Here is a 135,719-nt window from a genome sequence, read left to right on the forward strand (position 1 = left end):
GCATCAAAGACAAAGAAAGGTGGGACCTGGCAGAAATTCTCGAAAAAGAAAATATTCTAGGGATTCGTTCTGCATTTTTTTTTTCCTGTTTCGCTGAGTCTCAGCCGCTGTGAATGAAAAACAACATTAAAAATCCACAAAATGTAAATGCACTTGACCTCAGGGTAAGTCCGTCTGGTGGTGGTGGAGGGCGGACGTGAGCTCGAGCTGAGAGGAGCTCATGAGTCGGCCGCTAACGGTGTGAAAGGTCACCTCCTCCCACACATGGAGAGTCTCTCTGTGGAGGCGGCCTGGCGGTCAAACGCTGGAAAAACGTGACTGTGGTCTCGTCCCCCGGTCCCATCTCCTCCCCGGTGTTATCATCACTGGGAAAGCCCCACAAACCACCGAGCTGCATCCCATCATCACCAGGGAGACGGTGTTTGTTCAGGACAGCTGGACTGTGTCAGAATCACTCAGCAACTTGGAGGGAAAAACAGAAAAACAACTCATGTTTTCATCTCAATCCTGGATTGGAAGAAAACCTGGAACCAAGTTTTGATTCTTCCGGGAGAAGGACTGTTGTCAAAACGTTGGAGGAGCTACAAGCAGATGATCAGGAAGTTAAATACTTTTTAATTTCTCTTTCAGTCCTTTGATTAGTTTGTGATTTGAGGGCAGATGAGAAGAGATGCCACCCTATCTACTACTTATCACAGTATCGCAGTAAAAAGTCTCCCTCTGAAGGACGTTTGTGGTCAAAGCTAACTGAAGCTCACGTCATATTAATATAATTCAAAGACTATTAAAGTTAAAGGTTGAATCAGTAGGATTTGTCCCAGCTGTTCCTGAACGCACCACAAAGATAGCTGATTGTTGAGTCTCATTCCCAGGACGTTGGTAAAGCATCCCAAGCAGCAACAAAGTGAGAAAACAAGAAAATCTCTGCAGATACGAGACACTAACACGCCTTTTCTCCCCATTCCAGCCTCCCTCTCTGTCTGTTTACATCTTCTACGTCGTGCGTGATGTGCTCCGATAGGTTGAAAATCAGTCTTAGGATGACGGGAAAGCGGCGTGAAACGAGCCAGTTTTGAAAATGCATATTGAGAGACCTCGACTGGGAGAAAAGGCATCCTGTCCATTTAAAGACTGAACTAAAATCTCAGTCACAGATTTTTCAGCAGGCGTTAAAAAACAAAATGTCCTGTAACTGTCAGATCGCAGGTTTGATTCCTGCTGCAGACGTGTGTCCTGTCAGAGTGTCCTTGTGTAGGAGACACTCAACCCCCTTCACCTGCTCTGGATGAGAGCGTCAGCTTAAATTTTAATGCCCATCCACAGCAGAGAGCGAGTTAGTGGTGCATGAAATGTCTTTTATCCAGCGTCCCTTGGCGATATCGGATGTTTTCTGAAAATAACCCTGACTAGGCATTTTTAAAAGTTTGTTAATCTTTAAGAAAACTTGTCACGTGTTCTCTGGAGAGACTCGGGAATACAAAATAAAAAAAAAAAACACATGAACATGACACTGATCAAGACACGCTGTCTTTATTTTGCAGTAGGAATACAAATTCAAAACACAACCATCCATGGAGCATTCACACGGCTTATTTTTTTCCAGTCTCAGTGTGCTTTTTGTACAAGCGCGTCTCGGAGGAGAAACAGCTAAAGCCTGTCACAATCAATGCAGTTAAAGGCGACTTAAGAAAACATATTTGGAAACAAAAAGAAAGAGAAATGCATCACCTTTGCAGTCACAGAAACACATTCCTGTCATTTGCAGAAAGAAAGGCAAAGCAGTAACAACAAACTGTGACTAAGGAACGTAACAAAGTGCGCTTAAATCAAGAACTTTTTGCTAAAGCTCAATAAGGAAGATATTCGCCCTCTCGGTGGATCAAACATTTCCAGCCTCTTGACCATCTGTTGCTTTCAAACATCCTTTTAACCTTCATTTATCACCACCATCACCATATCAGTCAAGCTTTGTCCTGCGTTGTACGATTGGTTGGTAGATCTAGCGGGAAGTTGCACCAGCTAAGTTCAAACGTACTGTAGCTTAGTTTGAATGTAACAGTAATAGAAACGGGTTATATCACACAAGTTAGACTAAGACAGACTTCGAGCTAGGCCACATATCCTCCAGCTGGCTTGTTTGGTTACATGATAGCATCCCGATTTGTGGATATTTATCTTTTTGACAGCTTGTTTATTACCCAATCGCACTATGTGAAAAAATATGACAGTGTCGTCGGCGTAAAGAAAATTCTCCAGGTGCACGACATGAAAGGAAAGTGTTGAGAAACACGTTTTTTTATGTTGAATATACGTCATTTCTGTTGAGTGACACTCGAGTGCCCTTATACAGTAATTTAGGGTCGTGGTTTGTGCCAATGCTCATGTCCAACGAATACACACATCCTCGAGCATGTGGTGCGTAACAGGCTTAGTTAGTGTAGTAACAAGAGTGAATATGACTTGAAGCACTTGTATGAATAAACCTCAGAGAAGGTTTAGTTGTAGTTGCAGCCTAAGTACAGATAGTTAGAATTAAGAAAGTGCAGTTTTATGTTAAAACGCAGCAGTTAGCATCGACTGTAAACTCAAATGTATGATCAAACTTGCATTCAGCTGGTGCAACTGGCCACTGATTGTCAAACTGTAACCTAACAAAAGCTCAAGAGCATTTGTTGCACTTCAGACCACACACAGCATCGTCTTTAGGTGTGGGAGGAAAAAAGGGTTTTCAGCTGGTGTTAAGTTGTCCTTCGCCACCATAATGTGAAATTTAAGGTTCAATTCTGAAATCAACTTTGGTTCAATGAAATACAAAGACAAGACATTCCTCAATGACTACATTCAATCTGGGAGAGGAAAATAAATGTTTAAAGTCTGCGAGCCACTCACTCCACCCTTCAGTGTAAATGCATCATCCTGTAACCTTTCAATACCCACTGGTTCTGAATCTTTTAAACTCTTGACTAATGGACTCCAGCGCAGGTTCAGATACTCTCCATGACCCCGAGCTGCTTTTAGCGGTCCAGCTGAGAGTCGGGCTTAAAGAACGTCTCTGTGGAGATGACTGTGGATAAAAGGCAGGACGAACTGAAAATAGTTGAGGATTAGAGGTTTAAATATTTAAATATATCAATCCAAACCACCTGTCAATTTAATTATCACACAAACATATTCGTGCCTTTTGTTGAATAACTGACATCCCTGTCAGGAAACAGCCTCTTCTTTTTAAAAACTGTATATAAATAAAGGTTTAAAATCATTAAAAAGGATATTTTTTCCCCTTCTTTTCAACAAATCCCATAAAAAGACCAAACCAACAATAATTAAATCCTGCAACGATGAATCGATTAGTTGTTGGCTTCATCTTTTCATGGGTTTTCTTGACATTAACAAAAAATAAGAGACAAAACTATCGTCTGCCTTATTCTTTAAAATGTTGGTCCAAGACTTTTCTTTAAGTACAAACCGGTCATTTGACAAACTTTCACACTCATGCAGGGAAATACTAATTAAAGTAGAAATTCATTAGCCTTTTTCTAAACCTATAAAATCCATTGTCCTTTCTTGTGTAAACACACACGGCCGCAAAAAATGCATCATAGCTATGTTGATCAATTCCAGCTCTTAAAGGTGCGATATGTAAGAAAAATTGGCAAGTTATGTTGGCGTGATGTCTGTATGTTGTGTTGCAGAGATATCTACTGAAGACAGCATGCTAACCAGCCAGCCTCGGCCGGTCTAGCCCCAAAGCTACCGCTAGCTGCACAGCCTACTGAGCTAACAGCACCAGCAGTTAGCGAATACTCTTGTGAAATGCTCCCCTCCAATTCTTCCATTTTTATTTTCTTAATTTTGGTTTAAAACGTTCAAAAATCAACTGAAATTATCAAGCGAATGTGAAGTAATATCAGGTTTAACATCTACGTATTGCGTTTCAGAAATATCCAGTGAAGTTAGCATGCTCTGGACTGCTAGCCGCGCCGCTAACCGAGCTAATAAAATGCTTCCCCCTCCTTCGACAGGTGGTCAATTCTTACATATTGCACCTTTAAATTATTCAGAAGTGAAATTGTTTTGGGACCAGGGTCCTTTTATATTTACATCACAGAATAAAAGGAGCAGTGTTGATATTTGGGAATCTCTAAAGGGTAACTCGCTCCATCTCTCTTTTAGACATTTAGAAAATGGTGCTTTACCTCGCTGCCATCCTCCTCTTTAAATTTGTACTTACGAACCACAGAGTATAAATTTGTACGGTTGCCAGAACGCCCACTCACGGAGGCGCCGCTAATACTGAATAAAAAACCCAGAGGATTAGAGACACTAAGATGACGAGACAGAAAAAGATCTAAGTAACATATCTTCATATAGTGTAAAACTTCTGATAAATTATTTAAATGAGTGTTTAAAAAGAGGAAGCAATGTACAGAAATGCAGTGAACTGCGAGGAGTAAAATGTACATATCTTCATATATTACTGCATACAAAAAAGAGCATGTGAACTTAAGGTGTGTTCGGGTTGGTTTGGTCTGAGAGAGCATAAGGTTCGCTGTGAGAAAGCATCTGTTGCAACAACAACAGCCAGGCAGGCAGGCAGGCAGGCAGGCAGGCAGGCTGACGATGTTTAATGAACGCTGTTTAATCTAATTTTCTCCCGTATGAGTCAGCTCTGTACCCAGGAGGCCGAGCTGCAGGCTACGTGCCAGAAAATGCTTCCAACAGCAGCTTAATACACATAAAAAGGGTCTGTGGGAGTTCACTGGAACATGTCTTTGTGTTTTCAAAAAGCAGTGATGCACGCGACAACCTCCTCCCAAACAGCTCGGATGAGCAACAAAGATTTAGCTTCAGCTTTGTTGCTTTAATTACATTTGAGTAACTTGTTGCCGGGGAACTATTGAGAAGTTTGACGTTTGCGTTCGCACTGCAAGTCAGAGGAAAAACCGTCCCCGCAGAGCTGAGAGAACAGGGACGGTCTGCTGATGAAATATCTCCTCGGCCAAGAAACGCTGGCCTCTGTTAAATTTGTTCAGGATCGTCAGCTGTCAACAGCCGATAAGATAGCGACCCAAAGCTCCTCTCTTTTCCTGCTGAGGTATTTTTAAGTCATGAGTAAATTGGCGAGCAGCGCGACAGAGAAACTGATTAGAGCCAAACACTTCATCTTCCACTTCTTGACGAAACAACCTTACCTCAAGGTTCATTGAGTAGCTGTTAGGAGTGGATCTTTCTATCATATCGCATTTTTCCTGAGCACTTCAAGGACTAAAAATTGAAGGTTGAAAGTTTGTTCTTGACCTTGTGAACAAAACTATCTCACTACCAGGTCCATTTATTAACTGCTACATACAACACAACATTTTAAAATGATCAAATTTCACATACTAAATGGATTTGAGTACTTTAACTTTAAGTCTTGACTGTCTTAATAAATGGCAAGTGTGATGTTTCTTTATAAGATCTGTTTTATTTATTGTTTTGGTTGTCTGGTTTGTTTTATGTTTTATTTACTCAGGATATTTTAATATTTGTTTCACATTCAAATTCCAATTTTTGAATATATTACATAGGGTGTACTTTCCTTATTATGCTATTATATTATCATTATATCGGAGGACTGAAAAAAGACAATGATATCATTTATCGCAGTTATTTCTAGGACAACAAAAGCAGCTATTGTGACAGGTCTAGCTAGCATGTTAGCAAACAGCTGTCGGTTTACACATCCAGCAGACGTAAAGCAACATAAACATGAATTTGTGTTCACCTGATGAGTGTAAGTCCAATATTTACTCTCTTTTAGCTCCATTTTTTCCTCCAGAGAGAAACATCTGGCTCTTTAGCCGCCAAATCCACTACGTTCACGAGCTTATTGCAAACTTTTCTGCAGTATGTTTCACAATGTTCAGCAGGTAGTTGTTAACTGTGTCTGTCTGCAGTTTAGTGCTAAGGAAGTCGTACTCGAGCTTCATTTGGACTCGAAACACAGAACCAAAAATAGTTAAGTTGACAGAAAAACAAAACAATGAGCTAAAAGATACTAAAATGCTCTGTAGAGTTAAGGGGCGCAGCAGAGCAGGGTGATAATTCTCTGTAGGTTCATGACAACAAGGGACTTCTTTTGTAAACAGGTTTTTGATCCGTCAAACATAAAAATAAAGAACAGCTACTAAATGAGGTTTGATTGAGATCGATTGTAAAGTCAAGAAAGAGCTTTAAAAATTCAAGATCTCCTGCAGAAACCGTCTCTTCAGGAACGCTTCATTTATTTTTAGAGGTCAGCAGGGAGCTGTGAAGTAATCTAATCGGCTCATTATTCTGTTGTTGTCAGTTGAATTTCAGCTACTGTTTTCTGATTGCGTTTCGGAGCCAGAGAGAAGCCCCATCAGCGAGGCTGTTTTGCAGTGTGAAAGCACAATGTGACTCATTTTATTGCCTGCTGCCAGGAGCGTTGTCAGTTTGTAACCACAAATTATTGACCAGAACACCACCGCCTTTAGTCTAAATACTGATTCGAAAAAAATGCCTCGATTTCTGACAAGTAGTGCAAATTCCTCGTGGCGACAATGGCCGAGGTGCTCTCCCGTAAACACATTCAGTGCTTTAGCGTTGATTCGTATCAAAAATGAGCGGCTGCTTGCTCCTCATTCAGTCTCTGCACTACAAGGCTGCTTTTACACCGACCGGCTCAAAGGGAAGGGTGAAAATAAAGGCACAGAGATTTGGACTTCTCTTCCAGTCCTTTCCCTCCCTCCCACCGTCTCGAGCAGCAGCTTCGAGAAGTTTCTAGAAAGGCTCCGTCGACTGCGATCACCATCAATACTCTCTACCGCACAGGACCCGACTGCTGGCCCTGTGAGCTTCAGCCTTGATGTGTCAATCCAGTGGATATCTACGCCTCAGCCTCCCTTCGTCTTCCTCTCCCCGGGGAGCTCTCACAGTCGCACTTCTCCATCAGTAGAAAGCAGTGGGTAGAAAACAAAAAAACCTAAAGCAGCAGCTACAGCAAAATATCGCCTCCTCTCCTCGATCTCTGATCCATTTATAGCCTAGCGCAATCATACAAAGTCACAACAAACATTTGAAGCACATTACAGACTAACAGCTACACAAGCAGCGAGGGGAAGGGGGACTTTTATCTTTTCAAACATCCTGCTTTCTGTTAGACATCCTGCTCACCGCTGGCTGGCAGGCTGCCTCACATGATAACAATCTCCACATAGATTTATAGTTTCCTGCTACCTTTATCGATGCCTCCGTATCTCAGCTGTGTCGAGGATTGCCTTTTTCTTTTAGACACTATCACCAGAATAAATGTTGGCGATCTAAGTCTCTGCAAACCACGGATGTGTTGACACTTGATTGATTATGTTGTGGCAACGCTGTGTTTAGCCACTAAAACACTTGGTCAGGGTTAGGGGAAGATTATGTTTTGGCTTAAAATACGTGATTCTTTTTCCTGACATCTTGTCAAAAATATCAATTTGTTTTCCAACTAACAAGTCTGGAAATTGGTCTCACATCTCGTTAAAAGATCAGATTTTCTCGCCATTGAAACGGCTGGAGAATGTCCCGATGTCTCATCACAAATATCCAGTTTTGTTGGCGCTAACACGGCTGAATTTTTCCCAACATCTCGTCAAAAACATCAGATTTTTTTTGCCACAAACAGGGCTGGAACTTTTCCTGACGTCTCGTCAAAAATATCCAGTTTGGTCGCCGCTAGCAAGGCTGGAAATTTTCTAGATATCTCATTACAGATGAGAAAATGACTCGATGTCTCATTAAAAACATCCAGCGGTTTCATGCTTTGCGTCCTTAAACACTGGTCTCTTGCTTGGCAGCCATCGTGCCGAGCTGTCATACATGTCGTCTGAACGTGATGTGACATATTGTAGATATGCTGACATGATAAGGCAAAATGAAATGTATCCATGGTTTTACAGGAACCTAAGATGCCAACATTTCATTCTGGCCACTGGGCTGCTTTATCTTTTTTAATTTGACCGGTTGCCCACGACAGCTGTGGCGTGCAGGGTTTAGAGGAGTTTGCCAAAGTCGTGTGAACTGGAGCGCTACCAGCACCACGGACCAAATGCTGAGGGGATAAACAGGGTCACGCAGGAGTGGAGTCTGACCTTACATCAATAATGCAAACTCCCACTGTTCCCCCTCTAATTACATCTCTGTTTAAACACAGATTGTCTGGCTTCAACACCAACCTGATGTTGGTTAACGCAGCCTCGGCTCTGCTGCCTCTCATGTTTCACCTTTGATTGCCCCCAAAAATCCCTTTCAATTGTGTAAAAGCACATTTCACTGCAGATTTAATTTAATTTCCCATTCAACATTTGTTCACGCCATCTGCTTTGCCAAGTAGAATCAGATCAAATTTGATTTCAATACAAACGGCAGTGAAATAACAGAAAAAAAGCTCCTGCAATTTGTAATTTGATGCGCTTTTCTTTTACATTTATCACCCAAAATCAGGACTTTTATCAACAGGTATCATGATCCGGTACGAGCCCTCGTCTTTTGGCAGCGGTAGACGACGCTCTCTAATTAGGTCACAGTATTTAACACATGCACTGGCTGGCTCCATTCACTACTGACACTCATATTAATCAGGCCAGACGGGCAGCCACAGCTAAGCAATCCATCGATATCAAGTGCAGTCTGGAGGATACGACCACTATAACAGGCATTATTTAGTGCTTTGGCAGCAGGCTTCGACGACCACACACCAAACACGACGACAACAGACGACTACTCGCACACACACACATTCACACACACACACACACACTCATACGTACGGGAGAGTTAAAAAGAAAATTTTCAAAAAGCACAAAAAAAAATGTTAAAGTGTTTCACAAAAGGAGTTCTGTGTTGTTGACTTCTCAGCGGGTTCGGCCACGACTACCACAAAGAGACGAAAGAAAAGCGCTGCTGCAGTGCATTCTGGGGGTTTGAGTCAATATTTACAGCCCGTGGAATGACAACGTTTCTTTTTAATTTACACTCATTATCAGCTCCTTCTGTTCCTGCAGCGACGGTCCCATCCGGCGTCCCCGCCTCAGTAACACGGCCACCCCACTGTGATCCGTGTTTTTGACTGGATCAATACTCCCACTCGTCCGTCTTCATGTCCAGGTAGTTGAGAATGTTCTGGGCAAACTTCACCGCCTGCTTCCGCGCCATCTTGGTCATCTCGTCGCCCTGCGGGTCCACGGCGTCCAGCGCCAGCAGCTGCTTGGTCAGCAGCTCCTCCAGCATCATGTAGCTCTTGTCGGCCCGCTTACCGTCGAAGCCGAGCACTTGCGCCTGGAGGTCCGACAGGCTCCCCAGGACCAGCCACACGGACCGGTGCGACGGATGCTCGTGGGGGCCCGGCTGGCGGCGGGCCAGGGCCTCGCGGAGGTCCAGGAAGGTGATGATGGCTTGGACCTCCACCACAGCGCGGCGGCGGGCCTCTCTGATGCACGGGTTCTTGGCCGTGTCCACCTGGTCCAGGTGGGTGAGAAGGCTCTGCAGCTCGGCTTTGGGCCTGAAGCTTATGTCGCCCATCACGCAGTGGCGCAGGACGCCCTCTCGCAGGTGGGAGACGTGAGCTCGCACCGCCTCGATCTCACGGATGGAGTTGTTTTGCGCCAAGTCGTACCTGAAGAGACAAACACTGAATCAGTTTTCTGTGATAACCAACTTTACTAGCTAGTTTTAGTTTGGTTTAGTTGTTACAGCGTGTACAGTCGTTCTTCCCAACACCTGTAAACAAACTGTAATGTGTAAAATCCATCTTTTAATTAACTCTGATAATCATATTATTGAATTACCACCCAGCTGAAGGTTACCATTGGCAAACTTAACCTCCTGATATTTCAATGGAAGAAAATATCTGCAGCGTGGCGCCAAACGGAGGCGTCTGAAAGCGTTGGAGCGGAGGAGGCGAAGCAACTCCATCACACCAGCAAGAGACTTATAATTAATACCACCAAAATAAAAGCATAAGTCAAGTAATGTAATTTTAAATCTATCTGAGCTCAGGACTCATTATTGGAGGTAGATACGTGATATTACTCATCATCTAATATGTGTGAGCTCTATTCTTGGAAGGTAATATCTTTTACTCTGACTGGCCTCACAGCTGCAAGTAAATAAACACTCAGATACGGCGATGTCATCATCTGTGAAAAAGCATAAACATGTTTATTTTCAGCGCACAACGTATTCAACGCCGTCTTCCTCCAACTGAAGGCCGAAACTAGGCAGCACAAAAGAAAACCGTGTGAATAGAGTGGTACTTAAATCGGTGCTCGAGCCTGCTGTTGTACATAATGAAGTATTTCGGTGGGCGTATTATTGCTATCAGTGACTCTCTGGTGAGTCTAATTCACTCCTGACAGGGCAGAATGATTCAAATCAAAATGCAACAACAATACCAACATTACCCACTCCCTCCTCACATTCACCACCGAGGCTGCTGCCGATGTACAGTACCATCAGCTCACGAGCACAATGTGAAGTACAGACAATGTTCATGTGGTACTTCCTGATGGGAGGAAGTACAATTAATCGTTTTAAGACACTTAGAGAAATGGAGATCAGTCAGTTCATCAGTTCTCTATAAACTGTTTTGTACTGTGCTTTTAGTCGTTGCTACTCTGAGGAAAAAGGAAATGATCTGATTGTCTTTGTGATGGCGGTGCCAACAATAATACCACCTGGGAACGCTAGGGGGGGCTGAAGTTTGTTTGTTTCCACTTAAAGCAAAAGTGTCAGAAATTCACTGACTTCTCTTCTTCTATCGCAGTAAATGTAACATCTTTGGTTGGTTGGAGAAAACAACAAGACTTAACCTTGGACAAAATATGCATTTTCTGACTTAATAGATCAAAATTGGAGCTGCACATTTAATCGAAATACTAATATTTTTTGATAAAAACTGTAAACTGTGTGACAAACAACATTATAATGAAGCACTGTAGTGCTGCAGAGACGTCCTGACCTACACATCTTGTTCTCCAGATGTAAGAAAACATGCTTGTTTGGTCCAGAACCCCCCAAAATGTCACATCATCATGATTTTAATAGTTTTTGCAGTGAAAATGAAAATTGGGATGCAAAAATGCAATAATACAAACTCAGAAATATTTTTTTTTTCCATAACTGAATAAACAAACTGTTCTCAGAGGAAAATGTAAATATAAACACATGTAAACAAAGTAAAACAGTATCAAGTGTGTTGTCCTTTAAGATCAGTTTGTTTGAGTTTGATTATTTAGTTTGTTTAGGCAGTCAGCGAAGATCTTTGTGCACCTTTAATCAGTAATGAAAAGAATCATTAGTTGTGTCTCACCTGCGTGTGTCGTCTCCCTCCCCCTCCAGGTCCAGATGTTTCAGCAGCCCGTTAATCTCCTCCACAACCTGTTTCCGGTAATTTCTGATCGCTGCGTTCCCGGAAACATCCAGAGCGTCCAGCTCCACCTGCATCTCCGTCAGGATTCGAGACAGGTGGGCGCAGCTGTCCCTCCCACTCAGACCCATCAGCAGCGCCACCAGCTGACTGCGCGCCACGCTCACCTTCACCATCACCTGGTTGATGCGGTTCACGGCCTCGTGGGTGTCCCCGGACAGCGGCAGGGAAAGGGTCTGCTGCTGAGTGCGCCCCTCGATCACGTCCTGCACGGCGCACAGGCGTGTCAGCGCCCGGTAGCGTGCCTTGCGTAGTGGCACCCTCGCCTCGGTCTTGACTTGGGTGAGCCTCAGTATGATCTCCTGCAGAGCATCCACCAACTCGTCGTTTATCTCAGCCACCCCTCCCTCACGTTGAGGTGCCACCACATGTTCGTCAACCAGCCGCCGAGCGTCGTTGCTCAGCTCCTCGATGGCCTGACGAGATGGATGAGAGGCGTTCTCCTCCAGGTAACGCAGGAGCCCCTCCACTTCCTGCGCCGCTCTCTTTCGTGCCCCCTGCAGCTCCGGCTTGCCCTCCGTGTCCACCTGGTCCACCTCCAGCAGCAGCCGCGTCAGATCTCGCTCCAGACGCTTGTAGTCTCGGTCGTTCTGCAGGCCGCTGAAGGTGCACACCTGAGGCCCCAGAGACGCCACCTCCTTCTGGACCTCGTACAGCCGCATCATGGCGGGGTGCTGCGGATGATAGGGCTGCTGCTGATGATGCTGCTGCTCCATTGGATGATGCTGCTGCTGCTGCTGTGGACCGCCATGGTCCATCCTCTTCCCGCCATCAAAGGGCTTCCCAAACAGGCTGGAAAAGAAAGGCAGCATGAAAGGAGAGTCAGAACAATGAGCGACGATTCAGAGCAGAAACAGAGCCTCAGCAGAGTGCACATTGTTGTCTGGTGGCCAGAATGGGTGGATTACTTCAGAAGTTTCTTTTCAGATACTCACTGATTGAACAGGACCTTCAACTAACGTCTGGATCTCTGCCAGTGAAGCTGGCATAAAGACAAACTCGGTAACCTCAGCCAAACCGTGAAATCTCCATAAACTCCAGGGGAATTTACAGCAGTGTGGTGGGATGTTAATGCTATTAGCCCCGTTAGCCCTCACATGCTATTAAATATGCAAATAATGTGCAAACAGAAGTAAAATCTTTGTAAATCTTTCTCCACATCTCTCCAGTGCGAACAAAAGCACCAACACACACAATACTTTATAAAACATGACCTTTTCATGTAACCACAATGGCTGCTGTGTTGCACTGAAGACAGCTGCCCACTCAAACTGAAAAAAAAAAAGAAAGAAATCACAGACGAAGAATCAGCCAAGCGTACAGTGTTGAACCTCCAGTTTGCAGACATCTCTGTCATGTGTAACATGTCAGAAATCCAGCCTGCGGGTTAAAGAGTCATTAAACATGAATATAATCTGTGTTCAGTGTGAGCAGCTCTGACGCTCCACTGCTGAGCTGTCGACCTGCTGCTGGTCTCCAGAAATGCTACTGATCTGCGGGGAACGGTCGGGACAAAACTGAATAAATGAACCTGCAATCTATCAGTTGTTGTGTTCAGTTTGAGGAAGAAGGTTTAATCCAAAGCCTTTCTGTTAAACTAACTACAGATACCTTGGATATCTGCAGATACGGATACTAAAACAGACACCAAAGCTCTTTTTTCTTATTATATATATTAATTTTATGTTGGTGGTGGTGGTATTAAACATGCATCATAATAAAAAGCTATTTATTTGAACTGTAGGTTCAGTAACCTCACATGCAAACAGGTGTAGGAAAGCAAATTTCAAGAGCAATTCCTTTAACATTTCGAAAAACTTGAATAAATCAAGTGCACAGCAATGCATCATCAACTACTGCTATGTAGATTTTTCATACATGAGTTTCATTTTTTTCTGGCATTTTCCTGCTGCAAGTTCTTGTTAATCATTTGCCGACACATGCAGATGCTGATGTATCTGAAATACGCTAATATCGACCAATATTTCAGCCAGGCCGACCGGTCCTTCTCAAAAAGTTAAAGACTACCAGCTGCAAAAAAATCCTGTTTCTGTGGACCTCCACTGTCTAAAGCTTCACCCTGCTGCAGTCACGTAACTCCAGGTGTTTCACTTTACGCTGCAACTAACGATTGTTTTCCTCCCTCATTCATCTAGCTATTATTTTCACAATTAATTGACTCATTGTTTAGTCTTTTAAAATGTAAAACACTGCAAAAATGCCCAGAGCGACGTCTTCAAATTGCTTCTTTTGTTAAACCCAACAATCAAAAAACCCCAAACACTTTTCATCATAAATGACAAAGAAAAAAAGCAGCAAATTGTCACATTTAAGAAGCTGGAACAAGGAAATGTTTAACATTTCTGCTTTAAAAATGACTAAAATGACGATTCACCAACTAATTATTGCAGCTGTAGTCTTAGTCGAGATTTTAAGAGTTTCTCTTTAATGCAAATAACAATACAAGTGCCGGGTGTGTTTAATTAAAGATAAGAGCCGCTGACCTTTAAAATCAAAACACTACTTAGTATTAATAAGCAGAATACTGTGGCAGAACGACCCCACATACATAAACAGTGTTATAAATAGTGCATAGCCCGTTAGATACTGTGAACGTCCCTCTGTGCTCTCAAAACAACTGGATCTTGTTTGATACGAGAGAACAAAACTGTACAAAACCAGCAAACAGAAGAATCTCATCCTGACCTTGACCTCTTTTGTTGAATCTGCTCTTATTTCTCATCAGAATATCTCAAAAAAAATAATAAATCAAATCACATCCCAGCAGAGGAAGAAATGCCCGCAGAATATATTCATTTGAATTTCTCTTTTTCTCGTTACAATCGTGCAAGAAAATGAATGAGGTTAACCTACATTTCGCCTCGGCTAGAAGAACACCCACATGACAACCAGTCGGAGTATTGCTGTGCTCTTCTATCAGGCTCGGTGGCTGACATGATGATGATACTGTAGCGCTCTAATCCGCATAAAAAGGATCCCGCCTGCACATCAAGCTTGAAATACCGAGGAGGAAATAAAACGCAGCTGACCAACACCCAAACTACGAAGCACTTCAGTCTCATGTGCAGGAAAAATTCGGTCAAACAGCCTCGTAAAGTGTGTCACAGGTGCCTGGAGCTGTGAAACGTATTCCCAGTTTAACAATACTTAGAAATATGTCATCGGCACGGTAACATCTTAAAAAGTTAAGTTGCCTTCGAGGCTAAATGTCTCCCTGACGTCAGTTTGTGTCTCTGTAGCTGTGTCGTCTCTTTGTAGTTGTTTTGCATCTCTTTGTAGTCGCGGTGCTCTTCTTTGTAGATTTGTACGACCTTCCAGTTGTTTTGCATCGTTCTGTTGTTGTTTTGCATCTCTTTTGCATTTATTTGCAGTTGTTTTGCATCTTTATGTTGTCTTTTGTGTGTCTTTGCAGTTTTGTCTCACTGGCATCAATGTGTGTCTCTGTATTAGTTTGTCTCTTTGTAGTTTTTTTCATCTCTCTAGTCATTGTGCTCCTCTTTATTATCTTTTCAGTTTTTGTGGTTGTTGTGTCTCTCTCGTTAGTTATGTTGTCTTTTGTATTTATTTTGCATCTCCCTGTAGAGATGTGTTTGTTTGTAGTTTTGCATTTATTTGCAGACGTTTTGCATCTATATGTTGTCTTTCGTGTGTCTTTGTAGTTTTGTCTCATTGTAGTTGTTTTTGTTCTCTTTGTAGTCATTGTGCTGCACTTTGTAGTTTTGCATCTCTCTGTAGTAGTCGTTAGTTTTCCTTGTAATTGTCTCTTTGTAGCTAGTTTGTGTCTCTTTGTAGTCATTTTGCTGCAGTTGTGCATCTCTCTGTAGTTCTGTCTCATTGATGTCAATTTGTCTCTGTAGTTGTTTTTGAATTTCTTTGTGGCTGTGTCGTCTCTGACATTTCTCTTCGTAGTAGCCGCCCGTCTATTTGTAGTCTTTTCTAAATGTCCTTGAAGTACTTTCAGGTGTCTTTAAGCAACATTTTGCAGGTGAACCACAACTCTCTGGTGCTGCTGTTGGTTGTAAAACTGCATCTGAACTTCAGTATTTACTTCACAGTGAAGATAAAGAGCAGCCGTCCGACTCCTGCCTCAGCAGATCCACACCGACACTCCTAAGCAGAGATCGTACACCAAACACTCCAGCACATCATACAAAATATCAGGGGAAAGCATAAAAAAACAAACCCTGGATTGGACTTGGCTGCCCGAAAATAATATGTATTTAAATACTCGGATCAGGATCGGATCAGGATCCTACTTTTAACTGAGCTCTGTGACTTTACAACATGAACGGTGATAACAACCACTTCAAAACAGAGGCTTTGGATCAGAAGTAATGGATCAGTAATCCATCCATGATCACAATGCAAGCCTCGAGTCCACCGACGTGAAGAACAACTTTGGATTTTAATAAATCGGAGACAAAGAAAAGAAAGGAAGCTGTGACTGAGGAAACAAACGGCGAGCCTACATCAAAGTGAACTTTCTATATCTTCAGGCTGGATGGTAATACCGAGGATTAAGATGAGGAGAAGATTTAAGTTTTTTGTGAGAGAACATGGCTCGGGGGAGATTTTGCATCATGAGACATGCTGTCATTATCCGCCGAGGTGCCTGTGAGCAAAGATGAGACTGTTGCACATGAACACCGGAGCCAGCAATATGACGATTTGCTATTCACGGCACCAATAACGCTTATTAGAAAAGACAGGATTATGCATCGGCATTGCCCAAAGTACTTTTATGTAAGAGGAGCGAGGGGCTGGGCATTTCCAGAATAGTGGATGATGAAGGGGATGCCGAGCCAGAAGCTTACAAATCTGAGTATTTATTAGGATAATCTCAGCAAAATCCACTCCAGCCTGGCAAACACCTCATCCCTTAATTTGATCCAAGAGAGACAAGAAAAAAAACAGGGGAGGGGGGGGGGACTGGCTCCAGGCTGATGTGGGAAACAGTCTCACATGAGCCACACAGCACGAAGGGCTAACTGAGCTGGAGGTAACATGCACCGAGCATTAAATCTCCCCCTCATGCACCTTCCTTCCCCATGCATCTCCAGGAGCTGCTGCACCGGCTCCTGCACGGCTTTTTGCGCATTATGTCACCATAGGAAAAAAAAAAAAAGCCCCCCTATTTATCCAGCTGTGAGCATATGCATCTGTAGCAGAAGCTGCACACACACACACACACACACCACACCTGCAGACACACACAGAGACACAGCATCGTGTCAAAGCAGCATCGTTATCTCACCTTTTCAAAACTCCGAACACATTCGCGCACATTTTTACGGATGTCTGTTTCCATCAGCCAACGCAGGGCGGTTTCGTGGAGCAAAGCGGCATCCAAATGTCGGATAATCCCTGCAGGAGGAGGAAGAGAGGTGTGTGTTGTGTGTGTGTGTGTGTGGGAGCGATGATGCTCCTGGTCAGCCTCGGCTCACTGACTGACTGACTGACTGCGGTCGGGCTGGTGTCGCCCCTCCCACCACAGACCATCCGAGGGGGGCTTCCTCCGCTTTTTAAAACAACTTTACTTCAACCCAACCCCCTCCACTGAAATGTCACTGAAGCTCACAGCTGATTCAAGGTGTTCAACACGAGTGTGACGAGGCAGAAACGCAGCCCCGCTCCCCGCGCGCAGCCCCCCTCTGTGAATACCATTGTCTGTAAGCTAAGCTAACGATGATCACCTGACTCTGCCCCACCTTGGCCCAATAACTTCGGGGTTTTTTTTAAATTTCCCCCTCACTCTTTATACATTAACACTACTTTGTCACTTTAATACTTTCACTCTTACCTGCATAGCCAGCGTACAGCCATCTGAACCGTCCGGGAAAAGCGAGCAGCTCCTCTGATTAAAGCTAAACATTAGCTTACCTAGCTACCTTCGAGTAGTTACTTTCCGGCTCCCGTACATGAACTAACGCGGAGTTTCTCTTCGGACATTTTGGGGGAAATAAAACTATTTCATCGACGATAACTCGACTCGACGAATAAGACACGCGTGTTGATGTTTAGTTAGTGTAAAATTAATTCGTAGTGGCGCAGAATAAAACACACCAGCGCGTTTTTTAGCCCGTTATCGCCCCAACTGTTTTTAACGCAGGGTGCGTTTTTGGTCGGCCAACATTGGGTGCGCTCCATTTTGGATCGCCGCCGTGCCGTTTTTCACGTGGCAGCAAGGGTGGAGTGCAGCAATAGTGCTTTTACCTACCTAGAGGTGAGTTTACAGATGAATTTATTGGATTTTACAATATTACACATTTAATCTTATAATTTAACATATTACTCTGACATATAAGATATTTTTTGGCAGGTATATGGAAGATTAAAGGTCGGGTGGGTGGATATTTGGATTGTAAATAAACTGGGGATCGTTTGTATATTAGTTGCAAATACATTTGAGAATCTGTAGAAATAATATACACGATATGGATAGGGATGTATATACGTTTTACTTCTACCTACTCCTTTTCGTACACTGTCACTTTTGTGTTGGTGTTTTTTTATTGTGTTGTTTTAATTTTTGGTTTGAAATAAAGTTGTTCATTCATTCATCTACTACACTTCTCTGAGTAAATGTTTTTTATGCTACTCCAACATCTTATCGTATCGTATTGTATCGTATCATATCGTGTGGTATCATATCATATTTTGTCTTGTGGTATCTTATCATGTATTGTCGTGTCGTATCGTATCGTATCGTAACGTATCGTATCGTGTCATGTCTTGTCTTGTCGTATCGTATCGTATTGTATCTTGAAATTCACAGACTACAGATTTGATCAGTTTGTTTAATAAGAAGCATATTGTCATTCATTATGTTTGTGTACCAGCATCTGGTTATGATTAACTTCTTTACAACTGCACCTGCACCTTATACTGTTCATATTATAAATACTATGTCATATTGTAAATACCAAGTTCATATTGTAAATACTATGTATATACAAGTTTAATTCTATTTCTTATCTCTTATTATATTGTTTATTTTTTACTTTTTATTATTGTTTAAGTGTGATACTGTCCTTTGGCTGCTGTGACTAAGGAATTTCCCCATTTGCGGGACAAATAAAGGATTTCTGATTCTGATTCTGACCAATAAACACTTAAGAAGACCTTATAAATACATTAAAGTGGGTTATAATCTATTTATTTAAATATACTGCCTATAAATCCGATATGTTTTACCTTTATTATGTACTTTTACTCCAGTTAAATGAATGATTTGAATGCAGGACTTATATTACTTATATTTACTCAAGTTGTACTGTACAAATATTCGGTCGTTGTACTTTATTTTGAGTATTTTCATTTTATGCTACGTTACACTTCTACTCCACTTTGTAGTATAGCTACCTTTATTAAATAAAATATATGAATATTTTGTCATATAACTGAAGTGCAGTGGTAAACCCCGCCCTGCTGGTTCATTCCGGTGATGTTTTGGAGCCAACCCCTCGCACTGTGGGAATCACGTGATCACACTGGTTTCACGCACACAGAAGGACACGAGCTCCTCTGTGGTGTTGTGTAGGTTAATGTAAAGAGCAGGAACTAACTAACCCATGTTACCAGCAGGTTAGTGTTGACTAATTAAAAATGGCGTCCGCAGCAGCAGCAGCAGCAGCAGCAGCAGCAGCGTCGGGCTGTTTCACACGGAGGGTTTTCAGCCTCCTCGCGCCTCCTCTGCGCCCACAGCTCTTATCAGCAGCCAGCAGTCGGCCGTGCAGCTCCAAACAGGCAACCCAGCAAGACAGGAGGCCAAAGGTTGGTGCAGAAAATCATAATCCTCCGAGGCGTGTTGAGAAAACAAGCCATCACAGCAGATTACAGGCCTGTGAAGGAGCCTGACAGCTGCTTTTGTTTTGAAGCGTTTCAATGAGCCTGTGTGAGTGTTTACATGATGATGATGATGATGATGATGTGGTTGCCATGTTTGTTTTTAAGGTTAATATACAAATGTTTTATATCAGCAGGTTTTGCAGCAGCAGAGGAAGTTCTGAGATGAGTAGAAAAAATAAATAAAATAAATACAAGGGGTGCACCGATTACAGGCCTGGTGGATTATCGGGCCGATATTCAGCTTTTTTCTGGTTATCGGCATCAATAAACTACTTTAAATATGTGCTACTGCAGCTCTGATGCAACATCCTCTCACAGTGTCTCACCTACATCACTGTCTGATTGGTAACACATCACAATTAATACCCTATAAGCGCTAACTAAATTTATCAAATAGAATTAAAGTAGCAGTAAAAGGAAATACTGATACTTCATAAGTAAAGTACCTCAAAATTGTACTTTAAATCAATTCTCGAGTAAGTTATACTTCAGTTCTTTCCATCCATAAAGTACCATAAAGTCAGTCCACCACTGGTAACATCTGTACTTCATTATAGTCTCTATATATTTGTCCAAAAACTGCATATTGCACACAAATATCCTCTCAAGTACTGTGTTATGAATAATGTATCCTCAGATGTTCAGCCGCCTCTGACTGAACCAGTGTTTTCCAGGTGTATCTACCTGTTTTCTGCTCTCTGAGTGTTGGATCGCGTCCTGTGGCTCGCCGCTCGCCTCATCGTGCCGTCTGGTTACACGTGATAAGCAGGTTCCTGTGATCCAGCGTCCTGTTGAACCGCGTGACATCACTCGTGTCGCTCTGGTCGGCCTAAATGTTGGCCGAGTCCAAAGACCACAAGTTTGAAAATGAAAACACATCCAGATCTCTGAGAGAACTGTTGGAGGTGCATTGTGGGTAATGAAGTCCCCAGGTTTTGCTTCAGGGTAAATGACCCTGCTCAAACAAATTAGGCTCCTCTTTGCTGTCTTTCAACTTTCTGTTGATCTCTGAAGGTGAGGACGTACACCTGACCTTAATGATACACAGAAGTAGCAATACAATTAAAGATTTCTTCTTTCTCTTGTTTGTGTGTCGCTGCAGAGATCTCCCTTCAGACCAGCCCCCAGCTCCACGCACGACTGGATCGGCCCACCGAACCCTCTCTCCAACCTGCGGCCGATCATTTACCACGTCCCTGAGAACGAAACAGAGCTGGAGAAACGTCTGCGACACCTGAGGCAGGAGACGGAGGACTGGAACCACGACTTCTGGACCAGGCAGAACATCACGTTCAGCAAGGTTGAAATCAGATTTTTTAAAAGACATTTTAAGAGCATGTGAATGTGCTGTTAACCGTCTTATTTTGATTATCCTGCACTCTAACGCTCGGAGTTCAGAGGAACAGCTCGAGAAACAATCAAGTGTTGCATTTCTTACATGGCTGAAGTTACAGAAGTCCAGGTGGGATTAAATAATAATACATGATTATAATCATCTACAGCTCAGCTTGAGACTCAGTAGGCCCACGTTTACCTCAGCTGGATGAACAGGAACTAATCTGATACTTCATATGCTGGATTAAAGTAAAGGAAACAGCAACTTAAATGTCTCTTTCTGTCCAAAATATAAGCTATCCAAACATTTTTTTTAAATTTATAAGGTTAATTAAGACAGAAAAGCAACAAATCCTCACATTCAGGTTTGCTGTGTATATGTGTGGGCAGCAGGATAACACAGTTTTGAAGTGAAGCCTCTGAATCAGCAAACATCCTCCCTTGCTGGCTGACCTCTGACCTCTGACCTCCCAGCAGAGGCCGAGCTCCCGTATGTGGATTAGCATCACACCATCACCGTCATAATTAAGTCTGTAGAGTCGGTGAATGTTGATTACTCTTCACGCCGAGTGCTTATGGTGGAAAAAGTTCTTATATCCACCAGCAGAGGGCAGCAGCGCACAACAAAACTGCACCGACAGAGATAACTGTGTATGATGAACTATGTTTGCGACATATATGTATATTATTTATTTAGTGATGTATTTATCACTATGTTTGTTTGGCTTTCTGTTTGTACATGTGTGTTAAATCTAAAGAAGGGACTATTTTTATGCTCTCTGCAGGAAAAAGAGACGTTCATCATTTCACAGCTGAAAGCGAAAGGCTTGACTGTGCGTGACGAGCAAGGTGAGCACATGCAGCTCCTCAAGCACAAGCTGCGTATTAAAAGTGTTGGCGTCTTATTCGCAGGTTCACACCAAACACTCTCCTGTGCAGAAGCTCCTCTAAGAGGATTAAATTCTCGAGCAGCAATAAAAACTCTATTTTCGCTCGCTGCTTTTGCATAAATTTGTAAATTCATTCACAATTGATGAGCCGGTCTGTCAGAACATGTTAGAAAAGAAAGACTTAACACCGACGACTCAACACCTCAGCGAGCTGGAGAGATTTGGTGTAGAAGCTGCTGATTTAAACAGGATCTTGATGAGAGTATAATGTTTGCCTGCTGCGTCTTCTCTCTCCCCCCCCCAGGACGGCGGCGGGCCCTGAGCAGCGAAGAAATGGCGGTGTTTTACAAGAGCTTCCTGGACAAAAACAGAATACGACATGCAAATTATAACAAGTGAGTTTGTTTTGCAGCTGGGTGTGTCCCACGGTGCTGCCAGGTGGGTGGGTTCATCTCCCTCCGCTGGAGCTGTGGGCTTTAAATCGACGCTGTTATAAACTGGTGTGCGGAGAAACAACAAACACCGCCGGCTTTTGAGGAGCTTTTCTGTGAATTAGAATTGCAAAGTGGTCGACTTGTTGTTTCCTCCATCAGAAATAGAAGTGTCCTGCCCACACACATCAACCTCTGCAGCTGCTTTTATTCTTTATTTTTCTGCGAGTGGGATTAAACTCTAACTTTTGATTGCTCGACTGCGTCCGTGTTGTTCCTGTTATTGTCTCAGGTTAGAGTAAATCAAACGGATGACAGTGTTTCCCCCTGTTCTCTCCGCCCCGGGTCTTATTGCTTTCTTGGCTCAGGCAATTTAAAATCTTTATTCTGAACAAATGAGCTTCAACACAGCAAACCTGTTATTGCTTCGTGCTGCGCAGTGAAATATATCTTCTTCTTCTTCTTCTTCCTCCTCCTTCTTCTTCTCTTCCTCTTCCTCCTCCTTCTTCTTCTTTGTCTTCTTCTTCTTCTTCATCATCTTCTTTATCTTCTTCCTCTTTTCCTCCTCCTCCTTCTGCTTCTCTGCTTCTTTTCTTCTTTGTTTCTTCTTCTTCCTCCTCATCTTCCTCTTTGTCTTCCTCTTCATTATTCCTCTTCTTCCTTTTCTTTTTCTTCATCTTCTATTCTTCACCTTCTTAATCATCTTCTTCTCCTCCTTCTTCATCTTCTCTTCTTTTTCCTATTGTTTCCTCCTCTTTATTTTCTTCATCAGCTTCCTCATCTTCTTCACCTTCTTCTTCTTCTTCTTCTCTCATCCTCTTCTTCGTCTTCTTCTTCTTCTCCTCCTCAACCTTCTTCTTCCTCCTCCTCTTCATCTTCTTCTTTACCTTCTTCTGCTTCTTTTCTTCTTCTTTTTCTTCATCATCTTCACCTTCTTCACCTTATTCTTCTTCTGCCTCCTCCTCTTCCTCCTCCTCTGAGGAGAGTATGGTGACTGAAGTCCAATCGTCGACATGTTTTCTGAGTGTATTTCAGGCTCTGAGCTGACAGGCTCATCCAGACAAACTTATATTAAGTACAACATTAATGAGCTTAACTTCTCCTCATAAAAGTGTTTATTTACAAAATAAACTGACACACTTCAGACGTCACTGCTGCAGTATAATCTGTAATAACACTTCTTCTCCCTCCTTTCTAAAACCAGAGAATGGTACCGACGTAACTTCACCATCACGCTGCTGATGGCCCGAGTCGCCCTCAACAACATGTGGAAAACCGTCAGCGATCGATACAGCAGAAAGAAAAACAGCACTCCCACCACATGATGAGAAATAAATTATACACCCACCTTCAGATCTGTGTTTTGTTGTGTTCTTCTGATATTTCCAGGATTTAGTGAACTTTCAGTCTCATCTGTTTCTTCGATTTCTGACGCACGATGGTTGATTTGATCAGATCTCAGCTCAGGTACTGAAATATATTTCCACAGCCGAAAATAGGTCAGAAAGGAAATTCACATCAGCAGGATGTTCCCTGAAACATTAGTTAAATAAGAAGATGTAGGCTGCTAACACCTGCCTGATATTAAACAACTTGTCTGCATTTTTTAAGCACAGTTTCACTGATTATTTAGAGATTTTGTTGTGTTTCTTGGGGGATTTCCAGACGTTTGTTTTGAAGTTAGATCTCGAGACATCTCTGGGAGCCGTGTTGTGTTCATGTTTGTTGAGGCAACTGATGGAAGAGAAACTGAAACAGCACCAGGCTACAAAATAGTCCCATCAGTACAAAGTAGTTCTTGTTTTCATTCATCCATTCATATGAGGATGAGTAGATAAAGACTGAATATTCATTTTTGGCTGAACTTATCCTTAAAATTCAGGAATAAAGGGGTGTACATGTATTAAATAACAGAAAATACACGAGTAAATTACAAGTACCTCAAAATTTCCCTTCAGTATAGTATAAGAGTTTATTTTATTTTATTTTTTTACTTTCCACCTGTAAAAATACAGCACCAGGCTACAGAAACGTCTCATCAGTACTAAGTAGTTCTTGTTTTCACTCATCCTTTCATATGGGGATGAGTAGATAACGACTGAATTTAAATTTCTGGCTGAAATTATCCTTTAAGTTAACAAATAAATGTGGTAAAGTAGAAAATGCAATATTTTCTTCTGGAATAAAGGGGTGTAGAAGTATTAAATAACAGAAAATACTCATTTCCACCTGTGAAAATACAACACCAAGCTGCAAAATAGTAAGTAGCTCTTGTTTTCATTCATCCGTTCATATGAGGATGAGTAGATAAAGACTGAATTTTCATTTTTGGCTGAAAGTATCCTTAAATACAATATTTTCTTCTGGAATAAAGGGGTGTAGAAGTATTAAATAACAGAAAATACTCATTTCCACCTGTGAAAATACAACACCAAGCTGCAAAATAGTAAGTAGCTCTTGTTTTCATTCATCCGTTCATATGAGGATGAGTAGATAAAGACTGAATTTTCATTTTTGGCTGAAAGTATCCTTAAATACAATATTTTCTTCTGGAATAAAGGGGTGTAGAAGTATTAAATAACAGAAAATACTCAAGTAAACTGCAATTACAGAACTAGTTTTTTTTTTAAAAAATGTTATTATTTTACTTTCCACCTGTGAAAATACAGCACCAAGCTGCAAAATAGTAAGTAGTTCTTGTTTTCATTCATCCATTCATATGAGGATGGGTAGATAAAGACTTAATTTAAATTTTTGGCTGAAATGATCCTTTAAGTTAACAAATAAATGTAGTAAAGTAGAAAATACAATAGTTTCTTCAGGAATAAAGGGGTGTAGAAGTATTGAATAACATAAAATACTCCTTTCCACCTGTGAAAATACAACACCAAGCTGCAAAATAGTAAGTAGTTCTTGTTTTCATTCATCCATTCATATAACAATGAGTAGATAACGACTGAATTTAAATTTTTGGCTGAACTTATCCTTTAAATTAACAAATAAATGTAGTAAAGTAGAAAATACAATATTTTCTTCAGGAATAAAGGGGTGTACAAGTATTAAATAACAGAAAATACTCATTTCCACCTGTGAAAATACAACACCAAGCTGCAAAATAGTAAGTAGTTCTTGTTTTCATTCATCCGTTCATATGAGGATGAGTAGATAAAGACTGAATTTAAATTTTTGGCTGAAATGATCTTTTAAGTTAACAAATAAATGTAGTAAAGTAGAAAATTCAGTAGTTTCTTCTGGAATAAAGGGGTGTAGAAGTATTAAATAACAGAAAATACTCATTTCCACCTGTGAAAATACAACACCAAGCTGCAAAATAGTACCAGCAGTAGTAAGTAGTTCTTGTTTTCATTCATCCATTCATATGAGGATGAGTAGATAAAGACTGAATTTTCATTTTTGGCTGAAAGTATCCTTAAATACAATATTTTCTTCAGGAATAAAGGGGTGTAGAAGTATTAAATAACAGATAATCCTCCAGTAAATTACAAGTAGAGAACTAGATTTGTATTATTATTATTATTATTTACTTTCCACCTGTATTAGCTCTTGTTTCCAGTGTTTATGTGTCACGCATAATAAATCTTTGCCCCGCAGCTTCCTTCCCCTTTAATCCGGCCAGCGATGACATCATTACCGAGGGAGCGCGGGGAGGGGAGGGGGGGGGCGCCGGGTAACGCCATTTTCACGCACCGCGCAGTCAGTCAGTCAGTCAGTCATCCAGCCAGCCAGCCAGCCAGCGGACCAGCGAGCTGTCAACCTTTAATTCAGCCCCATGAAGCCGCTCTCGGGTCAGTGTGCGAGGGGAGCGGACTCCTGTCATGGCTTCTGTTGAGCGGCTCCGACTAAAGCCAGTGTTTTCTTGTGACAGCTAGCTGGTTAGCTATGTAGCTAGCTGGTCATCGGTACCGGACGGCGGTCGATGCAGTGAAACCCAGCGGCGTCAAGTCGGCGGCTCGGAAATTGTGTGTGTGTGTTTTTTTTTTATCATCACACTTGTCGGTAGACGTTGTCGGATAAAGGAGCAACGCCCCTGATCTTTTTAAAGAAAAAAGACGTGCTTACAGTCCGGCTACATTGGCGACGGATGTCCTAGAGAACGGTAAGAATGGCGCCGTGTATTTCTTGGAATTAGCTAATTAACCCACTTAATGATATCCTCGTGTTTACTCGAGTGTCATGTCATCAAACGGGGCTTATTTGAATTTAAACGTTAATTACTGAGGGGCAGTCGTGTTTTTAAAAGCGTAATCCTCCGTGTGATGTGTTGGTGTTTACGTTAATTGCAGGAATTAGACGCAGCAAGCGCGTTAAATGTCACTGGGAGTGCTAGCTCACAGTTAGCACCGTGACAGGAAGGCATTTACCCAACTGGTTCTTCAGGTTAATCCGTTTTGTGGACGAAGCAGCAGGAACTGCGAGGGCTAAAACATGCCTGTCAGCCGGGGCAAAGATGCACTTGTTGGCCGCTGAAGAAGCGAGGATGTTGGATTTGTCATGTGATGGTTAGCTAGCTGTCCTTTCATTGATATTCACAGCGGGGCTGGGAGCTGTGAAAGCTGCCTGTGTTGCTCTCAGAGGGACAGTGGATCTCTGTGGGACTCACAGCTGGGATCTGAAGACCAGAAAGCCTCAGAGGTGTCTATGAATATCTTGAGATTTAAGGACACAAATCTCTGTCTCCTAAATCATGAGAGAAATCTCAGGAATACACATAATTATTCCTGAGATTTTCTCTGTGTGAGGTTTTGTTTACCCAGCCCTGCAGTCTTTACTGTTAAAGGTACATGACAACCTGCAGCAGGGCTCCTCCTCCAGGATAACACCCCTCTGCTCTCCAGGGACGGCTTGTTGTTGGCTCACAGATCCCACAGGGTTTGGTGTGTTGGTGGGAAGTGATAATTATGTCTTGTCACAGAAGATTTTGCTCTAATGCCGCTGAGAAGCGCAGAAAGCTTTTTTGCAGGTAAACCACCTGACACTGACTGCAGATACAGTACATTAATATTCAGCTTTTTAATGGAAACACAAGAATTAAACAGTTATTTTTTTATAAGGACTCTTTAAATGTCCTCATCCTGTAATAAGCATATTGTTTCTAAAGCATCTTAGACATCTTTCCGCATCTCTGTGCTGTAATTTCTTGTCACAACCTCTTGCCAGGCTGCGCTGATATATATGCAATATAGTAATCGATATATACAGCAGGCTGATTTATTGGTTGCGCTTAAATTAGAAAGAGCCTCAAGCGGCATCCAAATCATGCCACAGCATACAGACAGTAGGTGCAGTAAAGGAAATAATTCTTTGAAATCAATTTAGTTGCCATCTTATTGGGATGAGACAGCTACAATGAATAGTCTAATATAGTATCTGTGCAATAAATCCTCCCTTAAGTTATTTAAAGTTTATTTATATAGGGACAAGTATGTAGCATAGATTGATGAAACACACAACAGCATTTTTAGTCCTAAGCTAATTTGCAATGCCCGTCCCTAGATGGGTCTTTAAGATACGTAAAACTCGACAACAAATGATGTGCAAAAGACAGTACAAACACAAATTCAACTATAAATACGTTCAAGAAAATACTGACAGAACAATATAAGACTCAAACTGTAATACAGCACACTAAGGTCCTTAAGTATCTCAGTTTTTGTGCAAAGTGATAATTTTCTGAGGACTGATGGATGCAGGATATATGAGGCAGGCATCATACGTACGCATACATCCTGCAAACTGATCATAAAGTTGAATAAACATCAAGAACTGAACATTGTGATATGCATGAATGGAGGATGTATTGCAGCGCAGCTTTCTTAGACTGTGTTAGCTTAGCTTGATGTAATCTCGTCAAATATCTAGAGAGGCACAGAAATGGCTCGTGTAATATCAGGAGGAACTTGTGTAGTTTAAACACACACTCAAAACCTGAAGCTCAATCTATGGAGAGTCAGAAGCAAGTTTCTAAATCAAAGCCGGCGTCTGTTAAAGAAATGAATCCAGTTATCTTCTCTCTGTATCTTTCAGCCTGCTGGGTGCTGCAGCAAAGAGCAGCGTCACTACTGTCTCTGTAGATCAGAACGTCTTAAACTACTTCAGTGATTCGAGTGATAAATTTAATCTCTCCCTCCGAGGCCCACTCATGGAAATAATAAACTCATTGGTGCTCTTGTCATGTGAGGACTTACCAGAAGTGAGCCTGCAACTCATTTCAGGAGGTGACACATAGTTCATAACAGCAGCACATTCATTCATACAGAATAATTTTCGACTTGTGTTCAGCCTCCAGAACATTTCTGTCCTGTTGCCAGCAGGTCTCGATGTCCAGACACAGAAGAGCAAATCTGTTTGTTATTGATACCAGTCTTACTTGTCATTTCCCGTGGTTCAGCCGTGCAGTGTCATGTCTCGTGACTGCCTGATTTGTTAACCCTTCTCTCGGTCTCTGAAGCTTATAGCTAATGTCGTCACATGAGACAGTAATAGTAACGGCTTAGTAGTAGTAGTTAGTAGCAAGACTGACGTTTTGCAGGAATTATGAAATCAAGATCACAAAGTGCAAAAGTAGCAGAAGAAGATATACGTGAACAGCCTTGATCATTTACTCGGCTGTAATCAGTGTTTATATTAACGGTGGATAACTGGACTTGACCTTCAGCTCTACAGAGTTTTTACAGCATTTCTTTCAGCTCATTGTTGTTTCATTCTGGACGGCAGCTTTACGGTTTTGTTCACTTTCACTGCTCTCATCAGGGTCGTTTTCTGCAGCAGTTTTCATCATAAAAGCTTTGATAAATACGAGAAAGTGCCATTATCGGTTATCTTATCGGTGTCGGCCATGAGTAGTAGTACAAACAAAAATGGAGCTAAAAGGAAAGTGAATACTAGACTTCAACTTAAAATTTGATATGTCAGCGTTCACAGCTTCTTTTACGGCGTTCCCAATTGGCCCAAAAAAAATCTGTTACTGCAAGTTGTGAATCTTTGAAAGTATTGCGTTATACTTCTGCATTTTTTCAACTGACTTTTTCTCTCCGTCTGTCTTTATGCTCAGCGCTCATAGCTGCTTACAGGAAGACAACATGATTGAAATTTGCAATTCATGTTCCTCAAGGGTTGCGAGAGGAGAGAAAAAGTCTACGAGTTTTTACCACAAGATCTCATTAAACCTACAGAGTATTAGATCGTCTATCTTTGCTCGCTACGTCTCAGCCTTTCTTACCCTCAGGTGTGCATAAACCAAAGGTTATGAACTTGTTTTTAAAATACAAAAATGTGAAGTTATCGCTTATCTTATTGCCACGAGAAGCAGATAATTTAGTAGAGCAGCAAATGGATGGAAAGCAGCCACACAAACGTATATAATGAGTATTTTGTGGGTAATTTTAGTTTAAAAACTGTCCAGTAGATGTGACTTGTGCCGTCTCAGACTTTCTCTCTCTTTTAATGTGGATGTGACTCACAGCTCTCATCAGCTCACACATCGCTGACTAAGACCGTTCTTCACAGCGCTGCTCTTCCTGCTGCCAGCCTCATCCTCATACATGAAGCCCAGAGCAAGCACTTACTGTTCCTCTTCTTCATTGGTCCCAACACACAACCCTCCATACCCCTACCCCTCCACCACATTTTATCCTCAGCCTCCCCATCGCCTTATATCACTGCTTTAACCTGCTGATATATAAAAAGCTGCAGTGTCCCTCGGGCGCTCAGCTTCAAGCCAGCTATTTACATTTCAAAAGTTAACATCAGAAATAGTTTTCTCTGACTTTCCCTGTGGGTCTTTGTGCTCTGAGACTCATGTGATGCCAGAAATAAAAGATGGTTAGATCACAGCAGGAAGAAAGGCTCGTGCTGTCACTTTCACTTCTGTGTTACACAGCCGGCAGGGATGGTCGTCGTCTGACTCGTCGTTCGTTGTTTGGGGTCTTTCCAGTTGTTGGAAATTGACCTTGCTCTGTGTTGTTGGTATAATGCAGACTCATTCCCTGAGTCACTGCTGGGCCCTTTTGAAGGATCAACTTCCCAGCGAATGTACAACAACTTTCATTTAGATACTTGCATCTTAAAGAATGTGTGTTTTAGTGAAGTTATGTGTAATCACAGTTTTTCAGCTCCTAAACAGCAGCGAGGGGCTGGAAGTTGAACAGATTTGAAGGAAAAACTGGCATTTACTGACATGATGTGCATCATAATTAGCTGATAGATTAGATAGACTGGCCACGGTAGTAAGATGTTTCCTGCTTTTCACTTTTGAAGAAACCCATCTGCTGTCTGCAACATAATCAAAAAAAAAAAGAAATTAAGCCCAAAATTACATCTTCAAATTGTTTCTTTTGTCCGACTAACAGTCCAAAACCCAAAGAAAAGCAGCAAATCGTCACATTTAAGAAGCTGGAACCAGCAAATATTTGACATTTCCACTTAAAGAAATGACTGAAATGATTTAATTGATTAGCAAAATAACTGTCGATAGACTAATCGGCTGTCGCAGCTCTAGTAGAAATGTAAATGTTGGGTTGTGGCTGTTGAAATGTCCTCTCAGATACATACAGTATGTATTATTATGATGATCTCTTGGCAGTTTGTCAACAATACGAGGAAATTCTCCTAAAATGTAGTTGGGCTCACCAGGAGAAGATTGATATAATATTATGTGTTTTTGCTGAAGGTTCCCTCTCGTGCTGCAGAGCTCAGCTCACCTGGAGCTGCTGTTTTCTGCCTCCTCCTCCACAGCGTTGGTTTCCTGCCCAGCTGTCAGCTGATAGGCTGCAGGCTGGTTGCTGAGTCACATGGAGCGATCAGGGCTGTAGCTCTTCCTCCGTCTGCCTCGTCTGCTCAGCTATTGTTGTTTTTTTTTGTCATCCACCTTTGAACTGAAATGTGAAATCCGAGGCAGTCGAGGACGACGCTGCTGTTTTCACCTGGTGCCATAGCAGCGTTCATACTGAGGTGGGCAAGCTGGATCAACTCATTGTGTCATTGCGACATAAAGGATGAGACGAACGCTGGTTCAGTCACACCCAGGAGTTGTTTCATTTCTGTATTTTCCACAGAGCCATGCAGCGAAACATAACTCTAGCCAGTGTTTCTATAATTATTCAGCCGAGAGACTGTTTGCAGTTTCAGTTTGACGTGCTCGCACAGATTTATTAGGCAGCTCGCTACAAGTGCTGCCGAAGCGCTCAGTCATAATCCTCTTAAGTTTGTGTGTGTGTGTAATGAATACAAAGCAAAGAAAGACTGGATAAGGTGGGAAATAGTTCATTGGAAATGTGTTGAGGGAGGTCGGTGTCAGAGGAACAGATGTTAACCTGCAGCCTCCAGCTAATATGTGCATAATAATAACATCTGTTTCTACCTCCTACACCTAATAGTCTTCCTCTTTAATCGCCAAGGCTCATTCAGGATCTGATTAAGTGCTATGACTGCATTATTTCAACACTAAGAAGATGATTATGGTTGGAGATACTGTAATCATGCATATGAATAGGCTGGCTTTACCTTACTGGACAGTATTTTGTCCTGCAGTGGGGGATTAATATGGCAAAATATCGGTTGTTTTTAAAGTTTTAAACCCAGTTACTTCAGTTGTTGAGGAGAATGCTCCTACACTGTTTGGCTGTGAAGCTCCAGAAATGTTTTGTGGACTATGAAACTTCACCTGACTTTTCATCAGCATGGGGATGAGGAGATAATGGCTGTTGTTCATTTTCTGGGTGAACTGTTTCTTTAAAACAATTCAGTTTTTTTTTTCTGCCAGCCTCTTCAGAGTTTCCTCACCTCATATCTGTCGTTATCTCTGAACCACACAGCTCACAGGCCTCAGATGTGGATTTGAGCTGTCAGCAGGCAGCAGGTTTAACGTCTGCGGTTTGGTTTATACTTTCATCACAGCTCCACCAAAGTGCCCGTCTTTATTTAAAGCGTCTTAAGTGATGACTCCTCAGATTTTAGAGCATTTTACAAATGGATGCACTATATTTAACCTTTGTTTATCCACCCTTTTCTGCTGCTCTAACATGGTACTGAGCTTTAAGAGCAAAGCAGTCAGACTCTCTGAAAGGCACCTTGAGTGTAGTTGGAGAGAGAAGCAGGAGCATTTCTTATTAATCGTCTTAATCTGAACCAATAAATGTCTAGCAACAAACACATGGGTCTAACCTTTTGTTTAAGCCATTGTTGTTTCTCCCTCTGAGCAGAGTATTGATCGTAAAGGGAGCTGAATCACTGACGGGGCTGTTAAAGGCCATGTTGTAGCCATGAGACAAGAAAAGTTCAGGAGGATACAACTCTGATAGAAACATCTGAAGGTTACATGTTCGCCCATTAATGATTTATCTATATTAATCAATATTTCTCACGTTCCCGGTGAAGCTCAAGAACGTTCGTCAGAACTAAACAAGCATAGAAGTCACAAGACGATTGGAAACAAATGTTTAAAGTCTTTAGATGACAACAAGCTTGTCTTTGTCAGGATCTAGAACATTTTTGCCCTCTTGCTATAATTTGTACCCTTAAGTTTTATGAGGATATCCATATCAGATTAATTTTCATTGCTATATAAAACAACGTAATTTACTACAAAGAACTTCTACATCAGTTTGACATTAACTCTCCTTTTCCCTGTTGTTAAATGTGCAGGATGCGTGAGGACATGTCCACCATGGTGTGCGTGAAGGAGGAGGAGGACCCCGGAGAGAAGCTGTCCCAGGATGAGATCATCTCCCGGACCAAGCAGGTGATCCAGGGGCTGGAGGCCCTGAAGCAGGAGCACCACTCCATCCTGGATGGCCTGCTGGGCACGCTGCGCTGCCTGAAGCAGGATGAGGAGGGCGTCCTGGTGGAGGAGAAGTCCCACATGATCCGCAAGTCCCTGGAGATGCTGGAGCTCGGGCTGAGCGAGGCACAGGTACGTCTGTCTACATAGCCTCTAAATCACTGGTGAATCATTATCAACTCAAATATCAGGGCTGTTCTGTTATGTAGAGGCTCATCTGTACTGAATATCCAACAGATTGAGGCTACAAGACATTCTTTTGTATGCATTTATCTTTTTAATAGCTACAACAAACTATCCAAGGTCTAGATTGATGTAATAACTTCATGACCACCTGAGAATCTAAACAAAGAAATCCCGAGTAGCCTTGGCTTCAGCTGCCGTTAACATCTAATGTTGTGTGTAATGTGAAAAACTATGAGACTAGAAGATGGTGGGAATCTCAAGGTTTTTAGTAAGAGTTTCAGCACAGATCCAGCTACTTTTTTGTCAAGTGTCATGCTGACAATACGCAGGGCAGAGTTACAAAATGGCCAATAATGGCCACCTACATCGTCGTCTTGTCACTGCTGAAAGTTGAGGCCAGTACAACTTTGATTTGTAACGTGTCATGTCCGTGTCAAGCTTCATTTTTAAGCTTAATTTTCTTGGCTTCCATCGAAAATAACTTGTAGCCTGTTGCTGGTAGTATTTGTATTTGTTCATTTTGAAAAGACTGGGAGGAAAAACTGCATCTTCAGCCATGAAAACTGGTTGTAGCTGTCACCCTGTCTGGTTCATCCAGTAAAATTAAACGGGAGAATAATTCAGAAGGTCTGGTTTCAACTGATGTATTGTTTTTACTCCTCCAGTAAAATGGGTAAAACTTTTTTGTTATAGTTTGTGTCACTGCAGCGCTTTCATTTCCACAGTTTACAGCACAAATTCACACCAGATGCGAGACATCAGTCGTGCAAAAAAGCTACTGAAGCGATATAATTCATTCAATCCAGTTATGGTGCCACTGTCTTCAGGACCATCCGTCATGTCAGCAGCTCAGAGCCGGAGGAGCTTTAAGGACACCAGGCAGACAAACAGTCTTCACCAGGCTGACTTCTATCAAACAGGGAATGTAGAAATAACGCTTTCATGTAGGCTCCGTTAGAGGGGTTACAGGTGCGGATTCATACATTTGTTTAAGTAGAAACACATGAGAGACTTCAAAAAGCCTCCAGAAACAGTTAAGAAAAAATGCTGCTGGCGTGGCTCGTGCTTCAGTTCACAGCAGTATGTCTCGCTGAAGTGTTGCATATAACGAGAGTTAAGTCATCTCATAAGTTCAAACAACATGTTGCTTTTTTCTTCTTGTTTAATATATACAGTATTGTAAAAATCAGTGTTTTCCAGAGACTAAGATCCTCTCATGTAGAGGAAAAGATTTTCCAAATCCTCCTGAACAAAGAGAACAGAAACAAAGGGAGAAGCTTTTCCAGCTCAGATATAAGACATTTTAAAAATGCAGGTTTTTCAGTGAAGTTTACGTCATTGTTCAGTTGGCAAAGATTTGCCTGTGAGTCACTGATGAGTCATTGTTGAAGTTTTAGCCTCTCATCTCCATCTCCCAGCAGGCTTTGTCTATTAAATATACAAAACACTGCACCATGCAGACTCTAATATCCACCCTCAGCTTTTTGGATAGCTTGCAGTTATGGCGAAGTACAGTGATTCATATTTTTCTGCATAATTTTGCCATAACAGCCCTAATGTGTGTATGCCTCAAACTGGCTGTCTAATTACACTCCTCCCAGCTTTTCACCTTGCAACATATGCTATTAGGTGGGTGCTCTCACAATAACAATAACAGTAGTGTGCACAGTTTAGCATCGAAGAGAAGATTAGTCTTCTCCCCGGCAGTTCTAGCACATTACACAGCCATTAAATCAGTTACAACATGTCTTTGTATTAAGGTAATGAAGTCATTTGTTCCTTGTATTAAAAGCACAGTCTGTCCTCTCTACATCAATATGAGATCTTGTAGATTAAACAAGTCCAGCATCCAAACGATGTGAGCTATGAAGCAATTCTTGTGTGTAAAGAAAACCCGCCCCTTTCTGTCCAGGTGATGATGGCGCTGTCGAGCCACCTGAGCTCGGTGGAGTCGGAGAAGCAGAAGCTGCGGGCTCAGGTCCGCCGGCTCTGCCAGGAGAACCAGTGGCTGAGGGACGAGCTGGCCGGGACGCAGCAGAAGCTGCAGAAGAGCGAGCAGAGCGTGGCCCAGCTGGAGGAGGAGAAGAAGCACCTGGAGTTCATGAACCAGCTGAAGAAGTACGACGAGGACTTGTCTCCATCTGTGAGTCTTCTTCAGAGTGTCTTATCAAGCCTTGTGTTTAATGTTTGACCAGACATCTTCAGACTGACAGGATATCAAAACAAAGACAGAGAAACTGAACTTTATCAAGTGGATGTAATTTATTTTTCAGTGCCAATATAAAATTCTGTTATCAGTTAATCCGTTTAGTCACAGTTGGCCGCTGACTCCATTTTTAGTGCCGCAGCAATCCGATTTTAAATTTAGAAGAAAGGGATTACTTGTTTTGGTTCATTACTTTGGGTCATCAACAACAGCGAATATAATATATTTTGACTAACCAGTGAGAACAGATTGTGAGAACAAGATTCATGGCATGAATGCAACACATTCAAGCCATCTTGGGTAAATACAACCTCACTGTTACGTGTCCATGTTCAAAGCACACAGGTTATTATCCAAACTATTAGCCGACACTCCTGATGAGAATGTCACAATAATGGTTTAAATAATAGACAAATATAGATTCAGAGATGTGGACTCGTGTCTCTTAATTAAGAACTCGACTTGACTTGTCGTGCCCAGAAAAAATTATATATATCATAAAGGAAATTCCTGAAATTCTCATAAATCAAATAACAAAAAGATCTTTTCTGTCTGATTCATGTCAAGTATCTGAATAAGCTCTCAGGTCTCCACTCGTTAAGTTTGTTTTGTCTCTCCAGGATTATCAGAATTCTCTCATCATGTAACTCCCACTCCCTTTGAAAGAGTTATTTCCTGTTGTACCTTCTCTCCTACTGGTTCCTTCTATTTTGGGCTTTTAAGTCACTTCCCTGGACTTCTTATCAGAGTAATTTTAAAAGTTATCAATATAAACGATCTCAAGTATTTTAACACACCCAGGCTACAGAACGACTGCATCAGCAGATAAATAAGTATTTGGTACCACTCTGGAAAAAACACTGAGTCAGTGCATCTATTTTTCCTCCTCCTCCTCTCCCTCACTCCCCTCTCAGGAGGAGAAGGACTCCGACTCCAGTAAAGAAACTCTGGATGATCTCTTCCCAGACGACCAGGACGACCAGGCCCCAGGCAGTAAGTGTTCTACCTTCGTCTTCCTCTCTCAGGACATTTTCTGTGCTGGATCCAAATATGAAAAGTAGTTCAAGGCCTTGGGATGTGGATGTTATAGTCGGGCTGCTCTTGTCACGTGACCACAGACATGAAACAACCCAGATTAAGGATAAAATTAAAGCAAAGATCAGTTTGCAGTGTTGTTTATTCTGAAAGATAGTTACCTGAAATCTGTTATGAAACAGCTGAAATATGTGACGAAATATTTAAATATTTTTTTCTTTGATGGTGGCTTCAATTTTGAAAATGTCACTGCTGTAGAATTGATTCTTCCTCTTGGAGCAAAAATTCAATCTTCGCACCAACATGTAATATACCATAGTGGAGTCAGCTGGTGTCCCCTGAGTCAGAATATATCACGTACAGTTATATATGGTGGAGAGTTTCTCTTGAGGGTCATAAATCTTCGTCTCTTCTTCTTCTCTCTCACACACATGCACACCCCAGTTTTTCTTGGCTCCTCTTCTTCATGTCCACCCCTTCCCTCAGTGTTTGATGGGATTCTCTTTCAATAGCTCAGTAGTCCAGACAGTAAAGCTGTGTTGGCTGTAAAGGCCCATTAGTCAGGACCTAGTTCAGGCTGGACAGAGGCCAAATGGGGAGAAAACCTCCCAACCAGATTGGTGTTATATAGTCCCAGCGTCTCTACAGAGTGTTCTTGTTGTGTGGCCGTAGTCAGCTGAAATAATGTCCAGCAAAAGATCACAGTAATGCTGTTATGAACAGTTGTTTCTGGCTCTGAATGTGAATGAAATGCTTAAGATCTAAACATTTGGTGCCATAATAGCATAGCAAATAAGTGAAAGCATATAATTCTGACTTACCCTGTTTGTCTTTGTGAACCCAAATAAAACAAAAGCCTCATTTGGCAGGGATGAAGAGCTGCAGCACTAAATTTAAAGAAATATAGAGTAGCTTTGAGTTTGTTTTGGACAACTGACAAACTGTTGTTTTTTTCAGGGGAGACCAGAAGTTTGAAAGTCAGTTTGTTCCCAAAGTTGGCGTCTAGAGAGTTTTCTAAACTCTCTTTTGCACCAAGGTGATTCCCATTTGGCTGCCGGCACCAGTTTGTCAGCCAGTTTAAATTGCTGACAGAATAGACAGCCGACTGGTTCACAGTCCAACTGCTGCACATCGCTGTGTGAGCCAGGCTGCGGCTCTGTGCCCTCCAGTCCTCTGTGTGAAACTCTTTAATTTAACCTACCAGCTGGAGGTTCGGTCACAATGGAAATTTATCCTGCAGATCACATTTAATGAAAGTAATAAATGTCCAAACTTTAAACTGCGAAGACTGAACTCAATATTTAGAGCTGCGAAGATTAATCGATTAGTTGTCAACTAATAAACTTGATAGTTGATTCATTTCTGATTCCAGCTTCAGAAATATCTTTGGGTTGTGGACAAAGCAAGATATTTGCGGATGTCATCTTGCGCTTTGGGAAACCATTTTCTAGACCAAAGAACTTATTGATTAATCGAGAAAAGAATCCACAGATTATAATAATGAAATGAAAACAATTGTGAGGTGCAGCCCTGGAAATATTAATCAAATTTGTTTGGAGTTTTCAAATATGAGGTCCGGTCAATACTGTGGATTTCATGAGTTGACTCACTCTCACACACACCATCCTGCTGCCCTAAATATTCACTAGAGCACCAAATGTGGATCAAACCACTGCTGGAAAAAAGTCCCCATCAAATGCTCTATTTACTCCTGCTTGTGGGACATTTATTAAAAACAACAGTGTCCAGCTGTTTTATGATATTGCTGTGGTTTCTTAAAAAAATGAAGCCATTTTTAAAGAGTTATGCCCTCAGGAGGACCCAATAGGCTTCGGGCTGAGAACCAATGAAGCAAGATAAACTTTTGCATTATTGGCATTCTTATTTCAGGGGATTTGTTGACAACAACTAAAATATATCACCAGCTGTATCCTTTCAAGGGGCAGAAAGAGCAAGAATCAATAAAGTCGGCTACATATTTGCAGCAAAATTCATTTCTTCCTCAGGCAGCATGTCTGGTGTTTCACTTTTATCTTTTACATTGAACAACTTATCCTCCTGTATGTTTTTTGCTGTCAAAGAAACCAGCCGTGCCACTGTTTTTGTGTGGGCTATATTATAGCCAGTGGTACTTTCCCTCTCTCAGAGTTTCATGGGTATAAAATAGGTTTTGATCCAGACTCCTCTGAGTTTTGGCCCAAATTCTGACTGCAGTGCAGGTTGTAGAGCAAAGGAAGCAGAGCAGGTTGTTTTTGGGATACTGTGTCGAATTTAAGGACGACATTTTTTTCATGTTTTTTGATGGAAAACTGACTTCATTATGCTGATTTTCAGCATTTTCCCTCATAGTATTAATAGAGACTTTGCTGTGTTCAGCACCATGGCTGGATATGAATTATGGCTCGACAGCAGACTTTAATAGAATATAGCTGTGAGGGAGGGATTGGGTTGGGGGGAGCGTAAGATTGACTTTCTACAGCATAAATCTCTATAAAAGAGGTGTCACTTTAGAGGTCAGTACTGCATAATGATTAAAAACAATAAAATTATGTGACATTTCTTCCCTGAGTTATTAAGATAATCACGTCAGTGTGATAGATATCAAATTAGACCTGGAAAACAGAGAAAATAGAAAGATTTTTTCATCTTTATTGTATTTATTTTGTTGAGGTTTGAGGCATAAACTTGAGTTTGTCTATACCAAAGAGTAGGGCAGTTATTTGGGGAAAAATGGGCATCAGTTAACACGTTATTGATATCCGTATGAAGAAGTGATTATAGATCACTGGCCTCACAATCGGATTACGATTCACCTGTCAAAGATTCAACAATTCATATTATAAGTATGACAGATTTTTTTTACACAAATATCTGATAGGATAAAATGACAAAGTGATGACGTTTTATATCCAAAAGATCGAAGTTCAATTTCACTGTGACATCATAATATTCTGCTCCCGAACAGCAACATGAGTTCATCATTTCATACAAGCAGTCACATAAATCTAACGTCCTTTTTATTAAAAAAAAAGTCTTCAATATAAAAAAAGTGCATCTTTTCAATGCCAGTATCTGTGTGACCCATCTCGACACATAACTCTGCCTCATGTCCCCACATATACGATTAAGATTAGCCAAATATTTCCAAGTCCATGCAAGAGGGCAATCTTGCAACATAACGCTGTAACTCTCTCAGTCGAGGCAGGAAAGTCAACAAGGTTGTAATCTCCAAATTATGCTCTGTCACTGCATCAACACCTCTGGTTTAATTTGTCTTTCGTTGCCTAAATTTGTCAGATTTTCAGTGTTTCCAGGATTAAAAGATTAATGTGGAATCGGTTGGTGGTTTACGGCACTTGAACATGAACTCGTTGTAATTGTAAGTGAGGTTTGAGATAAACACTGTTTAAATATTCATGTTGCGATGCAGTAATTATGAACCCACACCCATTTACATACAGACATGTCCCAGACACTTATTGTTACTCTCTGCACACACCCACATATCCCTGCTCACATCTACATCAGTGCTTACAGTCAATACAGTCAAGTAGCTACGTTAGATGATGGTATATACAAACCCTGAAGGATTCATTAGCCTGGAGGTTCGTAGTAGTTTATTTGTTTCATGTTTCCAAAGTACTGCGGAAGAAAGATTAAATCTCTCCCCTCCCTCATGTAAATACACCAAATTACTCAAAATCACGGCTGTGGTAAAAGTCACGTGTGCCCTGAATGAATGAGGAGGTTGGATTTAAAGAACTGAATGCAGAAATGGGATGTGTTTAGGATCTGCCGGTGCACGGAGAAGGAACACATCATCGAATGCAGCTTCCAGTGGCATTAATCCTCCCTCAGTGTAAAACAGAGCTGCCTGTGACTCTGTGTGTGTGTTTGTTTGTAACGCTGGAGTAGATTAGATGTCTTTTTCCTCTTCAACCTTATTTAGACTGCTCGAAAAGCTTTTGGGGTTTTGGTAAATTGCTGTCAGCAGGAAGGAGATAATAGTGGTCGGTGATGACAGCTCTGCCTTTATTTAAATTAGCCTCAGGCTCATATACGCTGATTCTTATGTACAAATATTTACATTTCAGTCATTTAGCTTACTCTGTTAGCCACAGTGAGTCTTAAAGATTTAGTGTCCTGTTAATGAATTGGACAAATTGGATGCAGTTTCAGTTGAACCTGCAGAATTCATTAAAGGGATTTTCCAGGGATTTAATGTAGGACCTCCACAAAGATTTTTGATGCGTCCTACATTTCCATTATGCAACTTGATGGCTTGTTGGCCTCACAAGTATCCCCCGAGGCTGTTGAACTGACCTTGTGGTCGACCGTGAAGCGCAATGTGCCTGGTTCGAATTCAGCTGGGGACTTCTGTTGCATCTTTCTCTCCCCCTTGTTTCTTGTCATCTCTTCACTATCGGTATCTGGTGAAACTTACACATTCACACCTGCGTTTTGTCAATTAAACCCACATTTATTATATGCCTTTATTATTGATTATGCTTCATTAATATTATTCGAATCAGGAACCAATAGACAGATTAATCAATACAAAACCGCAAGAACATCCTCTGTATGTCCGGATAAAGAAGAATTGACTTGCTGTTTCGCAGATGGTGAAGGGTGGACAGTTGTACAGAAGATGCCACGTGTATGTTTGTTTTAATACTAATAATAGAAATAAACTTCTATTTGTATAGCACATACATAAAAATAGATACAAGCTCAGAGTGCTTTACAATTATGAAATTACACAACTGAGTGCTTCACATAAAAATAAATAAAACCCTCTTGGTATTAAAGTTACAATACTTCCTCTGCCATGAGCGAGCATCGGTAGAGACGGGCTGCTGTGGTGCGAGTGGTTCTGAACACCTGGTACCACTTGGACTCTTCACTTTGGTCGATGTTATGACTGCAGTAGGCGGTTCCTCCTCCAGACCCCAGCGACTCTCCTTCAGAGTAAATATAGAGCTGCTGCCTCTTAATGAGAAACCCAATCAGGTGGTTTCCTGACCTCTCACTCAGACACACATTCATACATTCTTACACACATACATAGAGACAGGCTGAAAGACAGACAGTCAGGCTGCATGTCATGAGAGACATTCCCGTCACGTCCTCCTGACCCCGTTACACGTATCACACAGAAGGCAGCGCGTTTGCTGTGCATCGTAGCAGAATGAGGACATTGTTTATGTGTGAATAATCTTGTTTTTAGGCCATATGTTAACAGCCTGCCAGTGTTTGATCGTTTGTGGTTTCAGCTTTGAGCCAAATAATTAACAGCTTCAGAGTATTGTTAAAACGAAGCAGGAGACAGTCTGTGATAGTCTGAAGATATCTGAGTCGACTCATCTTAAAATATATAAAACAATAAGTCAGTTTGTAACATGCATATTTTTAGACACTAAGGACACGTGTTTAACGTTGTCGGATTGCTGAAGTATTTTAGGTGCAGATAACTAAAGTAACCTTAGAAAGTATTACCAACTATTTTTAAAACATCTTATTTCCAACCTCTCAGTATTTTTTTAGTTTTGGGCTGCTGCTCAGACAAAATGAGCATATTAAAGTCAACATCTCGGCCATTTTTCACATTTAGTTTTTACATTTCACAGAACCAACAATTGGTTGTTTGAGAAATTAATCAGCAGTAACAGACACGATCATATATCAAGACTATTGGCTGCATTTCCACTGCTAGAGCTTTTACCAAGAACAAGGAACCTTTAGAGGAACTCAGTGCATTTTCACCGCAGGGAGCAGGGTCTAAATTAAGTTTCAAGGAAATATTTTTACATGACAAAAGTCCCTGCTCGGGGGCAGAAGGGTGATAGTACTTTTAAAAGAACAGGAGCTCTGGTAGTAGCATTTTACTTCAGACACTACTTTTTTTAATAACTGCAGATGCAGACCGCAGCCAGCAAACCACACCAGTTTGTTTTATGTTTAGTGTGCTTAGACACATTAAAATAGAGTTACAGAGAAAGTTTACGACTGATGGACTGACGATGAAGTTCAGGCCTGCTTATTGTTTAGTTGTGCACATAAATTGATGTGTAAAAAAGAGCTGTAAATTTTTCAGATTTCAGCATTTTCTTTGTGGGTCTCTAGACTACAGTAGAAACACAGACGGCACGCTGAAGGAACCTTTTTAGTTCTTTGAAAAGTGATTTATGAGACTAAAGTTGTGGGTACTTTGGGTTCACACAGGACTCATAATACTGACTCTAACTTTTTATTCTTTAAAGGAACATCTCACTGTTTCTTATAATGATAGTACTACTACTACTACTAATAATACTAATAAATAAAACATTCTCAATGAGTCAAATATAAACTTCTTTTCGGACCTGTTTCTGATCTTTTCTCTGCTTCTTGTGTCTCCAGTCCAGCCGAGCCACGGCAGTGCTGCAGCAGCTGCTGCTCAGCAGGGAGGCTACGAGATCCCGGCCCGTCTGAGGACCCTCCACAACCTGGTGATCCAGTACGCCTCCCAGGGCAGATACGAGGTGGCTGTGCCCCTCTGCAAACAGGCCCTGGAAGACCTGGAGAAGACCTCCGGACATGATCACCCAGATGTGGCCACCATGCTCAATATCCTCGCCCTCGTTTACAGGTTGGTATATCAAATCTTTTATCTTGGGGTCCAAAATAGGGAGAGTATAATAATGTAATTTGAAATGGATGTTTGATATGTAGTATGGTATAGATTTGCTAATTTTCCTATGACGCAAAATATTAAACGCCTAAAACAGCAGTCAGTGTTCGGTCTAATGTTTCTTACATCACACTGGCAGCACCGTGAAAACAAAAACCTTCACTAGCTTGTAAATCCTTGAAGTCACAGCCACTCTGACTGTTTTACAAGCCCTCCCAGTATTTCAAAATGAAGTCTTTAAAGTGAACGCTGGGTTAGTGTTTGGTAGTTATCGGTGAAAGGAATGTTTTTAACCTTGTTGGTGTCCTGTCAGGATCCTGCAAAAAGATGTGGTAACAGCTATGGCATGTTGTCTTTCTGTCAGCCTCACAGCAAAGAGGCATGTCCCCTTGAAATCTTTGGTAGCAACCCTCAAAGCATTGTGCGACAGGCCTCTATGAGACCTCCAAAAGATAGCTTGGATGCCTTTCCACGTCAGAAGTGCAGCATAGCAAACATGGCGGACACAACCGAAGATTTACAGTACAGTAACAGAAGTGGGGAAGCGTTAATTTCCCAGCTCGAGAGAAAAGAACAAAAGAAGGGCACACAAGAGCTGGACGAGTACTTTACAGGGGTTGATCGTCCACAAATCTTCTCCATTGAAAAGTCAGTGCTGTTTTTTGGTTTGGCTCCTCTGAAGGAATGAGAGACCGGGTCGACTTGTTGTCAGCAGACTGTTGCATCGACTGTGGGAACTGCCGCAAAGCTATTCGGACCGTGTCACCTGAAAATAATGAGCCGTTAGTGGAAATTGTTGGCATGCTTTATGTTTCTTTTCTTTGTGTGCTTGTCTGTTATTCTGCCCATCTGTGTTTGTGTTTTTCTGTCTGACTCTGTTTGCTTCTGTCTTGTCAGGGATCAGAACAAATACAAGGAGGCAGCCAACCTGCTGAATGATGCTCTGGCCATCAGGGAGAAGACTCTGGGCAGGGACCATCCAGCTGTGAGTACATCTTTGTCTGAGTTTTCAAAGTTATTCAGTTGTGCTCTGTTTTTATGGCACTGCACTGTTGGACAATATTCTTTTGGTGACGCTGCTATAATTAATCTTATCTATATCAGAGAGATGTGTTCTCCTGTATCCCAACAAAATCTAACGTAACATAGATGTTGTGTATCCATTATATGCTATTTTATACTTCTACTCTACCACATTTCTTGTTACTTTGCGGTTGAATTATTAGTACAAAGTATAAATCAACTCATAATATATATGATGTATTATTATAGATTCATCTACCCAGCAGTATATAAAGTAAATAAAAATGCCAGCTGCAATACAAAAGTGATGGACACATAAATGCGTCAATAATAATCCATTCATATGACATATATTAATAAGAAGGCCATTTTGTGCAATAAGTTCTTGTAACGCAGAACTTTTACTTGTATTTACACATTGTGGTATTAATACTTTGATTTAAAAATGTTAAAGTGCAGTACTTCTGCTTCATAGCTTCATATTTACCATACAGATATCAGAGTGGTATTGATTTTTTTGTTTCATTCTCGGCAAGAAAACCAATGAATGTATTTCCTAAAATGGAGAGCCGCTCCTTTTTATAGAACAATAAAGATGGATGACTGGATGTGGTTTAATAAACACTTTGACCTGAGTTAGTGCTTTTATTGCTGTAAATAAGAGTCAAATCTACCATAATTTTGTTTTTCTATGTTCTCACACTGTTGTTACCCTTTGCTCTTTGCTCTACACCTATGTTTGGCTGCTGCAGTGTCCTGGTTCACCCTCAGGGATCAATAAAATTATTTTAAAACCATTTTACCCTTTCTCCTTCGGGTAATACAAATAATAACACAGACAGCCGTAATAACAGTGCAGCTAAAGTAGTGTTTGAATTACACCTTCGAGGCATTTATCATCATTAAAACGCCAATGAAGCGACCGGTGAGTTAAAGAGTTGTCAAGTAGAGTTCCGAGATCTAATTTACTCCTTGTAAAATGGTGTTTTGTCTTTTAATAATTGAGTTTGAAAGAATAAATAACAGGAGCTTTTACTGGTTTATACTCAGGAGATAAGGTTGGGTGAGGTATTTATCTACAAGAAAACAAAAACTTATGAACTGCTGATACAAAGTTTTGATGCTTTTCCACTGGAGGACAATAATGCATCAAACCCTAAAGCCTCCTGGGAAATGTTGGCTGTTCTTATACATTTACCTAAACACATTTCTCCTAAACAGCCGTAATGTATTTATCAAAGACTGTGACCATCGATCGCAGTAGATTTCATAAATAATTGACTCAGTCTGTTTGTCAGTGTGACTGTAAACATACAGCAGGTCGACTAACTGTGTTAACCTCAGCAGGCCTGCGTCTCCACTCTCTGGACCTCCGTCACCCTCCACTTTGTGAAACTGAGGTTAGCCCTGCCCACTCCTCCCCTCCCACCTGATCCTTCTTTTCCACAAGGAAGTGATTTATTTTTCCAGTGATTTGTCCTCAGAAAATCATAGTTTTGGCAAGATTATAGCAAGTTACCTGACACTGATTCACTGATTACCTTTCACCGAATTTGTCATTTTAAATCCAGGTCTCTGCCTCTTGGTTTTTTCCTCCTATTTTCATAATCTCTCCATCTCCTCTCCTGTCTTTTTGGCGTTCGCCTTGTTTTGGTACGTTCGGTATTCAAAATTTGAGCCGTTTCCAAATCTATGAGAGAAGGTATTCATAGAGAAATATTATCTTGAATTCTTGAATTCAGGTTTAGACTTGCTGGACTTCGGTCTACACCCACGGTCATGCATGGCATGTACCAACACATATCATCTTCGCATAATGGCTGATCGGTTGGTCTGGAACTTGGCCAGCTGGGTGGCAGGTGAAGGTTGGGCCTCGGCATGGTGACTCTTGGCCATGAAAACTGGCTTTTGGGAATGTGCATTGTTACCTCTCTGGTCGGGAACGGGCAGAAGTTAGTTAAACTCATCTTATTGAACCGAAATCCTGAAGGATGTAGTCTTTCCACTGTGACAGGCAACAGGCACGCATGGAAACACTTAGCTGATTGTTGCCGTGTTGGAGCTCTCCCCAGAGAAGACGAGGGTCAGAGACGAGGAGCTTCTGATTGTGGTCTCCGCCTACGCATCGCAGAGCACTTTGAAGTACCTGCCTCTCGAGTCTAGAAGCGGGGTCCTCCTGGGGAATCCACTCGGAGTTGACAGACAAAACCGGGAGGAGGGTGACGGCCTGTGTGATCTGGACCAGAGCTGTTCTGTTTATAGACTTGTAAACTAGTTTTGGACTTAACAAACAACTTTACAGCATTGAGTACGAGTGCGAGTTCATTTTTGTGTAAAAGTGGTAGGTCCACAGACGCCTGGTTAAGAAGCTGTGAGGTGTTTCTGCTACCAGAAGATTTTAAGCTGTAATCGATTATATACTTTGTAGCCACACATCTGTAGCTGTATGGTCTGTAGCCATATGTCTTGGAAACATGAAAGAGAAGACTTTTTTATAATATTCTTGATATTTGAGTCTGTGAAGAATAGTCGTCATCTTTCAGAATTTGCCCAGTTTTATTCTCCTTCCACTCCCTTCCTTCTGTCACTGCTCCACTCTGCCTTTCTGAATGAGCTCCCCCTCCACCAGTCACCTCACCCCTCTGCCCTCCCTCCTTTCCTCCCACTCTATCCACATGGTCACCAGAGCCTGTCTGAATCAGAGATCAGAGGTGACCTCCAGGCACCTCCCTCTTCCTGACTGCACGTGTTGCTGGAGATTCATCATTCATGATTGGGATCAAATTACAGCCCACTATAATCACTTCCTGTTTCCACACATCGTCTTCCTCCTCATGAATCACTCTCTCACCAGATCAAGGCACTGAGTCGCTGTGGTGGAGTCTTGCGGTTGCACACACGTGTAAAGATGCCAGGTTTGACATATGTGATGTATGATGAATGTGTTTGTGTTCCCGTCAGGTCGCTGCCACCCTCAATAACCTGGCTGTCCTGTATGGGAAGAGAGGGAAGTACAAGGAAGCAGAGCCTCTGTGCAAGAGAGCGCTGGAGATCAGAGAAAAGGTAGGTCAAAGGTCATCAATCACCGTGACAAAACAGATTCAGTAATAATTAAACAAATGTGTTTCTTCATTAAAAAGCTGATTCTACTTGTGCTCCAACAGATGGCCATTTTTTTTTCTTCTTCTTCACGATACTTTGCAGATTTTCCACCTAATTTGTATTATTACCACGTGGGTAGTATTGCAAATGATGAATGCCCTCGGGTTGTTGTTTGAATTACCGAACGTACTTCTACACTTTTGCACGCCTGCCTCCACGTACACAAAGAGTATAGAAGTCAGATGGTGAGAGGGACAGCCCAGTTTTATTAAAAGACCATCTTCCCTGCAGTGAAATACTTCATTGAAATTTTTACTTTCAAAATAAAAGTGTATGATATCTGTGTCCTACTCAGTTACAGAGCAGTCAAACACTAAACTGAGGTTTTTACTCAAGGTCGTTCCCATGAGTCACTGGTTTTAAAGGCAGCAGAATAAAGGACAAACACTTAAAGTTGCTACGCTCGGTAAAGCTTTTCATTTTCGCTCAGCTTACAACATTAATAGTGACAGATTTAGCACTTGAAACAGATGATGGCTGCTAATTTTTATCATCTAAAATGATGACAGTTGTTACCAGGTTTTATTAGCTTTAGTTAGCTAGCGTAGGCTAATGCTGAAACTTCATGAGCTGGTCTCCAGCTAACGATTGCAGCTCGTCTTTAGTCAACATGTATCAGTTCCTACAGCTGCATGCACACCTCTTTATTTAAGTGTTGCTTAAAATCATTCTGCTTCTCTAATTTAGGCCATTAAGTTAAATTTTAAATAATTCAATAGGAATAATCAAGAAATTACAGTTTGCACAAACATAAGACTATTTTTTAACCTGTTCTTCGTATTGAAATGTCAGTTCTGACTTATTCGGCGTACGTTGCTCTCCTTTGTCTCATTCCTGCTCATTCTCGCCTTGCTTTGTTTTGTTGAAAGACGTATATCACAAGACAGCATCTGTATCCAGGGAGAACATCATTCTTTTGCCTGACCTCTAGTTCGGTGCTTACAAAGATCTGCTCAGCAATCCTGAAAGTAAAGGAGACACTTTTAATTCTGCATCTGTCCTCTCGCTTTGAACAAACTGTCCTTCGTTCTCCTTCTCACTGCTCTGAGAATGAGACGCCAGCTTCGGTTAAGCTGAGCGATTTCCCTTTTGGTGCTACTTAAACTCGGATGATAATGCTCTCGCTTAAGCTGCAAGATTTTTCCGCACAGGCACGGTGGTGCAAGGTGGCTGCTGCAGAGCTGTTTTTCATGGCGTTATTATTTATAGAACAGCTGAAGAGTGACAGGAAAGAGGGTGAGAGAGATGATAGGCAGAGAAGGGCCACAGGTAGGAGTCGAACCCTGGGATACTGCGGTGAGGACTCAGCCTGTGAGCAAGGGGTACACACTTGATATATATTACGGAGCTATTTGGGAAATGAAATTATTGACCTGTTTTTTACGACGTACGTAGGAACCAATTGTTTGGCTTGAAGCTGAGGAAGTAGGAAAGCATTGAGAGCTGGACAGATGCTTGTTGGTTTTGGTCTTTTCATTAGATTAGTTGACATTTGCAGAAGTATATGATATTTCTGGCATTTTACTCATGATGAAACCAAAAATGAAAACCCAAACTTCCACTGGGATGTCTCAGAGTCTAGACACAGATTTCTGTTGTTGTCTTTCTGAACAGTGCATCAAAGCGTCCCTCAACCTTAAAGCACTAAAAAAGGCGAAGTCTGATTCATTACACTGATGTCTTTGTTGTTGAAATATGCACGGCTGTCTACAAGGGATAGAAACAAACTCTCAAATTTCTCAAAAATTCCCATAGTCAGTAAATATTTGGGTAAACATCGATGCAGTCGATGCCCTGTAAGTAGAGGCTTTCCTGCTTTAATCTTAGATGAAGGTGGTGCTTCTGAGAGCTCCACAGAAACCACCACAGACTGCAGCACTTTTGGTATTTGGAAGCACGACATCCGTCAATAAACAGGATCAATTCCTCAGCGACCCAGAGTTTGCCGGTGTGTGTGTGGCTTATAGCAATTCCTTTTTCAGCTAACGATGTTTACAGGAAAGCTGTCAGATGTGTTGTGCGGAGGAGTAGGTGTGGGAGGCCAGGACTGAGTGAATACTGTATGTGGCACCGCTCAGATTGCTCTGCAGCATCCTGTGGATCAGAGACACCGAGAGGCTGTCAGACTCCAGCAGGGCGGGAGAGGATCTTGTGGTGCTCAGGAGGGGTTTGATCTCAGACCTCAAACAGATTTATACCACAATAATATGAAGCCGAAATCCCTCAAAGGACAAAAAGCAAGCTACCTTGTTTACCTTTTCCCTCTGATACTACTTTTCACCTCATGCTTTTCTGTGTGTTCACATCCCTCTTCCCCCGGGGGTTGTCTCAATGAGCTAGCAGTCGGCAGAGAGAGGACTTGCCTTGTCTGGCTTCATATCCTTTTCTCTTTTAAACTCCCTCCGACTTCATCCTCTTCGAGTCTCATTTTTCTTCCTGGCTCTCCAAAGTCTGAGCCCATCTCCTTTTCTTTCCCCCTCGATTCTGTATTTTTCATTCTCTCTGATCTCCCTCTCCTGGCTGGTCATTCAGACTCAGATAAAACCCTCGCTGCAGTTTTCTAGGTATAGCTACCTAGTCTCTAATGATCCACTGCATCTCTTTCATGCTCGCTACATTCAACTGTAATGGATTTAAGCCTCATCAGCATGCGGGAAACGCACTGCTCTCATGTCCACATTAATGCGAACACATTCCACGTTTAAAGATTTATTTTGATGTTTCTGCCTCTTTTTGCTGTGTGCAGACAGGAGAGGCGGATACAGTTTGTGATGAATGCAGTTTGTTGCTGCACTGCTGTGTTTGTCCACTGTATCTAGGTTTTATTTGATCAAGCAAGCCAATAGTCCACCGGTCTGGCAAGGGGTTAGAACAACAGTTACAGATTTAAATCCCAAGATGTGGGCTAGAATTCATGCTTCTTACATAGGAAATATTTTTTTTGCGTATAATGTTGAGAAGCAGCATTACAAAGACAAACTGTAGCACGCATTACAAAGGTCAACACAACACAAATATTCTTTGATTGTTCTTAGAGCAAGACATTTGAGGACGTCATGGTGACTTTGAGAAACACCGATCGCCATTTTTCACCGTTTTCTGACCTTTTCTAGACAAACAATTAATCAATTAATTGAGAAAATAATCAACAGATTAATCAACAATGAAAATAATTATTAGTTAGTCTGAAAGCGAATTTTAAAGAATCGCTTGAAGAGTAAAGAACTGCAAAATGACCAGGGAACCAGCTACAACAAGAGATCCCCCAGCAGCTGTTTAGAGGATGGTGGTATTTTCTCACCCTGGATAAGAGCTGTTGACCAAATGGCAGTTTGGACACACAGGTTGTTGTCTAAAACTCATTTAGTTTGACGTATTGACTGTCGTATTAACCCCCCCCTCTCTCCACTTGCTTCCGTCCCAGGTGCTGGGGAAGGACCACCCAGATGTGGCCAAGCAGCTGAACAACCTGGCCCTGCTGTGTCAGAACCAGGGCAAGTATGAAGAGGTGGAGTACTACTACATGAGGGCGCTGGAGATCTACCAGACCAAACTGGGCCCCGACGACCCCAACGTGGCCAAGACCAAGAACAACCTGGTGAGAGGGGTGGAGGCGGGCTGGGATGGGAGCAGTTTTTTATAGATTCTTGAGTACATGAATTTGAACTGTTGTAAAGCGCCTAGAGTGGCTGTGTTAGACTATAAAGGCAAGTCCATTTACCGTCCATTTACCGTTCATTCAACTTAGTTTTGTTTTGTTCTGTGTTCTTCAGGCGTCCTGTTACCTGAAACAGGGCAAGTTCAAGCAGGCTGAAACTCTGTATAAAGAAATCCTCACCCGCGCTCACGAGAGGGAGTTCGGCTCTGTTGATGGTACGACATGTGACTGCACGACAAACACACACAAACACGTTTACTTTTTGGACATTTTATCTAACATCCTCCCAATCCAGAGTGACTTAATATCACAAACAAACAGATGTGTACCCCTCTGACATTCCTCTAAAGTAAAGGTTAATATTATCATTTTGGTGGCTGTAAACAAAAATGACCTTTTCAGCTGAGAAATAAAAAACATACTTCTTTAGAAAGCGGAGTGACTTCTTAAAACTTCTCTCCTGGTGGTTATCTGAGTGAATGTTTGTATTACTGACTTTCATGTGTTTCTCTGTAGATGAGAACAAACCAATATGGATGCATGCTGAGGAGAGAGAGGAACAAAGCAAGGTGAGCGAAACCTGTTGATATGTATTTGTTGATTCACTATTTTAATGTTTGTCCCCAAAATCTGACACACCACATTTAAATTTTAAGTCACACATGTGCAGATATCAGTAAGTTACACTGATGGCAGCATTCAGCTCAAAGACAGTTTTTTGATGTATTTTCAGATGGAATAGGAAAGATTGACTGCACAAAGAGTTGGATTAGCAGATTAAGTCTCAGTAATAACCATCAAATGCTGATGGTGCGAGTACTCGTCTTTCCCAACAAGGAGTTTATTTTCGTCACGGTTTAAAAGGTTTATTTCTGGAAGGAATCCCGACGCAGCAATAATCCCACAACTTAATAACCCTTCATGTTATCTTTGATGGTATTAAAAGGCCACTAGTTATGAAAAGGGTTAATGTTAATCTGTTAACGCATGAATCACTTCATATTATATATTCACGGGTCCGTGCTTCTTGTCCAGGCTTGCAACATGTAAGCTCATGTTGATTCCCTGGAGCATTTTTGTTAGAAACTAATGAAAGTAACGGTCTTGTTATTAACTTTCTTTCGTCTTGTAGGGGAAGCAGAAGGATGGCTCACCATTCGGAGAATATGGAGGCTGGTACAAAGCCTGTAAAGTCGACAGGTCAGTGGGTTTTTTGAAATTGGTCCTTTAAACCAGTGTTTTCCAGACCTTTTGGAGATTTCCATGTTTTTATGTCTCTGCACCGGTGATGGCTGCGGCCAGAAGCAATAGTTTTGTCCATCGATCCACCATTTTACACTTCTTCCACGATGTAAGCTTATGAAAAAAGTTGCAACTTACTCTTTTGTTTTGATTGAGAGACCCCTAGTGGTAGAAATTACACACCGTGTGTTTAATCAGTTGTTTAGTAAATGTGAAATATTGTTCTTTTTAAAGTCCTCCTCCTCGTTCTTGCAGCCCCACAGTGACCACCACCCTGAAGAATCTGGGCGCCCTCTACAGGCGGCAGGGCAAGTTCGAGGCGGCCGAGACTCTGGAGGAAGCCGCCATGCGTTCCAGAAAGCAGGTGATTCGGGATTCCTAGCCTGTCGTTAAGACGTTACTGTCGCTGGTTACAAGTACTCAGATGAAAGGGGGTCAACTCAGCATTTACTGCAGATTAAAAGGCAGAAAATGTTCAGTGTAAAATTAGGGATGAGATGATACACTCAGGATGCTGAGGAGCTTTTAAAGCTCGTCTGATAGTTTGTTACATCTGAGAATTAATGTGGCCCCCTGTGGAGGCAGTGGTGAAGCCCTGCAGCTTTCATCCTGAATTAGCATTTCCTGCTTTAATGTCAAGTATCTCTCAGCTGGGAAGTAACACATGAGACTATTTAAACTGGATTCACAGCTGTGGAGAGTTTTGGTAATTAATCATATTATAAATACATGTCTAGATACCTCTTATTAAATCAAGTCATTAGTTTGGGCTGTGTTATACTGCTGAGAATGTGAAACTGGAGAGTATTTTATCTGAAATGTTCTGGGGTGTTTTTTGTAACTGTTGTGCACATATTTAATTGAAGTAGCTGGGAAATACAGATATTTTTGCACTAAGATGAATTAGATTTTGACATTTAAAACAATCCCTGCCCCAAATACCTTTTTAAAGATTCAGTAAATGTTCAATATCCATATAATTTAAGAGGTAGAACGTGTTAATGAATACAAAACAAGCAAGACTTTGACAACATGTCCGTTGTCTGTGTTTTTCCCCTCTTGAATAATTCATTCTTCAGACGGGGTCACAGGAAACAGTCTTTGCATCGGTCTGCATTGTCGTGTAACGTTATCGTCTGTGCAGCTTTAATTATGCCGGAGGCTGCTTCATTTTGCAGCTCGTTCTTAAGAGAAATCCTGCTGAATTCACCTTTTAAATAGAGAGAGAACTTGTGTTTCCATGTGCAGCTTTTACATCCATCTGGTGAAGGAGGAGGAAGCACAAATGTCAAACATTTGCTGCTTTTCTTGTGTTGTGGACTGTTGTTTGGACATCAGAAGCATTTTTGAAGGTGTCACTTTGGACTCTGGGAAATTGTGATGAGCATTTTTCACAATTGTTGACACATTTTAGACGAAATGATTAATCTATTAATTGTGAAAAGAACCTACTATCACAGGTTTTGAGTGTTGTAGTTTTACTTCTAGCTGCATACTTAAGCCAGATGTAAGCTCAGCAGGTCAGAAAGCGTTTACACTTGTAACTATGTTGATGGTACCGAGGATTCAACATCATCTGCAGCAGGAAACAACAAGTTCCTGTTTACTGAAACCACTGAGTTTAGCTCCATTTTGCTTTTGTGACTCGCTTTGCTGAATTAGTCCTGATGTAAGTGAGTGTGTGTGCGCCACAGCCTGGGTTCAGTGCAGCAGGTGGTAGAAGTCTATAGCTTTAATATTAATTGGATTGGATGAATTGGTGCTTGTTCCTGTCAGCTGTACAGAGTCCATGTGTGTGACAGGCTGCTGGTGGCAGAGGTGCTCAGCTTTGCTTTAATTGGATTAGTTGAATTGGCATTTATTGCTGCCTTGTGTGTGTGTTTGTGTGTGTGTGTGTGTGTGTGTGTGTGTGTGTGTCAGGGTCTGGACACTGTTCATAAGCAGCGCGTGGCGGAGGTCCTGAGCGAGCCCGAGGCCCGTGAGAAGCAGCGGAGCCGCGAGAGCTTGACCTCTGACACGGTGAAATACGAGAGCGGGCCTGACGGTGGCGAGGAAGTGAGTATGAGCGTGGAGTGGAACGGGGTAAGTACAGTACACAGCCCTCGACACGTCACTGAGAGTCCTCAGACCAGGAACACAGACAGGGTTATGTGACGAAACGGCCTGTATGTTTCTCGACAGAAGCCACATTTACAAAGTGATCTGGTGCTGTTGAATCAAGGAACCCTGTAGAGCGATTCATCTTAAAGCCGAAGTCATATAAGATGGTTTGGAGCAGAGTATTTTAACTCTGGAGCTCTCAGGTTATTTCTGAGTCTTTATGACATTTGTTTACAATTTTTGGTTCAGTTTTGTGTAGTTTGCACTTTTAGGAAAACTAAAAAGTGTGATTTCACCTTTAATGCACCTGAAGTCAAAGTTAAGTTATGTGATTTTAAAAAATAAGGAATATTCTACCTTTTAATAACGGTTCTCTCCGAATTTACTAATAAAAACTAAACAACATTAAGATGAAATCCTCCTTTATATCATGATATGATTAAAAATGTAAATTTGGCTTCTGTCAAGAAAGATACTTTAAGGTTGTTACAGTACTCAGTGATTCACTGTATATTGCCAGACCTGCTAAAATCATAGTAAAAAGGTCATTTGTACTGTGCTACACTGTTAATGCTGATTGACTGTCAGAATTACTAGAATAGCTACTGCTTGTATTTCGCCGTTAGACTGACTTTTATTAATAAAACCAAGTGAGAGCTGCTCTGCTGAGACGCTTAAGTCTCTCACAGTCGGTGCCTGAGCTTCAGTCGTAGTGGTTTACATTTACATAGCGCTTTGCTCATATTAAACACTCCTTTCCACTAAACTTTCCTCCTGTAGAGCTTTCCCAACTAACTCTGAGTCTTAAAACTGCTTTCACAGCAGCAGCAGTAAAGCCCCCTCTGGTTGCTCACGTCGACAACACCCACCTAACATCCTCTGCCGCAGAGAGCTTCACAGTATCTGCAGTATTTTCTCAGTCTCTGGTGACTGCAGTGGCAGAACATGTAGATGTAGAGTCTCTGTAGGCTGCTCATCGTCTCATTTCTTAAAGGCTGCTGCTGCTGCTGCCGCTGTTCTGAGCTGGCCTGCTCACATAGCAACAGTAGTCATAGTGCCCTGAACAACCAATCAGCATCTCTCTCCTGTACGTCTTGTTGTGGCTCTGGGAGGTTTGGTGTGAGACACATTAGTGCGTATACACACCGTGTCCTGCAGACAATCTCACATCACCAGCTGATCTCTGCATTTATTTATATCAGGGGAAGCAGCCTGTCGTGTCTGGAAAGAGCTTCAGCTGGAAGGAGATTTTATGTAAATTATACTGCGAGTCATCAAGGATACTACACGTAAAAGCGTGCCGGATTTTGATTTGATTCAAGATAAGATCGAACCTAACTGATCCCTGAAGGGTGATGTAGCATTACAGCAGCATCAGAGAAGTGGATACAAACGGTAAACTAGATAAGTGAATAAAAAGATATCTGATAAACACCGAAAATACACAGATAAGAGAAACACTGTGTACACAGTATGTGTACAAACCAAGTGTGCGTAAATGTACGTGCCAAATAGGGGTGTCACGATTTCAATTTTAAATCTAATGCAGGATCTTTGTGTCTATCCACCTCTGTCCACTTGTGCACGTCCAAAGACAAATAAACAATAAAGAGGACACAGCTAGCCTAGCGTTAGCCTGCAGCTGCACTTCTAGACACTTATCCTTTGTGTAAGGTGTGGTAGCATAGCCTTCAGTGCTGAAAACAACTAAATAACATCAAAAAAGTCAAATCTAATCGCGGATTTGGAAAATCACGACTCCCTTGGTGCTAAGCAGCAAAGTATTAAAGATATAAAGTGAACATTAGATGAATAAAAACATGGTTCTGGGTATTTTTACCCTCCGCTGCTTCCCTGCAGTTTATCAGACTGCATTTTTCTTTCCAAAATGTCAAAGAAATCATCACTTCCACTTCAGCTCTCTCCACAGGCAGGTGTGAAAACAGCTTCCTTGTTATTTTTATAATAAGTCCTCTTGAGAAGCAGCGTGACTCATCAGTCTGTTCGTCTGACTCAACACGGGCTCTGTACTGTACTCCTTCTGTGTCCTCTGGACACTGTTGATGTTTGTGATCTGTGTCCACTGTGCTTTATCTACCTGTGTTAATGTGTCTCCCCTTTGCATTTGTGTGATGAGCTGCTGCCTGAGAATGTAAAGTGTGAATTTTCTTTTTTCCTTTATTTCTGCTATTTGCTTCTTTTATTAGCATGTTAGCAGCCAGACAGGAAGGATAGATTGTTGACTGGATGTTTAGGAGACCTACAAGCTACAAGTTTACATATTAAACCCAGAAAACTGACATCTTTTGTCCAGAAAATTAATTGATAATGTAAACAATCATGAGTTGCAGCCCTGCTTTGTACCTACGAAGCCAAAAAGCCTGTATTATATCAGCAACAAATTACAAAGTTTGACACAAAACCTTCAGTATCTGTCTCGCTGCTCTCATGCGTCTCCCTCCTGCATCCCCTCTGTGTTTATTTTGTGTTCTAACAGTTTAATCTTGTTCTTCTTGACGTGCTAACAATGATCCAGATGCAGACACAGTTTCTCTCCACCATTTTACACAGTGCAAAGCCTCCACCTAGTGGTAAAGTCTGTGAATTACAACAGTCTCTCAAACGCATAGATCTTAAAATAAAATCAAAGAAAGGTAAAATCAGTGTGCTGCGGTTGGTCAGAGATATTGAGACGAACGCTGTTTTTTAGGCATATTTCTTGTTGATAAAAACTCCATCCTGCCTCCATTCGTCCTCCCTCTGTGAGATCAGTCGGTTCCTCTTCAGTTTGTTTTGGTTTTCTGGGTTTTGGAGCTCTTAACGAGTCAGTGGGCGAGACCTCAGGCCATTTGGACTGGACTGTGGAAAATGGCTGACGGGCTCAGTGAGGCTAAAGCCTGGGTGTTTTTGTTTTACCAGAAACTTAAGTAGGTTGGAGACAGAGAACAGACGTGTTTTTAAAGCTGTCTGGGCTGCTTTTAGGATATAAGTCATGTTTTACTCACTACTAACCATTCTTCTGTTTTAATCCACTAAAATAAAGAGTTGGAAGTTATATTTTAGCTCAACTTACATTTGTGTAAGTAATATGTAATATGTACATATTTCAAATGTGAATAATTTAATTAATAGTGAGACTTTAGCCATAAACTTTAAGTTATTTAATCTTTTTTTATTCCAGTTAGCTTCTAAATGGTGTTGCTAGTCTTCCTGGGAATCCTTATTCACATTTCAACCACCAAAAAGTACAAATTTCAATGGCGTAGTATCAACAAGACCAAAAAAAAATACAATACAAGCAAAGATTAACAAAGTTAAGTGATGCACAAGGTGGTGGAGATACTGCGTCTGATCTGGAAACCCACTCGATAACCTTGTCAGTCTCTTTAATTCACTGTTTCCCTTCATCTTCTCTTCCTCCATCTTAAATTTCTCCTCTCAAACGATCTGTCTGTCTTCTCACTGTCTCCCTCCTTCTTCTCTCTTCCTGCTCCGTCCGACCGGCGGCAGGCATAACTCCAGATGCCTTGTAATGGTTCTAAAAACTTGTCTTCTGCATGACGGACGCCTCGCCTCACCTCAGCCCCTTCAGCTTTGCAGTTTTCTTCAGCTCTGACTCCCCCTCTCTTTCTCCTCCACCACCACCACCACCACCACCACCACCACCTCTGGGTTCTGGTGGGATTCTTCACGGGCCGGGTCGAACCAGAGCCAGATTATTTTAACATGGAGTTGGGTTAGGGGGAAATGTGGAGACAGCCTGTGTGTCTAAATTCAAACTTCTGCTTCCTGCTTGTCTTGAAGCTCTGTACTCGACTGTGTGTATGTGCTGCGGGTGGGAAAGGAACCGGGGTGATGTTTCTTTATGGCCACGTTAAATTTGTGCTTCTTATCATGTTCTTTCTGCTGTCCTTTAACACTTTCCTCTGCTTCTCTCTCTTTAAACTGTACTTTCATACTGGCTGTAGACTCATTTAATAGGTTGTTTGAAGAGTAATGAGGACAGATTGACAGTGAATCTCTGTTTCCATCTTTTCCTCTGAAGCTTAACTCTGTCCATTTTGACCTCGACTCCACATCATCATAACAGTTATAACCAGAATAGAAACTGTTGCTTCGCTTTAAGGAAATTAAAGATTTCTGAATCAAAATGTCTAAATCGAGGTAGCGGTGCGTTTCATTCGATCGTCTTTTGCTTAAACTTCCAGGAGAGTGAGGAAGGAAGTCGGTGAACGAGACTAAACATCACCTGAATACATCGACCGATACGTACTCGTGCAAGAACAGCCAGATTACTCTACTGTACATTAGCCGTAAGCTAGCGGGCAGCATCACGTACCGAAGGGGTGTGTGTGTGTGTCTGAATTCAGGTCAACTCTGACTCAACTCAGTACTCACTAGAGACTCTGTGCAAAATAAAAGGTGATGTCAAGCATGTAGAAGTTCCAACAATTAGTCCATTAATCACCGATATCAGAACTATAAATCAACAACAATCCAACCTTTGACAGATCTGTTCCAGGTGTGAAATGTTCAGAGTTCAAGCTTTAAACTTAATCCTCTCCCTCTTCCCGTCCGCGGAGGTTAGAAGCTTCTCGTCTGTCCTCAGTCGTCCATTCAGTTCGATTCAACATTTACATCTGAACTCATTAGTGGTGACTCACAGCTCGTAGTGATCTAACATGCTGTAAATAACATCAGCGTAACTCGTCAGCATGATCGAGGGCACCGTTGATTGTGGCTCTGTGGGTTTCTGCTCCTGTTAGACTTTTAGTCGTTAGCTTGTCGCTCTGTGCTCTGTGTGATATCAGACTAAACTATGTTGTGATGTCAGCGAGAGGACACGTTAAAGGGAACAGGCTTCATGCACGATGGGTTTAAATTAGTCTGTAACAGAGTAGAGGTTAAAAGTCTGATTAACAGTTAAAGAAGAAGTCTAAACATCGTGCATCCAGCCTGTTCACCTTCTGTATATCTCTGTATATAGACGTCAGGATGGTGGGGGGGTGCAGAGGGTTTACTGTAAACTATCGATGAAGTGAACTAGTCTCCTCGTCTCTGTTCTCGGCTCCTGCTTAATAACTTTCTGCGTGTCCTGTCCTGTTTGTGCATCTTCCAGTTTGTCTTTCTTAACTTCTAATAAAACCTAAACTCTTTGCTCACCTGAACCTGTGCCTGTCGCCTCTTTGTGTGTCCCCTCTCTTTTTCTGTGTGCGCCTTCATAACCGAGTGAGCGCTAAACAATTAATACCTCTCAGCAGCAGTAGCACTCTCAGGACTGATTTAATGAGCCGGAGTCAGAAATCCATTAAACTAACGAGTTTTCATTGAAGTTGTGTGAAAAATAGTCAAACCACATGTTTGTCCTTGAAGGAGTGAAACTATCCATCAGTCTGACAGTAGAAATTATCCTCCAGGATAATTAATTCATTACTTCTAGATAATCTTAAGTGATTACAGTGGGGAAATTGGTTAATTAAATTAAACAATAAGGGATATAAAGAAGGTTTTAACTTTATTCTTGCCTTCGGAAACAGGTCACAACAAATGTTAGTGTTCGTTTACGTACTAGATATTTTTTAGAAGGTGAAGAAAGAGAATCGGCAGACTGAGTTTTCTCCCAGAAAGAAAAAACACAGATTTTAGCTTTTTTTTCAGGGTTTAATCACAGTTTTAGATTTAAAGTCAATTAATTGCCATCCTAGTATTGATATTTTCAGCCAATAGCAGCTTATCACAGATGTATCTGTACTCGTCAGTTTATAATCTGCTGGTAAGTTACAAGAATTTGCAGTAATAAATAATGCAATAAATGCCAAATACATATTTTTGTCACAGGGCTGTTATAAGCAAACTTACTGTAAACTGTTGCGTTGTTTTTCTTTTACATTAATATATTTTTTATCAAGTTTTAAAAGGTAACTAAGTAAAAGTAGAATTTAAACTCTAGTCTAAACATATAAAAAATATAAAAGCCTTGTTGTGTATTTCTGTTCTGGGTTGTAGCTAGCTGACATATGAACATCAGTTTTTTAAGAAAATGCACAACATGACGTGGAGAAAGAATTAATTCTGGATGAGTTGACGTGGAAAAAAGAGAATAAAACTTTTAGGAAGACAATCACGGTGATGATAGAGGAGATTGAAGCCAGAAAATCTCATTCAGTGGATTAAATAATGGGTTGATAAACGTGTCACTGCTGCACACTGTTCATAAAGTTCATGTAACGTTTACAACAGTCCCAAACGGTATTGCCTCCACATCACCTGCAGGAAAATCACTCACATCAAGTCTAGACTAGTTATAAGTAGTTTTCTGCTAAACGGGTCCAGAGAGGACGGGAGGAAACCTTTAATTACAGGTGTTATTAGAGCTGCTGAGGTCGAAGGTCGGCAGAACTGTTGCTGATCACATACATCACTGGATGTGCAACAAAACAAGTGAATTCACCTGTGTGGAAGTACAAATGCACAGATTACTGAGTCGTAGCTTCACTGGTTTGCACACGAGTGTGCCTCTGCACTACAGCATCGTGTGTGCACATGAAAGTCTGCATGGAAGATGGTGCACTTGTTTTCTTGTGTGTATATTAGCGTTTGAAGACTGCCACCAATATATTACAGTCCCAAAATCCCTACGATTATTGAGAATACATGTTCTCTCTTTCTGTTTTCAGTATTTAGAATAATTTGGACATGACATGCTCAATGAAAATGCAGTTACAGTTGGTTTCAGTGCAGGTTTTACAGACGAGAAGCAGTCCTGAGTCTGTTTTTTTATTTGAAAATCTGCATCAGACAACAAGCAAACTGTAAGATTTGGTGTAACGCTGATGTACATACATGTGTGTTAGAGGAGAGAGCGTATGAACGAGTGTAACCCTGTGCCGTCTCCCATCAGGACGGCTCCGGCTCTCTGAAGAGGAGCGGCTCCTTCAGTAAACTGCGAGCGTCGATCCGCCGCAGCAGCGAGAAACTCGTCCGAAAGCTGAAAGGCGGCGGCTCGACCCGAGACAGCGAGCCCAAAAACCCCGGGTAACTATCCCAACAGACCCTGACTGACCCGCCACAGGCGACTCTGACTTTATGCACTGCAGGCCCGGAGGAACGAGCCGGCCCTGCAGCCTTCAGCTCGGCGGGCGGCGGGCGGCGGGCGGCGTACTAACCAAAAATAAAAGAAGGGATTCGCTCTACTTTGCTGGTGGTGAAGTGGTGTAACTCTGCTGTGTTTGCACATGAAATGATGGAGGGAGCTTCTACTGGCACATACACGTTTCTTTTTTTCCTACTTCATCGGTTTACCGGTCTGTTCACACTGCCTCTGCACACTGTTAAACTTTCTCTATAGTTTAGATCCGTTCTTAGTGAATATTAAAGCCACTGTTTGGAGGAAAAAACAGACATTTTGAGATTAAAGTCCAGATTAAAGATGTAATGAGAAAAAAAAGGTTTAATACCTTGACTTTTAAAGAAGGGGTAAAGTGTTTTTAATGTTTTGAAGCAAAAGTTGTTACAACTAAAGATAAAGGTTTCATATTAAGCGGAAATGAGAAGAAAGTCACAATATCTTATGACACATTGTCTCATATTTAGAGAATAAACGTTGTAATACGTCAAGAAAAAAATGTAGGAAAAATATTTATATCGTCAGAATAAAGATGTAATATTCTGAGAATAAAGACGTGATAGTTTCTTGAGTTAAAAGTCAAAATATTACAAGAAATAGCCGTTTTCAGCATGATGATAAAGATGCAATATTGTGAGAAAAAGGCATAAAAACGTAATTTAAACAGAATATTCGAATATTTCGAGTAAATAGTGGTAATAAAACTTCAGAAGAAAGTTGTAATATTTACAGAAAATGTCAGTATTTGAGAAAAAGAGTCATATTTTTTTCTTTTAAACTGTAATGTGGAGAAAAAAGGCGTAATATCTTCTGACAATACTCTAATACTGTTTCAGGACAGAAGTGGTGATATTTAGAGTTGTAGTTTTTCAGGATGAAGAAGTTATATTCTGAGAAAAACTGTAATGTGAATAAATCTTCAGACAAAAGTTGTAACATTTATAGCTTTGGGATGCCGAGTTTTCTCCTCTCAGTGGTCCTGATATCAGGTCGTAATGATCCGACCCGAACGTGATAGAAACAGAAACCAAAGTTAACAGCGAGCAGCAGACGAACAGATCGGAGTCGATGAAGTGGGAACTCTTCACTCTCGCTGTGACGGGCGACGCGTAGAAAAGCATCTGCAACGAGACACAAACTAATGTCTGCTTCTGAACGGCCTTCATGCTTGTTTTGCTGCCTGTTTTTCTTTTTGTTTTAACCACTAATAGTCACGACTATTTATTGCATTTTGTGGCTCCGGGCTATTTATTTCAATTTGTTTTGAATAATAGTCCGTCGGACTCTTCGGCTTTTGGATTTTTATTTGTTTTCATTTTCTTTGTGTACTTGACTCTGGAAGACAAACGTGTCTGCATGGCTGTTTGTGTTCAGGATTTTATGCTGTGATGAAGTTTTTATTTATGAATAAATTTTTTTCATTTGAATGTCGACTTGCATGCCTCATCTGTGTGCTCACTGTTTGGTTTCCATCTTCCTCTCCGTGCTGCTCTTCTCCGTGGCTCCTCCAGGATGATGGACGTGATGATGTCACTGCCGCCGTCATCATCGTCATCATCATCCGGATCGGTCTGACGGGTCTCAGTAACGTTAAATCACTGCAGAAACACAGTCCATTTTCACACGGCGTTACGTGTGCTGATACTTTAATCTGGTGAACGAAAAGAAGCAGAAACACTGACGAGTTCAAGGAGAAGGAGAAGCCGCTGTTTTAAAAGATCAGGTCACTGCGAAATGTTTATTTGTTTGCGTATTTTTGCATTTTGACAGTTTACAGCAGAGAGAGAGAGATAAATGGGATGCTACCCAACAAAAGACCCCGTTAGCTCATGTGTATCTCCCAAAAATGTTTATTTTATCCTTCTGATAGTAAATTAAGCCAGATATCTTTATCGTTATATGTCGAGTTCAAGAAAATAGTTGTAATATTCTACGGTGTTAATATTTCGAGGCAAAAGTGGTTAGAAAATCGACATTTTGAGGAAAAAAGGCGTCATATTGAGAACAAAATACATTATTTTGAGGAAAAAGGAGTAACATCCCCAGAAAAAACATGCAATATTTTGAGAATATCTTAAGATAAATGTAATATTGTAGTGATAGTTTAAGAAAAACAGTCTGAATATTTGGAGAAAAGGAGTTTTACCAGGACAAAAAGTTCACACGTTAAAAGGAAATCGTTTGTAAATCGGTGCTTGGATCAGGATGGACGTGTTTCTGCAGTGTTGACTTACTGAACTCTACTGAAGTTTTTGTTCATGCATGAAATGTTGGTGTTTGCATGAACTTCACTGACTGTAAACATCAGTTTACACCACTTACAGCTGATCGGTAAAAGACTGCTTCAGGTGACGTTCATAAAAATGTTGGTACCACTTTCTGATAAAGAACATTTAATAGTTTAATAGTTTGTAAAGTGACTTTAATCAACGGAGATCTTCCACTTAATAAACTGGGTCAGAACAGAAAATGGTACCAGAACTAAATATTTAATAACCAGGATGAGAAAAAGCCGCCGAGCCACCAAAAAAAACCTTTGTGTGAAAATATAATGGATGTCATTAACCAACACACACCTTCACCATTTCCACTGAGCTAAAAATCCTCACACCTGACTCTCCACCCCCCCTCACCTCTGACCTCTGACCCCTGACCCCTCGCCCCACCACCTCCTCCTCCTCCACCTCCTCCTGCATGTCACTGCTCTGGGTGCAGCATGAAGCGAGCCAGCTCTCTGGGCGTTCTTAACGTGGCGGACAAGGCTGCGAGCGACCACTACCAAGTAAGGAGACCGAGTGTATCTGCAGAGAGTGTGTCGGTTTGTCTTTAACCCGCCGGGGTGATGACCTCTTGTTGAAAAGGTCAAAAGTCAGGTTATTTTAACCCTAAAGACATGTACAGAACATGAAAGTGAAAGTTTGAGAGTCTCAGATCTTAAAAAAATAAGGTTTGTTTAAGGTTTACAGGCACTTTATCTGTAATCTCTGGGATTAAATACATATTTTGGGGCAGAATATGCAGCAAATGTGTCAAATTCATTGGTAACACGAGAGAGAAACAGACTTTAGGAGGTAAATTGCTTAAATTGCTTAAGTACAACTTAAGTGCTTCTCATCTAACTTTCTACTTCTGCTCCACTGCAGTTTAGAGGGGAGATATTTTATTATCTTTATTTACTTTAATAAATCAAAATTTTGCATAGAAAACACATGAAGAGCCTATAAAATCTGAATATTTGACATAAATTTAACTGACTGCTAATTTAATTATCATTTTACTAATTTTTCGTGTGAAAACATTGAATTTATTAAGTTCTGATTAAAGTTAGGTAACGTTCAAAACATGAAAAACGACTGACAACAACAAAAATGTAATGAAAAATTACACAATTGACTTAATTAAAGGAACTCTATGTAACAATTTTCAGCAATTAACATGTATTAATCGTTTTTTTATCTATATAAAGGTAATAAAGTTTTAATAAGGTGGGTTTTTTTTGTGAAGGTCAGATTTTCTGCGACAGTCCAAAGGACGTGACTTCATGCACGTTCTCGAGTGGCTGGATATTGAGCAACAGCAGCTAATGTTAGTTCAGAAATGGAGTTAGAGAACAGAAACTAATGAGCAGCTTCCAGCACAAAAATACTTCAGACAGCCAGAAAGGAAGTTTAGTTGATGTTAGCATTTTTATTAAAGTGTGAATCCACCCACCGAGTTCACCAAGAAGGTTAAAACAAACCAACTTTTCTGCAGATACTTTTATTACACTCCTCTCTCTCATGTCTGTATCTGCTGAGGCTCTGTTGGTTTTAGTTTTGTGGCCGTGTGTCAGTATTTGTGGTGTCAGATTTATCACTAATGAGTAACTCACACACTAACTTCACACCATTTTGACTAATCAACACAAATTATTAACAGGGAGGATGTTTTATTTGTAACTGAGCTTCAGGAAGCGTTTGTTATCGAGAAGAAAACACGTTTCAACACAGACTGAATTACTTTTTAGTCCCTGAACGAGCATTTCTCTGTAATTATGTCTGAGATAGTTAGCATGCTAATAGCATGTAGCTTAAGTTAGAGTAGACAAAGCCGTCAGTCCTCAAAATCTCACTTTCCTCTCGCTACGTTTTCTGCAGGAACGAAATAATCGTCTGAAAAAGAGCCGCGACCTGAGCGCCAGCCACACGGACCTGGCGCGTTGAAGGTTAACGGGCCGTGAAGGAGGTCACGAGAGTCCACTTCCTGTCCACCACCATCAGACCCTCCTCACTGTAAAACAGCCGAGTGTGAACGCTTCACATCTCCACACATTTAACTCGGCATCACACCACCAAGTGCTCGCTGTACAGGTTTTAAAGTTGCACTTTTTGAAGGTTTGTGCTCTCAGAGGGGATGTCGGGTGTTGTTTTTTTTAAATCTATACATATCGAGGAACAAGAGGAAAATGAACACGCAGTGACCCGCTGTGTGTTTCTGATCTGAGTGTGTATATCTTTTATTTTTTTCTATGTGCGTGTACTGTATGTACGTGTGAGCGATCGCTTCTCAAATCAAGTTCCTGTTTAATATTTAATGCTGTCGCTTGAATGAAGGCAGACGCAGAGACGAGCTTTAAGCTTTACAAACATTTCTCTCGTAACTCGTCGGTTCAGTTTAATTGTTGTGGGTGAAGTTACACATTTTCAATTTGTGCCGAGCTGAAACAGATAAAGATCGATCGCCTCTTCACTGTGTTTCTATAGGTCGACTGTGAAAGCAGCTTATTACGACCCACGCCATGTTTCTTGTGAGGTGGCGACCTCTGGTGGCCGTAGTCGTTTTTTACAGCAGCAAAGGAGGAAGTCATGATTTTAATTAAGTCGTACCATCGTAACTGAAGCTACGTAAGAAATGCAGCTACTTTAAGTCAAATCACAACGTTTCCTTAAATCTAAACAAGTAGTTTTCTCGCCTCGACTTCAGGAAACTGTCACTCTACACGTTCAGTCGAGGACGCGTTCGATCGGGACGTTATCAAGCTGAAATGTGAAACCAAAAGTTGCACTGTTGTTCACTTCTACTCTCTACTCGTAGATCTTTATCTTTATCAAGTAAAGTTCATTTTGAAAGACGCCGTCTAACCGAACTTTAGATACTGTAACTCATTAATGAAAAAAGCCAACTTGCACTGGAGCTGTTTGGCTTCACCCACTAAACTTCAACTCAACTTCTGTCTCGAGAAATGTTTTAATAACTTAAACTACCGACTCTGCAGATACCCTGTCCAGCAATGACGTCTTTCTGTAGGCCGACCCGGACGTTTGCTCTCAGCTCTGCGTTCACTCTGCAGATTTCCAGCGAAAGCTCTGAACTGGGGTTTTGTGATTAATCAAGAAAATATAAGTTTTGACCTTATTTTCTGCGTTAATCCACGAAACCTTCAAGACAGAAGTGTCGGAAACTCTGCTCTTCTTTTCCTAAAATGTTCCGTCCTGTGTTGATTGAAGATTTTGCTTTTTGATGTATGAAGTTCTCTGTTTACATTTGGGTTTTTTATTTTGTATATTATATTTTATTTGTTCGTGCTTGCGCTGCTCTGAAGAGTTTCCTCTCTCTGTAAAAAGTCTTGAGAATAGCAGCGCTGTCTTTCCTAAACGAGGCAGGACGACGACGCGTGTTGGCACATGAAGGCCGGGCGACACTTTCTCAGGATCGAGGCTGTAGTTTCACACACTGACTGCAGATTTAAACGCCACTCCAACGTTTTTTTTTACACATTAGCGACGGCCGGAGAAATGTTACACAACTTTTTTTTACTTCTTTTAGTCGAGACAACACTTTACAACGCGAGTAAAGTTGAACGAATCCAACCAAAAAAGTGCAAATTATGAATTATTTAAAAAATAGTTATTGTCACGCCTGAGATTTAAGTCGCAAATGTAATGTGTATTTTTTTGCTATTACCAAAATATTCTCCAGATAGTTATAACTATTTAACAGATATATCTCACTACGATTCACTTTGACATCCAAAGTGTTGCTTAAAAACTGGAATAAATAACTGACTTAATGAAAATACTGAATTTCACACAAAATAATCATAAACTTTGTATAAATACTGAAGGATTTATTACAAAATGGTCTATTGATTGTATAAAACAGCGTTTAAAATCTGACAAAACTCACCGACTGAGTGTCGTTCTGAGATTTACGTTTCTAGTTTTATTGACCTTTATATTAAATAAAGTTCACTATGCATACATGATCTTTTTTCTTTAAAGGGAACCAAGTTATGTTTATTTATCAAATTATTCTGGTGACACAGAACTTTTTACCCCGTTGATTAACATTTAGAAAATGTAGTTTTATCAGCTGGTGTGTCTAATTTTTATGGTACCTTACCTACTTAAACTGAATTTAAATCTATTTTTAAAACACTTTTCTTTTACTGAACAAAATAAGCCAAACTTATTAAATCTTAAATGTTGTTTAAAGTCAGATATCAGCACCAGAACGTTTCCAAACATAGATCAGATTTTCTGACGACAACATTTACTGCAGAATGAGTCGTTTTTCTTGCAGAAGTTTCATGAACGTGTAGTTTTTTGTGCAATAAGCTTTTTGTTTGACGTTCCCGTCCTTTATTGGAAAAACTCTTCTCGTCTCACCGTCCTGATTCTGATTCTGACTTTTAACTTGAAGGCTTTCGTTCCAAAACATCGTCCTTGAAATCCATTTTTCGTCCCAGATAATGAAAAGCAAACATGAAGCCCTGAAGTGTAAATATATATAAACGCTGAATAGATTTGATAACTTGGCGTGCCGGCAATAATTTTGTTAGATGTTAATTTCTTTTTGAATTTTTCTGTATAATGTTGATTTTATTTACTTTGTCGAGTGTTGAAGCTTCTTGTTGACTGTTGATCAGTCTGATCATCAACCTGCTCTGTGCTTGTTCTCTCTTTTAATCCTCATTATCTGACTGTCTTTACTGTAACGAGGCTCCACAAAGTAACGAGGCACATAACTTAACGACGTCTGATGAACCGGGCGACAGTTTGAGCGACGTCGGACAGGAAACACTTCAGAAACTGACAACAAAGTGACACAAAGTTAAAGTTTTGATGTCCTGAATGTTGTTTACAGAAAATTTAATGCAAACTAGTTTTATACGGAAGCAAAGAAAGGCCAAAATGTTATGCGTTAAAATTAATTAATCTGAATTTATGTGGTTTGAGTTTCCGTCTTAAGTGTTTAAGTTGGATCACAGCACGTAACCTGACGTAAAAATCTTAATTTATCGTCTTGAATTTTGGTGTAACTTGATTAATATTATCATTTTCTCATGACTTTGGTTTCTAGATCACAATTTTATATCTGAATTTGTCAGTAAAATTATGTTTTTGAGGGGATATGTTTATAGAAATATGCAAAAGTAAAATATTTTGAACCCTGAAGTTTTAGTTGTATGTAAATTCCCACATTTTATGTTCAGTGGTGACTAAATTAAACAATTAAGGATTAATTTGTTTATAAGATTCAAATCTTTTTGGCCTTTTCTTGTTTCCGTAGTTTTACTTATTTGATGCAATTTACTGTTTGAGGTAAAAAAACAGGAAAATATAATTTGTCGCACTACATTTTTGTAACGATTTAGACGTATTTCAACCAAAGTTAAACACATTTTTCCTCTTTATTCTCTCTCATGTATTCGTATGAACACACAGTTCTGTCTACACTATATTTTCCCACTAATGTTTCGTTTCACACAGAAATTGTTGCCTGATTTTAGGTCGACGTTGCTCAAACTTTCGCCTCGTTGCAGAGGACAAACTGCAGCAGCCTGATGCTGATGATCACACGAGGAAAACTTCAAAATCTGTCCTGAAACTACGACTTTTAATCAGGTTTTTAAATATGAATGTAAACGTACGGAGGAAACAACGACAGGTTTTATTTGAGTCTGTGTTTGTTTTCTTGTTGAAGCAGTGAAGGTCTCGCAGTCCGTCCTTTTTAAATCCTCCGCTCTCCTAAATCTAAAGTTTTTACGGGAACAACTATTAAACACAAGTTTGAATGTCAAGTTGCACTTGTCCTCCATCGTTTTTTTGTTTTTTTAATGTGTGTAAGATGCAGTTTATCTTAAAGACCCTCCGTGTTGAATATGAAATCAAAGCGTCCGCTGTGTGTGTGTTGTATGTACACAAGATGCTCCTGGATGAGACTGGCTGTCATGAAACTACTCGTCCTCTGTAACTGCTGCTCTCTCAGACATGTAGGCTTCTCGTTCGTCTGCAGAACTGATGTTCCACTACGTCTTTTTGTTTTAATGACTAAAGTTCATTAAAAAGTTTGTCCAGCAAAATTATTTTACAGCTCAACTGAATTTGAATAAAATGATCGAATTCATGACTTTTGTACTGAGATTTTTAATGTTTTATCTGCTCAGGACTTCTGTAGTAACTTATTAAATCCTTTAATATTCAGAAATAAGGTGATAAAATTACTTTTATCCACATTTTTCTTGCACATTTTTTGTTTTTCTGTGACTGAAGATACATCCGTCAAGGCTGTGGGTGTTAAGCACCAAAGGGTATATCCTTCAAATTATGATATACTTTACACTTGAATAGTTCAATTAAACCACAATATCAAATAGTCTTCAGGTTTTATCTAAATCTAGGCCAATTTTTATCTAAAAAAAGATGAAAAAATATGTTTTTAGAATAAATAAAACTGACTTTTAATCCTTGTTTTCACTGCCTTGGATTTAAAAACAAAATCTGCATGATAAGAATGTGTAGTTTCTTTCCATGGAAGCATTTTTTTTTCACCAGACTTGATACTTCCTCATTAATAGCTAAATTAATAATATAATGTGTTATTTTGCCAACAGAAAGCTTTTTAAATAACTTTATACAGATCTAGACAATATCAGTCTGCATATGTTGTACAAAGCAGCTCGAGATGAGCAACATAAGATGGACAAAGTATTAAAAATACATTAAATTAACAAAAAAAATGAACTTGTTAACATTATTTATCGTTCTTTATTCGTGAATATTATATTTTTATAGCAGAAAAGGAAGTTTCACACAGCTGTAACCATTCTGTTATCAGCACGATCAGATAATAAACCCTCTGAGCTCCTCAGAAAAATAAATAAATAAACATATGACTGAATTTTGATGAGTATCAGCAGTCAGAAACAAAGAAACCTCAGTGTTTCCCTCCTGCAGCCTTGTGTTTTCACGGAGGCTGTAAAATCAAAACACCCCTGAACGCACCACGTGACATCACCCCCTCCCCTCCTCTCCTGCGCTCTGATTGGTTAATCGGCCTGTCAGTCGGCGGCTGGAGGGGCGTGTCCGGACGGGAGCTGGTCTCTACTGTACCGAGCGGAGAAACAGCTGCCGAACCAAGATGTCCGCGGTGCCAGACGGAAAGAAGCTGGTCCGGAGCCCCAGCGGCCTCCGCATGGTGCCGGAGAACGGCGCCTTCAGCAGCCCCTTCTCCCTGGACGAGCCGCAGTGGGTCCCGGACAAAGAGGTGAGGCGGAGGCGGAGGGTTTTTGTTTTGACAGCGGGCGGCTATCAGAGCAGCGGGAAGCTAGCTAGCATGCTAACAGTAGCGTGTCCGGTTGATGTTTTCAAAATAAAAGCGCTATTTTGACAAGCAAATCTTCATCGTTAGCAGCTAAAAAGACAAAATTATAATGAAGGGATGGTTTTAAATTGACTTTAATTAACTTTAATCTCTTTTAAACAATGTATTTTGTGTACACTAATAACATTTTAGCCATTAAATAGTACAATCATTGAAGTTTTACATTTCACACAGTCTTTATTTAAATGTCACTGATGCATTTAAATTAATGAAACTTAATGAGGGAAATTAATTAATTAATTTCACATTTATTCAGCCATTTTCAGCTCATTTTTTGGTATCTTGCTTAATTAAAATACTCTTGTTTTGAGAATCAGATGTGCTGCTAATACTAAAAACCAAATAGTTAATAGAAGACAAAAATATAAATGTACCAAAATATAAACTATAGAATAACAAGAACAATATAGGACTACATGAGTTATTCCTTTATGTCATATTTAATACTTTTACTTCACTTAAATATTGAAAGATATTGTACTTTTTACTCCATTACTTTTATCTTACAGGTGCAGTTACTTTTCAGAAAAAGAGTTTATATGAAAAACACATAAGAAACTCATGAAATACGATGAATTATTAGTCAATAAACTAGTAGAGCCCGATGTTTTTGGTTGCAGCTTCACCAAAAGAGACCAAAAGTACGAATCTTGCTGGTGGCAAAGGTAATTTTATCACTTAATATACTGATTGGCAGCTTAATTCATAATAATACACAATAATTTGTTAGTTAGTTGATAATATTATGTATTATTAACCTTAAAGATGACTTAAACCTTAAAGTTGATGTTACAATGTGAGGTAAAAGTACTTTTAAATAAATGCACTGAACTCTCTTGATGTCCAGGTTTAGTGCTCTTATTTTCTAGCTACACTCTCCTCACTTCCGGTGGCTTCCATGCTAACTGCTGCTAGCTTCAGCAGCCCTGGACATGGCTGTTAGCCTCCGGACTGGGCGTTGCAGGCAGACACGGCGACCCTGGCAGCTCCTGAAGCCTGTTAACCAAACAACCAGCAGCTTACGAGCTGGAAAACCGTCTGTCAGACGCAGTTATGAGGTTTAACTTCGCCAGAGATGGTTAAAGTGACAACACATCCGGTTGTTTTGGGCGCTAGCTGCGGACGTAGCTTGTCATTTTTAAGCTAGCTGCTATGCTAGCTCCTCTCTCCCAGTTAAAAACCTGCTTGTCTACGTGACTTTTGTGTTTGTGTCGGTGCTGTGAAGCTGCAGGAGGAGGCAGAGGAGGACAAACACCAGCTGAGAGGCACTTTGTACAGACTGACAGTGAACTGCAGCCAGCAGAGTTAATCATTTCTCACCTGCTTCATCTGCAAATAAGAGGAAAGGGCAGGATAGTGACAGTGTTGAAGTCCAACCAGTGATACCAAACTTGCAAAACAAGCAACAATCCTGCAAAACAGTCCCAGAAATGACTAAAAACAGGCTGTAAACAGTCTTTTCCACACTGTGCAGCCTGTTTATTTCTGATGATTTGTGCATGTTTCAGTTCTGGTCAGTGTTTTCTGTCCCGCAGAGGGAAACGTGTCTTGCAACATAACAAAAACACGTCAAAACAGAGTCAACCTTCAGTGGAAACGAAAGAAAAGACGTGTCAGTTAGAAAGAGAGACTCCAAAAACAGACAGAGCTGAAACAATTAGTCTCAGATTTGTTATAAACCAGCAGACGATGAATCTGCAGCTGTTCTGATGATGCATTAATCATTTTATAAGCAAAATGGTCAAAAATCAACAGGTTTTAACTTCGCAAATGTGCATATTTGTTGTTTTTGTTGTCCCCTGTGATCGTAATCAGTGTTTCTTTACATAATTATCTCACAGCAACAACACAACGTTGTGTGTCTGTACCTCTTTGATTTATGATTCAGCATTCAAGTTTTTAATTTCATTGCGTAAATCAAAAAAAACAACGAAGATGTTGGGAAATTTGGCTTGCAACATAGCAAAAACACGTCAAGACAGACTCATCCTTCTGTAGAAACGAAGGACAAGACGATTGACAAATAAGTAAAAACACCCAGGAACGAAACAACCTGTTGAAGATTCATTTATTTGTGAATAAGCTGCAAATTAATCTGCAGCTAAGAGTCTGAAATTGCCTCGTTTTCTTTTTCCTCTTTGAGTTTTCTGGCCATTTAAAGACATTTTACATATTTATCTTACAGCATCGACACCAACATGCTGCCTGTAACATAAACACTTGTTTTCTTGATGATTAATCGCAGGAAATGTAAAATAACTCGGTGTCTGTCCGTCCACATTTCGAGCTGCCGCTGCACTCGAATCCACCGAGCTCAGCACGTTGTGTAACATCCTGTTTTTCCTCTTCCCTCGTCTTCCAGTGCCCGAGATGTATGCAGTGTGACACCAAGTTCGACTTCATCAAAAGAAAGGTCTGTTTTCTGTTCGCTGCATGACAACAAATCTCAGCTGTGTCTTCCTCCGAACGAACAGAAACACGTAGAAACTGAAGATTTCGAGGCTTCGTTTCGTCTGTGGTGAAACATGAGTCGACTTTTTTTTTCCACATTTGGCTTCTGGTGGTTTGTTTTGGCACGGAGACACACTGAGGGCTCTGTGGTGACGTGTCTTACTGACATAATAACAATGTACGTCTGTTGCTCGGCTCCTTCTGACCCCGATTTCTTTGCATAAGTGCGAGAAAATACTTTCTGTTCACAGTAAAATCAGCACAGGAGACTTTAAACTACCAACTCTGTTTATTTCAAGCAGAAACATGAAGTCCGTGTCCTCTGAATCACTTCTCGGCCGTCTGTAGAGTTTATAAGTTCACTAAATGAAGGACTGAGATGTGTCGAAAGTGATTTATTTCCTGTCCTCCTTTTTAAAAAGTGCTGTACTCATGATTTTTTAGACACCAGCTGACCTCAGTGTGTTTGTGTCAAAGATTTAATGATTTCTGGTTTAAAAAAAATCACTTTCAGGCCAAAACTGTTGCATTTTCTGCTGACTGACGTCCCGTCGCTCACATGGCAGAGCAGACGCTTCTTTCAATAAACCGCCTTCATGTTTTCTTTGCCTTGTTTCCCGCAGCATCACTGTCGGCGCTGCGGCCGGTGTTTCTGCGATAAATGCTGCAGTAAGAAGGTCGTGCTGCCTCGCATGTGCTTCGTCGACCCGGTGCGGCAGTGTGCCGAGTGCAGCCTCGTCTCTCAGAAAGAGATGGAGTTCTACGAAAAACAGCTCAAAGTTCTGCTCGGAGGTGAGAAGTTGATGTTTTCTAATGCAACACTGCTTGAATAAGTGTGTGAACGTCCACAAGACTTCAGGGGTTGAGTTGTTGGAGAATGATGAGGACTGTAACTACTAATTACTTTCAATGTTGCTCAATCTGTTGATTATTTTCTTTATGAAACGATTAAAAACATCTCAAAAACGTCAGAAAATGGTGAAAAACATTGATCAGTTTGTCCTCAAATGTCTTGTTTTGTCCACAAGCCAAAGATATTCAAAAAAACATTCATATTTAAGAAGCTGGAATCAGAAAATGTATTTATTTTCCTTAAAAGATAACTGAAACTGATTAATCGATTATGGAAATAGGCGCTGAATAATTCAATAGTCGACCACTAATCGATTAATGGTTGCAGCTCTGGAAGTTATCGGCTCAACGCAGCAGCGATCGTGAGCAGAAATCTTATTTTAATATTGTCTGTCGTCCTTCAATGATGTTGTTTTATAATTAACTAACTTGTTCTCAGTCTGCAAATGATAATAAGTCAAATAACCAGCAGATTATTTTCTCAGTTAGTGTCAGAAAATCTTTTATTTTAACTTCCTTTCGTCCAAAACGACATTCAGATATTTAAAAATGAGTTGTTTTATTTGAGCAACGATCTAAAACCCAAAGAAAAGACTTAAATCTGTGATTGGTTAACTTCAGTTTTGACTCAACTGATCAATTTTCTAGTTGTTTCAGCTCTTCTTAACTTATTTAAAGGGTTATTATCACATTTTGTAGTTTTGAGAAGCAGCTCATCTCTTCAGCGACTCGGTGTTGCAGCCTCTCATCTGTCACGTCGCTGTATACGGTAAAGATCCTCTGTTTTATAATCCATCAGCGTGGCCTCCTCCTGCCCTGATAATCCATTGTGTTGTTGTTGAGTGTGGGTCAGTGCGCGGCTATAAATACGCAGCAGTCGGCCTCTTAATGAAAAATCCATCGGCAGCCCGGAGCTGCTGCAGCGGGGAGGTGGGGGGGCGACCGGCTGAATGCCTGCAGCGCGCCGGGGCCTCACGCTTTATTATTGATGATCGATCGCTCAGCACAAGTTCACACAAAAGACGATACGAAGCAGAAAGTGTCTCTGTGACGTTTTCCACGTGAATGTGTGTCGGTTAAAGCTGCAGTGAAGATGAATCGGAGGTTTAAACTGTTAAACCGTCTTCATGATTAAAACGTTTTCTTTTTTCTTTTCTCTTCATCAGATGTGGACTTTTTGTGTTTTTGTGTTTGCAGGCGGCACCTTCGTCGTCACTTTGGGAACGTCGGAGAAGTCTGAAACTATGACGTGTCGGCTCTCCAACAACCACAGGTGAGCTTTTTAAAAAGTATCGTACTGTACGGATTGTATCGATGCTAAATATTTACAGCAGCAGGATCCTTTAAACTCGGTAATATCTCTGGAAACAAACCGAAAATGTAAATATAATAAATAATATTCATGTCATCACGACACTGAGTGAAGTGTAGAAGGAGTAAAGAACACAAACTGATACAGATTTACTTATTTATTTATCTGTTTATGTTTAAATCATCAGGTATCTGTTCCTGGACGGTGAAAGTCACTTCGAGGTGGAGTTGTCTCGGATCTCCAGCATGCAGATTCTGACAGACGGGTCGAGTCCAGGAGGTGAGACGCACAAACTCCTGTCAAACGAACCTCCTGAGAAACTTCTTGACTAACATTTAAACCTGTTTTATCTCTAATCCGACACTAACAACCTCTCTCTCCTCTCCGGCTCTTCTTCTTCTTCTTCTGGGCTTCAGAGAATGACATTCACACTTACACCAGTCTGCTGGACAGTCAGTATATCTCTGAAGGTTAGCGTTGGTTCACTCTGGTGTCGGCTCGCTCGCTCGTCGTCGTCGCTCACATCCCTCCTTCTGTCTCCACGTCTGGTTTTTCATCTGCTGCATGAAGCTGCCTGAGAATGAAACCAGTGTTTCTGTTTGTTTACGTCTCCGAGTCCCAAAAACATCCTCACAACAACAAACTCCTCCGCGACAAACTCCTCCTCCCTTTTTTATTCTACTCCAGCTTTAGTTACTTCACCAGTGAAGATTTGAATATAAAACATATGAAGAGTTTATAAAATCTGATGTTTTAATATCGATTAAATTACACAAAGTATTTAAAAAACCATTGACAGAAATCTAAAACTATTTTAATAATAAATTAATCGTTTCGTATCATCATTTTTTAACATTTTAACAAACATTTTATTGTTTTAGCTTCTCAAAAGTTTTGACTTTTACCTTCTTGTTTTGAGGTTCTCACCTGACACACATGTGATCTGTGTTGGATTTAAGTGAGCAAACAGTCGTCCCTTTAATATTGTATAATGTTATATATTCCTTTAATCAGACGTTCCCAAACTTAGGAATGAAGTGACCCAATTTAAAATCGGAAAATCTTCAAAATTTTGATCAACACGTGAGACTTAAAGAAGTATTTTCCCGACAATAAATGAAGAATAAAGACTAATTTAACTCCCTTCTTTCTCAGCTCTGATTATTTCTTAAAGTAAATATTTGATTATAAATATTTAATAGTCGTTTAACGTCGTTACACAGTTATTTTGGTCCACCAGTAGACTGCAGCCCACACTTTGATGTTGGTGCTTTTTGGGACAGTCGACCTCGTGTGTTTTCCTGCATCCTGCATGTTTGTGTCTCAAAGCAGTGAAGCATCTCATCCCAAACTTCTCATAACGTGCTGGCAGTTTTTATCATCATCATTCGGTGCTTCATTGTGTCGCTGTGTGTTTCTGGTCTGTTCCTCTGACATCTCAGCTTCTGCATGCGTTCATCATTTTTTTGTAGTTTTTGTAACTGATGTCGTCGAGACTTTACACATCTTTGTCTGTGATCCAATGCAGCAGCAGGAATGTGACGGGAAATGTTCCTCGTAAAGACGTTACGAGACACGTTACTCGTTTACTTACTGAAGGTGTGTTTCTGTGCAGGAGGGACGTCGCGGGCCAGCGGCATGCTGCTCCACTACAAGCCGATGGGCTCCCAGGACGCCCAGCAGCTCCGCATGGAGGCGGCAGACGACAAGAAGGTGGCCTCGTTATGGTTGGCTGCGATGCACAAGGTACGAGGAGCAGACGCTCGTGCTGCCGCTTCACGTATGTTCACTTATTATAACAGATAAAGTTACAGAAGTCCTGCGTTCACACGTTTTTCATGTTTGTCTGTCAGGCGGCCAAACTGCTGTACGAGGCTCGGGACCAGTGACGGACCGAGCGTCTGGGCGGCGCACACCCAAGTGTTTTTGTACCCCGTCTCACTGGGGTTCGGTATCGTTTGGATTTTTATTAACGCCAGTTCTGATTCTGCTTCTCCGTCTGATTCCTCATCAGTTCTCGGTAATTTCTGCAAGAAACGTTTATATAAAAACAAAACAATTTATTACCTCTATAACGAGTACTTTGTACATCATGTTTACCAACAAGTCCTTCTAATTTTTTTACATTTTACATCTTTGATTTAAACTTTTCTCTAACGGCAGGAGACGCAGCTTCCCGACACGAGTTGGCGGCCTGTCGATCGTCGGAGGCTCCGACTTTTAAATACGGTTCTTTTACTTTCTCGCATTTGAGGATTGTTTTGGATTAACTTCTCTTTTTTCAGCCACGCGATCCGGCGACATTTTGTAGTTGACATTTTAACATCCGTGAAACGTGACGTCGAAGCTTTTCATAAACCGTTTTTTCATAACTTCAGAGATGCAGTAAAACACTTCGGATACAGGCACAGGTGTTTCCGTGGCAACACAATACTTTTATACTCTGCTGATAATGTTTTTTTCAGCGTGTCACTTTTTTTAATTTTATTTTCTGGAGGAAGTGACGAGACACTTTATGGATCCCTGTAGGGACGTTTTTTTTATTTGTCATTCTGCCGACCCGTCGACCACAGAGGTCAGCTGAACAGAACCAGGTAGGGACTGAACGTCTCGCTGCAGCAGGACGGATCGTTGATTGTTGAACCCAGATCGTCCAGATAAAGCAAGTTAAAGGAACAGTTCACCCAAAAATGAAAATTTGTCCACTCAAGTTTGTAGTCAACAAAACATTTCTGGAGCTTCACAGCAAAACATCGTTGCATATAAAAAATAAAATGGCTCCATACAGCTCGTCCGGTGTAATACAAGTCTACAGAAGGCCTGAAATCTCAAACTGATATGCAAAGATGTTTTTTTACGCCCTCTTTTAAGCCAAAATCTTCACTGTAGCTGGAAAGGTAAAAGCGTTAGCGTGCACCTCGCCTGAAGTCAGCAAAGTTTGAGTTTGTGTGTCGAGGGTGTAAATCAATAGTCACGACCGAGACCAGTGTAATGCTGCGTTCACGTGCTCCTCTGAAGTCGTTCTTCCGACTCTGTTGTGTTCATGTGCGTCAGAATGAAGGAGCAAAACGGACGTCAAACAGAAGTTGTTTTGCATTTTATCTCTCAGAGAGTTTAAACAACACGTTGACGGCTGTTTCCAGTATTTGGTATCAACGGTGTTTTGATGTGAAGCTCCAGAAACCTTTTGTGGAAACTTCACCTGACTTTCCATCAGCATGTGGGGGAGTAGTTGTCATATTTTGGGTGAACTGTTCCTTTTAAAAGGATAAATCCACCATAAAACCCTTTAACACAGACAGAAAAGCAGCTGCGTGTGATGCTCTTTGCATTTCAGGGCCACTTTGGTTTAATTTAAAGTAAATCTCACTGATGTTTTGTTCGGCCTTATCTCTTTAAAAACAACCCAGGAGCCTCAGAGAGCATTTTTTATGCACTCGCAGGATAAAGAAGACTTTTCCTGAAATGCAAAAAACATCACAGATTTTAAACGAAGCCGTCAGAGCTGCTGTCACGAGTCCAGGCAACGTGTTTCTGCTCCTCCTCTGTGGATCGTTTTAACGACTCTGCTCTCTGCTGCGACTATTTACAGATTTAAATCTTTAGACGTCGTCGTCTAAGGAAACTACAGACTATTCACTGATTCAGGTGAAGCATTAACACACACACACACATAAATAAATGCTTTAAATGTAGTTTCATGTATTGAGGTTTTGTATAAGCTATTTTGTTAACTATTCCTACTTTAACACGAGGCGTGTACGTACTCACATGATTTTCAAAGCTGAAGTATGACTATAGTTTTTTGTAACATTTGTAAACGGTAGTTCCTTTAATCCTTCCTCTCAGACCCGAACAGAGTCGGCTTCTCCCGGTTTTTATTCTTCTCGCTGTCCAGAGACGTGAAATCACCTCCTTCCATCAACCAAAACGCTGTCCGGTTCTGGTTTGGTTCGTCAGTTTAGTTGTGCTTCCCGAGGACCTATCGTAAACAAGGAAGGAAGTGTCGAGCGAAGAAATATTCTCCCGATCAATGTTTATTGCGTTAAAAAGGTTTCTGAGAGTTCGTCCCGGTTTGTGCCTCTTTTGTTTTATCACTACATTTTTTCCTCACAGAGTTACGAAGCTGTTCTCCTGGAAAAGTTATATTTTTTATTCAATTGTTAAGCAAGAAGTTGCAAATCAACCTGGCCTAAAATTTAAACACTTACTGCTCTTGATAGTATTTCCATAATCCTCAATAACTCTTCTCACCATCAGATTAAAGATATCCTGTCTGCTGCGTTAATAAAGTTTTTTAACCTGTTTCCGAGCCGAAAACGACATCTGATCCAATAATTTCTGTACACGTCGTATTGCAACTTAAGAAAAGCCTTAAAAATCGTCTTTTCTTACGCTGAAAACTGGATATTTTGTGATCCAGATGTTCAGATGAGTCTTTGGGGACTCTGGAAATACCTTCAGACCTTCTGCTTCAAATAAAATGGTGACACACGAGCGGCACAAACCAGGACGATCAGAAGACATTTAAACATTTCTGTGATGCCACGTCGCTTCCTGATGTTGTCACAGTTCCCACAAATCCCTGATTTTCCTTCGAGCTCGATCTTTAAGTCTTGTAACTCTAAAACTGTTTTGAGTTGGAGGAAAACTTAAGTGAATTTGTGGCGCTGTTGAGGTTTTTATAACAAATTGAAGTCGTGTTTCTTTAAACACTTTTATTATTTCGCCGAAGCATGAAGTGTTTTTGTGAATTTAAGATTTGTGACGCAGAAATCTCAACTCAGCGTCCTCTAACACGCTTTTAAATGGACCTTGAGACAAGACTTTGCATGCTCGACCTCCAATCTGTCCAGTCGTTGACACTATGTGCTACATTTTCGCTGAGATTACCAAGTATGATTGGCTCCACGATAATTAGAGACATCTGTGAGTCTTCCCTGTTTTTTTTCGCAGCTCGAAGAAAGAAACTTCAGGTGGTTTAACGGAGCACAGAGCGGGTCGTATCGACGTTTTTTTGTGATTTAAACTTGTCGTATCCGCCACCTCCACCTCCACTTTGTGACATAAAGTTTATTTTTATACGCTGCTCACCTAAGAATTTAAAAAATAAATCACATGTAGTCGTTTGGTTTCGAGGCTTTCGGACCAGAGACGGAGGAGGATGGAGAGGTTTTTATGTGTCGATGTTGTCTCGGAGGTGTTTTTTTTTTTTGTACGTTCGCACCAACAACACTGTTCTTCCATCGTAGAGCTGTTTGTTATGAAGTCGGATGAGACGGCTGCACGGTTAGCAGACGATAATGATCAAAAAACACATTATTTCCTGGATTTCATGTTAAAAATGATCCTTTAAGTGAATGAATCTGAGTAAAGACTGTTAGATTCACCGTGCAGCCGCCTCACACCGTCCCGTTTGTACGTGAACGTTGAGTTTTTATGTTGTAAGTGTGCACGACGTGTGATCGTCACCAAGTCACGACTCAGCCAGTGTTTGTACCTGCACTTTATGCCCGCCTTGATTACATCCTTTTTATCCCTCCGCTGCATTTATTACGCTGAAGATACTCTGCTACACCCCTCTGTTGGATTATTCTGTTGAGAATAAAATCAAGTGTTTATACATCTGCGGTGTCGTTTGTGTCATTTGGGAGCCGAAGACGTCTTTAATGACGTCAGTCCAGACGAACTGATGGAGACGATGTTACAGCAACACTTAATAATTGTTGATTTTATTTAGTATTTTACTGTTTGTAACCCTCGTTTACCAAAAGTTCTTGTTGTTTAAATGCACAAACATTTGCTTTTTCTTTCACAAAGCAACAGGAAGTCGATGGACAGACTCTAAAACAAGAAAAGTAAAAGTTGTTTGTATGTTTTATAAATCTTGACCTGATGTTTCAGACGTTTACACAACGTTAACAGTGAAGACTCGTAGCTAAGTTAAGTGTGAGTTTCTAAAACAATAAGATTTTATGTTTGTTGACAGTCTAATGACGAAATCTTAATGTTTTTATGCAGTTACACGTTTACTTTTAGTTTGTTCACAGTCGTTTGCTTTGTGTATTTAAGGCACGACAACCATCAGTTCTTCATTGGGTCGGTTCTCGTCTCTTTCTGTCAGCAGTGACATGAATAAACTTCAGTATGATCCAATGAAAAGTCGGTGTTCGGCTTCATCGTTTCACCACTAGATGGAGACCAACACCATCTTAACCAAGACGGGACTCAAAGAGAAAAAAGCTCCACACCACCGACAGAAAACAGATCCCAGAGCAGTGGATCTCAATCTGGAGGAGGGGTCAGAGGTCAAGAGATGATTAAAGGAGTAAGATGACATCATTTATATTAAAATATTTGTTCATGTTTCTCGTAATACTGGAAACTTTTACCTCTTCAGGCCTAAAAAATACTTACTTGACCTTCCTTGACCCTGTGTTGGCTGCTACATGTCTGCAAAGAAGAAACAATTTCATTCACATTCAGCTTTCGCAACCAAATAAAGATTGAAACTGATGATAAAACTCGAAACAATCAGGCTGATGGACCCCAGCCGGTGATTCAGACACCTTGGCAGAGGAAGACGTAGCAGCATCGTCTCTGTGTCGGCGTCTCTCGGCAGGAAAGCACCGTGGATTTCCACCTACGAGCTTCCAGTCAGTGCTCAGCCTGCTGATTTACCACCAAAGGCTTTAACGAGCGTCTCTTCCCTTCACTTCCTCTCGCTTTTCCAAGGGGAACATGTAGCTCTGACCTCCGTCTTCCTGAGCACATCCTCCCTCTCATCATACCAAACGCTACACAAACACAGACAGATACTTTGAGGAAATATACTAGATGCCGACAGAAAAACTGCAGCACAGACTTGCATCCTTCCTCGCGCCTCGAGTAGCTACAGAAATAATAAACTGGAAACACATCGGCTCGTTGCGTTCGGCCTGTATTCCCACACGTGGCGCTCGATTTCCCGCAATTGTTCGTTCGGGGCCGTTAGTCGTCTTTGAACTCAGCCGGTCTTTTAACGCTCCCCTGGTGAAGTGTGAAACTCTTCAGACAGATTCACTCTTCAGATGTCTTTCTTGAGCTCATTGTTGTTTTGAGCCGTGCTGGGGGAACGGTTAGCTCGGGGGATAACTCAAAAACTATTTTTTCGGTGGCGTACTGTGAGATTTGGTACATTTATTCCATTTATTTATTAAAAGTTTGAACATTCACGGTCGCCAGAGGATGCTCAGAGGTGATACCCTGAGTTTTCCTTTAGCATCGCCACCACGAGGTTGACATTTGTTAAATACTGTGGCGATCCTTTAACTTTCCCTTGCTCCTTCCTTTCCTGTCCAAAACTAAAAACATTCCCATCAGCCTCAGCTGTTTGGTGCTAATCCCCAAATCTCAACAGGCTAACACACTAAACCTGAAGATTTAATGTGCTTTAAAATAAAAAATTAAGTTATTTATTTGGTTGGTTGTGGCCTGAATCACACACATGATGTCTGTCAATCAAAAAAGATCATTTTCCATCTTGAGAAAGTCTGAAAGAGCTGCTTTCACAGGACTGCAGGTGTCAACATGAGCAGATTTATTGTGATTTTCATCTTTTTTAGGACCTTTTCAGGCGGCCATGTTGGTGTTGGTGACATGAGACGCAGATCTACATGATATTTTACGATCTTAACCACAAAAAGCAACTTTACTGACTTGAAAAATTATCTTTTTCATTCACAAACATCATCAGTTTTTCTGATTAAGGTCCCTGATCCTGCACTGTCGGTTCATGTTCAGCATTTAAAGTCAACTAGAAATCATTGTTTCCGTCTTCGTGATGATAATACAACTTTAAAATGTAGCGCTCGGCAAAAATGAACCCTCAGATCACACTTCAGACGTTTCACCAGATTTATTTTAAAAAACTTAACTTACATTTAAAACTTTCTGTACATCACATAACATATAAAAGTATAAAATTACAGCTTGATCTCTTTATTGCACCTTAAGTATGAACACTGATTTCATATTTTAAAGAAATTTACACTATCACACACACACACACAAGTAGAAAGCAGCTTATTAACCAGCAACAAGGTGAACTGAATATTTAAACATTCATACAGCAACGACGACGCGTAGTTCATCGCTTCACAGTCGGTCTGCAGGCGACCGACCCATCGCACTGACACAACAACACACGGTACTGTACGATCCAGCAGTTTGTGCGGCTCATTTGACCTGAACTGTGCAGAAGAACGGACGGTTGCTGCTGCAGCCGGTGACCTCCAGCGCCTCCACCAGGGTCTCTTTGACGGCTTTCCTGTTCGCCCTCGAGAAGTTCGTCTTGAGCTTGAGCAGAGCTGAAACATGTTTGGCACTGAGGAGGGGGAAGAAGGCAAGAAAACAACTTCAGCTTCTTTACTACAGCAGAAAAAGTAATAAAGTACAGGCTCAGAGTATCAGAGTAGAGCGTCTCCCGTCTGAGGGACGTTACTGAAGACTGTAAAAGTTAAAGGTACAAGTAACGAGCCTGTCTTGAGAGTGTGAGGAGGAGGAAGTTCAGGTATTTGTGCTGCTCCTCTAGTTTCTAACCTTTGTATCTGACTTGCAGCACTCGTGTTAGTTTCAGCAGCGTCTGCTTTTAGCTCATAATCTCATCCTGCTGCCAGGAAACATCTGACCATATTTTCTCTTCCTGTTGTCCCTCAGCTCTCTCCCTCTCTCTGAAATGTGGGTCTGTTTATGCTCGTCCTGCAGTCGTGTAAACCGTGATGCTATCCCGTCCTCATCAGGTCCATTACGCTTGAGACAACAGACGTAAACGAGGACGTCTGTGGAAAATACCCTGTAAATATTTGTCTTAAAGTTTAAAGTCACCTGAGGTCGGGGAAAGCAGTCCCCAGTGATACGACCTCCATCTGCACGGAGGCGCAGTCTTGGAGTTTCAGCACTTCTGCAATCTTGATCAGGATTTCCTTCAGCCACTCCTCCTTTGATCCCTGCGGAGACACAACAGTTAATCATCTACCCACGCCACATTTCCCTGAATCACTCATTAATCCGTCAGTTCAGCGACACACCCACTCACCATGCTGAAGAATAACTCGTGCAGGCTCTCTGCGTCGTTCTTCACGGTGTCGAAGGCCTTCAGCTGCAGATCCCGGTCCTTCAGCTTCACTTCGCCCTTCAGGAGCCTCTTCACGTATTCTGCGGTCACTTCCTGGTGCAGCTGGCCAATCAGCTTCTGCAATTAAGCCAATCAACCAATCAGAAAACTCTTAAGTTGTTGTAAACTTTGAGTTGTTTAATCCAACACATTTAAGTTAAATCATGACCTCCTTCTTCAGTTTACCTGCTGGCTGGCGTCGGTCAGACCCTGAAGATCATGAAGCTCTTCTTTGATGCTGTCCAGCAGCTTCTCGAACGCCTTCTTATTCAGCCAGTCGCTGGTTCCCAACTTGCGATACTGCGACTGTGCGAAGTACAAACACGATGCATGAGACACGAAACACTTCCATCCACAGTCAACTCAACATATGTTAGTAAGACACATGCAGATAAACGTACCTTCAGGGCGTCGTGCACGGGTTTTAATAAAAACGCGTGGCCGGTTTGTTTCATCTCCTCCAGAACAAGCACACATGTTGTCTGAACTTCCTCCGGGAACAGATGACTCTTCTTCTGGACGACGTCGCTGCACAAACACCAGAGAAGTTCACGTTAGCTCACAGAGGTCTCATCATCATCATCATCGTCGTCTCATCGCACCACAAAAGTTTAAAAGTCAGAAACGCACCTGAACTGTTCGATGCAGCCCAGATTGGCCTTGATGAACGAGCAGCTGTTCGGTTTGTTTTGCTTCATGATGTCGTTGTGGAAGCTCCTGAACCTGCAGGAGTCGAGTGAAAACTTTAATAGTGTCGTTGTTGTGAAGTATAAAGACAAAAAAAGTGATATTATTCAGAAGAAAATCTTTTTTTTTTTTACCTTTGCATGAACTCTGTCAGTGGGCACGTGATGCTCTGGGCTTTGGGCAGGTCTCCAACAATCTTTGCAGCTGCCGTCACCATGCCGTAGAGTAGCTAAAGACAGGAAGAGGAAACAGTCGATGAAAGCACGTAAAAATCACTGTGAAGAGCGAGAAAACATTCCCCGTGTGAAATATGTGTCAGCTTTCTTCAGACGCAAGATGAAAAGCCACGTTAACTCGACTTTTTACCACCGTGACCTTGATCTGAAGGTGAAGTTAATCTTTACAGTTTGTTTTCTTCTCCGGTTTGGCTTTAATTAATATGTGAAACAGCCTGGAAAATATTTTGGAGAACACTTCCTGGATTAAAAAATGATAGAGGGAGACGAGGTGAACACTGTTTTACTCGTGACTCGACAAAAATCATGTCGTCTATCTTCGTTTATCGTCACGGTATTGTCATGTCAGACCTTCATCTGGAGTTTTCTCTCTTGCTGCTTATTTAACCATCCAGTAGTTACGATCACGATCATTCATTTGCAGTTGTGTCCAATCTCCTCTCTCTTTTAGCTCCGTTTTTGGTCTCCACCACCTCCTGAGGGGAAATATCTGCCTCTTTAGCTGCTAAACGCTACGCTATGTTCACCAGCTAGTCTCTAACTGTGTCTGTCTCTTGTTTGCTGCTGACCAGGTGTTGGATTTTTTTGTTTTTACATTGTTATGATTGTAGCCGCTTTCACATCATGTCGTCTTCTTGATCGTGTACCTGAATGACGTCGTAGGCCACGGGACTGGCGAAGCAGCCGTCCTCTCTCGTCGGCTCCTCTCCTTTGATCCACTTCTCCTTCGCTTCCTCCAGGACACGGCCGACGTAAGTCGTCAGCTCATCCTGAAAAAAAAAACGACATGCAGCCGTCACTTACAACATTCAGACTTTAATACACAGCTTCTGTTTTTTAGCTTCTGAACCAGGCAGCTCAGGTTACCTGCTGTTTGCTCAGGAACTGTTCCTCCAGAGGTTCAAGTAAGTCTTTCGACAGCAGCTTTCCCAACGCCGCACCGTCGATCTCGCAGGCGAGCTCCGGCTTTTGAAGGATCCTGACGCACAGAACAGAACTTTTATTATTAACGCCTCAAGACAAACATCTCACTTTCCCGTAAACCGCTTGCCTCATTAACTGGTTTGTGAGCATCGAGCCTCATCCGTCTTTTCATTGCATTGCTTTCTGAGTTATTGTGGATTTGTGCCACTCCTGCAACGGATTTCAAAACTTTATAGACACTTGCACAATTTCAGGGCGAGCTGCTTCCTCCAACAATCAACCAGAGCGGTTGAGTGATGCTTCTTCTTTCATGTAACTGGTTTCACATAATAAAATCATGCAGGACAGACTTTAGGTGACGATGGGGAGACAGATTTTAGTCTTTTGGATGCTCTAGAAGTGGAGTTGGATCTCTAAAGCTGCAACTAATGCTCATTTTCATTGTTGATTGATCTTTTTGGTCCACAAAATGTGAGGAAATGTCAAGATGACGTCCTCAAATGTCTTGTTTTGTCCACAACCCAAAGACATTCAGTTTACTGTCTCAGAGGAGGAAAGAAACCAGAACATATCCACATTAGAGGAGCTGAAAACCCTTTTTTTTTTTGGACAGTGCTGGACAGAGGATGGACTTACGGGTCAACACTCTGACAGATAACACCTGTTGCTCCCGGGATAAAAATACACCGGCACAGAACAGAAACATGAGGCGCTGATGTCTTCAAAGTCACGACTTACCCTGGATAAAACTCGTTCACCCAGCGCAGGAGGAACTTGCAGTCCTTGTCGTCCAGAACAAACTCTGCAATCTTCCTGAGCCTGGTGCTGAGGTTTTGGTGGTACAACCTGGCGTAAAAGTTACAGATGTCCAGCTCGGGTGGGTAGCAGATTTTCAACACCTCCGCCACCCACAGCAGATCCTCCTTCAGCTGCCTGCACAGGCTGTAAATGTCCGCCTGGATGGACGACAGGTTCCCGTCAGGTGATGGCGTTGAGGGGTTGTCCATGCGCTGCTCCACCAAGCTGCAAAGCTTCTCATCGTGGAGCTTCTTCCAGCATCTGGGCCTCCAGGCCGGTGGTGTCCGGGTCCTCTGTTTCCACCGCAGGTCTTGTTCCACCTCTTGGTTGATGGCCTTCACAGCAGACGTCAGAGCCTCTGTGCTGATCTCTCCCGGGATGAGTGATAGCTCCAGCGTCCACAGCACTTGGCCTTCAAGGTCTCTGTAGTCGACGGCAAGCTTGTCTACTTCTTCCTCGTGATGTACGAGCGTCTCTGCTTCCGTTATCTCCCCGAACAGACGCTCCTCTCTCTGAATCAGCATCTGGCTGGCCTCGCTCCAGAGTCGTGCCTCGAGCGTCTGCTGAAATGTGAGGATCTCTGCGGAGGAGAGGGAAAGAGCAGGCCTCGTTTTACAATGTCGCAGATGTTTACAATAAAATGAGTCATCCACACTTCCTGGAACGACGAGAGGAAAACTCTTTAGTTTGCTGTAAAGTCCCAGAGACTAAGAGACTCTTCAATCAGTTAAGATGCAGCAATCCTTGAGTTTTAAGCTTTTTTTCTGTCACATACGTGTAAAACTCTTGTCAAACATAAAGTCACTTGCTGTCACATGTGTGTAGAAGATAGTTTATGTCTTCCTGCCATGTTTTCCTGTAGGGAAGTGATATGATGGGCTCCAGTCGTGTTTATCTGGGTCACATTATTTCAGTCAGAAGTTGACTTAATGCCATCTTGCAATAATATATATAATAAAGTTACTGTAAGACTTCAGCTCAGCGTTAGCCGCTAACTGACCTTTCTGAGGCTCCTCCTCTGCTGGTGGGTGTTGTCCATCAGTGGTGGCGGCGTTGTTGTTCACACCCGTGTTTCCGGCCTGACCTCTGTGGCCTCGAAAAAACCTGACGTTACGGAGCCGCATCGTTATCCAAGTGGAGCAACGGGACCAACGGGAACACACTGTGGAGACACGAAACCGACCAGAAGTTAGTGACAAGAGATTTAATGTGTGTTACGTTAAGTTTAGTAACTTTGAGCACAAAGTTAAGTTATTTGGCTCATCAACATTGTCAGGAAAGGACTCAGACAGATGTGAAATGTCATAAAAATACCAAAATACACTTTAACATATCACTTGCTCACCTAACATTACATTTATTTAATTTAAGTTAGCTATTTTTCAATGTCAATTATGTATCTTAATACCTACACAAGGTATTTTCTCATATTTTATAAAAAGACATAACTTAATTCCTGTGCTATTTTCAAAATAAAGGCCCAGTTAACATTTGTTTTTAGTTTTTTGAGCTGTAAGACAACATTAACTATGCTTTTACTCAACAAACAAACAAATAACTACCATCACAACACACATTTACAGAGGAGAGCAACCTAAAAGCCAAAAGTCCAGATGTACCACATCAGCATCGTCCTCATCAGAGGATACTGTAGTTTTAAAAGTGGTTATTTCATGAATAACACCAAGTACGGAAGAGGATGAGGGCCAAACGTGAAAAACATAGTTGAGTGCTGAGAAAAAGTCACAAGTAAAAGCCGCATGAAGACAAATTTAATGAATGATAACAATCACACGATAAAATTAATTCACTTCTTTCTTTAACAGCAGAAAAAACACATCCCAGAGGTGAGACACAAAAGGAAATCTCTCCTGTCCCGACATGTCAAACGTCCCTGATGATAAACACACAATTAATTAATCGGTCCGGACATGCAGATAAACGTCTGTATCGTCCGTGTGTGAGCTGTTACTCACCCTGACCTCTGAGTCGCTGCTCTGTTGGAAAACACTGCAGCTGCTCTGAGTCAGGGGTGGTTTTTAAAGGGGGTGACAGGCTCCTCCTGCTGCCTCCCTCCTCCCTCCTCCCTCCCGAACCCCCGAGGGTTGGAAAGTCCACACACACACACACACACACACACACACACACACACACACACACTTGAGCTGTCCCTTTTTTAGAAACACCAGCGCTGAGGCAACATCGGTCCCTCGCCTTTCTTTGGTTGAGAGTGAAATATCTCGACAACGATTTAAAGGACTGTGTGTCAACGTACTTCGATGTGAAGAAAGTTTGTTTTCATCATGTGTCAAACTGCTTCTGTTATTATTTCCCCCAGTTGATCGATCGATCAATCATTCGGTCTGTCAAACATCAGAAAACTGTGAAAATTGCCCGTCACGGTCTCCTGGAGCCCAAAGATATTTAATTTACGATAGTTTTACAACAAAGAAATCATCAAATGTTCAGTATTTCTGCTTAGAAATGGACCTAAATGATTAAAAGTTCATCAGAAAAGCTGCAGATAAGTTTAATTGATAAGCATCACAACCTCCAGGGGCCGCTAAGAGTCCTCGACAGAGAAACAACAGCATAGTTTGTTTGTTAACACTTTAAATGGGCCTCGTTTGTCTTTATCTGATACCTCTTGTGGTCATGTGAATAACGGCGAGGACACCCGATGTCCGACCTCCTGTCAGCTTTGTTTTTCTGAACCGTGGCCACGACCCTTTTGACATCTCCAACGAGTGGTTTCGCAGCAACGTAACCATCGTTAACCATCGTTAACCACAGAGGGCGCAGATGAGGAAATGCTCGGTTTAGATGCCACTGACAAACAAGACTGTTGTTAAGATTGGTCAGGTTGGAGCTCAGAGAGGAAATAACACCCACAGACTCTGATCATGGTGTCTTTTCTCAAACAAGCCTCGTTTTCTTCTCTTTTCTTGGACTTTCTTGTCCCTTTGTGTGAATATAAACATTTCTGGAGCTTCACAGCAAAACAGCACTACAGCTTTTTCTCCAAAACAACTGAAGTGTGTTGTTTTAAAAGTTATTCACACTCTTTATAAGCTGCTAAGCTAAAAGCGCTAGCCCGTACCCCGATCGATTGTGCAAAAACATGTCCAAAAGACGTCTCTTCAACGTTCACTTGTGATGTTCAGGATTCAAAATGAAAGTTTTTTCAATCTTTTCAGCCTCAGTAGCAGACGTTAGGCAGGACAACGCTCCAAGGTTAGATGATAAAGTGGTACATTTCATGCAGACGACTGAGGTTGAGGCAAAAACTTTCATTTTGAACCAAGAAGTTCTTCAGACGTCTGTAATTAAAGTTGACAAGAAGCCTAAAATTACACTGTTTGGCCTCTCATAGGTTCAGGAGACTTGGATTTTATGTTTTTGTTTTGTTTTTACATTTTAAAACAAGACGCCATCTTATGGGTCATGTGGGCGCCACGTTTTGAAAAGGCAGAAAAAGATTGCGTGGAATAAAACAAGGTGATATTTCTGGTTCTGCTGCATCGATTTCCATAATTTGTTTCCCCAACAGTGTTACAGGAGCATAAATCCAGACCTGCAGCCTACATTACCCTCAATGCAACGTGCACGCAGCTTCTTCTAGAGCCACAAAAGGCTTTATACTACCTTTTTCACCTATGCACCTATCCTTTAACAAGAGCTAATGTTATATTTTTCTTAGTGTGCATGATAAAGGCAACTTTTTATAAAGATTTCACACAGAATTATAACGACACAACATTTTTATACACGTAAAACGTGTATATAAATGTGAACCATCACTCTTCTGGTCAATATTAACATCTGACATCCATAAATCCTGCTGATAACTTCAACTGCTGAATGATGTCGTATTAAAATCAGTTTCTTTTTACCTTCTCTTCTCCACAATGTGCACGAAAAACAGCTACGAAGCATCGAACTCATCGCTCCCGGAGGCTGCAGGACTCATAGGTGTGTGAAGTTCATCCGTTTTCTGCAGCAGGTTGATGAACCGCCGAGCAGTCGATCACATGCACACTGAACTTTTGATGTCAGGATGTTGGTTAAGTGACGCGAGTAGAAAGTTTCCTCTGCTTTCCATTTATGTAAATACTGCATCTATACGCATTTCCTCTGAGAACCCACTCTGAAGGTGTGAGAAACAGTTCAAAAACAGTATGAAACTTGTCTCACACTGAGGGAAAGATGTTACTTTAGAGGCAAAATCCTAAAACGGAGGAATGAAATCAACGTCAGCTTTCTGTCAGGGTTTAATTTCAAACCAGATTAATCAAAAGCTTTTACATTTTAAAAGCTCTTACGAAGGTGCAAACCTCTTAAAACTACAAATAAATCTGGGGAAACAGTTTCACTTCTCTAGAAAACAGAGAAGAGAGTTCAGGTTTAAATTTGTTTTTGCGCTGTTGTGGCCGATACTTTTATTTTTAATATGTTAAAGCCACGCAACAGCGTCGCACTTCACCTTTATAATAAGCAGCGTTGTTTCCAGCACTTGACTTACAGCAGAAGTTTAATGTTATCCTTTAATGTCATTGCTCCCTAAAAGAGAGAGTTAAAGTCTGATCTGATAGATGTGACCCAACCTGTACCACTTTTATATCAGTGTGTGTGTCATGATGTGGTTAGCGTCACTTAGCTTAGCATGAAGAGTGAGGTGAATGTTTAATTATGTTTGTTTAATGCATCCAAGCTGTGTGCCGGTACAAAACCCGAACTGAGGGTCCGCTCTTGCAAGCAAACTAGCTTTTTCTGAGATGTCAGTGGTTGTAAAATGAGGCCCAACGTCTCAACTTTCATGCTTAAGACACACTTTTGGTTTTTAGGTGGATTTGCAGACCAGAACTGCTCATCCATCCACCGAAAAGGCCCTCTGAGGAGTGTCTCCAGCTGTGTCACAACAAGAGTTTGAGGGTTTTTACATGTTTATCACAGATTCTCTCGAGGTCTCGTCGGTTCACACGAGAGGCAGTTTGCATTTGAAAGCGTTTCTTGCGGTTCGTTTCACTTCCAAAATGTCACAAGCAGCGTCTTGGCCACTCTGAAATCTCCACCACTGTGAAGCCAAATGAAAAGTGAAAGTGTCTCGACCGTTTGCCGCTTAAAAATTTGCATCAGCACCAAATGATAAACGACAGCAGACGTCCACGTGAAAACCGCCACAACGACCGCAGGTAGAAACGGTGGAAACGTTTTATAACCAAGGAAGCGTTTACAGGAAATGAGGCGTTCATCGTCTGCTCCCGCCAGCTCCAGATGTTTTCTGTCTTAACAAAGGCCGGGGCAGCTCAGTTTATCCCCCATTTAAGGCTCTCTGAACCAGAAGTGAGCACTGAAGAAGCTGCAAGACTACTTCTGCAAGAATCATGTTTAATTCTCGATTTTGAGAAGTACAGGCGTTGTGTCATAATGGACCGGCAGAGTGATATACAGTAAATACACAATGACCGTGTGTGTGTGTGTTCGCTCATTGGACGATTTCCTGTTTGGCACAATGAAGGGAAGAGAGTACTCGATGAATAATGTTCTCCATATCCGCCTCGAAAAGTCTCATGGACAAGTCATGCTCAAGGATTTTATCTGAAAAGTCTGAATCAGTTTATTTTGTAAAAATGGGAAAACCTTAAAAAATGTACAGTGTGTGTCACACAATCATTGTTCATGCTTTGTAGCCACGGATGACACAAATATTTCTTGCATTGGGAAATTTTTTTGGCTGCAGGAGGAGTGTCTCTGATCCACAGGAGGTCACCAGGACCAGAAGAGCTCGTCTCCAGACATGAGACCCCGAGAAACATCCAGAACAAACCAAGACTTTACTTTCAGGGATCATTTCTTTAGTTGCTGACTTGAGGAATGTGTTTCTACAGAGTTTGGTCTCGCTGCCCACGATGAAGAGTTCAGATGTTTCCTTCAGAGCAGGAAACTGGTGGGAAGACGTTGTTTCTTCTCCACTGTTGAAGATTGTTCAGAGTTTCTGGATGAAGCTCTGATGGAGGAAACATGATCTGAGTGGAGCTTTTTATACTGTTTAATATAAAACTTTATATTTAAATTTTTAGCTGCTGCAGAAATGTTGAACTTGTCAGGTTTTTGCTCACAAAAAGAGCTAATTCAACCTGAGCAGAGGTCTGATCAGACACAGTCGTTACAAACACCTGTGCAGGACCTGTAAAGACCCGCCCACACAGGTGTTTTCACTCAGTGTTGTCTGATCAGACCTCCTCTCAGGACGTCTCCTCCTTTCTTCTGCTGGTTCAGTTGCAGGATTTTAGAGACAGAGGTTAACTTCAACACAAACAGACGTCTGTTCCTGTTGTAATATGTGTTAAAAGACTTTAGAGATTAGTTTTTTCTTCTTTAAACAAGATCAGCAGTCCACTCAGATCATGTTTCCTCCATCAGAGCTTCATCCAGAAACTCTGAACAATCTTCAACAGTGGAGAAGAAACAAAGTCTTCCCACCAGTTTCCTGCTCTGAAGGAAACATCTGAACTCTTCATCGTGGGCAGCGAGACCAAACTCTGTAGAAACACATTCCTCAAGTCAGCAACTAAAGAAATGATCCCTGAAAGTAAAGTCTTGGTTTGTTCTGGATGTTTCTCAGGGTCTCATGTCTGGAGACGAGCTCTTCTGGTCCTGGTGACCTCCTGGGAATCAGAGACACTCCTCCTAGACACTCCGCCGTCCTTTTGTCATGAAGGTTCAAGATCAATATAAGTTTGATGTTTGTAGATTTGGAAATTAAGCTGCAATTTTGTGCCGAAACAGGATTCAGAGTTTCTGTTTGGTGTCTGAACTTCAGGTGAACAACTTCAGTCGGTGCAAGAAGATTAATTTAAAGAAACTGGACCTGTGAGGTGAAAATAACAACAAGTTTGTTTCCATCCATCTGCAGAAGTCGTGTGTGTGTCTGAGGTGGAAAAGTTGAAGATACAATAAAAACAAAATGTGATGGAGATGTTTTCCACCGTGTGACTGGAGCCCATTAATCACATCACCTCGTTGTGTCTTCTTCTTCTGATGTGATCTATAAGCACCTGACTGGAGGATTACTAACACTGACTGTGTTGATGGAGGAGGAGGAGTGTCTCTGATCCACAGGAGGTCACCAGGACCAGAAGAGCTCATCTCCAGACATGAGACCCTGAGAAACACCCGGAACAAACCAAGACTTTACTTTCAGGGATCATTTCTTTAGTTGCTGACTTGAGGAATGTGTTTCTACAGAGTTTGGTCTCGCTGCCCACGATGAAGAGCTCAGATGTTTCCTTCAGAGCAGGAAACTGGTGGGAAGACTTTGTTTCTTCTCCACTGTTGAAGATTGTTCAGAGTTTCTGGATGAAGCTCTGATGGAGGAAACATGATCTGAGTGGACTGTTCAATGTCTCGTTAAAAAGAAAAGGAGCTGAATCTGTTCTTCATTAGAGTTTTGAAATGCTTCTTGCTCAACAGTGTTTTGTAACATGCAGATGAGTGTGTGGGAGACTCAGGAGAATAATTTGTTTCACATGTTTTATTAAAAAAAGATTAAATAGGTTTGAATTTTCTACATTTTTCTGAATCACCCATTTCCACAGTTCAGAATTTAACATGCAAACATTTAATATTTAAATTCGTTTAACTTTGGTTCCTAAAACAGACGTCAACGCTCCCAAATAGAGATGAAACCCCGATAAACCATCCTGAGATATTAAACACAAACTCTACTCTAAACTCCTCCCAGCTGACAACAAACAAACAAATAAACTATTTACAAAAACAGGACAATTCAGTGATTAAATGGATGCATGACATGATGTACGTTTCGTGCGTCTGTGATCGAAGAAGGTCGTCTGAAATCAAAAGTTCAACAGAAAGGACAGTAGAAACACATATTTCACACAAAAACAGTCACTTTTCTTTCGCTCTGGGGTTAATTCCTCATTCAGTGCTTATCAGTTCCTCCGTCGATGGCACATGACGCACTCCTGGCACGCAAAGAGTTTCAGTTACAGTTTTATTAACCGATCCGACCGTTTGAACTCAAACTGAGGTCCAACATAAATATCACAAAATCCACTTGCTGAGAAATCCTCCTCGCAGCAAACACATTGGCACCGACACCGGCTTTTTATTTATCACATCTGCTGAGAGCTTCACACTCATCCTCACAGAAGGTTTCTCACAGAGGGTTTCTCAATCTTTTTATCCCCTGCGAACTTTGAGTTTGTTACGTTTTCTTTCCCAGAAATGCCGTGAATGCTCTAACGTGTAACACACAACATGTGCACGTTTAATTAAAGTCGTCTAAGTGATTACAGATGTTGTCAGATGAGATATTAACCAACATGCTGCACAAATATTTGCTTTTAGAGGAAAGAAACTTAAAGAATAATGCGATTTTACATGTTTTTTGTCCTTCGTTTTAATTCATAAATAATATCCTGAAGGCAAAATGACAAGTCGACTTGATTCTGTACAAAAAGGTGCAGTTGGTTTGAGATTAGGTGGCTGTGTTTGAGAGCGAGGACCTCAGAAAAGCTGTAACTGTTAAACCCCACGTCCGCCCACGTCGCTCTAGCTGTCGGGCAGCAGGCAGCTGAGGCAGGAGAACGGCAGGTTGGACAGGCAGTCCGTGTTGACGGTGACCTGCATGTCGCCGAATAAAACTCGGCTCCTGTCGCCGCCGCCGTCGCCCAGCTTTTTCTTCAGCTCCGAGAGTCTCTGGAGGATCAGCTGGTGCTCTCGGCCTCTCAGCAGACCTCGGAAATACAGGACGGCAACCAGGTGTTTCTTGCTGCAGGTGGAGAAGAAGGAAAAGGAAACATATTGAGTCACTACGACGTCCGATCTGCAAGAACAAGTACCGACAAAAGCAGGTTACTGATTGGAGGAGGAGCGTCTCTGAGCCACAGGAGGTCACCAGGACCAGAAGAGCTCGTCTCCAGACATGAGACCCTGAGAAACATCCAGAACAAACCAAGACTATACTTTCAGGGATCATTTCTTTAGTTGCTGACTTGAGGAATGTGTTTCTACAGAGTTTGGTCTCGCTGCCCACGATGAAGAGTTCAGATGTTTCCTTCAGAGCAGGAAACTGGTGGGAAGACTTTGTTTCTTCTCCACTGTTGAAGATTGTTCAGAGTTTCTGGATGAAGCTCTGATGGAGGAAACATGATCTGAGTGGACTGCTGATCTTGTTTAAAGAAGAAAAAACTCATCTCTAAAGTCTTTTAACACATATTACAACAGGAACAGATGTCTGATTGTGTTGAAGTTAACCTCCGTCTCTAAAATCCTGCAACTGAACCAGCAGAAGAAAGGAGGAGACGTCCTGAGAGGAGGTCTGATCAGACAACACTGAGTGAAAACACCTGTGTGGGCGGGTCTTTACAGGTCCTGCACACCTGCACAGGTGTTTGTAACGACTGTGTCTGATCAGACCTCTGCTCAGGTTGAATTAGCTCTTTGTGAGCAAAAACCTGACAAGTTCAACATTTCTGCAGCAGCTGAAACTTTAAATATAATGTTTTATATTAAACAGTATAAAAAGCTCCACTCAGATCATGTTTCCTCCATCAGAGCTTCATCCAGAAACTCTGAACAATCTTCAACAGTGGAGAAGAAACAAAGTCTTCCCACCAGTTTCCTGCACTGAAGGAAACATCTGAGCTCTTCATCGTGGGCAGCGAGACCAAACTCTGTAGAAACACATTCCTCAAGTCAGCAACTAAAGAAATGATCCCTGAAAGTAAAGTCTTGGTTTGTTCTGGATGTTTCTCAGGGTCTCATGTCTGGAGACGAGCTCTTCTGGTCCTGGTGACCTCCTGTGGATCAGAGACGCTCCTCCTCCTCCTGCATCAGCACAGTCAGTGTTAGTAATCCTCCAGTCAGGTGCTTATAGATCACATCAGAAGAAGAAGACACAACGAGGTGATGTGATTAATGGGCTCCAGTCACACGGTGGAAAACATCTCCATCACATTTTGTTTTTATTGTATCTTCAACTTTTCCACCTCAGACACACACATGACTTCTGCAGATGGATGGAAACAAACTTGTTGTTATTTTCACCTCACAGATCCAGTTTCTTTTGACACTTTTCAGGAGTTTTGTGGCTTTACTGAATACACGACAGTGCCAACACAGACGCTCACTTCTCTGTTTTGGGGTCAATCTCTGACTGAAACGTGTTTTGTTTGCCGTTGTTTCATCATCACTTCCTCTTTGTTCAGATGAGGTCCAGAAGTGTGATTTTTAATCCAAAATTGGGGATTTCTGCACATCTTTAGTCTGCTGATGTGCCTCTCCTCCATCCCCGTCTAAACATTTAACACTTCCACAATTACAAAAGGGAAACTTTGACACTTTCTAAGCATTTTAAAAAATTATCAAAATCAGGATGTTGGTTAAATGTCTTCACTCTGGGCTCTTCGTGGTCGACTTCGACTGGTTTTGTCATCACAGCTAACCTCCGCGTTTGTTTCACTTTAACAAAGCGGCCTGATTTACGAGAAACTGAACTGAACTGGAGGAAAATATTCCCCCTCATCATCGCCCGTAACCTTTCCTGGCTCCGAGCGGCACCGCTGGATCAAAACAACCTCGGCTCATTACAGAGCTCCATTCAAGCATTTTCCACTTTCAACCACTTTCCACTTTCAACTCCCACTGTAGGGAAGACTGGAGCCGTCACAATCACAACGATCCATCGCTCGTTTGACAGCAGGATTGCACAAAAATGACTCAATTTCCACCGAAATTGCCTGGAATATAATTGGATTAACGCCAAACATTGTTAGAAAGATTCTTGTGAAACCATTTCAAGATAAAAAAAACCACATCAGTAAGATACGATCAACCCACAAACACAACAAACCAGCCTGCAAACAAGCGTCTACGAAGTTTTGCCATCGATGAAGTGTCTGCGCTGCAGTAAAAAGTAAAATATTGAGTCCATAAAACATCATACCATGCATAGATGCAGAGGAAAAGCTTTTATCTGTCCCGAAACTCTAATACTTTGAAGTAAAACGCTGTTAAACTGCAACAAGCTACTTAAGATGGCTGCCAAACTACTACTTCTTTCACCTGAAGTCTGGGTAATGCTCCACGATCGGCTGCAGGTGCTCCTTTATCGTCGTCTTGTTTGTCTGCGTGATGATGTCGCTCAGGTCGTCTCCGACAGGGTGGAGCCACTCGTTGGTCGACCTCTGCGTCAGAAAAACACCCAGAAACATAACGAAGTGAACGTGTTGAGATCTTCACCAGACACAAAACAAACCCTTACATTTATTTTCAGGCCATTTATATATTTTAATCGACGACATGAAGCCTTTTTTCGACGTCATTCTCTGACTCGAAGGTGTGTGTGTAATATTTATACTTTCTTTCATGATAATAAGATAAAACGTACCAACACTCCCACTTAAAAGGAAACTCCACCAAATGTACTCCTACATTTCAGTTAATGAGTCACAATCTTCTTGGGTTGCATCATCAGAAAAGTAAGATGCAGCGTTTTTCGAGCTCGATCCAGCTGACTGCTTTTTCTTTTCCTCTGTCTGTTGTAACCTCCCTCAAACTTCTCCCGAGAAAGAGCAAAGCTAAATATTCGAAGTATCCCTTTAAACAGTGGTGGAAGAAGAAACTCGGATCCTCAGATGCTCCATAGAAGTTCATTAATGTGCTTTTATTCAACATTTTCAGCTTTATTTGCTAAATTCAACCTGTTAGATTGAGTTTTTTCCCTGTTTTAGATCCATTAGATTGTAAATACTGATGCATCAATATGAGCTGCTCACGGTGGAGCTGCTTTGTGTACAGCTGCATCATTTTTACATGAATATTAGCGTATATGTGCAGGTTATATAGGTTGTTTCTGGTGTGTAACGTCTCAAACTGAATGCCGACTTAACTTGGAGGGAAGGAAAACCTCAACTTTAACATGCGTCACAGTGATTTTCTAGAAAAGGGGTGGAAATTAGTGTGTCACTACCCATGACCACTGCAGAGTCATGTGGACGTTCGTCACGTTGGCGTCCAGCGTGAGAGGGTTTTACCTCCACACTCCATTTATATTTGTGGTAATTTTTCTAGACTTTCTAATCTTTCTAAATATTTACGTCTTTAAATTAAACAATGAGAGAAGTTTAGAAGCCAAAAAGATTTATAACGTTTATTTTTTTCCGCAGTTCTGTAACTATTTCTGTCAAATTAATGTAGTGAGAAGAGTTTTATCTGCAAAAAAATGATAAAAGCATCTTAAAATGAAAAATCGAGACCTTTTTCATTCATTTCATAAATATACTTGGTTTCTTTCCGCTGCTTCCATTTTCTGCATCAACACTCGTGCTCACATATTGTGAAATATTATGAAATTATTGCTTCTTTCCGATATTTCACCACGAGCCAAACAAAAGCTTTTGTTTTTTTTCCTCGTTGTCGGGGGAAGTTAAACAGTTTTTTTTTTTACCATCTCCACAAACAGATCCCTCAGTTCGCCCCACTGCTCGCGGATCTTTCCCGCCGCCTTCTCGTGTTTCCGGTTCTTGCACGAGTAGTTGCTCTTCATCAGCTGGCCGACGTACTCCTTCGCCACGTGGTGGTGCAGCCGGCTCGCAAACTCCTGTTGCCGGGAAACACACACACACAAACACACACAGAGGGAGTGATGTCGCACGATAACAGGATGGCCAGAAAAAATAGGGGGAAACGTAAGCATGTGCTTTTCTTCATTTGGCCAGATCATCTGAGCTAACACCTCCGACTTCCACCTATTCATGTCTGGCTGCTACCAGGGTTCATCACTCTCGCTTAAACTTTTCCTGCAGTGGCAGGAAAACGAAAACAATGGTGCCCCTCATTGATTCACTGGAACTTCCAAGAGGATTGATGGCAAAGTCAAGAAGGATTTCCTCTCCTGACTTTCAAAACCTTAAAATAAAAGTAATTCATAGCTGATTATCTTCATGTTTAGTCCCAGTACATCAACTCTAACCCTGAAAATACAAAAATAAATCCAGTTTAAGCACTTTGTTGAAGGTCTTAGTGACATGTTTGCGGGTTTTTTCTAATCAGGGTCAGATAAATGCCAGTAAATCCTTCGCTCTGACAAACTGGCATGTCACCAATCATCATAACGAGGCGGGTGTTTCCAGAAAGTGAAATTTGGCTGGTAAGTTCAACAAAGCGGCTGGAATGCCCCAACCAGCCCTTCTCCTCCTCCTCCTCCTCCTCCTCCTCCTCCTCCTCCTCCTCCTCCTCCTCCTCCTCCTCCTCCTCCACCTCCTCCTCCTCCTCACCTGGACTTGTGGAGGCCTCATGCGCGAGCAGTGCTGAGAGAGCAGGTCCGTCCGAAGAAGAAGCTGCTTAAAGTCGTCGTCGCTGGTGAGCCACTTCCTCGTCATCATCCTCCTCAGGAACGGCTGGAAGACAGCACGGAAAAACACATTTTAAAACACTTGATACACGAGGCTCGGTTTGAGGGGCGTCAGTGTTCTGCTGGGAAGCTTTGGGTCCACTTGGCACCCGTCCAAACACCGCTGCAGACTAAGTCCACCCCCTCATCATAACCCCAACAGGACATGAAGCCGCAAAAAACTGTTCAGGACGGCCCGAGAACGCGACGAAGAGCTTGACTCGGCCTCCAAGTTCCCCAAATCCCAGTCCGGTCAAGCGTTTGTGGGGAGGTGCTGCAACAACCCCGATCCACGGGTCAGACTTGACCTTTGACCTTTGCTACAAAATGTAAAATGAAGCTACTGGTGGGTTGAAGGTAATGGCAGAAAAAGATGAACAAAATATTACAATTATTTTGCCCCAAGTGCCCCAAATTGACACATTTCAGCTTCTTAATTGTACAAATTTTCTGTAAATTCGACGATCTTATAATCGTCATATTCATTAATAATGAGCAGAAGAGTTAGTTGCGGCCGTATAGTAAATTATTGCTTTATTACCGTTTGTCAAACCGGTGACGCTGATTGTTATTTAAGGCCGGCGGAGCTACTTGAGTTTGTTTTCGTGTCTGTTTCTTCAAACACTTGAAAATGACCTTCAGTGTGTTTATATTTTCTTTCAAAAAAATTAATGCCGGCTGTTGTTTGCTCAGGATTGCAAGGTGGAAGTGGAGCGTTGCTGAAGATAAAAGCACTCAGAAAACCTCTCGAGGACGAGGTCGGAGCCCGTCGTGTCCTGTTTCCTGCAAACTGTCAGCGTTGGTTTTCATGTCACTGCGGCCACAGTTTCTCCGTAACCGACTAGTTTTTGTGCTTTAACGTAACCAAACATTAACCGTGGTGGTGGCAGATCAGGAAACAGTCCCATCAATCGTTTTTATGGTCATGTGTGATTGTGTTTTTGTCGGTTAGATGAGACATCATGTGAGGTTATCAGTCCGGCTGTCTCACATCCATCTCTAGCTCCTTACTTGAAAGCATCTCTGTATTGTTCCTCAACAGTTTCAGGAAAGGGAGCGTCCCTTTTTACGATTCCTCTTTTAGAAACCACAAGTGAGGAAACGAATCAATGAAAACTAGAACCGAGCTTTCACCTAAAGTCACCCCGCTCGTCCTTGTACCTTCACGTCCTCTTTGAACTCGTCCTCCAGGTCCTGGCTGAGCCGGACAATCAGCCACTTCACCTCCTTTCTGAACGCTTCCACCTCGTCCGGGCAGGCGTCCCGGTATCCCTCCATGTGCCCCCTGCAGGACGAGAAACACCAGGAATGAAAGGTTATGCGTTACTTTTCAGGACTGAAGTTTCTACATCTAAAATATTGGCCACGTTTTTAAAATACAGTATTAAACCAGTTGTTTCTGTTAAAGGTTTGTGGCTCTTAAAACAGAAAGCAGCGTCTGCTTTGGGCACCAAGTAGAGGAGTGCTGTGGTTACGTATATTTTTCAGGTTTTGACTTTCCCTCCCGACATCTGAACACAAATATCTGAACTTTCTCCTCCTCACATTTTCAAAACAGGCTCGTTACTTTAGTTTGATGCATTTGAGGTGAAATGTGGATTATCTTTATTTGGCGTCATTGCACGCCGCCTTCCCAACATCACGAGACTGACTTCAGGTGCAGCGAGATGAGTGTGTGTCTCGTATCTGCAGAGATTTTTTCTTTTTTTCCCACTTTGTTGCTTTACCAACCCAAAATGTGGCTATGTGACGTCCTGGGAATGAGACTCAACAATGTCTACTTGAATAAAGAAGTTTAATCAGTCCTCGGTCCTGCACGGCGCCTTCAACGCCTTCTTTTATCAAATGTCCTCGACTGCAGGACTGAGATCCAGAGGAGGAAGAGATGTGGTGTCAGAGGTCAAACGTTCAGGGAAGCTGGTGTTTGGCGGTGTCGACCTGCGCTTTCAAAACCTCTGATCCACGAATACAGAAAGCAGACATTGATTCCCATAAACACACACCGTCACGACAAGTACGAACATCTCACGCCAACACACATCTGTTTTGTTGTGACTGGCAGAAGCAGCTGGAGGAATCCAGAAGCTCAGCTCCTTGCTTTCTCTTTCCCCTCGACTCGTAACGCTGCAGCGTTTCTCTCTCCAGGCTCTGCTTCTCTGAAATCACGTGAGGTGGCACTCGCTCCACGGCTGTCGCGGTTCTGAGTGGCATGACCTCATTTTAAGCGAGCGTGTTATTAACGTCTGCTGTGCACATTGAAGAAACAGCCTCCCAAACAACTCCAGGATAAAGGAATGCAGTCATTTAAACTGTGTTGGCACGAGCGCTGGGAATCTCCCAGTAGGGTCTAAAATAGCTCAGTGATTAGTCACCCGCTCCAACTCTCATAACATCCTCCTGAATGTGACTTTTTATATGCTTTCTGCATTGAAGTTTGATAATAAAGATACAGAAACAAGGAGGCAATGAACCAAAATATGGCTCCTGAATCCTGACGGCGGGGTCAGTGCAGTGGGGTCGCTTAAATGTTTTGCAGCCTCCTCCTAGATAACTGGGGTAAGCTGGGGACTTTTAGCTCAGCGTCACGGTGAAGATATCAGCTCATAATGTCCTTTCAAATCAATCTGGGGATGTTTAGGAGAATGCTGCGTTCACTGTCTCGCTGAGAAGCTCCAGAAATGTGTGTTTTTAATAAACTGAGCTTTTATTTTGGAGATAAATCAACCGACCTAAAGCTGCCTGACAGATTTTAAAACAGTCGTTCTCTCTGACTGATCCTCTCTGGCTGAGCGTGTTGGCAGGCTGCCCCACTTGTGGTTCTGGCAGAGCGAGTTAGTTTATCGCGGTGCATTGTGGGTAACTTCCAGGGAAGTCACGTGACTTACTGTAAAGCAGTGAAGCTGTTAATGTAGGTTATCTGATACTCAGTCCACAGAGGCTGCGGTCTGCGAGCGCTGCAGTGGCTTCTGAACTCGGCCTCAAACCTGCAGAGGAGAGAGGAGAGAGGATTCAGCCTGTCAGACGAGTGGGAGGGCATCAAACTCCACAGACTTCCTGTTTATTTGCGGTTCAGATACATAAATATGTCGTGAAGTTAATCTCTTTCCAAAGAATGATCAGGGGGTGGACACAGGAATAATAACAGATAAAAAAAACAACATTTAAAGAGGCAGACACAGTCAGAAATAACTAGACAAACACATAAACAACTCTAAATATATCACATTAGGGCGTCTGATAATGTGGTGCACACAGTTCATTCGTTGTTTCTGTTTTCCTGCAGAGATAAAATGTCTCCAGAGAAAAAGATTACGATGAATCTTCTGTGAGGATGAAGAAAAACTCAGGAGGGGGATGGACCACACGGTCTTCAGAGGGTTATGTGGTTTGGTTAAAAACAGGATTGGTCATAAATCAGGCAGAGAAATATTCTCAGATTACTCAACCGGAGGGGGCAGGATCCCGTTTTTGGTTTGTTTTCTGTGTGTGGGCTCCCCCTCAGACGTCTGCCTTCCCTTTTTTTTACCTTTATCAGATACAATACGAGTGGTATTCTCTTCCCCAAAGTGCGTGACTTGGCACGATGCTGCCCGCAACCGATTAAGTGAATCGTCACATGATGAAACAGAAGAATTGGTGCCTAAAAAGTCTAATGAATGAGATGTAAAACCAAAATAAAGAGTTAAAACAGGCTAAAAATCGCTGCAGAGCTGCAGAATTGATGTGGTAATTGTGTTTTTTAAAAAGTATCCGATAGTCGTACTCGAGTAAAAGTAAAGATGTCGTTTTAAAAGATTACTTTGGTAAAAGTAAACGTCCTCCATACAGAAAGTATCAACAAGTGTCTGATATTAAACGTACTGAAGTATCAGAAGTACAAGTAAAAGTAAAGTATACATATATTTAATGTATATCAGATGTGATATTCAGGATTTTTTCTTTTTAATTTGATTGCAGATAAAATAAACATATTTAAAAATCCACTTCTTTGTCTCTGATGCAGCATGTAATCTGCAAAGTAACTAGTAACTAAAGCCAGCAAATGCATCTAGTGGAGTACAAAGTACAATAATTAATCAGTGAGTATAGTTTCATTTTGAGGCTCTAAAGATGAGCTGAAGTGTTTCCCTGCCAGCTAAATATTTATGTCAGTGTATCAACAAGCCTCCGTGTTTACAAACCTCTTGGGAAACTGTTTCAGCTCTTGGAGGCAGGACGAGGTCACTTTCTGCTCCAGCTCGGCATCGATCCGTCGAGAATTCACAACAGTCCCTTTAATGTTCTGCAGAGAAACGATACAACAGTGATGATCAGTGGACGCTGAGGCGAATATGAAGCCGTCTGCTGCCCCTGCATGGTCACATCACTGCATTACAACAAAGTGGATGAGACTGCTGTCGTTAACTTCTGTCTGCATCTGATTAAAACGTCCACAGATCCGCCATGCTTAGGCTTTTATTGTGTTGTGTTTCAAAAGAAAAACAAACAAATGCACAACAAATATCATAGTCATTGAGAATGATAGTTGTATATATTTCTTATGTTTTAAAGTATAATTTTAAGCTGTCGTACCGTCCAGATGTCCATGTCAATGTGCGACTTGGGGAGGTCTTCGTCGTCCCTCTCAGGAGTCTGTCCGTCCGTCCAGACTTCCTTGTTTTCGAGCTCAGTCACTCTGTCCAGTGAAGCGCTCGTGTCCTCCTGCAGCAACACACAGGCTTTTATTTTGAAGGTCAAAGTAATAGAGTCAAAACTGACCTCTTAAAAATCTAATAGTTACCTTTCCAGCAGTATTTTCTAGTTATGTTGTAGTTTTGTGACTAAATGAGCAAATAAAAATGTAATCCACGTACAGTTTTCTTCGGTTACGTCTGGTTTTCTAGACCACGTTCCTTTTTTTTATTCTCCTTTTGTTTTCTATCTTGTAGAAACAACTACAACAACGTTCTTGTACCATGAAACCCTCCAAACATCCTAACCCTTCATCGGGTTTCATCTCGAGGAACCAAAAATGTGAATAAATCAGCGACAGCGTGCAGGATTTCTTTGTATTCTTGCACAGAAAATAAACATTTTGTTTCCCAGCATGAAGGACAAAAGGGACAGAGTGTTAAAGGGCCTGTTTACTTTAAACACATTATGTAATATTCATTCGTTTGCAGACCTCCTTCCTCACTCTGATCTGATGTTTTAGCAACAGGCAACCAAATGAATGATGATATTTCAGTGCATAATTGTCACATATTAAATGACAAATGACAGACAGCCAGCGTCCTGCGAGCTCCTGACCTTCACTCTGCAGCAGTACTTGTCTTTGAGCTGCCTCAGGAGGTCGTCCTCCAGCTGCAGATCGGTGCTCTCGTCCTCCATGTCCGGCTGCAGGGAGGGACTTCCCATGATCCTCTCGCTGTCGAGGTGAAACAGGATACGTTTTAACAACATGTCACGGTTACTGCGATCAGGTGGCACTAAAGAACGCTGCAGAGGACGTGTTGCTTCACGTCGGGAGGAAGATGAAAATCAGGTTTTCACCAAAAACTGAAGTAAATGCAGCACACTGTTCCCCCAAAATGCTGCAGTTTATCGGTTTAAATTCAGGATTTGTACTTATTCCTATGAAAAATGAGCTTCTGCAACAGCGTATTTGTGATATACTGAATGAAGACGTCTTTTTTTAGGATGCTCAGAAATGTGAACACGACCTGATTTAAATTTTTCCGTTTCGGCCTCCAGAGAGTGTCGTGCCTCGTTTCTTTTTTTTTTTTATCAGATCAGCTGTTTATTTTTGGTCTCCCAAATGTTGTCTGGAGCGGTTTTTTGATGTTTGGTGTGGCCTGATTCGACAAATAATGTCAGCATGCTGCCTCGTTTCTTGACTGCTCCCTTCTCTCACGCTCGCTCTGAGGCTGTCGTGGTGTCGAGATGTGTTTTCAGATGTGTTTTGGGTTTTTCCTATAAGTTTAAAACAAGTACAAATACTTAGTTGCTGTACTTATGTAGATTCTTCAGGTATCTGTACTTTGCTTGTGCTCGGGACGCTTTACCAACCCAACATGTGGCTGTTTGATGTCCTGGGAATGAGACTCAACAATCAACTATCTTTGTGGTGCGTTCAAGAACAGCTCTTTGAATTATATCAATATGACGTGAGCTCCACACACATTAACATCCGTCCGTTCACTCACCTCTTGTAGCGGTTGACGATCCAGTCGAGCAGAGCGAACAGGTCCTTCAGCTCCGTCACCTGCCGCTCCAGCTTCTTCAGGTGCTGCCCGACGACTCGGTGGTAGCTCTTCACGTAGGTGCTGAACACTTTAAAGCTGGGCGGGTACGACCACCGCAGCTCCTTCTTCACCTTCTCCAAGTCCTCCACGATGGCCTTGCCCAGCCGACCCAGGTGAACCGCCAGCCAGGAGGCGTTCTGCTCCTTCTTCTCCAGGTGGACGCTCTCCACCTTCACCTTCACCCCCTCGCCCACCGCCTCCCTCCAGGACTCCATCCAGCTGCCCGAAAGCCCGCCCGGCTCCTCGGCTCGCCTCTCCTCCTCTTGGATGATCCTGGCAACCGGAACCAGGAGCGCCTTGTTCCTGGAGGGAAGGGAGTTGGAGTCGCGCACTATGGTGTTGATTTTGTTCCTCAGGTCTCCGTAGAGGAGGCTGAGGTCCTTCTCCTTCTTGGCGAGCTCCATCGGCGAGTCGTCGCCGCACCGTTCCTGCTCCTGCTGGAACTCCCGCCGCAGGGCGAGCAGGTTCAGGTGAGCCTCCTCCAGCACCTCCATCTCGATCAGCTTGTTGATCTGCATCACTGGGAAGACAACGGAGGAGATGGTGAGTCTCTTCAAAACGGTTTAATACACCTGCAAAGGTTAAATATTCCAGTAGAGAAAGAAAAGCAGGAAATGGAAAGAGAAACTTGTGACAACTCATCTGTGAGGCAACAGGCATTTGAACGCTGACTGTTGTGTGTGTGTTTCCTAAGAAATAAGACTCCTTTCTTTGGCTGCTTTTGTTGCCAAAACACAGCGAGATAAGGAAGAAAGTTGAACGTACAGACAGAGAAAGGTGTTTGGGAACATTGTGTTAAACAGGTTGCATTTACAGCTCGCAGGCACGAACGTCTTTAAACACTCACAAGGTTGGCGGCCGACTCGGAAAGGACACATGCACTGTGCACGTCTCTACACAAATCTGACAACTAATGCAAATAAAAGCAACTGAGAATCAAATCAGAAAAAACCTGAAGGACAGAAGCACCTGGAAAAATGTGCAAAGAAGTTCAGTCATTTGAAGACTAAAGAGAGCGACTGTACCTGACAGTGGTGTGTGTGGTATTTCTGGCAGTGTGTACGCCTCCTCGATCTCCTCCTCCACCACCACCACCTCCTCCTCCACTTTATCCACCTCCTTCTCCTCCACCGAGCCTTCAGAGACGGTGACGAGCTCCCTATTGCAGTTTTTATCCTTGCTCTTCTTGCCTAATTTCAGGCTTCGTCGAATGGACTCCCCTCTTTGTAAGAGAGAGTCACCGAACCTGGTCATGTTGGGATCTGAGGAGGGAAAGCACAGTTAACAGATACTGGTCGTATGTTTTCCCTCTTTAGCTCGAGTCACGTGGATAATTAAACGAAAGCTTTACCTGTCTTTGAACGTGGCAGACCTTTACTTTTCTGTGAAGAGCCTTCGGCCTCGTCCTCCTCCTTTTTCTGGAAAATGCCTCCGATGTTCTTCAGAGGAGAGGACGCAGGAGAGCCAGAGCTCAGACCTGACAGGGAGGCAGAAAGTAGACGTCTGATAAGAGCCTTTCACAACCACATCTCTTTGCCAGTGAGGAAAGAAATCAATGTGAATACGCTTTCAGTTTCTCAAGGTGCATATCTGCATTTATGTGAGTGCATGACTTGGCAGTGTTTCGCCCTCTCAGTGACCTACAAATTAAATCAACGGAGGAATGCAAAGATTAAGTCGTGATGAGAACAGGCTCGGCTCCAGGATACAAAAGTGAAAGTCAAGAGTCGAGGTTTCAGAAAAGCTGTTTGTCTCGTTTTAAAAGAAACAACATGAGTTCCTCTAAATGGACGAACTTAACAGTAAAACACTGCAGAAACCTGAAGGTTTTTTTAACTCCCTCTACAGGATCAGTTTCACTTTAGAAGTAAATGAGACTGAATGACGATGGTGCAATCAGCCTAAATTTAGATGATGTCTCTGCACTCTTAAACTTTTGTTAACAGCTATTAAAACAAGACAATGTGGCTCTAAATGAAGCCTGATTCTGCATCGAAAGACAAATCCGAGGAGGAAAACGTGACAATCAACTAAAAGAAACGACTTCTTCACATGATTATCTATTCTGTGAAACAGCGGATTGTTTTGAGTCACCTGGCCGGTGATTGTTTTCCTGAATCCTGCTGACAAACAAGACAAACAGACACAACCAGAAACCTCCTCTGCTGATGTAATAACAGCCGTGGTTGAAAATCAAAAGTGAAAACTAAAGGCAGCTTAGTTAGATTTCCGGGAAGAACGAAGCGGAGGAAGAGGTCATGGTTTCGGCCTTCTGACTCGAGCTTGTTCATTGAAAGGATGGGAGGTATCGTCAGCAGCCATCATCCATCAGCGATGTTTGACTGCCGAGTCCTGTACCATCACAACACCATGATTTAAAAGAGCAGAAAATATAGTGTGTCCCCTCAGAGTTGACGAGAGTTGAAAAGAAGTTGTTGCTCAACACATTTGTTTTTTCAAACCCTGCCCTGCATGTTTTAGGTGTTTCCCTGCTCCAACACGCCTGGTTCACATGAATCGGGTCGTTATCAGGCTGCAGACGACGAGCTGATTATCTGAACCAGCCGTATCTTTACTCTCAATCATGCCAAGCTGGCTGCGAGGCTGGTTACAAGTTAAGTTACGGTCGTGTTGTGGAGACAAAGACTCCTTTTAAACCCGGCACAGGGATGAATGTGATAACACAAACTCTCACACGTCCTCAAACCAAAACCAGAAATGTACTTTAATCAAACAGGGTTCCACACAAACGAGCTAAAGGTGGTAGATGAGGAGGGTTTTTATGAAAGCTTATGTGAGGTTTAGTAAGTTTCAACAACAACAAGCCACAACAAGCGTTGCTACAACACACAGCGAAGGACAAACTCAGTGACTGCGGTGATTGTTTACATGATTTCCAAGGGGAAAAACCCCGGAAGAGTCCGGCGAGCTGACTCGCTCACTGGTTTGCTTGGCATATTTGGTAAATTTTTGCTTTTATTAACGTCTCTTTCACTTGGATCTAAGTCAGACTGCAGCTAACGATTACGACTGCGAAGGAAATTGATCTCTAAAAAAATATTCCTAATAAAACCAACGACAGGAGGACAGATGAAAGATTTAATCTCCTGTTTACCGTCTTTAACTGCAGATCACGTTCATGAGTCCGTCAGGTTCAAACATAATTACCGTTTTGTCCTGATGTTTAATAAACATCTAAATTAAATCTCTTGTAGACACAGAGACACATTTCTTGCGAACACAACAGGTTTTTTGTTTCCAGTTGTGTTTTAATGATGTTTTCTCAACTGGAAAAACTGCCGCTCTTGCTCTTTCTGAACTGTATATTCCCACACTGCTGCTCTTTTTTACGCCTACGCACACAGAATCGCCCACACACGAGTGGAACGAGCTCGCACACGGTGGGCGGTGAAGGGGATTCTGGGAAATGTATGCAAAGGGGAATTAAAGGGGGCGGGATGAGGGAAAGTCAGCTAAAACAATAAGTTGATTTCAAATGACTAATTCCTCCACATACTGATAAATAAACGGATACTTCCTCGTCCTTTAACCTTGAGGAGCCATGTTACTTCCTGTTAATCCCGTTTCACCATGACGGTACTCACTTGGCGACGGAGGCGGTTTCAACCCCGATTCGTCTCCTTTGGCTGTGACCTTTGACCCCTTCAGCGGGCTCTTCTCCGCCGCCCGCCGGATGCTGTTTCTGAACGTCTTCATTATGCCCAGCGCCTCCTTCGCGTCTCCGTTGGTGGGCGTCCTCCCGTTGCTCTTGAGGGACACAGTGTCCTCTTCGGGGTTTTCAGTGGGTTTATCCATCGTGTGCGACATCTCATCCCATTAACTGACGTCCAACTGTGAGGAAATAACAGGAAATAAAAGGTTAAAGCCGGCGGAGGAGGTGTGTGTCTGCGCTCTGCTGAGGAGCGAGTGTAAACCGGACTTCAGGTGTGTTTTTGGTCATTGTGGCGCAGACGACGGGGACAGGACGAGCAGTTCTGTTTACACAAAACACAGCAGACTGTTGTCGACACGTATGACACATACATCGTCACAACGGATACACGATGTGCTGAAGGAGTGTGCTGTCTGTCCTCAGTGCTTTTATAGTTTTACATTTCTTTTCTTTTTTCAAATCTCTGTAAACACTGTTGATTAAAATGTTGATCCTCCATCAGGCGCTGGAAACTGAAGCAGCCACCATCTGATAAAGACCTTTTGTTCCCCTGGGTTTTGCCTCTCAGGTTACACACAGCAGCCTTAAAGGTGCATTATGAAGTTTTGGGGAAAGAAATTGACAGATTTCTTTCTGTCTTAACAAACTAAACAAACAAACTCTCTTAGTTTTCATGACTGAATAAACTGAACAAACAAACTGACCTTGAAGGACGACACAACTTCATACTGTTTCACTTGTAAACTCCACCTTCCCCCGGCTTCATGAGGGGGCAGTCGTCTGGATTATTTAGATATATTTCAAAGCCGTAAAGTAAAATGATAAAACCTGAGCTGCTGAGGGTTCGATTGCATGTCGAACTGCCACAGAGACGTCATTTTGTTACAGACAGCCAGGCGTTTGTGTTAACGTTTGGCATTGTGCCCCCTCGGCCCACACACCTGTAACGCTACACGGCCAATCTGTCCCCAGACAGACAGACATGTAAACACAACAAACTCGTTACAACTCGTCTCGTTACAAAATGTGTCTCCAGGACCTCGAAGTTGACACACGGTGACACAATACAGTAATGCCAATAAAACAATACTGTCTTTGATTATCCTCGACCAGAGGGTCACAGTGCAACTACACATTAACTACATGTGACCCTTCAAGGAAAGGCAGGAAGCAGAAGGACGTGCAGAAGTGTTTTGCAGGGGTTGAACTGTCCTTTAAATATAAATTAAGTACAAAGGGGGTCGTTAAATCAGCTGTAACCAACATTAAAACATAGCGTTCTTCAGTGTTTGTAAAAGATTTGAAAATAGGGGATAAAACTTGAGGCTCGTAGGTGTTTTGTTGCCTTTTCAAGATAATAATCTGCAGAAAAAACTGTTTTTATTCTACAGTTTGTTCTCATTCTTCTCCAAGAGTTGATGTAAAGATCAAAAACTGAATTAACCATCGCAAGCCAAACAAACAAAAGTGTTTATGTTACACTTTCCTTTCTATACAGAAGTCATCCAACACGCAACATAAGTCTAATTCCCTGCAGAGATTACATAATATAATCATAAACGCATAATCCCCTGTAATAAAACATGACCCTGTCACTTTATAAACTCTCAATAAAGGGCTTCAACATGAGGATTTACATTTCACAGCCTTGTTTTTTAAGCCTTTGCCTTTTAAACAGTCCAGGATCAGCAGATTAAAAAGTCTCCAGAGTGCTGATAAGACTGTTTGACGGTCAAATAAACTCAGAATAACCTTTAAATGCACACAGAGCGCCTTTATTTCCACTTAACAGCCGACATGTATGTGAATAAAGCTCCTCTACAGACTAATATGTGACTGATGCATACAAACAAGTTAAAGAGTTACAGCCTTTATGTTCAGAGAGAGGAAGGAAATGTGTCTTACCTGCGCAGCTCAGGTGAAAAATCCCCCCGGCAGCTCTCCTTCCGCTGCTTTTAATGTTCCCAGTCTAACTTTCACTTTCTCTGCCTTTATGTTTAAACTGGTTTTGGGAATGTACACAAGGAGGGAAGGCAGGTGAGAGGCAGGAGAGCCAGGTGCTGCTGGCTCGAGGATCCGCGTCCTGTGAACGCACCATGAGAGTTAATGATTACACACATTTATAAAGTGGAGGCGGGTTGTCAGCAGAGGTCACCTGGTCTCACTACACAGCCTGAGGTTACCTGATCAGTGCACAGGTAGATTATTTCTCCTTACCTGTGGAAGAATGTGGCGACCGTGGTGCGTTTAAGAGCCCCCTTGTAAAGTCCTGTTTCAAGGTGAACTTACTTATTTAGTTAAAAAACAAAAACATGTGATTTTTATCTCATATTTGTTGGGTTTGTGTGAAATATTTAAAAGTTTTACCTTTTAGCTGTTGAGAGGCAGCATTCAGTTATTCACTCCAACTCTCACCTGTTTTATATCAAGTCTTGTCTCTTTTAAACCTATTTTCTTATTTTTTAACTTGTTTTTATGTCATTTTATGCCCCTGTAAAGCACTTTAAGTTGCCTTGCGTCTGAATCGTGCTATACAAATAAACTTGCCTTGCCTTGCTGCTAACTGGAGCTGCGTGTTAGCCAGTTAGCACAGTTAGCCGTGCAGCTAGCGATCCAGACTGTGAGCTCGGGGACCGTGTCCACATAGCGTTTCTTTTTGGGCAGATAAAGGCTTTCAGGAGCGTTGACATGAAGCGCTGTCAGCATTTTTTCGGTTAACAGAATCAATCTTATTTTTTTATCCCAAAACAAAAGTACCATTTTGGCTCTGTAATCTGCAAAGTAACTAGTTACTCAAGTTATCAAATAAATGTAGTGGAGTAAAAAAAGTACAATATTTGACTCCAAAATGTAGTCGAGTGAAAGTATAATGGAGCAGAAAATTGAAATACAAGTAAAAATGGAAAATGGAAGTACAAATACCTCAGAATTATACACTACTTGAGTAAATGTACTTAGTTACATTCCACCATTGAACACAGGTGATGAAACACCCAGCAGGAATATGATGAAACAATAGAAAATTTAACTTTTGACACCAAATGTATTAAATAAATGTTAAAAACAGTGAGGTTCGGATGCTTGTGGTGCATTCAGGGCCTCTTGTGTGATGGTTAAAACTAATCTAAATTCCCACTTGTGTGTGTTTTCTTGTAATAATTGATGAATTGATGGATTTTTAAAGAACTTATGAGGTCAAAGTATCCAAAATAACTCTGAAGACAAGAAAACATCAGAATGAATAAACCTCCTATTAATCACGCTTATCTTTTACATGTCGAGCTGCATGCAGACCTCAAATAACCCCTCAGTTGTTGACAAAGCCTCCATGTGCACTTTGTCAGTGTGCCAAAGTTGTAAAGACACACAATAAAACACTGCTTTCAGGGGCTGTCGTGCCCTTTTGTGCCCACTGGAGGGCGATATGTGTGACACTTTGGTTCCTGGTTGTCGTCTTCTTGTGCAGCTTTTAATTACAGGAGATGGAAGTTAAATCAAGTTTTTAAACATGTGGATAAAAAACCTTGAGATCTGTATTCAGCTGATGTTTTTTATAAGAGGTCAGACATCTGCTGCATCACAGGAGATCACGATCGAATGTTTCCGGTCCAGATGAGCGGCGTCGTGACCAACTGCTCCATCTTGTGTGTGTGTGTGTGAGAGAGTTAATGTGTGTGTGTGTGTGTGACCTATAGAGGATTACAGATATACAGTACGGAAATGAAAGTCTTACCGAGCTGCTGTCTATAGTATCAGCAACAGCTTAACACAACATCACACCCTGTTTTATCTGTCCACGAAGCCTTTTCTTCTTCTCCTTCTTCCTCTAAACACAAAATCCTTCAGAAATAACAACTGAAGGTGAAAGATAACACATTTAAAACCCTTTTTTTTTTAATATTGGCAGTAATATTCTTCACTTTTTGAGGATCTGAGAAGTGAAGCCAACGCAGAAGTGCCTTAATCGTGCACTCTTTCCTCTGGTTTATGAGAAAATGACCCAACTTCTCACTTTATTTATTACCTCAGTTAACAGTTTCTGGTCTCAGTCGCTTGTTTCAAGTCTTCTTCAACACAGCATGACGTTAATTTAGTAAATTATCGTCCCATTTAGAGTAAAAAAGAAGTGTGTCCTCAGGAAATCCTCCCCAGCTCAGCCCTCTCGTCCAAATATGGTCACTTGTTGCTCCAGAAAACAAGATGGCGACGGCGACTGACCACTTCTTCCACACGCTACCATGCTCACAATGTCAATGCTAACATGCTGATGTTCAGCGGGTATAAAGCTTACCACGTTCACCATGCTATCATTAGCTAATTAGCATAAAAGTTTAATTTAAGTTTTACCAGGGAGACTTGATGCACGTAGCCGAAAATAAATGTTAGTTAACGACGTCTCTGCAACATTTTAGGTTGGATTTTTCTATTTCTCACTTGTCACAACGCTGTGTTCGTGCTCTGGTCAGGTTTAGGCACAAAAAGCACTTGGTTAGGGTGAGAAAAACATCACGGTTTGGCTTAAAATACCTGTTTTGTTCACTGTGATCACAGATGAAGATGGTTAAACACATAATGTGAACGTGATACGCCACGTTTGCTTCACATATCAACTTTTCGATGTATCTGTGGTTTGCAGAAAAGTTATCTGCTATGACTTTATCTCATCCCGGAGACTGGGCTGAATTTCCAACGTCACGGTGGTGCCAATTAAATAACTGGACGCTGTCTGAATGAGTAAAAACCTTTGTGATGTCGGGGATAACGCGCTGGTAATTTACTTCCTTTGGTTCACACGGTTCAACAACACAACAGACTTTTATAAAATAATCTCAATTGCATTTCCTCTGTTTGACAATAAGGATTTTATAGCGCGGCAGTGTAATTGAACATTCAACATGCTCTGAGCTCTTGGACATCTGGCCACACACACACTTACACACACACACACACGGCATTCACGCCACAGCTTTTCTTTCATTATGCAACACTAATCTGAAGCCTGAGCTCAAAAGCAGCCATTGTGTGGCGGCGGAGCTGCTGCTGAGTTAAACAGCACGGTGGAAATCCCTGAAACTGCCGGCAGAACTGGTTGTGCTGTCGTATCATAGTGGAGACGTCTGTGGTGGAGAATAGAAACAAAGACAGAACAATGACTGACAGAAATGAAAGGATAAATTGTGTCACACCTTTTACTGGAACAGCCGGGTTGGTAAGAATCGACCTGGAAGTACAGGTCCACAGCTCAACACATGTTGTTGTATCTTGGAATAAACACGTACAGGACACCGTACCATCAAAATAATCCAGTAGCTGTTATTTTAAGGTAAAAAGGTCACATAGTGTTGCTTTAAATTGCATGAGTCTGAGATGATGAGTGGTGAGAACACACAGACATGATAATCTCTTCTTCGATTCATCATTCGCTCCGATGTCCATCGGAAGTGAACAAGTTCAGAGATCGTAGAATAAAAAGACGCTCCTCAGAACTGCAGAACTTGCCTTAGAAAAAGCAGATTTTTAAGTTTTCTTCAGTATCAAAGTGATCCAGTGATAGTTTTCTGTACATACATTGATTTATTGCAAAGAGGAACTGCTAATGTCTAATTCGGCATATCTTTAGTGGTGCCATATTATTTGTACTGTCCCTTTTTTTAATCATTTCATGTCGTATATGTTTTGTTCTGTCATGCTAGGCTAAGATATTGTTAGATTTAGATGTGTTACTGTAAAAATGTTATAATTTCCTTTTGCTATACTATGCTGCGATTCTTTAGCTGTTATCTTCTCAGTGTCAGAGTCCCTGTTGCACACTCAGAAACATATACCACCCACCTCATATGCTGTGTCACCTTGTACCCACGGGCGGCCCTCGAGTAAAGAGACATCTTGATGCTGTTATTCCTCATTTACATGCACTGACACTGATAACTCAGTGCTGATACAGCTCCAGCACTGACATAACACATAATCATGTTATTTGGATAAAATATTACATTCAGCTGAGTGAAAATTAGACATGGAAATTGGATGCATTCACGCCTGTCAGTCCTCCGGTCTTCAGGTGAGACCCAGACAGCTCGGAGGGTTTTTCTTTTGGTAACACCAGACAGGAAATCATCTGACATCTGTAGACCGCTCAGTCCTCGTCAATGCTTCGCTGCAGACGGCGCTCTGTCTTATCCAGATACGGCACATCAGGTTTGAACTCTGCTCTTTGGAGATAACTGAACCGGGATAATCAGCTGAACAAAGCATCGCTCTGTCCGCCTGTCCATCCGTTAAAGTAACCTGGGAATACCTATTAACTGTGTATATTCGGGGTTATTGCAGTTTCAGTGTCGCTCTCCTCGTCCCTGTCATGACTGTAGAAATTCATTGTGAGTGACAGATTTTTCACCTCATGTGTTTGCAGATTTTTTTAAATTCACAGTGGATTTTTTTTTGGGATGTCTACCACCATTGTTTGGAGGCTTTATATTCGTTTTCCCAGAATGCTGTGATAAAAAAAAAGTACCCAACCAACCTTCCCCTAATCTTGCCCCAGGTGAATATCTGCTGTGTCTCGAGCTGTCAGTCTGTCTATCAGCGTTTCCGCTGCAGAGCTTGTTTATCCTTTCATTATCTGTCACAGTGACAGACTCAAGGTTTTTGTGCATCTGCTCGCCAAAATGTAATCCAGGGTTGAGATGTAATTTTTGTGAAAAATAAAAAATACACAATTAATTAAGGCCTAACCCTGTTTGGCTGCTTAGCTTACAAATTATTCATATTTTCAAACAATTTGTTTTGCTCTTAGCTTATAAGAGACAGGGCTTCTCGGGTCCAGACAAACCAATTTGTTTGGCAAATGTGCTAACTCAGGTTACTTCTGAATCCAGTTAAGAGCTGGACAATGCTAACGTTACCCTAAAAGCAACTAACGTAAGCTAGCTTTCTACAGCGGATAAAATCTGCCTGCGAAAACTGTCATTGTAGTCAACAACACCGATGTTTTCTGGGTTGTTGTGGTTTCTTTTGCTTTGTTTCCTCTTGTGTTCTTGTGCTCCTCACCCACACCTACACTGCATCACTTTGATTAACCCAACCCCATTCCTGGTGTTCCTCCAGCCTATCAGTTCCCCCCCTGATAGGCTGGAGGAACACCAGGAATGGGTTTCCTAATGTTTGTTCCAGCCTATCATTTCCTTCCTGTTCCTGGTGTTTTTCCAGGTGATCAGTTCCTCTCCTGTTCCTGGTGTTCATCCAGCCTATCAGATCCTCTCCATGTTCCTACTGTTTTTCCAGGTGATCAGTTCCTCTCCATGTTCCTAGTGTTTTTCCAGCCCATCAGTTCCTCTCCTGTTCCTGATGTTCCTCCAGCCTATCAGTTCCTCCCCTGTTCCTAGTGTTTTTTCCACTCATTCTTCTCACCTGTGTTTTTCCACCTCACTCCACCTGCGCCTCATCCCCTCTTTCGTTTATTGTTTCCTGTTCCTGCTGTCGTGTTTCCCTGATCCTGATGTTCCCGTTGTGTTTGCCTGTTCCTTGTGTTGCCGTGACCCTGAACATCTCTTCATCCGTTCCGCTTCCTGTCTGCTGTCTTCTGCATTTGGCTCCACCTTCTCTGCTCAACAGAAAACCCTCTGAACAGTTGGTGTATTTGAGAGTTTTTCATGTTGTTTCATTCATATTTTTAGTCGACTGAAAGCTAATATGAAACACTCATTCCAGATCACTTTTTTCGAAAACAAAATGTCAAGTGTTGGAGTGGGATTTTTGACATTAAAAGCATTTTGGGAAACACTGTGTCAAACACCAGAGCAAAATAAAACATTAAGAACATAAAGAAAGGAAAGTCGACAGACAGATGGCAGGAGAGTCTCAGCCACACAAGAGAAAGAAAACTGAAGCTTTTTTTTTCATTGTCTTTATCTTTCCAGTTGGATTTCTGCTCTGTGACTCATTCTGTTTTCAGTTGTCTCTGCTCGGGGGAGAGCAGAGAAAAGGAAAAGATATCAGGTGAGGTGAGTTTTTATACTACACTGCTGTCAGAGATGGTTTTATGAAAAAAAAAAAATGGGTTGCTGGGAAAGTAGTAAAAGAAAGAGACAAAAGACGAAGACAGATATATGGAGAAGACGAGCTTCAGAAAGGGAGACGTGGGGAGGAAAAATGTGAAGGCATGAGATGAAGAGAGAGGAAGAGAGAAGAGCTTAGCAGAGCAGTGGGAAGATACGGTGAACAGGAGGTTTTGGATTTAAAAATTGGGTTATAGGGAGAGATCAAACTTTTTTTTTTGCCAATGTGCTCTTCTCACCTGAATCCAGGACAATTTTACAGTTTCCTGATGTTGTGACGCTGAACAAGTGAACATATAACACGGAGTAGGTTGAAAAACTTGTGTGAAAACAATAAGAAACGTTTGCGTCGCAATAAGATGCTTTCACAGTCGACTTATAACATTGTTTTTCTGGTGAGGACAGGCTTTATAGCTCACAGTGAACGTAATGTTGCAAAGATCTTCAATAAACAAATCCGATAAAAATACAGAGACCTTGTGAAACTTTAATCATCATGCTGAATGTTTTTATTCTGTTGCTGTGATCCTCTAATGACGAGTCAACACAATGGTGAACATTTCACTGTCGCCTCCTCCGAGGTCTTGCTATTTCTCTATCATTAACCCTCAATGTTAATTAATGAGTCGGTTTGTCCGTCAGATTTCTGTTTAATTAAGATCAGTAACAGATGACAAACAGCTGGTAGTCTTACGGAGATGGGTAATTGTTTGGATAGCACACGTTCATTGCAAATGAATGGGAAAAATACATAATGGATCAGTGTGGCTGCACTGTTGGATGAAGCCTGAAGTGAGAAAAGAGAGAGGGGCTAAAACTGTGAAGATAGCACTCTGACACCATCTGAACAAGAGGAAAAGCACACAATGCTGCTTTCCTGACGCTCCACACTCAGAGAATACACTAACATAATGGAGGTTTTGCTTTTATTTAAGATTTTTAGCATAATCCCAGGTCAGAAGAGCAGCAACACATGACTCTTACTGCTCTCCAGTGATCTTTCCTTCAGCCCTTAATTATACGCTATCTTGTGTGATGATTTTGATGAAAGGGGAGCTGATACAGCATCTACCTAGTTACACTCAGCGTAGTTCAGACCTGGCCACTTCGGCTGCAGGGGTCAGATCTACATCACAGTCTTATCGAGGCTTGGTAAACTTCTTACTGAGGCTTGTTTGATCAGTGAAAGGCTGAAAGGGAAAGAAGTTTGCGGTGATAAACAGTTCCCCGCGCTGCTCACATGTTGTCAGAAAGGCTTTGCTGTAACGTGTTGAAGGCAAACCCCCACCGAACACACACACAAACACACACAATAACCCCCACAGAATCCAGTGCTGCAGGCTTTCTTCACAGAGCAAGGTCACAGATGGCTACTAATGCCCCGATCACAAAAACATCAACTTCTATCTTCATCTCCGCCACTACAGTCAACAACAGACACACACGCACCATCCTCCTCTCTGCCTTTTTTTTCAGAGATTAAATGAACCTTAACGGGAGCGTTTCGCTGTCATGCATTGCTCCCATGTTGCAGCACAAAATGTTGTCAGTAAAAACAGAGTTAAAGGAAAGATGCATTACGTAACACATTTGCAAGTTGCCAGTCACTCTTGTTAGATGTGTGGTTTGTGTGTGTGTGTGTGTGTGTGTTTATCAGATGTGAGGAAGAAAAAAAATAGTTGGAGGCAAAAAGTTAAGATTCACGGTTACCTGAACTGACTTGTTATGAAATATGAAGCCTGTGTTTTCAGGTTTCTTTTCACCTTTTTTTCCCTCATAAAGCATTTTATAATATCTAGTTTTCACAAGTGGGATATAAATAAACATACATTCTCGGCAACCCTGAAATATTTTAACATTATTAAGCTGCTATGCTCATATTTAAGCCAACACTTCCCTACTTTCACACTGTCGACTTTGCGTTGTGATAAATCCCTGCTCTGCCTCTGATTGGTTGCCTTCGTTGGTTGGGCATGACTATGAGTTACCACTTTGAGTCGAACATAGAGGCTGTATTATGTGTAGCTCTAGTTGTGTCTGTGTTTTTTTGTGGTTGGTTTGGAAAACAAACAGCCAGCGGCCGTGCTGACGCAGCGGATTGTGAGCTGTAGTTTCCCCAGTAAACACACCGACCTCTTCAGCTTTTGCATCCTGCTCTCAGGTCTTCTCCTCCTATGGAGCTGCTCTCCGAGTGTGGAAAAGTAACTACTACTAACTAAATACCACAGTCTGTTGCTCTGTATCATTTGAGGTGCTGCTCAGTGTGTTAAATGCTAATTATTTCAGCTGCTGTACCAGTCATAGTGTCCATCTTATTCTGCCTGGGCGTAACATAGACAGCAAAGGCGGGGATAGGTTAACCTGTACTTTTACCCACGTTTTTGCAGTTTGATTGACTTAAAATAAAACACATCCACATGATGTAAGCCTCCCCTGTTTTCTCTTCATAGCCATTTGATTGAAGCCAGATTTTAGGAAAGCTTGTCGGCAGCATCTGTCAAGTTTTTAAGCTTCAAAGTGATTACAAAGCGATTAATACATGTATATTGCGTCACAGTCTTACATCTTCATTGAATCTTTTACATTTAAAGGACTGACAGACAAAATATCCACACATTATTAGCTAAAAATTACAACAAGTGGCATATTTAGACACTTTTCACCATCACAAATAAATCGCCTGATACCTGCTAGACTCAGTAAGAAAGATTGTCTAAACTAAGATTCAGAAGATCTCAGTTAATGTTGTAAGTTTGACACCACGTTCATGCTAGTCTCACCCCAATTTGCACAATCTATATGTCACAGCTGTGATAATGAAAATCCAACTTTAACCTGACATCCCTCCCCTCCTTTAATAGGTGAAATCAACAGGGGACTTTGGTTTTTCCACCTGTGTCTGTTAAATCTATTTCACTGAAGGAGGATATACGTCTCGCCTGCGAGTGTCGACTACAACCAGGTTCTCTGTCATATATAGATTTATATCCAGTGTTATCTTTCATTTGTTCAATGAAGGTGGCGTTTGACATCACAGGTCTGCTTTCAAAGACCTGTTCCCTGTTTAGAGGTTGAGCCGCCTCGCTGCTGCGTGGTGCAAACATCAAACACAGGTTCGGTCTCAGATGTATTTTTATCCCCTCAGTCCCCCCCCCTCACACACACACACACACACACTCCCCTTGTCTGCGGTGAATAGACCCTTTTAGAGGATTTTGTCTGACCACTTCCTTTATTCTCCCTGCTGAAGGCTAATTGAGGTTGTGCAAATTAACAGAGGGAGCTGTCAGACGGCGGGAGGCTGGGGGAGATGAGGGAGGGGGGGTTGGTTTGGATGGCGGCGAAAATAAGCACTTCCTCCTCAGTGGTTCCCAAAATAACCTGCGCCCCCGTGGCTTGATCGCCCCACTCCTGAGGACCGGGTATCCCAGCTGTGAGACGGGCTGCCAGAGTCTCTCTCTGACACACACTCCCTCCTCTATTGTTCAGAAAAAGCAATATCTCAATGACTAATTTATTGCTTCCATTCATGTTATTACACTTTTTAACTTTGATCTATTCTTAGATTGATGACAGCCAAATCTGTCCATCTGTCTACACTACATGGCCAAAAGTATGTGTACACTTCAACATTACACCCATACGTGTCTGTTAAATGTGTCATCTCAAAACCAAGAGCAGCTATGACCCTCTTCTTATGGAGGAAGAAAAGTTGTTGTTTCTTTTCAGCTTTTTTCCCCTTATAAAGCATATATAATATCTACTTTTCATGAGTGGCATATAAATAAACGTATTATATATTATTATTATCAAATTCTCTGCAACCATTACATATTTTACTTTTTTTATTGTTATTGCAAGACCTGGCCTGCTCCGCTTGGTTGCCTTTGTGTGAGTTAAAAGTCTGAGTCGAACATAGAGGCGTTATGTGTAGCTCTAGTTACATCTGTGTTTTTCTTTCGGTTGGAGTGTAAAACAAATACTGATACAGGGGATTGTGAGCTATTGTTTCCCCAGTAAACACACCGACCTCTTCAGCTGTCGCATCCCTCCTGCAGTCACTGTTCTGCCAGCATTGACTGAATTTTGGCATTGAAAATAAAATTTGTCACTGAAAACAAAACCTAAACTAAAGATTGCAAGAGATCTATAAGATGATTTTATCCATAGTTCCATCCATCCATCTTAAACACACATACTCCTACTGTCTCTTGTTGTTGAGATCAAAATGGCCCCATGATTGCAAATAGCATACAAAGTAAGCAGCTGAAGGCCCGAGAGAGTTTTACAGCTCCTTTGTTCGGCAGAAGGCAGAAATACGAGACAGAAAATGACGGGTTTAAATCACCTCCAATTTTATGTCCGAATGAGGTTTCATCTTTTTTTAAGTTCGCAGACAAAGCTTGATTCTTTGCGACACTGAAGTCAAATCCAGGTTAAGCACAAAAGTGTTAGACCCTGTATTTTTCTTTTCTTTTTCTTTTTTGCTGTGCAGAATCTGATGTAATCGCTCTTTGTGGAATTTATGAGCACTAAAATTTTAAACCTGGCTTTGATGTTAGAGAACAGGGTGGTTGTTGAGAGCGGAGGAGCTCCAGTCAGAGATAATTTAGATGAATTAGCTGCACAAGACCTGAAATATTGAATCAAATCAAACCGGAGAGAGCAAAAAAGTTCAAACAGGAAAGTCTGACTGCAGACTTTACTGCAGGCTAAAAGGAAAGAGTGGATTATAGCACAGGATGTTGGAAAATCTGAGACGGACAATAATGCTTTCATGCTCAAATCTAGAAATGTCCACAGTGAAGCCAAAAGTGAGCTGCAGCTTCCAGGTATGTGGATGTAATTGAATTTGAGAAAAGCAGTGAAAAAGAAAACAGAAAATGCAGTAAAGGGAGACACAAAGATAAATATAAAAAGAATAAAATAAACCTCACAGGAACAGAAACAACCTCAGTCAACAAAAAAGCAAGAAAACAGTCGAATTCTAGAAAAAAGACTGGTCATCGAGATCAAGTAAATAAATAAATAAATAAATACGATGCAATATGCATTTCAATATGTATATTAGAAAGGGTCATATGTTAAGACACATCTCCTCAGGATAAATATAAGTTAAAACAATATAAATATGGATGTCTTGGTTTTTTCCTTCTGCCTGTTCTCTTAAGCATGCCAGCCTCGAGTCATAAAAATCATCATCAAATCAATCATAAAAACTGTTATTTTTCAGTATTTTGTTGGTGCCCCAATTTTTCTTTCACAGTTTTTTTTACATTGCAGTTTCTATTTCATATGTGGGGACCCAGAGCTCTTTGAATGACAGCAGGGTGAAGGTCATCCTCCACCTGCTGTGCGAGCTGCCTCAGGTATGGTATTCAACATATGGACGCCACCAGGGGAGGAAATGTAGGACGCCGAGGGGGTTATTACAGGTCGTACATGATCTATCTATTCTCTCCCGCTCTGTGTTCACATGTAAGAAATCACGCTAATGAATCTAATTTAAGCGTTTGTTGTTAAGATTAAGCTGGAGAGCACCTTCTGATTAATGATCCTCATTACGATATTAAATCTTAATGACCTGGTTTCTCCAGATGTTGTGTTGCAATGTTTGAATTTGAAAATGCTGTGGTGAAATTCATGATCATAAAGGAATGTGTTTGTGTCTTTAAAGATCTTTAATTTGTGTATTCACTCACTGTCCTTCATAGTTGGCACTTATATGTGAGCAGACTCCGGGTGTCTGGAGATACAGACATGACGAGCCTTGAAGACGTTCCAGACTTCCTCAATAATAATGAGCTGAGGGAGAACAGTGACCAAGAGTTACACTCACACTGTCTGCTGCCCTCCTGTCGGATGAGGATACGAGAATCTGTATCACCAATAAGTCAGCATCTTTGCACTTCCAGTTTTCTCCTCTCAAAGTCAGTTAGTTTTTCCAATAGATTTTCAGTTTCATGTCCAAAACAAGGTGTGTGGTGAAGATGAGCTTAAGATAGTTAGTTAGTTAATGTTTGTTCGCAAAATCGTTTTAACTCTGCTTCTTTTTTATTTCTGCAGTGTAGAGTTTCCACAGTTATTCCAGTTGTCCCACCGTTATCTGGGGATAGTGACCAGGAAAACTGTGCCTCTTCCTGTTTTGGTTACACAATGGCAAACGCGCTTTCTTTGTCCCATAACTTGACCTTTGTTTTTCTGGAACTGAATAGCATTGTTAATAGGGAATCAATCTATATGCAGATGATGCATTTTTCTACAGCCATTACACTTTTCAATCAGTATTTACTTCAGAATGATAAGTTCAAGTAAAAAAGTTGGATATTGCCAGTTGCGGACCATAAAGACAAAAATGACAACTAAATGCTCAAATTTTAGCATGCTAAAATGCTGACAGTGACAACGCTAATATTCTGACGTTTAGCAAGCATAACGTTTCTGATGATGGCATTATATTAAAAGTTCAGGTTCACCAAAGCTATTACAGTTCATCTTCAGGGGAACATGAAGTCTGAACCAAATTCCATGACAATCCATCCAATCAAAGAAGAAAAGTCAGGGGAACACCAAACACTGACAGTTTAGATATTTCAGTCTGGACTAAAGTCAAGGAGGGACAGATCGACCTAATCTAGCATGCAAACTCTACTTTTTTTATTCAAGGAAACCAAGGAAAGAAGTTTACAGGGATTTCTATAATTCATAGTTCTCGTTCATGTTTCTAGAGAGTCCCTGCTGCTCTGGTTGAATATTTGTCAATCCAAAGCTGCTTGAAGTTTTTCTCTATTGATAAAAGACATCCAAAGTCAAGAAAAAACATGTATTTGCTTTCCACCTGCAGCCTGTAATTTCAGGGATATTATGTTGTTGTTGTTTTTTAACCGTGGGACCGTGGTAAAGGCATCCTGCAACAGGTAAATAACAGATATTTGGGAAGTAATCTGCACTCTTGGATACTTTCTGCTGTCTGGTTTTACTTTTCCTATTCATGTACAGTATTTCTATTCAGGGAATGAGACTGAAACCATGCCAAGATGTTTCTGTCAGAGTTCGAAAGAGACGAAAATCACAATGTCAGTATCAATTTGTCAAAGTCAGAGTTTGTTGTCAGTCCCACAGAAATGAAGAAAAACTGCTTCTTCTCAGATTGATTATTTTTGTCCATGTGTACAGAGAGAAATAAATCCTGTACTGAGCAGAAGAAGAGTTTCCCCCGGAGGATAGGAGATAGATGAGGCATTTGAAGCAGCAGGTCACACAGCTCGACTCTGTATCATCAAACTCCCCCAGGACCGCTCCTTCTCACTAACTACCCTCACTAACCATCCTCCACCAGGTCGCCTTGTTGCCAGGTTGCTCTGGGAAGCATCCCTTGCAAGAGTCTTTCTGTTGGGTTTTCCAAATCTAAAGCACGACAGAAACAGGAAGACGTTCAGTTTTGTCATCACTCTGTTGAGTGTAGCTCTTTTCTGCTTGCCTCTATATTGCTTTCCACTCTTTTGTTGATATTGTGGATACGTCCAAATACATATAGCACTGATATCAACACAAAAACATGTGCGAAAGTGCAACTGTCCGAACCGGATTCTCCAGACATGGTAAAGTCTTTATAAAGCAGTAATGGCTGGTCAACAGAGGACTCGAGGAAGTCCTACGATCTATATTTTTCAAATAAGCAGTGTAAATAATGTATTGTCAGTGAGTAAACAGCCAAGGGCACGTAAAACTTTCCCTGTTGACTCTTGTTATAACTTTGCTGTTGGAGAAAACGGTTGTCTGACTGGAAACATTCACATGAATGCCCTCTCAATCTGGCTCTTTAGTGGCTAAATGCTCCACATTCTTCACCAGCCAGCCGGTAATTTTTTGGTGCTGTGTAGGCAGTGTACAGTGGGTTCATCAGAGTTTGTATTTTTAGACATTTTTGTTACAGGAAATGAGACAGAGAGAGAGAGAGAGAGGATGTTGTGGTTCATGGTCAGTGTTTTAACCTCTTTTCAGAGCTGGAACTGAGGCAATGGACTCAAACAAGGCTGAGTCATCACTGCACCTCTAAACATAATCATCTGACTTATTATATTTGTAAAAAGTATTGATAAGTGGAGTTAGTTAACAGCAAAATAAAATACAAAAGCAATACTTTATATAACAAATAATACAGTTCCTAAAACAACATGTTGTTGTCTTTACTTCCCCTTAAATTATAATCAAATTACGTCGACCTTTTCAGGAAACTTACTGAAAGACAGTGTTATTGATCAGTTTTACACAACCATAACATGGGTTTTTACAAATCTTCTTAATACTTCCAGCAGGTTTTGTACAACAATGGAGCGGCTAAATTTTGGCTACACTTGGTTTAAGTATAAATTTGTTTATTGCTAATAATAAAAAGATAAAACAACACAGTTTCTATTGAAAGAAACATCTCTGCCCTCAACTCTGCTTGTCAGTGCCTCCGGGGTAATGTAACGTGAGCCCTGCAGACGGGGGTTATGAGAGGCTGCAGATTAAAAATGCTATGGCTCTGGCAGCTGGATAGACGTTAAATAATGCATGCAGCATCATCAGCTCTGTGTCATGAAGACGAGCCGAGGATGCAGACACTCTGTTCAGCCTGAGAGGCCCCGAGGCTCTCGCTCGATCTCCGAGGCTTTGAGTGGGTCAACGAGCAAGATGAGGAACAGTTCAGTTTCAATCAGGTGGTATTTACTTTAGACCGACACATCAAGAGGATAGGTCTGTAAATGTCTCTGCCTCCATCTTCTATTTATGAGGGTTTAAAAGCGAACGAGGTGGGACATAACAAAGGACAGTTAAAAAAGCATGTAAGACTATTTTGGGTGTTTTTCTACATTTCCTTCACACATTTCTGAAGGGAAAACAGACGAACGAGCTGCAGACTCAGATAACAGTCAACATGAAATAAATATCAATGTTCTTGTAAAATCAGGAATCTGCAGTGTGAAATCTGAACAGCAGCCTAGTTTCAGAAACAATGGCCTCCTGTTTCACGACAGTAATCAATCACGATGATGATACGTTCTCATAGTTTAATCAAAAACTGTATTCATGCCATCAACTTCAGTCTCACATATAAAGCTAAAAATGAAAGTGAACAGTGCGATACAGATAATTAGCTACGATCTCTCCGGAGATCAGCAATGTCAAGATGCAGTGTAGGTTCCTCACCGCTGGATCGTATGCAACGTTGCCGAAATATTGGAAAGGGTAAGACTGCCCTGTAAATAAATGTGTGGTATTTCTAAAATCAACAGGGCAAAGTTCACAGCCTCTACCTGGAAGGACGTTTTCAAAAACAAAAGACAAAATACGTCGTTTGTCCTCTCGAGTGACACATGTAAGCGTTCTCTAATCTGATCAGCAGGACGACATCATCAATCAAAACCTCTACAAAATGCTTAAAAGTGACTATTTTTATAATGATGATTAATAACTTCAGTGCTCAGGCCTCAACCTTTACAATAATCATGCATTTTAAGTCACACATGCATGGTTCACTCTTGATCCTAACTTAGTCCCAGCCCTCCCCTGGATCTGGTTTTTAGCTCAGACTTACCTGATCTGCTCTGACTCCGCCTGGACCGCTTCAGTCTGAGAACTGGGGCATCCTCCTGCAGCACAGCGAGAGAGGAGCGCCGTTTGTTTTGTTTTCGTTGGCTTGCTGCGACTCCCAAAAGAGAAAATAATACAGTCTGCTCCTTGATTGCGCTCTCCCAGTTGTCTGCGTTCTTGTGTTTGTTGTTCTGCTGAAATTGCTGGGTGAGGTACCGCTGCTTTATTAGAAGGTATGCAGCAGACACACAAAAAAGGAAGAAAATGAGAATGAAATGAGAGAGAAAAACATTTTGTGAGCTGAATTTTTGACTCCTGATCACAGGCGTCCGCTGAGCCAACAGGACGACGTCCAACGGCAGATTTGAATTTTTTAAATTATTTATAAACAGAGTGAGCATCTGAACACACAATTATATTATTTCAAAAAAAACCCACAACCTTCACATATAAAGAAACGTCCTCTTTCTCACCCGATGACCTGAACAGTATGGGAGTGTTTATGACACAGCAGCAGCCTCCAGATAGTGTTACAACCTCACACTGGTGGATGTGGAAATGGCAAAATGTGCTAATGTGATGTGTTGCTCGCAAAGGTCTGTGGGCCTCAGATTTAGGTCACCTATCGGTGGGTGAATTTGGGGGATCTGCAGCCGGTCACGTGGAGACAGTGACGACCTGACCTCTTGATAATTATCTGCTGGCTTTCTACATCCTGAGCCTTTGGTGCAGCTCTCTGTCTGTTTGTTGCCAGATAAACATCACAGAGGAAGTGGATTATGTTATATTTTCAACAGTTTTATATCTTAAGGTCACAAATATCCAGTTTTTTCACGCTTACAAACGTTGAAACTCTTGGCAGTCAGCTCATACAGCATGTAATCCGAACTTAACGCGTTGATATGATGAAAATGTAACGTGTCCCTGGTCTGCAGAAACATACAATACGAACATTTTATTCCAGCGACTGGGCTGGAAACGTGATGAATAAATAAATCTAGTTAAACGTGCGCTATATCAGAATAATACAAGAACAAAAAAGCCTGTTATGATTCCTAACACCACGTCACAGCATAGAGATCTAAGTGTTTCTCTCTTCTCTGCTCTTCAGATAGTTGGACTCTCTAAGTCTCAGGGCTGTTTACCTCACGACATCCTTTATAAAAAAGCACCTTCAGTAGGCGCAAGGCACACTCACTCCTCCAGCAAGCAGCTCACATCCACCTCTTTTTCCTCTTCCCAACCCGCTCCGGGCTCCACCTGCAGAGCCGCCCCATCTAAAATTGATTACGGTGACATTTACTATTCATAGAAAAGGTTACTAGAGTAACCCTGTGCTGTGCTGCATGTTTGAGTGGAACATTATTCCCAAACAAATGAAGAGGCTCTCTTCACTGAACAACTGTGGATCAGAGCTGAATGACAAACTGGTTGTGTAATTATGAATAATATGCAGATCTGCTGCGTATTCAGTCGAGATCATGATTTTTATTTCATAGGAGGGAAGCGATAAAGACGGTGAGTGATTACATCATTACTTTAAGATCAATATTGTAGTATTTTGAGGGAGCGAAAACAAAAACATGAAGTATTAACCGTCGGTTCATTCATTCTCCAGCTGGTTTCTGAATCGTGTGTTTTCTTTTTATCGTTTACAACATGGCCTGTTTTTTTATCTGATTGGCTGGCAGGTGTCAGTTTAAAATCACATTTTCGGTTAACTGTTTCACCGCCGCTCTGCTGGAGTACAGTACTAAAATGGATGATATTAACCTGCAGGTAACCATGGCAACAATACTTCTGTTTCATCCGACCTGAACTCTCTTCTTGTTAGTGGCTGCGTTACAAGCACAATGATGCACAGTTTTTACATCACCTCCATCTATCAGCATCAGGGATCGGAGGGTAACTGAGTACATTTACTCAAGTACTGTACTTAAGTGCACAGTATGTAATTTCTGCCACTAGGGGGTCTCGGGTGCAGAGCCGGACCTTCTGGAGGAATAAACACCCGGCGTCACATCAGATTCTGATCTGATCCGGAGCCATTGACCGACGGGAGGAGAGCTCAGAGATTAGTTTTTAACTTTTGGGATTAAAAAGTGGATTTATCTTCACTCCTGTTTATCAACCCGACTGCAGCAGTGACACGCGGAGGTGACCTGCATTGTCGGGTGTTGCTTGTTAGCTCAGTAAAGTGATCTGGCTGTTTGTTTTTTAAATTTTATTCATCATTTATTTTATTATCATGTTTAGTCTCGTTCCCCGACTTTCTCCCTCACTCTCTGACTTTCTCAAAAATTTTACAGCAACACACGACCAAATGAAACGCACCGTTACTTTGAATAAAAAAGATTTCTCTGGTTTGAGCATTTTAGGAAACATTTGGGATAATGTAAGAACAAAACTCAACAAAAATAGAGCAATGGTCGAGTCGTTTTCAGACCTTTAAATGGAGAATTGCTACATATTTTATCTTTTATCATTTTTGATCCCCAAACAGAAATTAACAAGCTAGCTAGCAGTATATAAATTTATAATATACCTATGAATGATATAAAATTAGCCACACATTATATATTATTCAGCAAAATCAGTACTTTTAGTTAACATTTTTGAAGTTAAAATGTCGATTAGATGAATAAATTGGCTATTTTCTAAGAACTTATCCATCTTTGTCGACAGAGAAACGGCAGCATAGTGCAAACATGAGTCATGAAACTGAAATGTGAAGTGTTCCCTTTTGTGCTGAAAAGAGAAAATTAGTTTCACTTCAGTTTTTTTCTTCTGTTGTCGCAGAATAAAACACACAGTTTAAGTTCAACTTGAGTTTAACAGAATAAAGAAATCACATTACATTTACGCTTGTTGAATAAACCTTGAGGAACAAGGAGGAACATTTACAGATAGGAAGGACATACACCATCTAACTCTTTCAAAGATATTAAAGACAAGTATACTTTCTTATGATTATGAGGAAATGAACCACAAGATGGAGGACTCTATCTGAACTGCAGCCTACAGTACAGCCATCGTCACACATACACAATATCTGCATGTGTTCCACTTGAAGTCACACAAACAATTACAGCAGCAACAAGTTGGCAGATAAATGTTTACGTTAGCTTTCCTCCGAACACTTCCAGTCACAGCGCCGTGCTGGGCAGCCATGATGAGTCTCACGTGGAGGTGTTGCGTGGGCGTCCAACTCGAAGGCTGAGCGGCCTCGGAGGAGACGGAGCTCCTCGCTGGCTGCCGTCCATACAGTAAGTGCTCTTCATACAATCAAACACACTGCATCTCACTGCTCTTTAATTTGGTCGGTGCGCGCTGAAGTGTTTCATCAGATTCATGCTGTGTTTCATCACTTCGGTCTTTCAAGAAATCTCCTTTCCGCTTATGTCGCGTGGCACATTCTCAACATCAGTTCTGCATAATGAGTTTATACCTTTGGACCTGTTTGGAAACACTTTGCTTGGATCAAAGCAACATTTCAAGTCTCTAAACACACAGCATGAGAGTAGCGTTGTCTGACTTTAAGATGCGTAAAGTTAAATAACCAATCACGAGCCACAAATCAGCTACCTGGGTATATAGACATGATATTTTTCAAGAGAAGCGTTGATTGAAACCACCCAGAACATCAGTGATATGGGTGAAGTGAGACGTCTGCACAGAGCCCAAAGGATACTAAAAGACAACACCCACCCCAGCCACAGTCTGTTCACCCTGACAAGAGGTACAGAAGTATCCGCTGCCGTACCACCAGACTACAAAGCAGCTTCAGTCCTCAAGCTGATCTGTGTTGTAGATTGACAATTAAATGAACCTTGAACGTTAGAAACGGGCGATTGAGACATAGACGAATAATTCTGGTAAAGGGGGGTAAACACTTAGGATTTCTTTTAACCAATCACAATCGTCTTGCGTGGGGCTAAACCCAGGATGCAGCTGGGGTGCCCCTGCAGAACAGTGTTGGGGTAAACTTGTTTTGCAGGTGGGGAGCCCCTGCATTGAAATAGCTAGAACACTGCAATGAGGGCAGCCCGGCCTGTCTGCTCTACCTAACAAGCCCAGAGACACTGAGCAAATTTATTACATTTAGAGGTTCTCATAGGTGATTTTTGTTACTGATAGACGGAGCCGGGCTAGGTGTTGCCAGTCTTGTTAAGCTAAACTGATTGGTAGCTGACTTTAGCTTCATACTTAGCATACAAACATGAGAGTAAAAGCAAACGTCTCACTGATTTCTTGATCTCTCTCATTAAATTGTACATTTATAATATATACTTGCTCAAATCTTTTCATTATAATTTGAAAAGTTCCTCATTTCACCTTCCGTTGAAAAACACTATAAATAAAATATATCACTATTACTATTATAACTTAAACTTTAAGCAATAGGAAGTGTGTCTTTACCCACAAATGATGCAGCCAACTTTGGGCCAGAAGCCACTGGTGTCGTTTAAGTAGATTCAACTTAATGTTTAGATATATTTTTTCTGATGTAGGCAGCATCTTGTTTCGTCAGGGATAAGTTTGACATCACAGCCGTAGTAAAACTCTTGTTTAGTCACAGTGAGCTGAGAGAGGACGGTGTCGGGCTGCAGGCGGAGGGGCGGGTGAGCTTTAACTCGGCCTATCACGGACTCATTTGAAAGACCCGTTTGAAGCCAGCAGGAGTGGGAGATGAAAGTCCTGGCACAGCACACTTTGACATCATCAAAACACAACTCCCTCACAACACTCAGCGGCTCTAATGGCTGTGTTAAAAGGTACTTTTAAATACACAGATTTACAAGTGGCCGCAGGCATCGTCCGGTCGGTCTTTGTTCCAAATCAAACATGAATGAATTCGACATAATGAAACAGGAGAGCAGCCAGACGAGATACAGCGGGGAGAAATAAATTGAGAGTGAGCCGGTTAATGTCCATGCAAAATGTTGAATTTGTTTTGGAGATTCAAAGCAGTAAAATTGAGTCGAGTGGTCGAGTGAAGTTTATACTTTGCGTCACCAGTTTTGGGGATTTTCATGCCGAGAAGGAAGGAATGAAGTCTTGTAAGGACGAGGAAAAAAAACAAGGACGGAAAGGTTAAAAGGTGAGAAAAGAAAGGAGAAAAGTGGAAAGAATTAAAAAATGAAGAAAGAAGAATAAACTTTACTTCCAAAATACTGAAACAGTAAACTTACTGGGACTTTAATAATTATAAATCATCCCGAGCATCTTTTTCTGCATCACATCCTGTTAAAAAAAAAAAAAACCTTCTCACCTCGGTGCATATCGGACAGCATATACGCCGATACCGATGTATCTGTGATCGGCCAATACAACCAATATACCTGCCGGGCTGCATAATTTAATATATGTGATCTTAACATTCAGAACAGATACGTGTTGGTATGTAAGCGCAGCATCAGTGGATCTCGTTGTACAGATCTGTGGGGATGTTTTACTGATTGCGGCGCTGCAGCGGCAAATGTTAAAAGCTTCCACCTGTGTGAGAATTATCTGTAAAATAGGAGCCAGACACAGTGTGTGTGTTTCTGTGTGTGTGTGTGTGTGTGTGTGTGTGTGTGTGCGAGCCATCCTTAAGAGGAGAGATGAGTCCTCGTGCCTCTGAAAAACAGCTTGTGACATTTGAGAGATAATTGACACTGTATATTTTCCCCCTCGCAGCCTCGCTCCCCGCAGCCCTTCATTTTCCCAGGAGTGACCCCGCTTGCTCCGATGAAGTGCTCTTCACAGGGTTGTCATCTCAAAGGTCAGATCCGCAGAGCGAACGAGGCATGGCAAGAAATAAGATGGAGATCTCGCCATCCATCTCGCTGTCTGGATCAAGACACCAAACTGACCTTTAGCAGTATATCAGCCTCAACAAGCTCTCAGAGTGTAGGTGGGTGAGCGGCGCTTGTTGTCTGTTGGTCTGAGTGTGTTTATGCAAGACGAAGAAACACAAACAGACTGAAGACTTTAAACCACAAACACTCATGTTTCGCATATTTACATGCAACTTTACAGCTCTTATAAAGTTTTCAAAAAGGCATGTTGAACTGATTATTAATTTAGTCTCTAAAATGTCAAAAACAACAACAAAAAAACTAAACGGATAAAAATGCCACCACAATTTCCTAAAAACTAAAGGTGACATCTTTAAATCGCTGGTTCTCGTTTGTTCAACAGTCCGAAAACAACAATTTCCTCACGACTGAATATCTGCCGTTTTTCTTCTTGAATGGCATTTAAATTGCCGTCGACCAATCAGTTAATTGTTTCGGCACGTAGCTTGATAACGGTGCCAAAATATGAGTCTATTAGCGCAAGTTTAACGGAGGAGCTCTGGCTCTGAACGCATTAAAAGAAACCTTTGATCAATGCAACATTAAAGTCTGAAGAGCGATTAAAAGTACAGCGATTATCTCTGAAGTTCTGTCATAAAACTCAAAAGTTGTTTCATGATAATCATAATATATGTTATATAAGAGTTTATTAAGTTGTTGTCAGTGTTTCTATCGCTCTGAAAGTGATCCCAAATATCATTCACCACTGTCGTCATTATAGTTATTGTGGACTCCACAATCCACTTGTTTTGATTTTTAAAACGATATATTTATTGTTATCGTTCTTTTTCAAACTCTTGAGAGTTCGTCTTAAGTTCATTAAAGGCCATTAAGCAAATATTAGATTTTAAAAAACACATAAATAAATGTGACATATTGCTAAAAATGGCAGAATTACCAAATATTATGAAAAATAATATCACCCCTCCCTCTAGAATGACAGCAAACCGTCCATTTAGACCAAAAACTGAGCTGAACTAGCTCATAGTTTAAGTCTTTTATTAAAATACAAAATTGTTCTTGTGCTCCTTCATGAGTGAAGTTCCTCACTTAACATTCATACATGTTGCTCAGATAAAATAAGTAATTTGAAGATTTCATTTTGTGTTTTTTGATGATTTATTATTTCTGACTTACCACTTAACTCGTCTCCCCTTAAAGTAGATTAATGAATTAAATTAGAGATCATAGTTTCCTAATGACGGGCTGCACATTTAAACAACTGCATGCAAAAAAAACGGTGAATAAAAATATTTTAGACTGACAGTGATGCCATGAAAATGTTTCCTGTTCTCTCTGGCTGTGACGTGAGACGCAGCAGTCGGGACGGCAGCTGTTTGGTTTACTTTCCTTGAATAACTATGAGGCAAGACACATAAATCAGAGCCTAAAATAAGACCAGAGTTTGGATTCACGGTGCATCCTCCAGCTCAGAGGAGAGGAAACAAACCTGAACGCCCTTCACTGAAATAAAATCCTGCAGGGCTGCAACCACACAGAGCAGATTTCATTACACGAGGGGAAACGTTTTCCTGGAAATAGTTTGATTTTTTAAATCCGTGCATCGAGTTAGTGCGTCAGCATAAATGTCCAGAGCAGAAAT

At 41.6% G+C, this 135,719-nt stretch overlaps 6 protein-coding genes and 5 non-coding genes across 17 annotated transcripts; 6 read left to right on the top strand and 5 right to left on the bottom strand.

Moving 5' to 3' along the window:
- Positions 1-1,511: 1,511 nt before the first annotated feature.
- bag5 (BCL2 associated athanogene 5) lies at positions 1,512-20,209 on the bottom strand. 3 transcript variants are annotated; one of them, XM_073482942.1, is made up of 3 exons: positions 20,027-20,209; positions 11,357-12,265; positions 1,512-9,661 (listed from the first exon to the last, which is right to left on the bottom strand). In XM_073482942.1, the coding sequence occupies exons 1-3, from the start codon at positions 20,080-20,082 to the stop codon at positions 9,121-9,123; spliced, it is 1,506 nt and encodes a 501-aa protein (XP_073339043.1). In that variant the 5' UTR covers positions 20,083-20,209; the 3' UTR covers positions 1,512-9,120. The 3 variants fall into 3 exon arrangements, with proteins under 3 accessions (XP_073339043.1, XP_073339045.1, XP_073339044.1); XM_073482944.1 differs by lacking the exon at positions 20,027-20,209 and adding an exon at positions 17,295-17,645; XM_073482943.1 differs by lacking the exon at positions 20,027-20,209 and adding an exon at positions 16,749-16,866.
- On the top strand, positions 19,008-23,351 carry coa8 (cytochrome c oxidase assembly factor 8). The gene is made up of 5 exons (XM_073482946.1): positions 19,008-19,267; positions 20,445-20,642; positions 21,463-21,526; positions 21,872-21,962; positions 23,203-23,351. Exons 1-5 carry the CDS (start codon positions 19,100-19,102, stop codon positions 23,321-23,323), a joined length of 642 nt encoding a protein of 213 aa, XP_073339047.1. The 5' UTR covers positions 19,008-19,099; the 3' UTR covers positions 23,324-23,351.
- Positions 23,352-25,722: 2,371 nt separating this feature from the next.
- klc1a (kinesin light chain 1a) lies at positions 25,723-69,592 on the top strand. 3 transcript variants are annotated; one of them, XM_073484256.1, is made up of 16 exons: positions 25,723-26,115; positions 32,661-32,928; positions 34,895-35,125; positions 36,103-36,181; positions 42,623-42,851; positions 43,791-43,878; positions 46,878-46,979; positions 50,503-50,676; positions 50,852-50,951; positions 51,253-51,305; positions 51,869-51,936; positions 52,234-52,342; positions 53,899-54,060; positions 60,980-61,113; positions 63,920-63,986; positions 65,341-69,592. In XM_073484256.1, exons 2-16 carry the CDS (start codon positions 32,662-32,664, stop codon positions 65,404-65,406), a joined length of 1,929 nt encoding a protein of 642 aa, XP_073340357.1. In that variant the 5' UTR covers positions 25,723-26,115; position 32,661; the 3' UTR covers positions 65,407-69,592. The 3 variants fall into 3 exon arrangements, with proteins under 3 accessions (XP_073340357.1, XP_073340358.1, XP_073340359.1); XM_073484257.1 differs by lacking the exons at positions 63,920-63,986; positions 65,341-69,592 and adding an exon at positions 62,716-62,809 and having other exon boundaries at positions 25,724-26,115; XM_073484258.1 differs by lacking the exon at positions 63,920-63,986 and having other exon boundaries at positions 25,725-26,115.
- A 1,006-nt stretch (positions 69,593-70,598) lies between these two features.
- zfyve21 (zinc finger, FYVE domain containing 21) lies at positions 70,599-77,527 on the top strand. 2 transcript variants are annotated; one of them, XM_073482780.1, is made up of 7 exons: positions 70,599-70,732; positions 73,212-73,262; positions 73,924-74,092; positions 75,350-75,425; positions 75,652-75,743; positions 77,080-77,210; positions 77,318-77,527. In XM_073482780.1, exons 1-7 carry the CDS (start codon positions 70,607-70,609, stop codon positions 77,351-77,353), a joined length of 681 nt encoding a protein of 226 aa, XP_073338881.1. In that variant the 5' UTR covers positions 70,599-70,606; the 3' UTR covers positions 77,354-77,527. The 2 variants fall into 2 exon arrangements, with proteins under 2 accessions (XP_073338881.1, XP_073338882.1); XM_073482781.1 differs by lacking the exons at positions 77,080-77,210; positions 77,318-77,527 and adding an exon at positions 75,881-75,985.
- A 5,819-nt stretch (positions 77,528-83,346) lies between these two features.
- On the bottom strand, positions 83,347-91,274 carry LOC141011195 (tumor necrosis factor alpha-induced protein 2-like). 2 transcript variants are annotated; one of them, XM_073484447.1, is made up of 12 exons: positions 91,157-91,274; positions 88,264-88,425; positions 87,204-87,843; positions 86,409-86,520; positions 86,189-86,311; positions 85,440-85,534; positions 85,249-85,341; positions 85,020-85,146; positions 84,805-84,924; positions 84,541-84,696; positions 84,330-84,451; positions 83,347-83,829 (listed from the first exon to the last, which is right to left on the bottom strand). In XM_073484447.1, exons 1-12 carry the CDS (start codon positions 91,206-91,208, stop codon positions 83,682-83,684), a joined length of 1,950 nt encoding a protein of 649 aa, XP_073340548.1. In that variant the 5' UTR covers positions 91,209-91,274; the 3' UTR covers positions 83,347-83,681. The 2 variants fall into 2 exon arrangements, with proteins under 2 accessions (XP_073340548.1, XP_073340549.1); XM_073484448.1 differs by lacking the exon at positions 91,157-91,274 and adding an exon at positions 89,240-89,250.
- A 1,817-nt stretch (positions 91,275-93,091) lies between these two features.
- Positions 93,092-93,298, top strand: LOC141011344 (small nucleolar RNA U3). Its single transcript, XR_012180313.1, has one exon. It is a non-coding gene; the product is annotated as a small nucleolar RNA U3 (small nucleolar RNA).
- A 360-nt stretch (positions 93,299-93,658) lies between these two features.
- LOC141011248 (small nucleolar RNA U3) lies at positions 93,659-93,865 on the bottom strand. Its single transcript, XR_012180221.1, has one exon. It is a non-coding gene; the product is annotated as a small nucleolar RNA U3 (small nucleolar RNA).
- Positions 93,866-94,451: 586 nt separating this feature from the next.
- LOC141011320 (small nucleolar RNA U3) lies at positions 94,452-94,658 on the top strand. The gene has a single exon (XR_012180291.1). It is a non-coding gene; the product is annotated as a small nucleolar RNA U3 (small nucleolar RNA).
- Positions 94,659-94,779: 121 nt separating this feature from the next.
- Positions 94,780-112,727, bottom strand: exoc3l4 (exocyst complex component 3-like 4). Its single transcript, XM_073483696.1, has 14 exons — positions 112,546-112,727; positions 110,573-110,819; positions 108,319-108,444; positions 107,993-108,229; positions 106,869-107,487; positions 105,973-106,090; positions 105,256-105,384; positions 104,865-104,965; positions 103,569-103,667; positions 101,845-101,968; positions 100,568-100,690; positions 99,739-99,891; positions 98,355-98,476; positions 94,780-96,060 (listed from the first exon to the last, which is right to left on the bottom strand). The coding sequence occupies exons 2-14, from the start codon at positions 110,793-110,795 to the stop codon at positions 95,841-95,843; spliced, it is 2,394 nt and encodes a 797-aa protein (XP_073339797.1). The 5' UTR covers positions 110,796-110,819; positions 112,546-112,727; the 3' UTR covers positions 94,780-95,840.
- On the top strand, positions 96,245-96,451 carry LOC141011332 (small nucleolar RNA U3). The gene has a single exon (XR_012180302.1). It is a non-coding gene; the product is annotated as a small nucleolar RNA U3 (small nucleolar RNA).
- LOC141011355 (small nucleolar RNA U3) lies at positions 96,818-97,024 on the bottom strand. Its single transcript, XR_012180324.1, has one exon. It is a non-coding gene; the product is annotated as a small nucleolar RNA U3 (small nucleolar RNA).
- Positions 112,728-135,719: the final 22,992 nt, after the last annotated feature.

Source organism: Pagrus major, chromosome 16 (genome assembly GCF_040436345.1).
Source record: "Pagrus major chromosome 16, Pma_NU_1.0".
In the NCBI taxonomy this organism is placed as follows: Eukaryota; Metazoa; Chordata; class Actinopteri; order Spariformes; family Sparidae; genus Pagrus; species Pagrus major.

Bases quoted from the DNA above. Each gene is read 5' to 3' on its own strand.
- bag5 (XM_073482942.1), bottom strand. From the start codon at position 20,082: ATGAGGCGAGCGGCGAGCCACAGGACGCGATCCAACACTCAGAGAGCA. The intron at 12,266-20,026 runs GTAGATACACCT...TTTCTTTTCCAG, and splicing joins ACTCAGAGAGCAGAAAACAG to CCTGTTTGGGAAGCCCTTTG. The intron at 9,662-11,356 runs GTGAGACACAAC...TTGTCTCTTCAG, and splicing joins GAGGGAGACGACACACGCAG to GTACGACTTGGCGCAAAACA.
- exoc3l4 (XM_073483696.1), bottom strand. From the start codon at position 110,795: ATGTCGCACACGATGGATAAACCCACTGAAAACCCCGAAGAGGACACT. The intron at 103,668-104,864 runs GTTTGTAAACAC...TCTCCTCTGCAG, and splicing joins CTGAAACAGTTTCCCAAGAG to GTTTGAGGCCGAGTTCAGAA. The intron at 98,477-99,738 runs GTAAAAAAAAAA...TTTCTGACGCAG, and splicing joins GGGATCTGTTTGTGGAGATG to AGGTCGACCAACGAGTGGCT.
- klc1a (XM_073484256.1), top strand. From the start codon at position 32,662: ATGCGTGAGGACATGTCCACCATGGTGTGCGTGAAGGAGGAGGAGGAC. The intron at 43,879-46,877 runs GTGAGTACATCT...TGTTCCCGTCAG, and splicing joins TGGGCAGGGACCATCCAGCT to GTCGCTGCCACCCTCAATAA. The intron at 50,677-50,851 runs GTGAGAGGGGTG...TGTGTTCTTCAG, and splicing joins CCAAGACCAAGAACAACCTG to GCGTCCTGTTACCTGAAACA.
- zfyve21 (XM_073482780.1), top strand. From the start codon at position 70,607: ATGTCCGCGGTGCCAGACGGAAAGAAGCTGGTCCGGAGCCCCAGCGGC. The intron at 75,426-75,651 runs GTGAGCTTTTTA...TTAAATCATCAG, and splicing joins CGGCTCTCCAACAACCACAG to GTATCTGTTCCTGGACGGTG. The intron at 77,211-77,317 runs GTACGAGGAGCA...TTTGTCTGTCAG, and splicing joins GGTTGGCTGCGATGCACAAG to GCGGCCAAACTGCTGTACGA.
- LOC141011195 (XM_073484447.1), bottom strand. From the start codon at position 91,208: ATGAGTTCGATGCTTCGTAGCTGTTTTTCGTGCACATTGTGGAGAAGA. The intron at 84,697-84,804 runs GTAAACTGAAGA...GCTTAATTGCAG, and splicing joins TGACCGACGCCAGCCAGCAG to AAGCTGATTGGCCAGCTGCA. The intron at 83,830-84,329 runs GTGACTTTAAAC...CCCCCTCCTCAG, and splicing joins ACTGCTTTCCCCGACCTCAG to TGCCAAACATGTTTCAGCTC.
- coa8 (XM_073482946.1), top strand. From the start codon at position 19,100: ATGGCGTCCGCAGCAGCAGCAGCAGCAGCAGCAGCAGCAGCGTCGGGC. The intron at 19,268-20,444 runs GTTGGTGCAGAA...GTGTCGCTGCAG, and splicing joins AGCAAGACAGGAGGCCAAAG to AGATCTCCCTTCAGACCAGC. The intron at 21,963-23,202 runs GTGAGTTTGTTT...TTCTAAAACCAG, and splicing joins CGACATGCAAATTATAACAA to AGAATGGTACCGACGTAACT.